The 144,179-nt window shown below is 43.0% G+C and overlaps 4 protein-coding genes across 12 annotated transcripts; 1 reads left to right on the top strand and 3 right to left on the bottom strand.

The window, feature by feature from the left end:
* Positions 1-9,862: 9,862 nt before the first annotated feature.
* LOC115111276 (sesquipedalian-1) lies at positions 9,863-13,580 on the bottom strand. The gene is given in 4 exon segments (XM_029637165.2): positions 9,863-11,522; positions 11,525-12,223; positions 12,877-12,980; positions 13,431-13,580. Coding segments are annotated over 2 exon segments (834 nt in total). The 5' UTR covers positions 12,201-12,223; positions 12,877-12,980; positions 13,431-13,580; the 3' UTR covers positions 9,863-11,364.
* A 24,322-nt stretch (positions 13,581-37,902) lies between these two features.
* LOC115110975 (protein Largen) lies at positions 37,903-45,158 on the bottom strand. The gene is made up of 2 exons (XM_029636858.2): positions 44,920-45,158; positions 37,903-38,797 (listed from the first exon to the last, which is right to left on the bottom strand). Exons 1-2 carry the CDS (start codon positions 45,055-45,057, stop codon positions 38,063-38,065), a joined length of 873 nt encoding a protein of 290 aa, XP_029492718.1. The 5' UTR covers positions 45,058-45,158; the 3' UTR covers positions 37,903-38,062.
* A 2,397-nt stretch (positions 45,159-47,555) lies between these two features.
* On the top strand, positions 47,556-61,028 carry LOC115111275 (hydroxysteroid (17-beta) dehydrogenase 4). Its single transcript, XM_029637162.2, is given in 25 exon segments — positions 47,556-47,748; positions 48,259-48,312; positions 48,433-48,540; positions 48,980-49,039; positions 50,464-50,485; positions 50,664-50,710; positions 51,102-51,186; positions 52,596-52,783; positions 53,960-54,051; positions 54,154-54,178; positions 54,253-54,381; positions 55,020-55,126; positions 55,415-55,538; positions 55,541-55,650; positions 55,918-55,969; positions 56,065-56,136; positions 56,562-56,665; positions 56,794-56,859; positions 57,029-57,098; positions 57,304-57,410; positions 57,975-58,061; positions 58,206-58,292; positions 58,382-58,520; positions 58,744-58,871; positions 60,411-61,028. Coding segments are annotated over 25 exon segments (2,211 nt in total). The 5' UTR covers positions 47,556-47,690; the 3' UTR covers positions 60,501-61,028.
* A 66-nt stretch (positions 61,029-61,094) lies between these two features.
* On the bottom strand, positions 61,095-119,548 carry LOC115111273 (dmX-like protein 1). 9 transcript variants are annotated; one of them, XM_029637154.2, is made up of 45 exons: positions 119,310-119,538; positions 118,190-118,392; positions 117,648-117,773; positions 108,362-108,439; positions 108,115-108,193; positions 107,687-107,822; positions 107,488-107,554; positions 107,167-107,345; positions 106,877-107,084; positions 106,168-106,339; positions 104,199-104,378; positions 103,177-103,412; positions 96,463-97,150; positions 96,239-96,360; positions 96,021-96,110; positions 95,361-95,460; positions 95,132-95,251; positions 94,807-95,028; positions 92,600-94,303; positions 92,322-92,432; positions 91,867-92,036; positions 89,689-89,786; positions 89,411-89,576; positions 88,863-89,139; positions 87,734-88,755; positions 83,470-83,661; positions 82,905-82,981; positions 81,594-81,715; positions 80,603-80,854; positions 80,155-80,342; positions 78,130-78,281; positions 77,947-78,032; positions 77,518-77,719; positions 75,969-76,086; positions 75,543-75,605; positions 70,184-70,270; positions 67,796-67,917; positions 67,395-67,533; positions 67,210-67,270; positions 66,860-66,987; positions 66,505-66,582; positions 65,824-65,915; positions 65,603-65,655; positions 63,338-63,555; positions 61,095-63,053 (listed from the first exon to the last, which is right to left on the bottom strand). In XM_029637154.2, exons 2-45 carry the CDS (start codon positions 118,274-118,276, stop codon positions 62,829-62,831), a joined length of 9,093 nt encoding a protein of 3,030 aa, XP_029493014.2. In that variant the 5' UTR covers positions 118,277-118,392; positions 119,310-119,538; the 3' UTR covers positions 61,095-62,828. The 9 variants fall into 9 exon arrangements, with proteins under 9 accessions (XP_029493014.2, XP_029493017.2, XP_029493018.2 ...); XM_029637157.2 differs by having other exon boundaries at positions 80,155-80,339; XM_029637158.2 differs by having other exon boundaries at positions 80,624-80,854.
* Between the last annotated feature and the right edge of the window lie 24,631 nt (positions 119,549-144,179).

Genomic DNA, 144,179 nt, shown 5'->3' with positions numbered 1-144,179 from the left:
GTTAAGAGGTGTTGAAACACAAATGATAGTCTCACTAAGCTTGTTGTCTCTGCTTGGCCAGTTCCTCTCTCTCCGCTGGGATTATCTGCCTCTAACCTTATGATGGGGGCTGAGCCACTGGCTTTCTGGTGCTCTTCCATGCCGTCCCTTGGAGGGGTGCGTCACTTGAGTTGGTTGAGTCACTGATGTGATCTTCCTGTCCGGGTTGGCGCCCCCCGTGGGTTTGTGCCGTGGGGGAGATCTTTGTGGGCTATACTTGGCCTTGTCTCACGGTAGTAAGTTAATGGTTGAAGACATCCCTCTAGTGGTGTGGGGGCTGTGCTTTGGCAAAGAGCCCGTACGGGAGTTGTAGCGATGAGACAAGATAGTAGCTACTAAACAATTGGATACCACGAAATTGGGGAGAAAAAGGGGTAAAATTCAACAACAAAAAAAGAGAAAAAAGGGGGAGAGATACTCTTGTGAAGTGGGAAAACATTTTGTGTACTAAAAATAGTTTTTTCCTGAATTGGTTTTAACTGCACCCTACTCTCCTTAAATAAAGAAAATGTATAGTTTAACTTCGCAATCGAGTCATCTCAATTCGCTTACTGCTTTGGTGGATTGACCAAGATTCCAGTTGCTTTGGGAGCTAGTTTGGGTTCGACGGATCGGGAGCTGGGGAGGATGGTTTGGTTTTCGGATACATGCAGGGCACTTTCTGACAATTGGATTATAAATAGGCAACGTCCTTGGAACTATTGGTTTCAAGGGGGTTTCCATGAACCCGTGAGTAACTGTGGGGTTAGTCTAATGTTCCAATGGCGCCAATGACCATTTTCAGTTTAGCAACCGGTTTTAGGTTTAGGCTATTAAAATTGTATTGTATTGTGTGTGTTGCAGATTGTTTGCTAGTCCAATAACACAGCAAGAGAGGCAATATGTGTGTGGGAGATCTTCAAAGAGGGTGCTGTACCCTGGCAACACCATAGACTACACTATGCACAACCACAGGCTCTTTTAAAAAACTTGTTCAGGATCGGTGTCCCGTCCGCGGGACGGTTGAGCGATTAGTGTGATTAGCCTACGGACATAGACATATCTGATTTGGGCAGAAAGCTTAAATTCTTGTTAATCTAACTGCACTGTCCAATTTACAGTAGCTATTACAGTGAAATAATACCATGCTATTGTTTGAGGAGAGTGCACAATTATGAACTTGAAAATGCATGAATTAACCCATTAGGCATATTTGGGCAGTCTTGATACAACATTTTGAACAGATATGAAGGATTTCACTGGATCACTCTAAAACTTTACACATACAGTGCTGCCACCTAGTGACCAAAGTCTAAATTGCGCCTGGGCTTGAATAATTCGTTATGCCCTTTCTCTTGCATTTCAAATTGATGGTACAAAAAAATACACAAAAACGTTTTTTTTCTTTGTATTATCTTTTACCAGATCTAATGTGTTATATTCTACTACATTCCTTTCACATTTCTACAAACTTCAAAGTGCTTACTTTCAGATGGTATCAAGAATATGCATATCCTTGCTTCAGAGCCTGAGCTACAGGCAGTTAGGTTTGTGTATGTCATTTTAGGTGAAAATTGAAAATAAAGGGGTGGATCCTATATATATATTTAAGAGTGTTGTTCCATTTATTTAGCTGTGTCAACTGCAGTATTTCAATTCCCAGTTTCTCTCCCTTTGATTTCTACTTTTCAGATGGGTGTGCTGTTTAGGTCAGGGTGATGTCTGTACAAAAACAAAACAGGCTATTTTAAGTCACCCATATTGAAAAGAATTAGAACAATTAGACACCCTATTACACACGCATGTATCAATCTGATTAATGTGTTGTGCGGTAAGCAGACTCAGGTGTATACAGTGGGGAGAACAAGTATTTGACACACTGCCGATTTTGCAGGTTTTCCAACTTACAAAGCATGTAGAGGCCTGTAATTTTTTAAATCATAGGTACACTTCAACTGTGAGAGACAGAATCTAAAACAAAAATCCATTTTCAGTATAGGGTACCCTTCAGCCACTTAGTGTGGACACCAGGTGAGGCCACACACACAGATTCCTTTTGAACACTGTCTCTTTAACTACCTTATATTCTCAATATTAGTCTCTCTCCTTCACTTCACCCCTCTTCCCCCTAAATCCTCTAGGTTATATCAGCTGCAACGGTAAACCCCTCCTGCCTCTGAACTGGCTACATAGAGGGCATAGCATGAGCAGAGGTCACTTGGTCGGGTCAACAGGAAATATTATTAAAGAGATGCTTTAGATAGAGATGTAATAGTCCCAGAGTTAATGATCCAAGGTTAGTTTTGCATTTCACCTCCTGATGATTATGATGACTGACAGTGTTAGAATAAAATATTTTAAAAAACAAGGCTTAAGCATGCTCTCTCTCTCCATCTGTCTCTCATGTGCAGGTATGTTTTGATGTGAGAGAGGATGCCAACTCCCAGTCCCGTCATCGCCACCTCACCGGCTCTTAAAATAACCTTTGGGCCGACTGGGAGCCCAAGGCTGGTTAGGAGACGCCACTAGGGACACCTATGTAATTGTGATGAACTGAGAGTATATTAATTCTAGCACTGTGATTCATTAATCATATGCTGTCTTCCCTGCTCCTCTGTTCTTACCTCTTTCCCTTTCTGTCTTTTACACCTCTATCACCACATCCTCTTTCTTCCTCGGTTTTTATAATGCACACCAGATGTGCATTGCAGTACATATTTAACTTGTATTTATAATATATTTATAATGCATGTATTATCTATTTATAACACTTAGATAATGAACGTCGTTCAGAAAGGCGTTTCACATTCTCTACTGGTTGAAATGAAGTCTCTCATTTGATGAAATACTACACATTGTCCTGTGTCCTCAGATAAATGTAGATTAAGGAAATTAGATATTGAGATGAATTGGTTTACGAGTATTTACATGATACACATAGGAAGTGTAGTGGTGTACTGTTTAAATTTGTATTTGATTTCTGAATATATGAATTACAAATCAGCTTTTAACTAGTTAAATCATGATTCTAGTCTATTGCATAGTTACAATTTGTAACCATTGAGGTCCCAGGACCAGGATTGGTAAACACTGTTGAAGTGTATACCACAGGTATGACAAAACATGTATTTTTATTCTTCTAATTACGTAACCATATGGCCAATATACCACAGTTAGTGGCTGTGTCAAGGCATTCCACATTTGGCTGTATGTATTTTTAGATATAGGCCTATTGTAAATGTGCATTGCTGCGTTGTCTTTATTGAAGAAAGAAAAAGTACACATATAACTTGAAGCTACACATTATTGACAGAGGTACTGAACAGTCCATTGATCAGTACAGCAATTGATAAAACAGGACTATGTTTGAAACAAGTGGTTCTGAGCTTTTGTCAATATTACACAGGTAAGCTAACAGCTAGTAGACATCTGTCTCCAACACACTACCTACCACCTGTTATGTTGGGCACCTATTGACCAAAAAAGGATGTTATGATAATTTATTGAAATGACATGTATTGCTATAATAAAGGTTTAAGGAAATACAGCCATGCACCAGAATACTACAAGACAAAACAGCTCAATCATGCCTGATGGTCTTGTAAGTCTTGAGCGGAGCGACATGGGGGAACCCAAGAGCAGACTCAGATGAGGACACGGGGATGAATGAACCAAAATATTTGTTACACAGAGAGATATGGAGTGCAGATCTGCGGAAGCTCAGATGAGTTGCAGAAAAACAGATGTGGAGACTGAGGTTGGAGTTGGCTGAGTAGAACAGGGTGAACAGGTCCTGAGGGGAATCCAAGGTAGTGATGGTGAATAAAATCCAGAGCATGGTAGATGTGGAACAGGAGACAGAGAGAGCGGTAACTGCAATGAGAGGATAAACCGTGTGAGGCAGGGAAACAGGCACAACAGCGTAACAGGATCTTGCCTAATCATACATAGCTAGAATAATAACTGACTGAGCAGAGATTACGATCTGGCAGAGTGGAAGTGGCAGGATTGAGTATTTGTAGAGGTCTTGATTATGGAACGAGTTGCATCTGCTCTGACTTCAGAACACCTGTCTCCAACCCCACAATCACACAGAGAGGGAGAGAGAGTGTACAGGGGGAGTAACTGCAGGTTCAGGAGACACCGGATGAACACCAGAGGGCGTAGCAGGAGAAGATGTGACAGTAAGTATAAAAACTAAGGTAGCTTTCATTTAATAAAAAAAAAGCTTTATAAAGGTACAGTGAGGGAAAAAAGTATTTGATCCCCTGCTGATTTTGTACCTTTTTCCCACTTACAAAGAAATTATCAGTCTATAATTTTAATGGTAGGTTTATTTGAACAGTGAGAGACAGAAAAATAAAAAAATCCATGTCAAAAATGTTATAAATTGATTTGCATTTTAATGAGGGAAATAAGTATTTGACCCCTCTGCAAAACATGACTTAGTACTTGGTGGCAAAACCCTTGTTGGCAATCACAGAGGTCAAACGTTTCTTGTAGTTGGCCATCAGGTTTGCACACATCTCAGGAGGGATTTTGTCCCACTCCTCTTGGCAGATATTCTCCAAGTCATTAAGGTTTCGAGGCTGACGTTTGGCAACTCAAACCTTCAGCTCCCTCCACAGATTTTCTATGGGATTAGGGTCTGGAGACTGGCTAGGCCACTCCAGGACCTTAATGTGCTTCTTCTTGAGCCACTCCTTTGTTGCCTTGGCCGTGTGTTTTGGGTCATTGTCATGCTGGAATACCCACCCACGACCCATTTTCACTGCCCTGGCTGAGGGAAGGAGGTTCTCACCCAAGATTTGACGGTACATGGCCCCGTCCATCGTCCCTTTGATGCGGTGAAGTTGTCCTGTCCCCTTAGCAGAAAAACAGCCCCAAAGCATAATGTTTCCACCTCCATGTTTGACGGTGGGGATGGTGTTCTTGGGGTCATAGGCAGCATTTCTCCTCCTCCAAACACGGCGAGTTGAGTTGATGCCAAAGAGCTCCATTTTGGTCTCATCTGACCACAACACTTTCACCCAGTTGTCCTCTGAATCATTCAGATGTTCATTAGCAAACTTCAGACGGGCATGTATATGTGCTTTCTTGAGCAGGGGGACCTTGCAGGCACTGCAGGATTTCAGTCCTTCACGGTGTAGTGTGTTACCAATTGTTTTCTTGGTGACTATGGTCCCAGCTGCCTTGAGATCATTGACAAGATCCTCCCGTGTAGTTCTGGGCTGATTCATCACCGTTCTCATGATCATTGCAACTCCACGAGGTGAGATATTGCATGGAGCCCCAGGCCGAGGGAGATTGACAGTTCTTTTGTGTTTCTTCCATTTGCGAAGAATCGCACCAACTGTTGTCACCTTCTCACCAAGCTGCATGGCGATGGTCTTGACATCCTTGGAGAGTTTAGGTCTTGGTCATGGTGGAGAATTTGGAATCTGATTGATTGATTGCTTCTGTGGACAGGTGTCTTTTATACAGGTAACAAACTGAGATTAGGAGCACTCCCTTTAAGAGTGTGCTCCTAATCTCAGCTCGTTGCCTGTATAAAAGACACCTGGGAGACAGAAATCTTTCTGATTGAGAGGGGGTCAAATACTTATTTCCCTCATTAAAATGCAAATCAATTTATAACATTTTTGACGTGCTTTTTCTGTTTTTATTCTGTCTCTCACTGTTCAAATAAACCTACCATTAAAATTATAGACCGATAATTTCTTTGTCAGTGGGCAAATGTACAAAATCAGGAGGGGATCAAATACTTTTTTCCCTCACTGTAGCTTAATGGGATAATGTCTTACTGTGGTGTGTGAAGAATCCAATACTTTACCTTGCAGGCAGTACAAACGGCATTGTTGTGGAAACACCTCCTCTAAGAGTATGAACTAGGCTGTTTGAGAAGGTTTGAATCCTAAGCAACCTGCCTACACACGGTTTGAAGTACAATACCAACATAGCTACTCTAGTAGGTCAAAGCTGTGTACTGGAAAACCTTGGTAGAGCATGGATGGAATAGACATTGTGGTGCTCGTGAATTTCCTTCCTTTTTCGGCTTCAGACCAATGCCTATTCTCACTTAATTTTTTATTATATACAACTAGGTAGAGTGAGCATAGAGATAGATATATAAGAAAATTAGTAGATATACAAATATACTGTGGGTATACACAGTTGATATACAGTGGATGTACAAATGTGCAGTATCAATATGAATATATCTAAATGCAGAAGAGCAAATGCAGTATAGCGCAGTTATTTCTGTGTAGGCTACCGTTCAGAGAATGCTTGATGCTGTGTGCAGCATAGAGTGCATAGTCCATAGGATCTTTTCAGGTGGTGTGGTTTTGGTCATGAGTGACCTGAACTGCCTGCCAGAGGTTCATTTTTTTCTTCTTTCCTGCACGCTTCCTTGCTCTGGAGCTAGGTGCATGACCCTCTGCAGACAGAACAATGTGTTGCTGCCCTTGCAGCGGGCAGACACAGACCCAAGCCAGACTGTGATGGAGGAGGTGAGGATGGACTCAACGATTGATGCGTAAAACCAGGTCAGGCTTGACTAGGAGATATTGAGTTTTTTAAGCTGTCACAAGTAGGTAATACATGTATCTGCTGGTGTGTGCCTTCTTGGTGACTGCTGTGATGTTGCCTCCTTGGTGACCGCTGTGATGTTGCCTTCTTGGTGACCGCTGTGATGTTGCCTTCTTGGTGACCGCTGTGATGTTGCCTTCTTGGTGACTGCTGTGATGTTGCCTTCTTGGTGACTGCTGTGATGTTGCCTTCTTGGTGACCGCTGTGATGTTGCCTTCTTGGTGACCGCTGTGATGTTGCCTTCTTGGTGACCGCTGTGATGTTGCCTTCTTGGTGACCGCTGTGATGTTGCCTTCTTGGTGACCGCTGTGATGTTGCCTTCTTGGTGACCGCTGTGATGTTGCCTTCTTGGTGACCGCTGTGATGTTGCCTTCTTGGTGACCGCTGTGATGTTGCCTTCTTGGTGACTGCTGTGATGTTGCCTTCTTGGTGACTGCTGTGATGTTGCCTTCTTGGTGACCGCTGTGATGTTGCCTTCTTGGTGACCGCTGTGATGTTGCCTCCTTGGTGACCGCTGTGATGTTGCCTTCTTGGTGACTGCTGTGATGTTGCCTTCTTGGTGACTGCTGTGATGTTGCCTTCTTGGTGACTGCTGTGATGTTGCCTTCTTGGTGACTGCTGTGATGTTGCCTTCTTGGTGACCGCTATGATGTTGCCTCCTTGGTGACTGCTGTGATGTTGCCTTCTTGGTGACTGCTGTGATGTTGCCTTCTTGGTGACTGCTGTGATGTTGCCTTCTTGGTGACTGCTGTGATGTTGCCTCCTCGGTGACTGCTGTGATGTTGCCTTCTTGGTGACTGCTGTGATGTTGCCTTCTTGGTGACGCTGTGATGTTGCCTTCTTGGTGACTGCTGTGATGTTGCCTTCTTGGTGACTGCTGTGATGTTGCCTTCTTGGTTGTCCTCCCACTTGAAGTTGTGGGAGATTATGGTCCCCAGGAATTTTTATGATTCAGCAGTGCCATCAATCTTCAAATCAAATTGTATTTGCCGAATACAACAGGTATAGACTTAACATGAAATGCTTACTAACAAGCCCTTAACCAACAATGTAGTTTTAAGAAAATATTCACTTAATAAACTAAAGTTTAACACAATAAAATAACAGTAATGAAGCGTCATACAGGGGGTACCGGTACCGTGCGGTAGCAGAGAGAACAGTCTATGACTTGGGAGAACATTGAGGGGGGAGAGACAGTGGGGGTGTTTTCTGAAGTCAACCACCATCTCCACAGTTTTGTCTGTTGAGTTCCAAGTTATTGCGACTGTACCATTAGTCTTGAGTCATCCTGATCTCGCACGCTCACATTCCATTTCGCTACACGGGTCATCCTGATCTCGCACGCTCACATTCCATTTCGCTACACGGGTCATCCTGATCTCGCACTCTCACATTCCATTTTGCTAAACGGGTCATCCTGATCTCGCACGCTCACATTCCATTTCGCTACACGGGTCATCCTGATCTCGCACGCTCACATTCCATTTTGCTAAACGGGTCATCCTGATCTCGCACGCTCACATTCCATTTCGCTACATGGCTCATCCTGATCTCGCACGCTCACATTCCATTTTGCTAAACGGGTCATCCTGATCTCGCACGCTCACATTCCATTTCGCTACATCTGTGTAGTGAAAGAGAATGCGAGTTTGCGAGATCAGGATGATATCGTATGAAGCTATTGCACCAGGCCACCAGCCAGTTGACCTCTCCACGGTACATGGACTTTCACCGTCAGTCATGAGACCGAACAGTGGTGTCATCTGCAAACTTGAGTAGTTTGACAGATGCGTTGTTGGAGATGCAGTCATGGCAGTAGAGGTGAGAACATGCATCCTTGAGGCTTACCGGTGCTGAAAGATAGTCAGAAAGGTGTTTTCCCATCTTCACGTGTTGTGTCCCGTTTGTTAGGAAGTCAGTGATCCACTGACAGATGGCGCTGGACACATTCAGCTGGGAGTTTTGTTTTGTAGCAGTTCTGGGATGATGGTATTGACGCAGAGCTGAAGTCCAATAACAATATCCTTGCATATGTCTTAGGGTTATCGAGGTGTTTGAGGATGTAGTGTAGGCCCATGTTGACAGCGTTGTCCACAGACCTGTTAGGTCTGTAGGAGATCTGCAGTGGGTCAAGGGAGGCGTCAGTGATGGTTTAGAGAGGGGACAGTACCAGGCTCTCAAAGGTTTTCATGATGAACGAGGTGAGCGCGACAGGTTTGAAGTCGTTCAGGTAGGACACTTGTTTTTTCAAGACTGGAACAACAACGGAGGATTAGAAACAAAAAAATACAATAAGTCCTTGTAACACTAATAAATACAAAAATGTAATAAATTGTCAATGTATATTTGGTCATAGTGTTTTAATCATCTCTATAATATATGTATTGATAAATTAAAAGGACTAGAAATTAGGCCAGACTACCCATTCCATACACCTCGGTCGTCAGTAGTTACAACAAAGTCATAAACCCCCCTATTTCTACAATGTACCTTCTTAAAATGTGATTTTAAACCTAACCTTAAAATGAACCACTGCTAAATGAATTGACCCACAACTCTAACCTTAAATTAAGACCCAAAAGCACATTTTTGTTATGAATTTTTACAATATAGCAAAGTAGAAATTAGTTTGGAGCGACATCTGATAAAGTGAAGCATTTTGCTTTCATTTAGAGACAACACAACCCTATTGTCCCATCTGGACTGGTCACCTGATGTTGAATTTAATGCCAACCATTTCAGTTTCCTCACTCACATTAAATTCACATTTATTCTACAGACATGTTTATACCTTTAACTAGGCAAGTCAGTTAAGAACAAATGTTTATTTTCAATGACGGCCTAGGAACAGTTAACTGGCCTAGGAACAGTGGGTTAACTGGCCTAGGAACAGTGGGTTAACTGGCCTAGGAACAGTGGGTTAACTGGCCTAGGAACAGTTGGTTAACTGGCCTAGGAACAGTTGGTTAACTGGCCTAGGAACAGTTGGTTAACTGGCCTAGGAACAGTTAACGGCCTTGTTCAGGGGCAGAATGACAGAGTTTGTACCTTGTCAGCTCGGGGATTTGATCTTGCAACCTTTCGGGTTATTAGTCCAACGTTCTAACCACTAGGCTACGCTGCCAACACAGAAATTGGCATCAGTTTAAAATTTAAAAAAAGTTTCCAATTCAAGAGAGGAAAACAGCCCAACATGAACAAATGTATTCATTCGAACATTGAAATCAAGGATACACACCTGGACAAAACAAGAGAATCTTTCAGCTGTTTATTGATTTGTTTAAATTACTTATAGGTAATGCTCATAGTATTATCAGTTCAGTCAGTCATTCATTCATTCATTCAGGGATGAGCAGCTGAAGGTAATTGCATTACTGTCTCTAGACACAATCCCATCTTGCCACATGGAAACAGGACATTCTTCTGGCAGTAGTGTACTAAAATATTTTGGTATTCTTTCCATGAAGTTGACCACAAACAGATTACAAAAGTATAAAGAAGCATTGGGTTGTCATCGTTCCATTTTTAGCACACTGGATATAGAGGTGTCATGCTGTGCAATGTCTCATCCAATAATTTGACATACTCCAAATGTCATAGAATTAAAAAAGGGAACTGTAACTCAGTACAAAATGTCCTCCTAGTGTCAGATTTTTTTTAAACATAGTAATTAATAACATACAACTGATCATTCACTCAGTCACAATCACATCTATACCAACCACCTGTAGCCTGTTCAGGATCTTTACTGGCTTTCCACAACTTGATTTTCCATTCCTTGTCCTACCATATGTTTGGCACAAGTAACAGACTTGTCTAAATCTACCAGTCTAGTATGGTATGACCAGGAAACAGAAGAGGCCCCCCTAAAAAATATAAAACATTAAAACTGGGTTATGCCATTATCGGTAAATGTATATATAAAAAAAAGTGACTAATGAAAATACTGTGCGTTAGATCTGGCCAAATGGATTGAGCCATTGTCACAAACGAACAAAAATTGCACTAAAGGTGTGGTTTGGCAAAAACGAAAGGCAGATAAAAGCATTGGGTAGGCCTACACTTATTAGATTTACTGTCAACGACAGGTTTGGGAGGAAAATCATAAGGCACAGGTTAAAAAGAGAGAGAGAAGAATGTTCTAAATATGTAAACCATTGCTTGAGCAAAATGAATGTGGTATAAAGAATGAATGCACCGGTGTTCCTTCTTCAATGGTCCCCCTTTCAAAACCTCCGGTGAAATGGAATGAAATGCATTTTCTCAACTATGTATATGTACTGATTTCTATTATGTGTCAGAGACACTCAATTCAGTAACAATCAGGGGTCATCCTTTCTTTTGTGAATATAACAATGGTAGAACACAACAATGATAGAGAAAGTGATAAGTGATCAGTTTCTGATTGGAAAAAAACTACAACAAAAAAGACAGTAAATACAAAGATTTTCCTTTAAAAATTAAAAATAAACATCCAAAATGTACCATAGACTCATAGAAATGTAGTGACAGACAGTCATAGGACAACACATCATATTCCCACTGGCCCACAAGACCTAAAAATACCAGGAAAGTGCTGCTTTTAGAAAATCAACCAGCTCCACAGACTGCCCCAAGGGTTTGGAATTTTAAGGACACGCTCTCTGGCATTAAAATCAAGGTATTTCGGGGTGAAACAATCCTGCGAAGTGACAAGTGCCCTTTCTAATAATGGCTAACAGCTGGGCTGTGAGGTGAGGGGGAGGGAGGGGCGCCTCAATGGCTCTGAAGCCACTCCACCCTCAGTTCAGCCACCTCTTTTCCGTACCAGTCGTGAAGTTTGGAGAAGCACCCAGTCCCGGGGGAGACAGGACTCTCAAGAGATGCACCCCTTCTGCGCGGAGGGACGGGCGGAGGCCTGAACCCATCGCCCCTCCATTCCCATTTCCCTCCCACGGCACACCAGAGTGGGGGCCCTCACCAAACCCATTGACCAGAGCAGAAGGCTTGCTCCAGGCCACCCCGTTCTCTTTAGAGGTGCCTGACGGGAGCTGCACCTCCTCCTGAAGGCTGCGAGCCGAACCCTGTGCGAGCGCTGCACCTGTAACCTGGGTAGAGGGCACGTGGGAAGCGCTGAATGATGCTCCTGATTTGGAGCGTGCCATCCCCCCAGCCTTCTTGGAGGACTTGGGCCTGCCCTGCAGCCCAGCAGCCCCCTCCTGGATTTCTTCCAGCTGCCTCTCCAACTCCCGCACCACCAGCCGCATGTAGTCGAAGCTGGCTCGCGACAGAGCCTTAACCCACGACTCCATGGCGGCCTGGTTCTCCGCCGCCATCTTGTAGACACGTGCCTTGGTGCAGTCAAACTTGATGGCAAAGGCAAACTCCTCAGCTGACTCGCAGAGCTCTACGGTGCAGCCCTCCAACACGATGACGCCGATGGGTTCCCGGCTCTCACGCTCCTCAAAGTAGAACAGCATGTTGCCCTTCAGGATCAACCAACGCCGGTGGTAGGCTGTGTTTCGCTCCCCCTTCTTGAAGAGGAAGCCTGTCTTGTCTGGCGGCGAGTCGCAGGTGGCATAGTGAGCCACACTACGTTCATTCAGCTTCATCACACCTTCTCCACAGGGGTGTTCTTAAAAATTAAAAAAAAAAAATAATAATCACAATACAGCATTTGGGTACTAGTCCAGCTCATCAATAAGATAAATTAACTAATTGTTTAGGTATACACACCTCTCACAACACAGGTCAGAGGCATCTAGGATTAGACTACTGTAAACAAATTAAACAGCTCACAAGTCCTATACCTGCCCATTTGTAGTTTACAAGTACTGTAGCTTGCAAACAAAGACAGGGGTCATGCAAGAGGTCACTGTAACGATCTCTGCTAGCTAGAGCAACTTAGCTTAATGGAGCGTTTCTCAACCACTGTCCTGGGGACCCCAAGGGGTGCATGTTTTGGTTTTTGCCCAGGTCAGCAGTCTGGGGAGCTCATCAACTTGATTATTTGAATCAGCTGTGTAGTGCTAGGGCAAAACAATATATTTAAAAAATCCTGAGGACCGAGTTTGGGAAACGCTGGCGTATTGGCACCGATGTTATATGATTGAACAGGTGAAAGTGAGTGCTCTGCCATATATATTTAACCTTTCCAGATAAGTCTAATCAGTGATACATTTTTTATGTATCACAACAGGTTAGTGGTGCAAAAAAAAGTGTTTTACATTTAACAGCATTTTCAGTCAATAGCGCCGAATACTGGATGTAGACTAGGGATATACTCACAGATCGCTCTCATATCCAGTTGGTGAACCCTTTACCGCAGGCCTGTTTGATCTCACAACAGCATCGCAGGTCAGAATTCACCATCCCCTTTCCCTCCGCTGGAGCTAGAAAAACACCGCAAATCTTACACTGTAATTTCGAAAACAAAAGGACAGTCTCACACCACAGGAAAAAAAACGGCCTTTAAGTACCAACACATGAATGTTTCAGGAATAACGTTAGCCAGCTATACTTTCAATGGCTTAGATTTGACACGTCACCAGCACAAGGATGCAACGTTACCAATAACTCCCCTTGAAAATAGTACTAGCTAGCCAATCCAACTACTGAAAGAAAGCTAATGTTAGCTAGCAAACACACACCTAGCTTGATGCCCCTAGCTAACTGGCTAAATGTTTTTGGTCCAGACAGTGAAAATTATCCAACGTCAGCAAATAGTTTCCTCGCCTTAAAACAGGATACTTAATACTATGTCTGACGTTTAAATATATAACATTATATATATATATATATACATACAATTGTTCCATTTCCACAAGTGTTTTTTCTCATACCTTGCAGTGTTGTTTTAGCTCTTTTTCACCTTTTTCTTTTTAGCCTTTCATTCCTTTTTCCCCTATTCAGTCACGTGTTCTTTCGACACAGCATCACCCTAACCAGCAGAAGGCACACTTGCTGTCCCTCGCTCCGTGCGGGAGGTTCTTCTTTCAGTTTTATTGGCAAATCACAACCAACTGACATGTGCATGCACTGCCACCTACTGTACTGGAGGGTAAGGCTGGTCACGACCGAAAGTTGAGGTCGGAGGTTTACAAACACTTAGGGTGGAGACAATAAAACTCGTTTTTCAACCACTCCACACATTTCTTGTTAACAAACTATACTTATATGACTATAGTCGGTTAGGACATCTACTTTGTGCATGACACAAGTAATTTTTCCAACAATTGTTTACAGACAGATTATCTGTTTACAGACAGATTATTTATCACAATTCCAGTGGGTCAGAAGTTTACATACACTAAATTGACTGTGCCTTTAAACAGCTTGGAAAAATCCAGAAAATTAATGTCATGGCTTTAGAAGCTTCGGATGGGCTAATTGACGTAATTTGAGTCAATTGGAGGTGTACCTGTGGATGTATTTCAAGGCCTACCTTCAAACTCAGTGCCCCTTTGCTTGACAAGTGGGAAAATCAAAAGAAATCAGCCAAGACCTCAGAAAACAAATTGTAGACCTCCACAAGTCTGGTTCATCCTTGGGAGCAATTTCCAAACGCCTGAAGGTATCACGTTCATCTGTACAAACAATAGTACGCAAGTATAAACACCATGGGACCACGCAGCCGTCATACCGCTCAGGAAGGAGATGCATTCTGTCTCCTAGAGATGAACGTACTTTGGTGCGAAAAGTGCAAATCAATCCCAGAACAACAGCAAAGGTCCTTGTGAAGATGATGGAGGAAACAGGTACAAAAGTATCTATATCCACAGTAAAACAAGTCTTATATTGACATAACCTGAAAGGCCGCTCAGCAAGGAAGAAGCCACTGCTCCAAAACCACCACAAAAAAAGCCAGACTACGGTTTGCAACTGCACATGGGGACAAATATGGTACTTTTTGGAGAAATGTCCTCTGGGCGGATGAAACAAAAATAAAACTGTTTGGCCATAATGACCATCGTTATGTTTGGAGGAAAAGGGGGGAATATTGCAAGCCGAAGAACATGTCCCAACCGTGAAGCACAGGGGTGGGAGCATGATAAGAGAATTATCTTCTCCAGATACATCACCCAATTTAATTATATTACTCTCTGTCTGCAAACCATAATTTGTAAGATCCTGGTCGAATGAAACAGACGTTTGACCCAGCTAAATAGTCAAAGGTTTATTCACGGAACGTTCTGAAGTCAAGAATACAAAACAATTCATTTTATACTGACTTCTCACGCCCACACATTCACACAAACAGACGCACATATCCACACACACATGCACACACATGTCCTGCTACGCACACACGGTCTGTCTCACTACCCAGCCGACAGAGAGTGACCTTGTCCTTGAGACGTACTCCCCGTTCTCTCCCAAATCTCTAGTCAGGTCGGCACCAAGCTCAGACAGTCTGTGTTTAATATTTTTATTTTTATTTTTTTTAACCTTTTTTTAACTAGGCAAGTCAGTTAAGAACAAATTCTTATTTTCAATGACGGCCTAGGAACAGTGGGTTAACTGGACTACACATTTATTGATTATGATTTTATACATTCTAATCAATTCCATACAATTATATGTTTCAGGGCGGAATATTCTAATCATTCAATGAACAGACAATTCTCACCTATCACAGCATCATGTTGTGGGGGTGCTTTGCTGTAGGAGGGACTGGTGCACTTCCCAAAATAAATGGCATCATGAGGATGGAAAATTATGTGGATATATTAAAGCAACATCTCAAGACATCAGTCAGGAACTTAAAGCTTGGTGGGAAATGGATCTTCCAAATGGACAATGACCCAAGCATTCTTCCAAAGTTGTGGCAAATGGCTCATTAAGGACAACAAAGTCAAGGTATTGGAGTGGCCATCAGAAAGCTCTGACCTCAATCCTATGGAAAATTTGTGGGCAGGACTGAAAAAGCGTGTGCGAGCAAGGAGGCCTACAAACCTGACTCAGTTACACCAGCTCTGTCAGGAAGAATGGGCCAAAATTCACCCAACTTATTGTGGGAAGCTTGTGGAAGGCTACCCGAAACGTTTGACCCAAGTTAAGCAATTTAAAGGCAATGCTACCAAATACTAATTGAGTGTATGTAAACTTCTGACCCACTGGGAATGTGATGAAAGAAATCAAATCTGAAATAAATTATTCTCTCTACTATTATTCTGACATTTCACATTCTTAAAATAAAGTGGTTCCCATTATATGACACTATCTCCCGTGCAGATTTCATTGTATTATAACAATTTCTGCCCTTACTACTTTCATCCCATTGTCTCTGCCAGCAATCTAACCCATTTTCCTGACCTAAAACAGGACATTTTTACTAGGATTAAATGTCAGGAATTGTGAAAAACTGAGTTTAAATGTATTTGGCTAAGGTGTATGTAAACTTCCGACTTCAACTATATTTATACCACTATATTCTTAATTAACTGACCCAGAATTTCGAATAAAATAAAAATAATTCCCAACAAACCTCACTACTCCCATTACCCCCACCCAAAATACCACCCACTCCCCTTTCCCATCCAACCTCTCTGACCCCATCAAACAACCTCTCCCTTTCTACATCATACATTTCACAATATAAAAATACATGATCAACCATTTCCTCTACCATACAGCCATTACACATTCCAGGACCATGTTTCCCTATCAATTTCAAAGATTAATTCAATCCCATATTCCTGATATCATCCTATACAACATAACCTCCTCCCTTCTGTTCCCATTATATGACACTATCTCCCGTGCAGATTTCATCATATTATAACCATTTCTGGCCTTACTACTTTCATCCCATTGTCTCTGCCAGCAATCTAACCCATTTACCCGAATCAATGTTTTATTTTCCCCTCTACCCAACTGCACCATTATATCCACAATATTCTTTCTCACTGCTCTTTTTGTTATTATATCTACTGTGTCATTTCCATTAACTCCTGTATGAGCCGGAATTCAAAAGAACTGAATTTCAATACCATGTCTTTGTAAGACCAACAGCATCATTATTTCTACCCATAAATCCTCACGTTCTGACGTTCCTGATCTTAAACTACAATAAACTGATGCAGAGTCCCAACATATTACTAGTCTTCTTGATTGTGCCTCTTCTATCCATTGGACTCCAACAATTATAGCAACCATTTCTGTTGAATATACAGATAAATCATTTGTTAGTCTCTTGCATAGATTAATATAGAAATCAGGAATGAATACACCTGCTCCTGTCTTCCCATTCATGAGATCCTTTGAACCATCTGTATACACTGCAAGACAAGAATAAAACGTATTACTACTATATTGACCCACTATTGTTCCTACATTATTTTCTCACACCACTGTTTCTTTTCTTCTGTCAGGCTCAGATCAACATGCGGTCTTGTATAAAACCACAGTGGCACATTTCCTATTGCCACAGATGGCCTTATAACAACATATCTGAGTCCATATTCATCAACCCTTTTCCCAATCTCTGGGCCAAAACCCTCTTTTGATATTGTTCATATTCCCAGCACTCTTCCAGTACTGACAGTATATGATGGTCTACCATACCACCCTTCAATCCAGTATGCCAGGGCTGGCTTAACTCTTCTAAGGGATAGTGGCATTTACCCAGTATCTACTTGTGAAGCCTCAACCGGTGTAGTTTTAAATGAACCATTGCACATCCTGAGTGCCCTCGCTTGCATCCTATCAAGGTGCAACAGCGATGCAAAAGCCGCAGAACCATATACAAAGTACTCAATCTAAATATTCAGTAAATATTGCCTATCTGCTCCCCAATCATGCCCAACTATTGTCCTCAAAATATTTAAGACTTTCTTATATGTGAGCGGACCAAGTAATTGGGCGTCACTCTAAAGCGGGAAGGTGGAATAAACGAGTCAGGAATAGGTTTTCTTGATTGAACACAGTTCTCTATTGAGGGCATTTGGTCAACACAAACAGTCCAACATAATCAATGAAAATCTTCCAGGGAAAAACATATATCTTCTTATCCGGATGAAACCGGAACACAATAGGCTTATCATTAAACTACAACAAAAAGTCACGGGCTTGTCACCGTCTTAGTGGTTCTTCCAGGATAGCTCCTCTCTCTCGGTGGCCATCTTCCAGAGATAGTTTTCCCCCTCTCTCTGCTGGTTCCATTCTCTCTCTTATAGGGGAAGGAGAGTATGTCATTAGTACCGTCAGCTGTGCTTAATTGGCTTTGGTTACCTTGTCTCCCATGCCTTGTTGGGCAAAAAGCTCTATTTTTGTCTCATCAGACCACATGACCTTCTCCCATTCCTCCTCTGGATCATCCAGATGGTCATTGGCAAATTTCAGACGGGCCTGGACATGCGCTGGCTTGAACAGGGGGACCTTGCGTGCGTTGCAGGATTTTAATCCATGACGGCGTAGTGTGTTACTAATGGTTTTCTTTGAGACTGTGGTCCCAGCTCTCTTCAGGTCATTGACCAGGTCCTGCCGTGTAGTTCTGGGCTGATCCCTCACCTTCCTCATGATCATTGATGCCCCACAAGGTGAGATCTTGCATGGACCCCCAGACCGAGGGTGATCTTGAACTTTTTCCATTTTCTAATAAATGCGCCAACAGCTGTTGCCTTCTCTCCAAGCTGCTTGCCTATTGTCCTGTAGCCCATCCCAGCCTTGTGCAGGTCTACAATTTTATTTCTGATGTCCTTACACAGCTGTCTGGTCTTGGCCATTGTGGAGAGGTTGGAGTCTGTTTGATTGAGTGTGTGGACAGTTGTCTTTTATACAGGTAATGAGTTCAAACAGGTGCAGTTAATACAGGTAATGAGTAGAGAACAGGAGGGCTTCTTAAAGAAAAACTAACAGGTCTGTGAGAGCCGGAATTCTTACTGGTTGGTAGGTGATCAAATACTTATGTCATGCAATAAAATGCAAATTAATTACTTAAAAATCATACAATGTGATTTTCTGGATTTTTGTTTTAGATTCCGTCTCTCACAGTTGAAGTGTACCTATGATAAAAAATTACAGGCCTCTATATGCTTTGTAAGTAGGAAAACCTGCAAAATCGGCAGTGTATCAAATACTTGTTCTCCCCACTGTATGTAATATGTCTCCATGTAAGCTTTTCATAAAACCATTGCCCTAAATACTTAAATTATGTTACCCTTTCCATTCATATTGCATATAATTGAACACTGACATCTTCCTTATATCTTTTTATTAGTGAACAACATACGGCAACATAGCAACAACCCCATGATAAGGACCATTCCTTTACTGCTACAACAGCACCTTGCATTGTCTCTATTACATAAGGAATATTTCTTCCCATTTTCCAAATGGCACCATCATCTGCATATAATGCCTCCCCTACACCCTGTCCGATTCCCCAAAGATATCATCAAACATCAATGTGAAATAAGATAGGACTAACAGCACTACCTTGTGGAGCTCCATTTTCTACCTCATATTCTCTTGATAAGGCCAATCCCACCGTGACCTGGAAAGTTAGGTCAAACAAGAACTCCATAATCCAGTTATACATTCTCCCACCCTGCCTATTTCATTCAATTTAATCAGTAAACATTCCTGCCACATTGTATCATATGCTTTTTCAATATAAAAAAATATACTATTGACGGCCTCCCGAGTGGCCCAGTGGTCTAAGGCACTGCATCGTACTGTGCCACGAGAGATTCTTGGTTCGAGTCCAGGCTCTGTTGCAGCTGGCCGTGACCGGGAGACCCATGGCCCAGCATCGTCCAGGTTAGGGGAGGGTTTGGCTGGCAGGGATGTCCTTGTCCCATCGTGCACTAGCAAGTCCTGTGGCGGGCCAGGCGCAGTGCACGCTAACACGGTCACCAGGTGTACGGTCTTTCCTCAGACACGTTGGTGCAGCTGGCTTCCGAGTTAAGTGGGCGTTGTGTCAAGAAGCAGTGCAGCTTGGTTGGGTTGTGTTTCGGAGGACGCACGGCTCTCGACCTTCGCCTCTCCCGAGTCCATACACGAGTTGCAACAGTGAGACAAGACTGTAACTACCAATTGGATACCATGAAATTGGAGAGAAAAAGGGATGAATAATAAAAAATATATATATATACTATTGACATCACTTCCTTCATTGCCTAAGCCTTGGTCACCTCCAGTACCAACTTTAACGAATGCATCAAGGCTAGTTCTTCATTTTCTGAATCCCCTCTGGTGTGGACTTAATAGACCCCTATGTTCCAGATAATACATCAATCTTCGTACAATCAACTTTTCCATTAATTTACAGAGATTTGATGCAAGTGCACTATCAATCAATCAATCAATCAATCAATCAATACAATTTATTTATAAAGCCCTTCTTACATCAGCTGATGTCACAAAGTGCTGTACAGAAACCCAGCCTAAAACCCCAAATAGCAAGCAATGCAGGTGTAGAAGCACGGTGGCTGGGAAAAACTCCCTATAAAGAACAGAACCTAGGAAGAAACCTAGAGAGGAACCAGGCTATGAGTGGTAGCCAGTCCTCTTCTGGCTGTGACAGATGGAGATTATAACAGAACATGGCCAAGATGTTCAAATGTTCATAGATGACCAGCAGGGTCAAATAATAATAATCACAGTGGTTGTCGAGGTCTATAACTAGCAGGATTGGATGGATCTTTACCAGGCTTCACAAAAGGAATATGCAGATCCTGATGATAGCACTCCTGTCCTCCATATTTTGTTAAATATAATCAAAATATTTCCTAAATCTTCTGTAGGAAAATGTTTAAACAAAATGTAGCATAATCAATCCTCACCTGGAGCAGTGCAACCAAAGACCCCATTATTTCAAACGTGGCGAATTCAGCATCCAGAGATAATCCAGAATCACATTTCTTACGGTATACATCTTCATGCGTTCTTAGCTTTTCTTCCTTACATCTTTTACATTCATCACTTAGATTGTGAACTTTATTGCTGCAAAATCTCTTCCTAGAGCATCTGCTTTTTCTTTGTTTGAAACAGCCATAACATCGTCCTCAACTAACATAGTTATCTGTACTGTCTTTCCTTTCCCCATCATCCTCTTTAACATTTTCCACACATCCCCCAGTTGTTTCCCTTCCTACAGAATAACAGAATTCCTGCCATGCACCTTTCTTGGCGCTCTTAAGGATGTCCAATCGCTGGGTTAGGGGAAGGTCCTGATCACTGCAAACAGTACAATTCAGCAAGAGAAAGTTTTAAAATTGAACCTACTAAATGGGGGTCGGGTGGAATGTCACATTCCCAGTACTATGTCTCAAATGAGAGTAGTAATTGTTGGAATGCCAATGGAAATTGAAGAAGTTAAGGCTTCCCTGAAAGGAGGAAAAGTTATTGACGCGAAAAGGATGAAAAGCAAAAGAAGTGGCAGTCGAGTGGACACTACAACTGTACTGTTACAATTAGAAGGGAAGCTGCAGAATAGGGTGCAGTTAGGATCCCTCAGTTATCCGGTTAGAGAGTACGTGCCGCCTCCACTTCTGTGCTTCAAGTGCCAACAGATGGAGCATGTTGCTAATGTGTGCAAAGGTAAAATGAGAAGTGCAAAGTGTGGTAGGGATCACGTGTATGGGAAATGTGGGCCTGATGCTAGAGTTAAATGTTATAACTGTGAGGGCGGATTTGAAGTACAACAGAAAGCCATGGAAGCACAGAGGTACACAATTACAAACAACGTATCCTATGCTGAGACTATTTGGAAAGTGAATAACAAACCTAGTGTTCAAAATACTCCAAATACAACACATTAGCAGATAGTGGCCGCTCCTAGGACGCCTGTGGAAACTCAGCCCGATTGTTAATGTGATATGCGAGCATCAACACTTGATTACATAGAAAAATCATGGTAGAAGATTGTGTACACTTCTTGGCCTTCATGTGTAGGGCAATCAATATGACTGCTCCAGATAAGAACAGGACTACACAAATAAAATAATTAGTGAAGGCAGCCAAAGATATTCTGGGGATTTCTGAAGTTATGTAGAAATGATACATTGGATGCTGAACCAAAATTGATGATCAGCATATAATACATAGTATTAATAATAATAGTAACAGTATTATGGTGTTTCGTGTTGTTTAATGGAGTGCTAGGAGTTTGATTGCCAATGGACAAGAAGTGTCTACATGATTTAGATGTTTTACAGGACGTGATGTGTGAAAAAGGAAACATGGTTTAAACCTGAATTGGATTCTATTATACCTGAGTTTATCTCTGTGAGAAGTGATAGAAATTAGAGTTTTCGGTGGTGGGTTTCATTAATTAAAGAAGATGTAGCACTTAGAGAGATTCATGGTTTCAAAGACCGTGAATGTGTGGCACTGGAGATTTGTAGAGAAGGGGGTAATATCACATTGTTTAATACTACCATAATCCTTGTAAACCCGTATCTGGGTTGTAAAACCCGTATCTGAATCTAGTTGCGATATCCAGTAAAGGTGATAATGAGATACAGTATGGTGTGGAGATTTCAGTGTGCATAACAGTTTGTGGGGCAGCAATACCACAGATGCTAATGGTTTAGTGGCTGAAGACTTTATGGAGCGAAGGGGACTAGTTGGTATAAATTATGTTCGGGGGACATGGATGAATGTGACTAAAGCTGCATTGTCATTCTTAGATCTTACATTGTAAAGATAGAATCCACAATAGGTAGTGATCATTTTCCAGTCACATGCAACATAGATCTTGAAGTACAGTATCACTCAAAAGTTCAGACACACCTTCTCATTCAAGGGTTTTTCTTTATTTTTACTATTTTCTACATTGTAGAATAATAGTGAAGACATCGAAACTATGAAATAACACATATGGAATCATATAGTAACCAAACATGTGTTAAACAAATCCAAATATATTTTATATTTGAGATTCTTCATTTTCTCAACAAGCTTCATGGGGTAGGCACCGGGAATGTGTTTCAATTAAAACATGTGCCTTGTTAAGTTCATTTGTGGAATTTCTTTCATTCTTAATGTGTTTGTTTGAGCCAATCAGTTGTGTTATGATAAGGTAGGGGGGTATACATAAGATAGCCCTATTTGGTAAAAGACCAAGTCCATAGTGTCACGACTTCCTCCAAAGTTGGCTCCTCTCCTTGTTCCGGCACGTGCTTTCTAGCCATTGCAGCTCCATTTTTCCATTGTTGCATTAGTTTTGTCTTGTTCCCTGCACTCCTGGTTGTCATTCCCTAATCACACTGCAGATATTTATTCCTCTGTTCACCTCCATGTCTTTGTGGGAAATTGTTTTTGTTACATGTTCGTGTGTATGCGCCAGGCCATTACGTGGCTTTTCACGAGGGATGTTGATTGTACAGCATTTGCTAATTTTTTGTGACAGTTTCGCCTATAGCACTTTTACCTTTGGCTGGAGGTTTGGACGCAGTGGCGTCTGATTTTATTTTATGTTTTATTTGCCTCTGCCTTAATAAAGTGTGCGTCTGTTCACAACTCTCTGCTCTCCTGACTTCTCCACCAGTAGCACACCTTGACACATAGTATGGCAAGAACAGCTCAAATAAGCAAAGGGAAACAACAGTCCATCATTACTTTAAGACATGAAGGTCAGTCAATCTGGAAAATTTCAAGAACTTTCACGTGCAGTCGCAAAAACCATCAAGCGCTATGATGAAATTGGCTCTCAGAAAGACAGCCACAGGAAAGGAAGACCCCGTTACCTCTGCTGCAGAGGATAAGTTTATGAGAGTTAACTGAACCTCAGATTGCAGCCCAAATAAATGCTTCACAGAGTTCAAGTAATAGACACATCTCAACATCAACTGTTCAGATGAGACTGCGTGAATCAGGCCTTCATGGTCGAAATTGCTGCAAAGAATCCACTACTCAAGGACACCAATAAGAAGACGACTTGCTTGGGCCAAGAAACACGAGCAATGGACATTAGACCGGTGTAAATCTGTCCTTTGGTCTATTGAGTCCAAATCTGAGATTTTTGGTTCCAACCGCCGTGTCTTTGTGAGATGCAGAGTAGGTGAACGGATGATCTCCACATGTGTGGTTCCCACCGTGAAGCATGGAGGAGAAGGTGGGATGGTATGGGGGTGCTTTGCTGGTGACATTGTCTGTGATGTATTTAGAATTCAAGACACACTTAACCAGTATGGCTACCACAGCATTCTACAGCGATACGCCATCCCATATGGTTTGCGTTTAGTCAAATCAAACTTTATTTGTTACATGCGCCGAATACAACAAGTGTAGACTTTATAGTGAAATGTTTACTTACAAGCCCTTAATAACCAACAGTGCAGTTCAAGAAGTTGAGAATATTTACCAAGTAGACTAAAATAAAAAGTAATAATAAAAAGTAACACAATAAGAATAACAATAACGAGGCTACAGTATATACTCTTATAGATCCCTCCGATGTCAACAACTACAGACCAGTATCCCTTCTTTCTTTTCTCTCCAAAACTCTTGAACGTGCCGTCCTTGGCCAGCTCTCCCGCTATCTCTCTCAGAATGACCTTCTTGATCCAAATCAGTCAGGTTTCAAGACTAGTCATTCAACTGAGACTGCTCTTCTCTGTATCACGGAGGCCCTCCGCACTGCTAAAGCTAACTCTCTCTCCTCTGCTCTCATCCTTCTAGACCTATCGGCTGCCTTCAATACTGTGAACCATCAGATCCTCCTCTCCACCCTCTCCGAGTTGAGCATCTCCGGCGCGGCCCACGCTTGGATTGCGTCCTACCTGACAGGTCGCTCCTACCAGGTGGCGTGGCGAGAATCTGTCTCCTCACCACGCGCTCTCACCACTGGCGTCCCCCAGGGCTCTGTTCTAGGCCCTCTCCTATTCTCGCTATACACCAAGTCACTTGGCTCTGTCATAACCTCACATGGTCTCTCCTATCATTGCTATGCAGACGACACACAATTAATCTTCTCCTTTCCCCCTTCTGATGACCAGGTGGCGAATCGCATCTCTGCATGTCTGGCAGACATATCAGTGTGGATGACGGATCACCACCTCAAGCTGAACCTCGGCAAGACGGAGCTGCTCTTCCTCCCGGGAAGGACTGCCCGTTCCATGATCTCGCCATCACGGTTGACAACTCCATTGTGTCCTCCTCCCAGAGCGCTAAGAACCTTGGCGTGATCCTGGACAACACCCTGTCGTTCTCAACTAACATCAAGGCGGTGGCCCGTTCTTGTAGGTTCATGCTCTACAACATCCCAGAGTACGACCCTGCCTCACACAGGAAGCAGCGCAGGTCCTAATCCAGGCACTTGTCATCTCCCGTCTGGATTACTGCAACTCGCTGTTGGCTGGGCTCCCTGCCTGTGCCATTAAACCCCTACAACTCATCCAGAACGCCGCAGCCCGTCTGGTGTTCAACCTTCCCAAGTTCTCTCACGTCACCCCGCTCCTCCGCTCTCTCCACTGGCTTCCAGTTGAAGCTCGCATCCGCTACAAGACCATGGTGCTTGCCTACGGAGCTGTGAGGGGAACGGCACCTCAGTACCTCAGGCTCTGATCAGGCCCTACACCCAAACAAGGGCACTGCGTTCATCCACCTCTGGCCTGCTCGCCTCCCTACCACTGAGGAAGTACAGTTCCCGCGCAGCCCAGTCAAAACTGTTCGCTGCTCTGGCCCCCCAATGGTGGAACAAACTCCCTCACGACGCCAGGACAGCGGAGTCAATCACCACCTTCCGGAGACACCTGAAACCCCACCTCTTTCAGGAATACCTAGGATAGGATAAAGTAATCCTTCTCACCCCCTTAAAAGATTTAGATGCACTATTGTAAAGTGGCTGTTCCACTGGATGTCTTAAGGTGAACGCACCAATTTGTAAGTCGCTCTGGATAAGAGCGTCTGCTAAATGACTTAAATGTAAATGTAAATATACTATATCTGGCACCGGTACTGAGTCAGTGTGCGGGGGTACAGGCTAGTTGAGGTAATCTGTACATGTAGGTGGGGGCGAAGTGACTATGCATCGGTTACAAACAACCAGAGAGTAGCAGCAGTGTACAAAAGGTGGGGGGGGGGCTCAATGTAAACTGTCTGGTGGCGATTTTATGAATGGTTGGGGGTAGAAGCTTGGGGGTAGAAGCTGTTGAGGAGCCTTTTGGTCCTAGACTTGGCGCTCCGGTACCTCTTGCTGTGTGGTAGCAGTGAAAAAAAGTCTATAACTAGGGTGACTGGAGTCTCTGACAAAGGACAATCATTTGTTTATCTCTGACAAAGGACTATCATTTGTTTATCAACAGGACAATGACCCAAAACACACCTCCAGGCTGTGTAAAGGCTATTTGACCAAGGAGAGTGATGGAGTGCTGCATCAGACGACCTGGCCTCCACAATTACCCGACCTCAACCCAATTGAAAAGGTGTGGGATGAGTTGGACGTCAGAGTGAAGGAAAAGCAGCCAACAAGTGCTCAGCACATGTGGGAGCTCTTTCAAGACTGTTGGAAAAGCATTCCTTATGAGGCTGGTTGAGAGAATGCCAAGAGTGTGCATAGCTGTCATCAAGGCAAATGGTAACTACTCTGAATAATTTGTTTAACACTTTTTTGGTTACTAAATGATACCCAATGTAATATTTCATAGTTTTGATGTCTTCACTATTATTCTGCAATGTAGAAAATAGTACAAATAAAGAAAAACCCTTGAATGAGTAGGTGTGTCCAAACCTTTGACTGGTACTGTAAGTATACAGGTGGTAGACGAAAGATAGTTCCTTGGTGCCTGAAGTATTTAATAAAGCCATCAATGATTGTGATAATGCTTTTAAAACTTTGAAGAATAATTTGACATTTGATAGCATGATAGTCTCTCAGGGAAAGAGAGTGTTGGCTAGGAAAGCCATTAATAACCCCAATCTCTTCCCAAATTATTTTTTTGTCAAATGCAAAGGATGGAAGTACTTACTTGCTGGTTCTGGGAACACTACCATAACTTTACAACTTTCTACTCCAACCTCTTTGTCTAGTGGTCCTGCGCTTTACAGATCTACTCTCAACACTCTCATGGTTTCCCCAGCAGTGTTCGTCCCTCCATCACCCTCTCTTCCTCCTGTTCCTCCTATTTACAACAGGTGTAAATAGCTGATCATCACTGGTCATATCATCATTTACAATATCAGTTGCCCTAACGCTACCATCTGAACTATCTGCCATGCCGACCCCAGCCACAGAACAAACAAACAAAGATACAGCTTGTCCGTCCGTAGGCCACGTTCGCAGCTACGCTCGCGCCTGGGAGGTTGCAGAATGGTTCTAAACTAGAGCACATGGTATGCCCAGCCTGCCAGACACGCCCGATCCGATAAATCAATGGCATTATAGGGGTGAAAGAGGCGGTGAGAGTCTGCAGTCTGTCACACAACGTGGGTGTAAGGTGTTGTTTCTGGACTCTTGTTTTGCTTTTAACCCATTGACAGTAAAACAATAAGGTTGTTAATATTCACTACATGACCAAAGGTATGTGGATACCTGCTCATCGAACAGCTCATTCCAAAGTCATGGGCATTAATATGGAGTTGGTCCCCCCTTTGCTAAGAGCATCCACTCTTCTGGGAAGGCTTTCCACTAGAAATTGGAACATTTCTGCAGGGTCTTACTCCCATTCAACCACGAGCATTAGTGAGGTCGGGCACGGATGTTGGGCGATTAGGCCTGGCTTGCAGTCTGCGTTCCAATTCATCACAAAGGTGTTCGATGGGGTTGAGGTCAGGGCTCTGTGCAGGCCCTGTTCTTCCACACTAATCTCGACAAACCATTTCTATATGGACCTCGCTTTGTGCACGGGGGCATTGTCATACTGATGCCACAACGTTGGAAGCACAGAATCGTATACAATGTCATTGTATGCTGTAGCGTTAAGATTTCCCTTCACTGGAACTAAGGGGCATTGCCCGAACAATAAAAAACAGCCCAGATAATTATTCCTCCTCCACCAATCTTTACAGTTCGCACTATGCATTGGGGCAGGTAGCATTCTCCTAAACCCAGATTCGTCGTCGGACTGCCAGATGGTGAAGCGTGATTCAAATCAAATCAAATTGTATTTGTCACATGCACTGAATACAACAGGTGTAGACCTTACCGTGAAATGCTTACTTACAAACCCTTAACCAACAATGCAGTTCAAGAAAAAGAAGTAAGAAAATATTTACTAAATAAACTAAAGTTTAAAAAATTACATAACAACAATGAGGCTATATACAATAATTGTTCAGCAGTCTTAGGCTTGGGGGTAGAAGGTGTTAAGGAGCCTTTGGTCCTAGACTTGGTGCTCCGGTAGCGCTTGCCGTGCGGTAGCAGAGAAAACAGTCTGTGACTTGGGTGACTGGAGTCTTTGACAATTTTTTGGGCCTTCCTCTGACACAGCCTAGTATATAGGTCCTGGATGTGTACGCACTACCCACTGTAGGGTCAGATGCCGAGCAGTTGCCATACCAGGCGGTGATGCAACCGGTCAGGATGCCGGATCCCGACAAACAGTTACTGTGCTGACGTTGCTTCCAGAGGAAGTTTGGAACTCGGTAGTGAGTGTTGCAACGAAGGACAGACGATTTTTACTCTTTGCGCACCTCAGCACTCAGCACTCAGCGATCCCATTCTGTGAGCTTGTGTGGCCTACCACTTCGCGGCTGAGCCGTTGTTACTCCTAGAGGTTTCCACTTCACAATAACATAACTTAGCAGCTCTAGCAGGGCAGACATTTGACAAACTGACTCGTTGGAAAGGTGGCATCCTATGACGGTGCCACGTTGAAAGTCACTGAGCTCTTCAGTAAGGCCATTCTACTGTCAATGTCTGGCTATGGAGATTGCATGGCTGTGTGCTCGATTTTATACACCGTTCAGCAACGGGTGTGACTGAAATAGCTGAATCCACTCATTTGAAGGGGTGTCCACATACACATGTATATATAGTGTAGGCTATATATTTCCTTACACAGTGTAGTATCATGGAGGACACCTCTGGAAGTGTGCTCCAGTTGCAGAAAAATCTGCTCTAGCAACAGCTGGGGCTCTTGAACAAAGGTAGACCACTATCAGAGGGATCTATTTGACCCAGTTCCTTTGATTCCAAATGGAGAATCTATGGGTATTATATTCATTCCATGTTTGTTTTTTTACATTGAACGTCTTCAGCTAATTGGGACGATGGTCTTACATGGTACAATGATTACATTTTTTATTTAACCAGGCAAGTCAGTTAAGAACAAATGATTATTTACAGTGATGGCCTACCCCAGCCGACGCTGGGCCAATTATGCGCCGCCCTATGGACTCCCAATCACAGTCGGATGTGATGCAGCCTGGATTCGAACGAGGAACTGCAGTGACCCCTCTAGCACTGAGATGCGATGCCTTAGACTTCTGCGCCACTCAGGAGCCCAGATATCAATTGTCTTCCTTTTGCCTCTTATCTTCGTTCACTTTGAAATAGGTTTTTGACTCTCACTGGAAATCTGAGATAACGACAGTAGCACTAGCTTGGATGAGCATTAATACTAACTTTTTCATTTGATTTACAGAGGGGTGATATACTGTAGGTCATTGACCTTTCAAATAGCTTTAGAAGCAGGCATTACCATTTCAAATCAACACAATCAACACATACTTGAAACGATTCTGTAATTAACATGTTAAAGGAAAAACAAAGTATAAAGACTAACATAAGTGCAAAGTGCAAATGATGTCCAAAGATGTGGACATTGTTTCCCCAACACGTCATTGACAATGTTTTTTTATTTCCCGAGAGAACACAGTCACATAGTCCGCATCGACTAAGGGTGGGCCGAAGTGAGGTGCACTCCAGTTGGTGGATCCTAACAGCCGCTCCAGGAAATGCATAGCAGACCTCAGCAATGACAGGAGGAAGTGGAAAAAGAATCAGTCATGCATTCATTCAGTATCATTCCTCCTCTGATAAGCACAACAATGTATTTGGTTTAATCTAGTTTGCTTTTATATATATATATATATATATATATATATATATATAGTCTCACTATATAAATAAATGATCCAGATATGCCCTGCAGAAACGCATGTACTTTCAGAAGAATGACAGCCTTCTTTAAAACACGCCTTTCATCCCACGGAGTAAAAAAAATATCCTCTTTTTAAATGTTACAATCTCTGTAGAAAGGTTTTATAAATATATAAATATATACAAATAAAATGTAATGGAAGTTATTCTTGCTTTAAAAGTGCATGCCATATCTTTGCAATCAACTTGTATGACATTGATCACACATAGATTTCTATTCGCTCAACATAGCATTCCGAACACAAATTAGTGAACATCCTCAATACCTATATTTTAGCCATTTAACTTGCCTCATATTGTATGTTGGATTTTCAATACGACACATGTATGTATTTCATGTTCCTGTATATTAAGAGCAGTCACTGCGGATCAACAAATCTTGTCCAGCGGATTTTACTGGCTGTTTATGTCTAATATCCCACAATTCACAAAAACCTGTAACCAACACATACAATTATGAACTGAGTGTGTCTGTTCTTGTTCAAATTATGTCATAAGAAAGTAACATGAACATGGTTATGTTTCTCTCTTTCTCACTTTCAATAGGAATGTCTGCTATAAGCAGACTTCTCACCCTTGAAGAGTTCTCAGAATGCTGGGGACATCAGTAATTCCACTGCCTATAATTATACATAGAATCTCCATTTCAATTGTAAATGAACCAGTCACATTTGGATGCAATGTTTTCATCTTATGTTTGCATTACATTTGAACTTTTACCATGCTTATCCCATGAATAAAACTGTGCTACCATGTCTTCCAATTCTCTATGAGGATTAATTATTTGGCCTTGGCTCAGAGGATTTGGTATTCTGTCAAAGGTAGGGAGCCTCGTTCTCAGTGACTGTATGATGAACCAAAATTGATCCGTTTCATGTCAGTAAAGGCTGTTTCGACTTTTACCCAGAAGGACCTGCAGGGGAAACAAGGAAAACACATTAATGTGAGCATTCTGATAGGAAGAGGGAAATGCAATTGAACTTGCATAACAGCAGTAGCCATGGGAATGAACAGATTAAAAAAGAACATGACCACAATTCAAATAAAAGGATGGGGATGTTTTTTTGGTCAGAACATTATTTCACAATTCCTTTTAGTACATTCAAGGTTACATTAAACTTATTTGTTCATAAAATCACAAAAATGGTGAACAAAATAGTACATTGTGAATTCTCTTATGTTTTTGATGTGCATGCAGCTACACCATAATAGCCAACATCAATAATCCAGTATGTGGTCGGAACCTTACACTTTCTAACTCACACATAGATGTTGGTCAACTTGAATGCCTTGTACTTTGACAAAAAATCTTTATCTAATCATCAAATTTAAATGGATTACTTCAATTGTGATTACACATTATAGTAGAATGTTGATACTGTCCCTTTCTTTACAGTCTCTGGGTGACATAAAATCTTCTGCATTTTAAGTGTCAGACAGAGGAAGTGGCAGACAGAGGAACTGTGTGTGTTTCGTACATTCTTCATAGTCTCTTGACCAATTCTTCCACTTGACAAATTCTTGACTGTAGATCTGTACAGCTGTATCACCATTTGAAAAACAAACAAGTCCCAATTGCAATATTGTTTATCTTAAAAAAGGAGATGCAGCTGATGTCTCTCCTTTTAGTCTCCAAAGGAGCATAATAATCTGATGTCTCTCCTTTTAGTCTGTAAAGGAGCATAATAATCTGAAGTCTCTCCTTTTAGTCTGTAAAGGAGCATAATAATCTGAAGTCTCTCCTTTTAATAGTCTCTAAAGGAGCATAATAATCTGATGTCTCTCGTCTTAATAGTCTCCAAAGGAGCATAATAATCTGATGTCTCTCCTTTAAATAGTCTCCAAAGGAGTATAATAATCTGATGTCTCTCGTTTTAATAGTCTCCAAAGGAGCATAATAATCTGATGTCTCTCCTTTAAATAGTCTCCAAAGGAGCATAATAATCTGATGTCTCTCCTTTTAGTCTCTAAAGGAGCATAATAATCTGATGTCTCTCCTTTTAGTCTGTAAAGGAGTATAATAATCTGATGTCTCTCCTTTTAGTCTCTAAAGGAGCATAATAATCTGATGTCTCTCCTTTTAATAGACTCCAAAGGAGCATAATAATCTGATGTCTCTCCTTTTAGCCTCCAAAGGAGCATAATAATCTGATGTCTCTCCTTTTAATAGTCTCTAAAGGAGCATACTAATCTGATGTCTCTCCTTTCAGACTCCAAAGGAGCATGATAATCTGTTGTCTCTAATTTTAATAGTCTCCAAAGAAGCATAATAATATGATGTCTCTCCTTTTAGTCTACAAAGGATCATAATAATCTGATGTCTCTCCTTTTAGTCTCCAAAGGAGCATAATAATCTGTTGTCTCTCCTTTTAGTCTCTAAAGGAGCATAATAATCTGATGTCTCTCCTTTCAGACTCCAAAGGAGCATGATAATATGTTGTCTCTCATTTTAATAGTCTCCAAAGAAGCATAATAATATGATGTCTCTCCTTTTAGTCTACAAAGGATCATAATAATCTGATGTCTCTCCTTTTAGCCTCCAAATGAGCATAATAATCTGATGTCTTTCCTTTAAATAGTCTCCAAAGAAGCATAATAATCTGTTGTCTCTCCTTTTAGTCTCCAAAGGAGCATAATAATCTGATGTCTCTCCTTTTAATAGTCTCTAAAGGAGCATAATAATCTGATGTCTCTCCTTTTAATAGACTCCAAATGAGCATAATAATCTGATGTCTCTCCTTTAAATAGTCTCCAAAGGAGTATAATAATCTGATGTCTCTCCTTTTAGTCTCTAAAGGAGCATAATAATCTGATGTCTCTCCTTTTAGTCTCTAAAGGAGCATAATAATCAGATGTCTCTCCTTTTAGTCTCTAAAGGAGCATAATAATCTGATGTCTCTCCTTTTAGTCTCTAAAGGAGCATAATAATCTGATGGCTCTCCTTTTAGTCTCTAAAGGAGCATAATAATCTGATGTCTCTCCTTTTAATAGTCTCCAAAGGAGCATAGTAATCTGATGTCTCTCCTTTTAATAGTCTCCAAAGGAGCATAATAATCTGATGTCTCTCCTTTTAGTCTCTAAAGGAGCATAATAATCTGATGTCTCTCCTTTTAGTCTCTAAAGGAGCATAATAATCTGATGTCTCTCCTTTTAGTCTCTAAATGAGCATAATAATCTGATGTCTCTCCTTTTAGTCTCTAAAGGAGCATAATAATCTGATGTCTCTCCTTTTAATAGTCTCTAAAGGAGCATAATAATCTGATGTCTCTCCTTTTAATAGTCTCCAAAGGAGCATGATAATCTGATGTCTCTCATTTTAATAGTCTCCAAAGAAGCATAATAATCTGATGTCTCTCATTTTAGTCTACAAAGGAGCATAATAATCTGATGTCTCTCCTTTTAGCCTCCAAATGAGCATAATAATCTGATGTCTCTCCTTTAAATAGTCTCCAAAGAAGCATAATAATCTGATGTCTCTCCTTTTAGTCTCCAAAGGAGCATAATAATATGATGTCTCTCCTTTAAATAGTCTCTAAAGTAGCATAATAATCTGATGTCTCTCCTTTTAATAGACTCCAAAGGAGCATAATAATCTGATGTCTCTCCTTTTAGCCTCCAAAGGAGCATAATAATCTGATGTCTCTCCTTTTAATAGTCTCCAAAGGAGCATAATAATCTGATGTCTCTCCTTTTAGTCTCTAAAGGAGCATAATAATCTGATGTCTCTCCTTTTAGTCTCTAAAGGAGCATAATAATCTGATGTCTCTCCTTTTAGTCTCTAAATGAGCATAATAATCTGATGTCTCTCCTTTTAGTCTCTAAAGGAGCATAATAATCTGATGTCTCTCCTTTTAATAGTCTCTAAAGGAGCATAATAATCTGATGTCTCTCCTTTTAATAGTCTCCAAAGGAGCATAATAATCTGATGTCTCTCCTTTTAGTCTCTAAAGGAGCATAATAATCTGATGTCTCTCCTTTTAGTCTGTAAAGGAGTATAATAATCTGATGTCTCTCCTTTTAGTCTCTAAAGGAGCATAATAATCTGATGTCTCTCCTTTTAATAGACTCCAAAGGAGCATAATAATCTGATGTCTCTCCTTTTAGCCTCCAAAGGAGCATAATAATCTGATGTCTCTCCTTTTAATAGTCTCTAAAGGAGCATACTAATCTGATGTCTCTCCTTTCAGACTCCAAAGGAGCATGATAATCTGTTGTCTCTAATTTTAATAGTCTCCAAAGAAGCATAATAATATGATGTCTCTCCTTTTAGTCTACAAAGGATCATAATAATCTGATGTCTCTCCTTTTAGTCTCCAAAGGAGCATAATAATCTGTTGTCTCTCCTTTTAGTCTCTAAAGGAGCATAATAATCTGATGTCTCTCCTTTCAGACTCCAAAGGAGCATGATAATATGTTGTCTCTCATTTTAATAGTCTCCAAAGAAGCATAATAATATGATGTCTCTCCTTTTAGTCTACAAAGGATCATAATAATCTGATGTCTCTCCTTTTAGCCTCCAAATGAGCATAATAATCTGATGTCTTTCCTTTAAATAGTCTCCAAAGAAGCATAATAATCTGTTGTCTCTCCTTTTAGTCTCCAAAGGAGCATAATAATCTGATGTCTCTCCTTTTAATAGTCTCTAAAGGAGCATAATAATCTGATGTCTCTCCTTTTAATAGACTCCAAATGAGCATAATAATCTGATGTCTCTCCTTTAAATAGTCTCCAAAGGAGTATAATAATCTGATGTCTCTCCTTTTAGTCTCTAAAGGAGCATAATAATCTGATGTCTCTCCTTTTAGTCTCTAAAGGAGCATAATAATCAGATGTCTCTCCTTTTAGTCTCTAAAGGAGCATAATAATCTGATGTCTCTCCTTTTAGTCTCTAAAGGAGCATAATAATCTGATGGCTCTCCTTTTAGTCTCTAAAGGAGCATAATAATCTGATGTCTCTCCTTTTAATAGTCTCCAAAGGAGCATAGTAATCTGATGTCTCTCCTTTTAATAGTCTCCAAAGGAGCATAATAATCTGATGTCTCTCCTTTTAGTCTCTAAAGGAGCATAATAATCTGATGTCTCTCCTTTTAGTCTCTAAAGGAGCATAATAATCTGATGTCTCTCCTTTTAGTCTCTAAATGAGCATAATAATCTGATGTCTCTCCTTTTAGTCTCTAAAGGAGCATAATAATCTGATGTCTCTCCTTTTAATAGTCTCTAAAGGAGCATAATAATCTGATGTCTCTCCTTTTAATAGTCTCCAAAGGAGCATGATAATCTGATGTCTCTCATTTTAATAGTCTCCAAAGAAGCATAATAATCTGATGTCTCTCATTTTAGTCTACAAAGGAGCATAATAATCTGATGTCTCTCCTTTTAGCCTCCAAATGAGCATAATAATCTGATGTCTCTCCTTTAAATAGTCTCCAAAGAAGCATAATAATCTGATGTCTCTCCTTTTAGTCTCCAAAGGAGCATAATAATATGATGTCTCTCCTTTAAATAGTCTCTAAAGTAGCATAATAATCTGATGTCTCTCCTTTTAATAGACTCCAAAGGAGCATAATAATCTGATGTCTCTCCTTTTAGCCTCCAAAGGAGCATAATAATCTGATGTCTCTCCTTTTAGTCTCTAAAGGAGCATAATAATCTGATGTCTCTCCTTTTAATAGTCTCTAAAGGAGCATAATAATCTGATGTCTCTCCTTTTAATAGTCTCCAAAGGAGCATGATAATCTGATGTCTCTCATTTTAATAGTCTACAAAGGAGCATAATAATCTGATGTCTCTCCTTTCAGACTCCAAAGGAGCATGATAATCTGTTGTCTCTAATTTTAATAGTCTCCAAAGAAGCATAATAATATGATGTCTCTCCTTTTAGTCTACAAAGGATCATAATAATCTGATGTCTCTCCTTTTAGTCTCCAAAGGAGCATAATAATCTGATGTCTCTCCTTTTAGTCTCTAAAGGAGCATAATAATCTGATGTCTCTCCTTTCAGACTCCAAAGGAGCATGATAATAGGTTGTCTCTCATTTTAATAGTCTCCAAAGAAGCATAATAATATGATGTCTCTCCTTTTAGTCTCCAAAGGAGCATAATAATCTGATGTCTCTCCTTTAAATAGTCTCCAAAGAAGCATAATAATCTGATGCCTCTCTTTTCGGTCTCCAGAGGAGCATAATAATCTGATGTCTCCCCTTTAAATAGTCTCTAAAGAAGCATAATAATCTGATGCCTCTCTTTTCAGTCTCCAAAGGAGCATAATAATCTGACGTCTCTCCTTCAAATAGTCTCCAAAGGAGCATAATAATCTGATGTATCTCATTTTAGTCTCCAAAGGAGCATAATAATCTGATGTCTCTCCTTTAAATAGTCTCCAAAGGAGCATAATAATCTTGGATTACTTCACAACTTTCTCAAAAATGCTTCACAACTTTCTAAAAAATGCCCTCTCTCTCTCTCCCAATATGTATGAGATGTATTATTAGCACTCTGATGTTTTGATAATGTACTGTAGGTGAACATGATATCTCCATTATGGACGGAACGCCTCTGGAACAAAACTGTATTATTTGTCTTTTCACTTTCCTTTTTGTTTAATTTCTTTTCACTTCATTTCAATTTAGGAAGCTTGTATCCAATTGAAATTAAAGACCTAACCAAGTTATACATGTTGAGTATATCAACAATTGTGTCTGGCACTGTAGTACGATATGGAAGAGTATGATATCTAATTGTTAATTGAAACAACTGTAATTGTGTCACATTTATGCATATTCCTCTTTGCCAGGTGCGCAAGTGATGATGTCACGCAGAATTTTTAACCATCAGTTTTGCACAACAAGTTTTACACCAGCATTCTAAATGTCTAGAATAGTTTCCCACCCACAGGTACATGCAGAACATGTACTGTAGCTGGGTGGGTGGGATTCATCATTGCGATAGATATCTCTATATATAGTTCTGCTGTGGGCACACTCTTGTGGAAGTCTTTTCTAATCACCCTACAATGCCCATTTCCTTTTAGTACATTTATGCATTTATGTATTTCAAGGGAATTGTTCTTCATTTGTTAGTATTCAATATGACATACATAGAGCTGTACTACTTGATGAAGGTTAAGACATTTATGTTATTTCTCAAGAATAAAATGTTTTTTACTAATCTCATCCACAATGCGACCAGGCGAAGCAAGCCTGCAGGGCATAAGCTGATATCGCTACATCCTTCATGGCATTCCTCATGTTTGTTACATTTTTTCTTGTTTCTGTTTATTTAAAATGCTTGAATAAGCACCAATCCCTATCTAAATGTTGAATGCGGGTTAGTAAGCTTGTCCATGAGAGCAAAGACATTGAATCTCAGCAGCGTTCACATCCCACTTTTTTGTCTTTGTTCCCACAGACTCACACACATTTTACACACACATCGCTTTCCCATGTCTACTTTAGAGCACTGTCAACATTTGTGTTGGTACAAAGGCAGTATGAAATAGTGTTATCGGCACAGTAATAGCCTAATCCTGCTCATTAGAAGGCTTGCTAGTAGGAGGTGCTACTATTTCCATCCACCTCCAGGGTATGCCTAATTTCTTCCCTTCCAAAGCACTGAAATGCTTTCATACCCTTTTGATCATTCCTTTCTGAATGACACGATAACATAATGAAGCACCCACACACAGCCACTACTGTTTAATTACAGTTCTATAAATGTATGGTAAATTAAGATTAAAATACCAACATATGTTGAATGGTAATACATCTAACTAAGATTTAACCTCAAAACATCTGAGGTTAAACGCTTTCGAATAGTGTCTGTTCAGTCCACCATGGGAGATTTGACATGGTTCGTCTTCGCAAGCTAAACTCAATGTGACTATATTTATTTGACATCTTCCTATAACCTAAGCCACCAGTAGATGTTGCTCTAGATTCAGTAGTGACACACCCTCCCCATCTCAAGAAGTGAAGTATGGCAGTGAATCAATATCGGGTGACAAAAGATAGTATATGCCATCATTGTATTACTGTCTCAGCCCTATACACAGAGGTGTACTGTAGAATCTGGGTCAGCGGTCGGATTTGAGGCAAGCTTGATTTGTTGTTTAACCCAGAGCATAAATGTTCTAACACAGCTTCTTGTTTCTAAAAAAATCCCTTAAAAAAATATGATACAATGTTACTTCACATCTCTCAAACCAATCCTGCCAAACCCTTACACTAGCAGGACAGTTGTTAGCTGCCACTCACTCACCTCACCATTCATTCTCTCCTTGTGCATTTCTGAGCTCAAGGCCACGTCTTCTAGCGCTCTTTTTTCCTCATCGTTTAGATAATCCACGTTTGACTGGAGTAGAAAGTGCTCATGAAATAGAAAACACTATAAATTATTTAGAAATATTTAAATTAAGGGTGATTAACATCAAACCGTTGTGGTGGTTGATTTTCGAAGGATGGTTTTCTGTGGTTTCAGGGAAGGGTTAGAATGAGGCACACAAGGCAGTTTTGTAGGAGGGAAACTATGGCTGACACTTAGACCGCCATTTTCTAACGTGAGCTGGGATGGTGGTGAGGAGGAGGAACACTGATGGACAGGGCTCATGTCATCAGTAAATTCTGTCTGTAAGGGCATATCTGTGTTGTCAACGTCATATTGCAGGTCACAGTCAGGGCAGTACCCGTGATACTGGACCTTTTCACTGAATCGGACCCTCTCCCGGGTTGCCTGGGGGCATTTGGTCTTTTCATGCCGTAGCAAAGGCATAGGCATACGTCCTCTCTCTTCCTTTGTACTATTAGAGATGCAACACGATAAGTCTCTGTTTGGCTTCCCTGGGAAAACACCATTACGCATAAGAGTCCCGTTAGCCTTGGCTAGTAGGCTCCCTGATAGTGGGTTCTTGTTGTGCTCCTCTGCTTTGATAGGTGTCAGCCTGGGAGGGGGCAACGGAGGGTGGGGCTTCTTCATCACGGTCAGGATGGCGTGGCTGACAGATGGGGGCCTAAAGATGGCGATCTTGATCTTGTCGATGCTGGAGGCTGTGGTGGTGGTGGTGGTGCTGCTAGAGCTGCTGTTCAGGGTGTCTGTCTTGGAACTGTCTGTCATCTCCTCCTCCAGCTGTAGGTCACACGTGAGGGAGTCGATCTCATGCACAACCTGCACCAGGAGAAAAAGAAAAGGAGGACAGTACATATTTAGTTTGACAGACAAAGAAATATAATAGACTAATAGAGTAGAAAATACAGCAGCAGCCAAAATGTTACCATATGAAGCACTTGTTGTTGTGCAACCTGGCTAGTAAATAGTTAGGCCGGGGGAGGGGGCTTCTACTAGGCTAACATATGGAATTGTTTTAAGATGGTCATACCAAGGATCATTTACCCATTTGATTTTGAGTTTTAGGAACCCTTTAGGTATATAACAAAAAAATAAATGTATACTGTATATAAAAAAAATATTTGATCAAACATTGAATTTGGCCTTACTGCTATTAGCCCATAGAAACACATTGAATAACAGATTCATACATAGTCCAAAAAATGTGTGCAAAGGAATTTTGTTTTAAAGTGTCTGTCCTATAGCTGAGAGATATAAATTATTATTATTATTTATTTTTTTTAACCCATATTTACCCCATTTTTCTTTTGCACTGAACTACTTCCATATAGATATACACTACATGACCAAAGGTATGTGGACACCTGCTTGTCTAACATCTCATTCCAAAATCATGGGCATTAATATGGAGTTGCCCTCCCCTATGCTATCTATTCTTCTGGGAAGGTTTTCCACTAGATGTTGGATCATTGCTGCAGGGACTTGCTTCCTTTCAGCCACAAGAGTATCAGTGAGGTTGGGAACTGACGTTGGGCGATTAGGCTTGGCTCACAGTCGGCATTCCAATCCATCCCAAAGGTGTTCGATGGGGTTGAGGTCAGGGCTTTGTGCAGGCCAGTCAAGTTTTTCCACACTGATCTCGACAAACCATTTCTGTATGGACCTTGCTTTGTGCACGGGGGCATTGTCATGCTGAAACAGGAAAGAGACTTCCCCAAACTGATGCCACAAAGATGGAAGCACAGACTTGTCTAGAATGTTGGAATAGAGCTAAGCACAGGTATGCTGTAACGTTACGATTTCCCTTCACTGGAACTAAGGGGCCTAGCCAGAACAATAAAAAACAGCCCCAGATAATTATTCCTCATCCACCAAATTTTACAGTTGGCAGTTTACATTGGGGCAGGTAGCGTTCTCCTGGCATCTGCCAAACCCAGATACGTCTGTCGGACTGTCAGATGGTGAAGCGTGATTCTTCACTCCAGAGAGCGCCTTTCCACTGAGTCCAATGGCGGCGAGCTTTACACCACTCCAGCCGACGCAGGCATTGCGCATGCTGATCTTAGATTTGTGTGCGGCTGCTCTACCATGGAATCCCACTTAATGAAGCTCGAACAGATGATGTTGCTTTCAGAGGCCATTTGGAACTCTGTAGTGAGTGCTACAACTGAGGACAGACTATTTTTATGCACTACGCGCTTTAACTCTCGGCGATCATGTTCTGTGGGCTCGTGTGGCCTACCACTTCGCGGCTGAGCCTTTGTTGCTCCTAGACGTTTCCACTTCACAATAACAGCACTTACAGTTGACCGGGGCTGCTATAGCAGGACAGAAATTTTACAAACTGACTTGTTGTAAAGGTGGCATCCTAAGACTGTGCCACGTTAAAAGTAATTGAGCTCTTCAGTATGGTCATTCTACTGCCAATGTTTGTCTATGGAGATTACATGGCTGTGCCCTCAATTTTATACACCTGTCAGCAAAACAACCAACGTGTATGTGTTCGTGAGAGTCTCACCTTTTCATAGAGGCATATTCATATGTAGCCAAACAGTTTGGACGCTACTGCAGACGTTTTCGTGAGAAGACCAATTTTTGGGATGTCTCAAGGTCTGACAAACACCGCTGTAGCTCGGCCACCTTCCACCAAAGATGCGGAAGGCCGTCATTGGTGGATGCGGTAGAATGAGACATATACGTGGACATCGACTCTAAGGCGTTATAAAGGCCCACTGCAGTCAAAAACTTGTTTTACAGTGCCTTCAGAAAGTATTCACACATTTTCCACATTTTGTTGTGTTGAATTTAAAATAGATTAAATTGAGATTTTGTGTCACTGGCCTACACACAATACCCCGTAATGTTCAAGTGGAATTTTGTTTTTAGACATTTTTACAAAGTTGATATTTTTTTGCATCAATAAGTATTCAACCCCTTTGTTATAATAAGTTCAGGAGTAAACATTTGCCTAACAAGTGACATAATAAGCGACATGGACTCACTCTGTGTGCAATTGTAGTGTTTAACATGATTTTTGAATGACTACCTCATCTCTGTACCCCACACATACAATTATAAGGTCCCTCAGACTTGCAGTGAATTTCAAACACAGATCCAACCACAAAGACCAGGGAGGTTTTCCCAATGCCTCGCAAAGAAGGGCACATATTGGTAGATGGGTAAAAATCATAAAGCAGACATTGAATATCCCTTTGAGCATGGTGAAGTTATTAATTACACTTTTTCATGAGGACCACCACAGGAAAGGAAGAGTTACCTCTGCTGCAGAGGATAAGTTACTAGCCTCAGATTTCAGCCCAAATAAATGCTTCACAGAGTTCAAGTAACAGATACATCTCAACATCAACTGTTCAGAGGAGACTGCGTGAATCAGGCCTTCATGGTCAAATTGCTGCAAAGAAACCACTACTCAAGGACACCAATAATAAGAGACTTGCTTGGGCCAAGAAACACCAGGAATGGACTTTAGACCAGTGGAAATCTGTCCTTTGGTCGGATGTGTCCAAATTTGAAATGTTTGGTTCCAACAGGCGTGTCTTTGTGAGACGCAGAGTAGGTGAATGGATTATCTCCGCATGTGTGGTTCCCAAAGTGAAGCGTAGAGGAGGAGGTGTTATGGTGTGGGGGTGCTTTGCTGGTGACACTGTCAGTGATTTATTTAGAATTCAAGGCACACTTAACCAGCATGGCTACCACAGCATTCTGCAGTGATACGCCATCCCATCTGGTTTGCGATTAGTGGGACTATCATTTGTTTTTCAACAGGGCAATGACCCAAAATACACCTCCAGGCTCTGTAAGGGCTATTTGACCAAGAAAGAGAGCGATGGAGTGCTGCATCAGATTATCTGGCCTTCACACTTACCCGACCTCAACCCAATTGAGATGGTTTGGGATGAGTTGGACCGCAGAGTGAAGGAAAAGCAGCCATTGAGTGCTCAGCATTTGTGAGAACTCCTTCAAGACTGTTGGAAAAGCCTTCCTCATACATCTGGTTGAGAGAATACCAAGAGTGTGCAAAGCTGTCGTCATGGTAAAAGGGTGGCTACGTTGAAGAATCTAAAATCTCAAATATATTTTGATATATACTTTTTTGGTTACTACATGATTCCATATGTGTTATTTCATCATTTTGATGTCTTCACTATTATTCTACAATGTAAAAAATAAAGAAAACCCCTTGAAAGAGTAGGTGTGTCCAAACTTTTGACTGGTACTGTATGTAAATTAGATATTTCTGTATTTAATTTTCAATAAATGTGCATTATACGGTATTGGGGGTAGATGGGTGAGAAAAAAACTTTCTGAAGGCACTGTATAAAATGTATATTTCCACACTATGTGGTTGGAATAATATTGTGAAATTGTGAAAATGATGATAATGTCCTTCTAGTGTAAGAGCTGTTTGAAAAGTCTGCCTGAAATTTCAGCCTGTTTTGGTGGGATGTAGTTTTGGCCTGCCTGGTGACATCACCAGGTGGTTAATTAGTTAATAGACCAATAAGAGAGTTTTCAAACCTCTTCCAATAACAGCTTGTCTTCCATTTCCCCTGCCCACTCAGACCACTCACAGACAGTCCTAGCTACATTTTTGCTTGAGAAATTGCTCATTGCTGAGAAGCTATTTTTGCTTCTTTTTGACCATTTTAGTTGAAAACAATCACAGTAAGGTACTTAATTGTTACCAGAAATTATTTGATATGGAAATAAAAACTGCTTAATTTGGCATTTAAACTAATGAATTATTCTAATAACTTTGTAGACATATGGTCCTCTCAAGCCAGATTCGCATGCAAACACAACAATATTACACAGTATTCTCTGATTAATTGCAGGTCGTGTTTGATTAATTAATTTGCTAGACGTGTATTTGTAAGGTAAGGGCAAACTAGAAACTACCCATGATAGTCCAATGAAAAGAACACACACCAAACTGTATGAAGACTCTAAATCAAAAGCAAGACCCTCCGGCTATAGCAATACTAACTTGATAACATACATGATCAGTTTATATAAGAATGAATTCTGTGAGTATGCTCTTGCAGGTGTTGGACATATTAAGATGAAATTGAAATTGTTGAAAGCACATACTTGGCCCCTCCATACATTCATGGTTGAGGTGATAATAATATACCTACATGACAGGCAGTGAAAATTGCAAAGACATCTCTTTGTAGCAAATGACTACATCATCCCTTAGGTATGTTTACTAGTTTTGAGTAGAAATAAACCTTGATTACTCTATGTGTATGTGCATGTATAAAATACACAATGTTCAACACTATTATGGAGAGAGTCTGAAATGACTTGTTATTTTGTAATCTATTACTGACACAATACCTACTAATTAAGACCTATGGTATAAGTTGCCTATCATTTCACATTTCAGTGGTAGCCAATACTTTGCCAAACCATATCTGTGAACAGTATCCACATAGTATACCATTTTAAAAGTCATTATATTTTAAAGTAATTGATGCTAGTGAAGTAATATCAGCATATCCACATTTAATGGAATATAAAACTGAGGTTGGGTAAAAAGCTCATGTAGAGTGAAATCTCCATGCAGTCTTAAATGGATCATTTAGTGTGACACAAAAGAGAGTCACAGTATCCATTGCAACATGCTTAGGGGCATGATGGTTCTCTCTGTGCCAAGCATCTGGGTTCAGCTCCTCTTAAACATAGGCTTGAATCCAATAATTCAAGTGTGTGAGTTGCACTAGATAAATACTGCATCTAAATGGGATTTACTGAAACATTGGCTTTGACAATGAACTGACAATCCCCGAGGTGGGTTGTTTTAGTCGTGCACACTCTCCTAAATAGAATATTGATTTGTATGTTTTATTTCTTATTTAACCTTTATTTAACTAAGCAAGTCAGTTAAGAAAATAAATCTTATTTACAATGGCGGCCTATGAACAGTGGGTTAACTGCCTTTTTCTGGGGCAGAAGAACAGATTTTTACCTTGTCAGTTCAGGGATTCGATCTAGCAACCTTTGGGTTAAGATCGACGCTCTAACCACTAGGCTACCTTCCGCCCCAGATTGATGTTTCTATAACATTGTGTTTAATTAAAATACTTGTTGAAAATTTTGAAAGATCAGCATTATGTCAGAGGAAATGTGTGTCATGTATCCATCCATTTCATCCATCAATTAAGAAGAACAGTGTAGGTTTCATCTAAAGTGACAACCTGTCGTGTAAGGGTGGGTATTTCAGGACCAGCAGGCCGGACAGTTCCTTTCGCACAAACATCTAGGTAGGCTACATCCACGCGTCAAAGCAGGTTAGATTGCGTGTCATTATAGGGATGATGGAAGACCACAAGGATCAATGTGTGAAATCAACAGAAAACAAATATAGTATGAGTTAAATGAATGAATGCTCTAAAATTGATATTCCTAACAATTGTATATCACTTAGACACAATGACAGCGCTGACACAATCCTGATACTGTAACAAGGTGCCTATCGAGAAGAGAGCTGCTGTATAATTTGACAGGAGACAATTATAATAAAAACAGTAGGCTAGACTGAATTTAGATGATGAAATGCAATGCAAAACCATACCGGGGAACTACACGTGATTAATCATGATACATGTTTGCACTTAAATTATCAAAGCCCAGTGTTCGCACTAAGGCGCAGCTGCGTTGTCATCCTTCGCACATACAACGTGTCCTATATGTCTTTCATGTTCACTGATAAGATATGTGGTCACATACGAAAGGGCAATGCACAGGCCATGGACTTAATTATATCTGAGCCTTCAGATGTTTATTATAGAACAATCTTTTTCCCAATCAGTAAAAAAATCTATACCCTAAACATACCTGCATTAAAACAAAACAATGTTCATCTCAAATAAAAAACACAAAACATAAGCCAGACATAGGAAACCTATTCCACTAACCTCTTTGAGTTCCTTAGCTACATCCCTCAAGTCTCCCAGTATGGTCTCCAAATCCTTCACGATAGTCTTGATCTGCTTTTTGACTTTAACTTTGGAGACTACTCCTTCAGCAGATTCTACATTTGATGTCCCTGACATTCTTCGTTGGCACAACGTATTTTTAAGGATTACAAGTAAATCCTTCCGCTGCCGTCAGACCACTTTGCCTATGCATTTTAATGTTCTGTTTTCTTCACTTTCCTCCCATACAGGCTAAATCACGCAATAATGTAGCGAAGCGTGGTGACAGCGTCCCGGCCAGCACGCATGCGCAACAGAGCATAGCAAAAATAATATTATCTTAAAAATGTTTAATAAAATAATGTTGCTGAAGAGGTGTTTCTAGACAGTCGCCCGTGATCATTCCGCCGTTACCTTTGAACATTTCTGTCAAAAAACAAATGCTGATATGTCACATTTCCTTGTGGCAAGATGCCTAGTCAGATATTCGGTCCGTCATTTTAATCAGACTGAAATAATAAGAGAATGAAAAGGAACATGGTACATAGTACACATCAATCCAATCCAAGTCCAATATTCTAATCATAATGGTCCATAGGCTGCGCCAGACATCCCCATTGAACGGATTGTCTCTAAAAAAAATACATGTATATTCTATAGGTTACATACGACAGGCATAATATATTCATAAACTGCAGTTACTTTGCTGAATAAATGACAAGTGATAATAATCCCTTCTTCACATTGCATCTACATCGAAGCCTCCGTGGTGTCTGATAGCCTGCCCATACACCAGGGGAGAGAATGGTCTCTGCACGGCTGCGCGTGTCATGACACGCGCGCCGCAGAAGCAGGTCACCTTAGGCTGCTCTTCATGTTTTGATTCGAAAAGTGATACATTCGTGTTACTCACCATTATTTCCATAGTGTTATGGTTAAAACAATGTTTCCCGAACCGGTACACGTGACGTGTCATTACCCTCAGCCAGCACTTTCACATAGGCTATGTCATCTATTTCAACACTAGCACACCTGATTCAAGTAGCCAACTACAGTTGGATCAGGTGTACTAGATGAAATATCCTTTAGATCACATTCGTCGAACGGCTGCGGTTCCCGATGACAGATTCCTGGGTTAAAGCATGGCTGCATTGAAGCAGTTTGGGAAAGTTGGATCAGGTGTACTAGATGAAATATCCTTTAGATCACATTAGATCACATTCGTCGAACGGCTGCGGTTCCCGATGACAGATTCCTGGGTTAAAGCATGGCTGCATTGAAGCAGTTTGGGAAAGTTTTGCACATTTCTAGGCTTTTATTTGGGGGGTAAATATTACGGCCTCTTTAGACTTTCTAACATAGGAACAACATAGAAAGCTTTCCAACTCACTACTACATAACATTCATCAAGTTCCTGGAATATTTCCCAATGGGCTTGTTTCTTCTGTTTGGACAACTCATCTTATATTGCCTGCATGTTTATATGAGAAAAGCTTTTGACTTCTGCTTTTTGGGTGATTATGCCTATAGACAAACTTTAAGATGTAATGAAATAATATTTCCAACCATACTAATCGGCAATACTGTAGGCTATTTTAATGGGCAGGGTCATTTACTCTTGAAGATCTCACATCCAAGTTAAGCAATCACATCCATCATCATTGACCTGTGTGTGTCTTGCACACAACACAAGGCATGGATGGCTTGCCCAGGGTAAGCAGTCATTTATAATACTTAGGCCCTACTTGGACATCTAGTTCAATTTTGGAATAAGGGTGCTTCTGGTTTGGTCTGTATCCTCAAACTTTGACCCTATAGGCTATTTTTGCCATATATGATCAGAGACAGGTGTGATCAATGATTTAATTTGAATAACTTCATATAGGCCCTATGACACGGTAGGCTATGTGAACAGACTAGAGATATTGGCTTTGTGAAGCTGTGGTTTTTAATTTGGGGAAAAAATGAAAGGACATTTAAATGCTCCCACTGCTTTTCATTGATTTTCTCATAATAATGCAAAATGCTGAAGGCATACAATTGCAAGTATGTATCAGTCCAAGTTGAGTCAGTCAAACGCCCACTAAATTGTCATAATTCTCCTCACTCAAACAAAGTGATTTGGCTGGTAGTGCTGCAGCCTTGGTTGTATGTCAAGAATGTATCTAAGATCCCATGATTGAGGAGCCCTTTAAAAAGTGCTCCTCAATGTAATTTTCGAACTATAGCCTAGACTATAGCCTATTAACTCACCTGTATGTCTTATTGGCCAGAGTCAGAGCAGGGTCATCATCACTTATGTTGAGCCTAGTATTAAATTAGGCTACAACCTTCTTAAGATATATTTTGTTTGCTTGGAGAACTCAATGACAATGCCGTGCCATCCACAATGGTTTGGAGAGTTGTGACATTTGTTTGACAAGCTTTTCATATTTTTTTTGTGTATCTGATGCCTTTAATTTTAATTAATTTGTGCATCAAATAAGCACTGGATCATTATAGCAAAAGGTTCAGCTCAAGACGTAAGCACTTTTCAGCAGAGGGCATTTAAGTAATTAACAGGTTAAATTATCTTGGATTTATAATGGTTTGTACTTGGATCTCTGTGATTGGTTGTTGTTACCTTTGATTACCCAGCGCCCCTCTTGCGGAAGTAAGGCAAAGTTCACCCTGATAGCTGTTAACATTCTAGTCGTTGCCCTGCTGTCTTCACATACTACCAGCACAGTTTTGAATCTGGACACAAAGTTAAAATCCAGAACTACTTCATCATGTCTGTGCCTTTGGTTTTCGACGGGAAAGTTGTTATTGTCACTGGGGCCGGTGGAGGTAAATGACTGCTATCTTTTGCTAACATAGCTAGCTTCATTGGGATATGCTCATCTTGATAATTGCTAACGTTTCGTTGTGCAAGGTGATGTTGTGTTTTAGTGGTGGTTGACATGGTTGTGAATCCATTGTAAGGATTATGGCCAGGGGTATTCTTATTTGTCTGGTAGCAACCGTGGCTAACTAACTAGCTATCCTAACCAGTAGTAGTGATTGGTGGCTATGCGCTATGTCAGAAAGTAGCCAGCTTGCTAAATTACTGAAGCAAGTTACCCACTGCTGTCATTGTTGCAACACTTTATACTTGAATCTGATATCGCTCGGCCACACAGGACAAAGTACATTTAGTTAATTCCAGATACCTTATGTGAGGGCATTCTTGCAACAAAATGCCCAGTAGCCCATCCACGCATGAATACAACATGTACTGTGTTGGACACTTTGCTGCAACCGTAAGTCTCATTTTACTTTTTCATTTGACCAAGTATTAACTTAAACTTATTTCCATAGGACTTGGGAGAGAATATGCATTGGCTTTTGGTGTGAGGGGTGCCTCAGTAGTTGGTAAGTATTGTGAATGTATATTTTTAAGATGTACATTTAAATAAGCTGACAACTATACAGAAAATATACTGTTCAATGCTTAGTTATTTGTTTAATTGTTTATCTTTTCTCTGCACACAGTTAATGACCTCGGAGGAGATATTAAAGGGGGAGGGAAGAGCTCCAATGCTGCTGATAAAGTCGTGGAAGAGATAAAAGCCAAGGGAGGCAAAGCAGTGGCTAACTATGGTGGGTAGATGGACCAAGTTATCTAACTCATTTGAACTTTTGCACATGGTTCAAGAGTCTTGCGTGGCCAACCTTCCAAATCCTGTCTAGAGCCCTGTAATCTGAAGTTAGGTTCAAGGCTATGTGGGCAGGTTACAGGGCAAAATCACAGCCTTGATAGAGTCTCAAATTCCATCCTTCCATTGCCCAATTTTACTTCCTTATGTTTTATTTGAGCCCTCAATGAAACTACGACTGTAGACATCCAGAACTGTTTAGGAGCATTATATTAGCTGTGAAAAGAAGCCATGCACATTTGTCTACTGTTTGACGTTTCCCTTTTTTTACCTGGCCACCCAGAAGAGCATAGACTGGTTTCTTTCTTCCCAGAGTTTCTTTGCCACCCTCACACCTTGTTTAGGCATTTTTTGTATTTATTATTGTCATGTATGCCCTACAGATTCTGTAGAAGATGGTGAGAAATTGATCCAGACTGCCCTGGATGCTTTTGGGCGAATAGGTGCGTATATTTAGACAACTGTTTTCCTTGTTTTAAAACTAATAAAACAATGCACATTTGAACAATTTTAAACATAGCATGGCTGATGGTGTTAAGTCAAGCATGAATATACAGTGCATTTGGAAAATATTCAGACTCTTTGACCTTATTAAAACATTTTTTTATGTTACAGCTTTGTCTTCTTGGGTATGATGCTACAAGTTTGGGGAAAAACTCTCCAAATGCAGGTGTGATGTTCTTTGCAGATCCCCTCAAGTTCTGTCAGGTTGGATGTGGAGCGTCGCTGCACAGCTTTTTTCAGGTCTCTCCAGAGATGTTCAAGACCGGGCTCTGGCTGGGCCACTCAAGGACATTCAGACTTGTCCAGAAGCCACTCCTGTGTTGTCTTGACTGTGTCCTTAGGTTTGTCCTGTTGGAAGGTGAACCTTCGCCCCAGCCTGAGGTTCTGAGCACTCTGAGGCAGATTTTCATCAAGGATCTCTGTACTTTTCTCTGTTCATCTTTCCCTCGAGCCTGACCAGTCTCCCAGTCCCTGCCACCGGAAAAACATCCCCATAGCATGATGCTGCCACCACCGTGCTTCACCCGGAATGGTGCCAAGTCTCCTCCAGATGTGATGCTTGGCATTCAGGCCAAAGAGTTACATTTTGGTTAGCCCAGCGAATCTTGTTTCTCATTTTCTGTGCTGCAGTAATGGGAGAACCTTCCAGATGGACAACCATCTGCACAGAGAAACTCGAGAGCTCTGTCAGTGACCATTGGGTTCTTCGTCAGGGAGGTGACCAAGGCTCTTCTCTGATTGCTCAGTCTGTCCAGGCTGCTAGCTCTAGGAAGAGTCTTGGTGGTTCCAAACTTCTTCCATTTAAGATGGCTGGAGAACTGTCTTCTTGGGTACCTTTTTTGGTACCCTTCCTCAGATCTGTGCCTACACACAATCCTGTCTCTGAGCTCTACAGACAATTCTTCGACCTCATGGCTTTGTTTTTGCTCTGACATGCACTGTCAACTGTGTGACCTTTATATATAGAGAGATGTGTGCCTTTCCAAATCATGTCCAATCAATTTAATTTACCACAGGTGGACTCCAATCAAGTTGTAGAAACATCAAGGATGATGACTGGTAACAGGATGCACCTGAGCTCAATTTCAAGCCTCATAGCAAAGGGTCTGAATACTTATGTAAATAAGGTATTTCAGTTATGTTATATAAATTTGCAAACAATTTAACCAGTTTTCGCTTTGTCATTTTGGGGGGGGGGGGGGATCTGAATAAGGCTGTAACAAAAGTCAAGGGGTCTGAGTACTTTCCGACTGCATTGTATGTTCAGGCTTGATTGTGCGAATGGTTTGTTTTGGCATCTTACAGTACATGATTTGGTGATAAGAATTTTGATTTAAACAGACTTGTTGCTTATCTTTTCCAGATATTGTTGTTAATAATGCTGGGTAAGAATGTGATTTATCTAAATCCTTTCAATCAGATTTGATGACCACTTCTTTACAAAATAAACTAAACTGTAGTGTTTCAGATGGATATGTGACATGGAAAACGATTCCATTTTACTCAATGTATATAATAGAATAGAGGCCAGAGTGAACAACAACCTGTTTTATTGATTTCAAGGATACTTCGGGATCGTTCCTTTGGCAGAACGAGTGATTTGGATTGGGGTAAGGAGTTTATTTCTGAGTACACATTCATTCTGTCAATCATCACGGAAGGAGAATATTGCATATTAAACAATCCTATGGAATGAATAGTAAATGTCGATCAGGCTGGAGAAGCTTTAATTCCAACGACTTCAGCGTAGAGAAATTAATGACAAATACAGTCTGAGTAGTAATTTGCAAGAACAGGATAACCTCTACATAGTTATTGTAATGCATCATTTGAGCCTGGTTCATCCTGGTTCTGGCCTTTTCTAGGGAGTTTTTCCTAGCCACCGTGCTTCTACATTTGCATTGTTTGCTGTTTGTGTTTTTAGGCTGGGTTTCTGTACAGCACTTTGTGACAACGGCTGATGTAAAAAGGCCTTTATAAATACATTTGCTTGTATTTCAGACCTCATCCATAGAGTCCACCTGAGAGGGTCCTTCATGGTCACTAGAGCTGCCTGGAACCACATGAAGAAGCAGAAGTTTGGGAGGTGATGTCAAGGGTCAGACCCAGCACCATGTTGCCTATGTAAAAGGAAGTAGTGCTGACTGTTCTGCTGAATCCCAAATCGTACCCTAGAGCAGGCTCTGCAGTCCTGTAGATCAGTGTGGATTGGATAGGAATAAGCAACATGGTAATTGCCTTCTGATAGCCTGGATGGAATTCTCACCACCGCTTTGCTGTCATCTTTTCCAGGGGTTCTTAAAGTGGGGTCCGTGGAGGTACTTCAGGGGGTTGCGGCTAGACCCCCCCCCACACACACACTTATTATTATTAAAAATATAAATATATATATATTTATATTTGATCTAATCTGCAATTTCTGTTCTCAACTCTGGCCTACATGGGCCTGGTTGGCTCACAGGGATATTGGTGTCCACAGTACTCCACAAATTGTCCTTTTCTTTCTTTCCCCCCCAACTCCATACAACAAAATTCCCAATGACAAATTGTGCAGAATTGCAGGGAATTTGCTTGAAAATGGCAAAATTTGCAACCCATGCCAAGAGATGGGCCTTTAAAATGTTCCTGCTCTGGACTTGGTTTGTCCGGACATGTACTGCCAAAGTCCTAGTAAAACTCCCTGCATGCTATTTTTTTTTTATCTCACTCAAGTTGTTCTGATTATGAGGGGGGCCCCTGATGACTCGGTCCAAGGACCCAAAAAGTTTGAGAACCCCTTGACCCACTCAATAATTTCAGCTCATAAGCAGTGTCTAGGGATTCAGAATTCCTTTTGTACATCCAATCAATCCAGCTCTCATACTGAACACACTCCAAACAGTTAGGTAATGGCCGGTGCGGACTACAGAGCTGTTTCAGTTAGGTAATGGCTGGTGCGGACTACAGAGCTGTTTCAGTTAGGTAATGGCTGGTGCGGAGTATAAAGCTGTTTCAGTTAGGTAATGGCTGGTGCGGACTACAGAGCTGTTTCAGTTAGGTAATGGCTGGTGCGGAGTATAGAGCTGTTTCAGTTAGGTAATGGCCGGTGCGGACTACAGAGCTGTTTCAGTTAGGTAATGGCCGGTGCGGACTACAGAGCTGTTTCAGTTAGGTAATGGCCGGTGCGGACTACAGAGCTGTTTCAGTTAGGTAATGGCCGGTGCGGACTACAGAGCTGTTTCAGGTTTGCACACAGGTGGACCCTGTCTTAAATGAATGTTGAGAAATCATCCTTATGATACCGCTTCATTTGCATCATCGGCACCAAGAATACGTGAGAAAACGCTCTTCAAATGTTCTAGAATAGTTTTTAGGTGGTTGTTAGCTTTTGACAGGCAGTGAAGCGGATGGGTTTCTTAACTATTATTGCCTCGTGCCTGAAACAGCCTTGGGGCTTCAGTCTAATTCAGTGCACAGTGTTGAATCAACATGCCACGGTGCCCTGTCTGTTCCCAGGATCATCATGACTTCATCGGCTGCTGGCATCTATGGCAATTTTGGGCAGGCGAACTATAGCGCGGCGAAGCTGGGTCTGCTGGGATTGGCCAACACCCTAGCCATCGAGGGCCAAAAGTACAACATCTACTGCAACACCATCGCCCCGACCGCAGGCTCGCGCCTCACAGAGACTGTTATGCCCCCAGGTCAGAGGAGCCGCTGAGGAATTGCTCTGAACAGGCTGAGCAGCACACATTACTGGGTCATATTATTAAGACTCAATGATTTCAGTTGATCTGTTGTGTAATATTGCGATGAGTTACCAGTGCTTGGCATGTACTGATGGGTGCCTGTACTCATTGTGGGTTCCGGTATTGTTTTCATTTAGATGCAGGAGCTCTACATACTTTTGTGCTAATATTCTATTAAAGTAATAAGGCCTGAGGGGTTGTGGTATATGGCCGATATACCACGGCTAAGGGCTGTTCTGATGTGCGACTGAACATGGTGTGCCTGGATACAGCCCAGAGCCGTGGTATATTGGCAATATACCACAAACTCCTGAGGTGCCTTATTGCTATTACAAACTGGGTACCAACGTAATTAGAGCAGTAAAAATAAATATTTTTGGCATACCTGTGGTATACGGCCTGAAATGCCATGGCTTTCAGTCAATCAGCATTCAGCTTTCAGTCAATCAGCATTCAGGGCTCAAACCACCCAGTTTAATGCAGGAGAAAACATTTGAGGTGCCGGTACTCTACTCTAGTGATCTGCCTAAGTCGAGCACTGTTGCATCATGTAATATTGACATGTAAATGTGTTACTAAAGTTTGTCAAACTAGTGCACTCACAAACTGAGTAAACACTGAGATTAATCATGCGTTCTGACAAATGATGTTTGTTTATGGGTTGGGCATTTTAATGAGGTGTCGTAGATTGCTTTGGTGGGCTTGGCTGACATCTGTGATTTTCTTCTCTGGTGTCTGCCACGCGATGTCCTTTTCAAATCCCATATGAAAGTCGTGTGATATGGTCCCCTCTGCTGGTATAAAAAAAAAGTATCTTAAACTGTAGGACATGGGTGTCAAACTCATTCCACGGAGGGCCGAGTGTCTCGCGTTTTCACTCCTCCCTTGTACTTGATTGCTGAATTAAGGTCACTAATTAGTAAGGAACTCTCCTCACCTGGTTGTTTAGGTCTTCATTGAGAGGAAAAAACAGATCTGCGGACACTCGGCCCTCTGTGGAATGAGTTCGACACCCCTGTCCTATGGTTTATGAAGATTAAAAAATATATATGGATATACCAGCATAACCCCACAATGTGCATACCTTTTCATGTTATTAGCAACTTAACATGTAGCTTTTTTTTGTCGTAGTTCTGTGTGAGTCCTTGAAGGCAGAATACGTGGCGCCCCTAGTTCTGTGGCTGTCTCATGACCAGTGTCAGGAAAATGGAGGCCTGTTCGAGGTTTGTTTGAGAACTGTATGAAATGTTCACTTATGCCTTAAACTGTGTCGCCTTACTCCCAATCCTTCCTGATTATTCTGTTCATGTTCTCTCCCTGTTAAGGTTGGTGCTGGCTGGATTGGAAAATGTGAGTTGAATTTATTCTCATTTGGGAGTATTTTCACCGTTCTACAATATTTTCCATCAATGTGTTTTGTGTAGTGCGCTGGGAGCGTTCACAGGGCCGCATTGTGAGGAAGAAGAACCAGGGCATGTTTCCTGAGACTGTACGAGACCAGTGGGACAACATCTGTGACTTCACCAATGCCACCAAACCTGCCAACATCAATGGTAACCAAGTCAAGGAGCCCTTAGACTGAACACCTATGCTGGCATATTTTGCCTCTGTCAGATACATTACAGATATTAGTCATTTACTTATACACAGATGTATTGAATTTAAACTTTTTTTTGACAATAGTATAAAATGCAGTAAATGACTGACTAGGTACGTGTCAGTGAAACATTCAATAGTCCACCTGCAGTAAATGCTGGAACTCTTTTGGTGTTGTAATAACAACCGATTTCATGGGACAAGGTCTGCAGTGTAAACCGAGTGGCTGACCAGGGATCAAACCTCTAAGAGGAGTGAACAAACTCATTTGCTTGTGCTGTTATGACACAATGTCAATTCCACCACTGGTATTTCCCCCTCGTCTTTGAATGACGAGCACAGTACAGTATCGAGCGGAGCGCCTTTGGGTCAGACACAGAAGAGAACATGACAAGGGTTCATTATTCTCTCCTCCCTCGGCTTGCCCTTGGATGTGCAGCAGCAGCATGGGGGTGGCAGCCTCCAGAGGAGCCTCATTACCATGACTTTGTAGTGCTCCTCATTTGTACCTTATTAGAGGACTTTTGGCCGTCTTTGTTCCACAACATCCTTATTGAGTGAAGATAATGAATCTCCTCTTATCCCATTTTTTTAGAGTCCGTGGCCACATTGGTGGAGGTGCTGTCAAGAGTGGAGACTGATGAGGGTATTGCCCCCAACCCCACCAGCGCTATGGCCACTGCTGCATCTGGGATCAGTCCTGTGAGTGGAGAGGTCAACAGTACTAGGCTGGAATGAAGTGAAGTCATGCATGTTGGTGACAGATGGTCTCATAATGATGCTCTGTGGGCCATGTCTTCAAAGATGTCTGTTTGGAGTGTCTTTGACACCAAGGGGCCATGGCTCCAAATCAAACAGTCCCTGGCAGGCTGATGTCAATGTACCCTAGCTGACCTACGGGGCCTGGTTCTACCTAAAGGCATGCTTAGTAACGACATGGCTTGTGTCCACTTCGTTCTGTGCTGATTTGTCGCTGTGCTTCCCCTTCAGCTGGAGGCGGTGGGACAGAAGCTTCCGGAGTCGACCTTCATCTACTCCCAAACTCAGTGCATCCTGTACGCCCTAGGAGTGGGCATGTCCACCAAGGATGACGACCACCTCAAGTTCCTGTACGAGGCCACGAGGACTTTAGCTGCCTGCCCACCTTCGGGGTCATCCCCTCCCAGGCAGCCATGATGGACGGAGGGCTAGGTTCTGTGCCTGGACTCAACTTTGACTTCACCAGGGTAAAAGCTCCAGGAAACAATCCCAATCATCTTTATTTCCCCAAGTACAGTAGAATTTACAGTTTATATGCATTATATAGAAAATAGATACAGTAAACTCAGAACTCATCCCATACAGAAGTGGCAAGCAACTGTTGCTGTTCTCACTCATGTCATTTAGTGGGTAAATAATACATTTTATTTTGCTTGGAGCAAAGACTAACTGAAACCGCTATTGTAACCATAACCAATTTACTCACCTTTGTTCATTCTGATATTGTCACTCAGTTGTTGCATGGAGAGCAGTATCTGGAGCTTTTCAAACCATTACCCACCTCCGGTATGTGTGCCCATTACAGATCCTAAGTATCTCTGAGAACAACATTTTCTGCTTACAAAAGCCTGTTATTGAAAATAATTTGTCTGCATTTGCAGGAACACTGACGTCTCAGGCTAGAATCGCAGATGTGTTAGACAAAGGATCTGGCGCAGTCATTCTCCTGGATGGTTAGTTTTGTTAAGCTTACTTCCTTGTCCCTGAGAATTAGTGTGGTAGAGTAAAGGGTTTATAAGTGACGTTCCACAGGGTTGCATGAGATGAGCAAAGAAATAGCAGAGGAACTTTAACAATTAGTTATGGACCTGATATTAAAGGAAGGAAATTGAACACATGCAGTCTAAAGATTCTTTCAGAGAAACTTGAAAGAATATTTTATTTTCTCCTGTGGAATGTAATTTTTATTTAAATTTTTTAAAAGTTTCATTATTGGTGAAAAAAAAAAAAAAAGACATTTAGCAGGCACTTTTATGCAAAGCGACTTCATCATCTGCACACATTTGAAGACCACTGTCCTGACATTGCAAGCACCACGCTGTACCAACTGAGCTACAGAGGACCATTTGGAAGATAACAACATTGTCTTTCTCCACAGTCCACACGTACAGTGGTAAAGAACTGTTGTGTTACAACCAGTACTCTCTGTTCATCGTGGGGGCCGGTGGCTTTGGAGGAAAGAGAACATCTGATAAAGCAATGGTAACAAGGAGTCTGTTAACAACACCAATGCTTTCAAACTATTCAGAAGTACTACCATTATTTTTTTCCAGAACAAAATGGTTGACTTACTATTTTTCTTTCAACGTAACTTAATCTCACTCTTTCAGAGCACAGTAGCACATCCAAACAGAACTCCTGATGCTGTGATGACTGACACCACAACAAGGGACCAGGTTTGTTGTTCCATCTAGTGTATACACTGATTTTTACTACTAGTGCCCAAACTGTTAGGATTTTTACAAAGGTTGAAGCATCAAATAAGTAGCCATAATGGCTCAACGGGAGCCCGACTCTCAGGATATTTCTAAAAGGAGTTACTTGACATTGATTCCACGCTTTCAGGCTGCCTTGTATCGTCTGAGTGGGGACTGGAACCCCCTCCACATAGACCCCAGCTTTGCAGCAATGGGAGGTGAGTCTTCTGACCTGGTACCAGATCTGTTTTGGCAATCGTGTCAACTCCTTGTCATGCCAAAAGAAGAGTGCCAAGGAGTTGACATGATTGCACCAACAGATCTGGCACCAAGCGTTTGACTCTTTTATATGAATAAAACACTGCACGGTGTTGTGCAGGATATTGTGTTGAATCATAAAGACCTCTTCTCTCCATTGTTCAGGATTCAAATCCCCTATTCTGCATGGCCTGTGCTCATTTGGGTTTGCGGCTAGGCATGTGCTGAAGCAGTATGCCAACAACGATGCCTCCAGATTCAAGTCCATCAAGGTGAAGCACGATCTTGGCAGTAATGTCATAGACTGAATGAACGGCCGTTCCCATTCAAGTCAATGATGGCATAATGGGGCAACTGGCGGACGTTGCGAGTGTACCCATCAATCTGTGCTATGATTTTGAGTCAGCTCAACTGACATTACAAAAAATATATTAAATTGCATGAGCGACATCAGTTAACTTTCCACATTACCATGGAAACCAGGCAGCCATTGCGAGTGTACCGGTCAAATTGCCGGGGTTAGAGGTTCCAAGCCTGTTAACAGTTCCCTATATCTTTTTGGAGCTTGGCACTTAATCAAGAAAAATAAGAACACCCTACCGCTGCTCTTACCTTTTCTTACACTTGTCTCTTGACTATCACTGACTTTGCTGATAGCTGCTTTGAGGAAGTTTTGACTTATGACTGTGAGATGTGGTTGTCTCACCTAGCTACCTTTTAAGATGGGTGCTCTAACTGTAAGTCACTCTGGATAAGAGTCTGCTAAATGTCTAGAATTGAAAATGTAATAAGCTGTTTCTAAACAACTTTTTCCTGGTTCCTACTGTATCCTTCAGGTTCGCTTTGTAAAGCCAGTGCTACCAGGCCAGTCTCTACAGACTGAGATGTGGAAAGAAGGAAACCGAATTCACATTCAGTGCAAAGTAAGCAGTTTTATCATGGTTGTGCTAGAGGTTAATAGTGATCCATTAAGATTGAAAGAATTACCCAAATTAAGTCCAGTAACCTCTTTCCATGTGATAACCCAATCAATTTTACATGGATATTCGGTATGTCTTATTCCTCAGGTCAAAGAGAGCGGTGCTGTGGTTTTGTCAGGTGCCTATGTGGACTTGCATGCTGCTGCAGATGGCTCCCCACAAATTCTTCCTGAGGTACATCAGTCAGACTATTCATGTGTGATGCAAAATCCCAAAGGTGGAAATGACCTCTGACTAGTTTCTCCTGTTTTGAACCCTTCTAGGCAGGGGGACTCAAGAGTGAGCTGGTGTTTGCTGAGATTGGCCGTCGCATTAAGGACCTAGGGGCTGAGATGGTGAAGAAGGTCAATGCAGTGTTTGGCTGGGAGATCACCAAGGGGGGAAACACTGCAGCCCAGTGGAGTAAGTGAACCCTTGTTGCTTTCCAAGCCCTCCTGTCAATCAATGCAGTCATGTTGAACCTACGCGGCCTGCTTCCCGGGCCCTGATTACGCCAAGTCCTGGACTAAAAATGATTCTCGATGGAGAATTACCATTGTGCACTTTAGTCTACAACTAAACTTAATCGGGATCTGGGAAACTGGTGTTAATGCCTCAACCATAATTTCATTATGCTCTCCCCCAGCCATTGATTTGAAAACTGGAGCTGGCGCCTTGCACAAGGGCCCATACAGTGGCAAAACCGATGTGACCATCACTGTATCTGATGATGACTTCATGGAAGTAGTGCAGGGAAAACTCAACCCTCAGAAGGTACAGACATCTCCCCTAGCCTACATGCCTGGCAACATCTGAGACACTGTAGAAAGCTGCAAGGTGACTCAGCAGAGAACTGCCAATGTGTAGCACATTCACACTTCAAAGCTTTTTAAAACTAAGTACATCCCAGTAAGAGTGGGTTTTCTTGGCAGGAATGAGCTACATTTCACCTTTCATTGTTTTGTGACTTTAGACCAGGGATGGATAACTGGCGGCCCTCCTTTCTGTAGGCCCGCGGATCAATTTCGGTAAAATTAATTGAGGGGTGGAGGGAACAACTTAATGTTGAGGTAGAATACACAAGTTGCAGTTTTGAGAAACTGCTGATGCACAACAAATTCCAACAATTTCACTTAGGGCCCCCAAAAGGCTAGGATAGCCTTTAACTCCCTGTGTGCCACTGCAGCCCATCATGAGTAAAGATTTTTTTTGTGGCCTCCACCCCAATCAAAGTTGCCCTTCCCTGATTTTTATACAGAACAAAAATGTTGGTTTCATGTGCTGAAATAATATCCCAGACATTTTTCATATGCGCAAAAAGCTTTTCTCTCAAAATTGTGCACAAATTTGTTGACATCCCTGTTTAGTGAGCATGTCTCCTTTGCCAAGATAATCCATCCACCTGACAGGTGTGGCAAATCAAGCAGCTGAGGAAACAGCATGAAAATAAAAGGCCACTCTAAAATTTAGCTATTTTTTCTAAACACAACACAATGCCACAGATGTCTTGAGGGAGTGTATAGTTAGCATGCTGACTACAGGAAAGTTCACCAGAGCTGTTGCAAGAGAATTGCTAATTTCTCTACCATAAGCCGTCTCAATATAATTTTTAGAGAATTTGGCAGTATGTCACAACCGCAGACCACGTGTAAACCACGCCAACCCAGGCCTTCCACATCTGGCTTCTTCACCTGCGGGTTGTTCTGAGACGTGCCACCTGGACAGCTGATAAATATGGGTTTGCACAACCAAAGAATTACTACACGAACTGTCAGAAACCGTCTCTGGGAAGTTCAGCTGCGTGCTCATCAGGGTGTTGACCTGACTGCAGTTCAGCATCGCAATTCCTGGAAGCTGATAATTTCCCAGTTCTTCCATGGCCTGCATACTCCCCTGACATGTCACCGTTGAGTCTATTTGGAATGCTCTGGATCAATGTGTACGACAGCGTGTTCCTGTTCCCACCAATAGCCATCAACTTCACACATGCCAATGAAGGAGACAACATTCCTCAGGCCACACAACAACCTGAGCAAATATGCGAAGGAGATGGTATCACCAGATACTGACTGGTTTTCTGATCCGACCCTGCCAAAACAAATCTGACCAACCTATTCATGTGTTCCCAGTCATGTGAAATCCATAGATTAAGGCCTAATTTATTTATTCAATTGACTGATTTCCTTATGAAATGTAACTCATATTTTTGTTCAGTGTAGCTCCAGGAAGCCCATAGCTTATGACCGTTTTAATATGGGGTTGTAAGAGCATATATTTTTCTCAGTGACCTGAGACTTGTACTTGTTCTTCCAGGCGTTCTTTGCAGGCAAGCTGAAAGTGCGAGGGAACATCATGCTGAGCCAGAAGCTGGAGGTGATCCTTAAAGACTATGCTAAACTGTGAGGTTGAGCGAAAGGAGAACCACTCAGTTATCTAACATGTTTGTTTCACCTGAGGTAGCAGCATTAATTGCCAATGTGCATAAAGATGGCAGTCCATTGTTTTAACACCATCCACAGAGCCAATAAATCAGCACAATGTGATTTTCTTTTTTTTCAAATTGCACCTCTTCTGTTACAGTAATTTAACCTGGATTTCAATGCATCATATCTGGTGAAATAACCTAAATGAGTTAAAATGATAATTTAATGCTATTTCAACAAATGGCCACATTACACTGAGTGTTAGCTGGGTCTGCGATCATGATTTTTACTAAACTGTACATGAACAATATACTATAGTGTGAACTGGGGATGCTTGCTGTATTCCAGGGCAATGAAAAAAAAGACTAGCAGAACCTGTCTGCTGTGATCCAGATTAGGCAAAGTTTAAGTGTCCTGACTTCCCTAAAATCCAATGTAACCCACATTAACAAGTGTTGGCTTGGTGCAACATGCTACACTAATTTCTAATAAATCTTACGCACTTTCATCATGTGGCTTCTGATGGGGATAAACTTTTCAATACCCTTTACTCAAGGTTCCAAACAGACAAGTGTACATTACAATTAGTTGCTTTATTATATTACACTTGTAAATCTGACTTAATCAACATATTCATAAAATTAGCTTTCTGAGCATATTCACAGTGTAAAGGAAGAAAAACATGGAACCCCTATTGTATATGATGGTTCTAGTTAAATACTAATCCCTTGTCTGCGATAGAATATTACACTAAGCAATTTAACATATCTCCTACGCATCGTTGATTAAAGATTTAATTAAATTACTATGCAGTGAAATGTTTTTTACAGGGACAGCCATAGTTGTACTGCACCCCGGGAGGAAATTAGGGTTAAGTGCCTTGCTCAAGAGCACAGCGACCTTTCGGTTACTGGCCCAATGCTCTAACCATAAATCAATGTACTTTGATTATTATATCTGCATCATGATCAGGCACTATTGTTTAAACACAATCCATAAATATTATTGGTATTTCACAGAATTGTCTTCATAAAGCAGGACTTGCTAAAACATCACAGTAAAGTTGTGAGGTGTAGTTCTATTTACAGAATGCAATAACTATTTTATTAAGAAAGCCTTTTCTCCAGCTTATACCCCAAATATAGATTTGTCTACAGCAGCTATGTGACAATATGCCAAGGGGATGAAGTTATTGGGAATAATAGATATCACAATATACATGGGCCTAGATTCAATCTATAAGTTACAAGGTCATTTCCTGAAGGCAATGCATTTTGTAAAAATAAAAAGCTATTGTTCAAACCACACAAGTACCCACATTCCTTTTATACCCATCAGATGTGATTGGATAAAAGATAATTGGGCTGCTTGTCTAAATGCATCCTCACTAACCAGTTTGTAAAGTCAATTTCATGTTAGCCAAGGTAAATCCACAATTTAAGTGACTTATCTATGCATTTGTGGTTGATTTGGGGATGGGAGGAGGAAAGTGCTGTGTTGGAATAAAACAGTTTCTTACTCAAGACACTCATTGAAATTAGTGCTCTCTTTCTCTTATTGGCTAAAGAATAGGGCGCTTACGTGGTGTTACTATAAGCTACTTGATAGTTACAGCAAATAATCAAGGGGAAGAACAGACCAATTATATTGGGTTTCCCTGATAAGTGGGTCCTTAAAGCTATGTGTGTACCTCAATAAAATGAAGATCACTTGATTGGTCAATTGCACACAAGGTTCAACCAGAACTAAATACCACTCAACAATACCTAGGGGAAATGGGTGCAGTACCAGTATGAGTTAGATTTATAAGGACACATCACCACTGTTTGAATCTAGACCACAACAATACTAAACAGAATATTATACTTAAGGCTTGGCTTGCTCTCTGGGATCTAAACTATGCACTGCATATCATTTTACCTTATTTATGAGCAAACAAAGCGAATTCCTTATGATTCGATAATGTGCTTTATATCAACTGGCCTTAACAACTTAAGCAAGCAGGGATGTCAGTATTTTACAGTCTTAAAATGGATGCAGAGCACTGTAGAAACACCTGACATCCCAAATCATACACTGCACAGATCATCTCATCTCTACATGACTCATCTTGACATGTAAGATTCCAATATGATGATTGCCTTAGAAAAGTGATCACTGGTGAGAGGAGGAAGCTTGCGTCCGTTTTTGAGTGTCCTCTCCTTGTGCAGACAGACAGTCAGTCCCTCCACACTCATCTTGCAGTAACTTGTGCAAACAAAGGCAGTCTTGGTCACGTAAACCACAAGCTGAGGCTGTGCTTAGTTAGCTAAATGATGAACTTGACGTCGTTCTTCAGGTTGCCATTGTTGACGCTGAAGCGGTCAGGGAGAATCCTCATCTTCATGGTACCGTCGGCGCCACACGAAAAGATGTGGTTGGCCGGGCCCACCTCGATCTGCATCACGCCCGTGCCCAGATTCCGGAACAGGGACTGGCGAGCGTGCTCGTTGGGGAACTGATGCAGTAAGCACTGCGTGGACAGGCTCCACACCTGCAACATCACACCACAGTCAGGGTTGGAGCAACCTTTTTGTTATTTTTGCATTAACATGCTTATACAGGGGGGAACCAAATATCTATTGTAATCCTGATTTTGCAATAGGCTGCTCCCACCACCTTACTCCCCTTGAACCTCCCAAAATCCACCCATAAACCTACCCTATACCGATCCACAACCGTTGTTTTTGACCCATCCTAACCCAGTCACCTGGAAAGAATAAACACGCAACAGGTGCAGTGAGGGGGACTATGTGGCTAGTGAGGGAGGGAGGGCACCTTGATGTTGCCCTCGGCAGAGCCGCTGATGAAGCTGCCCTCGGTGGGGTCCACAGCCAGGGCCTTGACAGGGGAGTCGTGGGCCTGGAAGCTCTGGCGCTGGTGCCTGTGGGGGAGCTCCAGCACGCTGATCCAGCCCTTCCTACCACCTGTGATCAGCAGCTGCTGCCTGGGGGCCAGCGACAGCACCGTGGCCCCCGACTCATGACAACTAAAGGCTGCAGAGAGAGGAGAGGGGCCAAATAGGAACAACTTAGCTACATTTAACTTGGCTACTCTCTGTATTATTGTTGATGATGTACTGGCTTCAATAGAAAGAGCCAGTGTTGGAGGACTCACCGTGCACTAGACTGTTAATAGTGTTGTGGAGGACTCACCGTGCACTAGACTGTTAATAGTGTTGTGGAGGACTCACCGTGTACTAGACTGTTAATAGTGTTGTGCAGGACTCACCGTGCACTAGACTGTTAATAGTGTTGTGGAGGACTCACCGTGCACTAGACTGTTAATAGTGTTGTGGAGGACTCACCGTGCACTAGACTGTTAATAGTGTTGTGCAGGACTCACCGTGCACTAGACTGTTAATAGTGTTGTGGAGGACTCACCGTGCACTAGACTGTTAATAGTGTTGTGGAGGACTCACCGTGCACTAGACTGTTAATAGTGTTGTGGAGGACTCACCATGCACTAGACTGTTAATAGTGTTGTGGAGGACTCACCGTGCACTAGACTGTTAATAGTGTTGTGCAGGACTCACCGTGCACTAGACTGTTAATAGTGTTGTGGAGGACTCACCGTGCACTAGACTGTTAATAGTGTTGTGGAGGACTCACCGTGCACTAGACTGTTAATAGTGTTGTGGAGGACTCACCGTGCACTAGACTGTTAATAGTGTTGTGGAGGACTCACCGTGCACTAGACTGTTAATAGTGTTGTGGAGGACTCACCGTGCACTAGACTGTTAATAGTGTTGTGGAGGACTCACCTGTTAATAGTGTCACTAGACTGTTAATAGTGTTGTGGAGGACTCACCGTGCACTAGACTGTTAATAGTGTTGTGGAGGACTCACCGTGCACTAGACTGTTAATAGTGTTGTGGAGGACTCACCGTGCACTAGACTGTTAATAGTGTTGTGGAGGACTCACCGTGCACTAGACTGTTAATAGTGTTGTGCAGGACTCACCGTGCACTAGACTGTTAATAGTGTTGTGGAGGACTCACCGTGCACTAGACTGTTAATAGTGTTGTGGAGGACTCACCGTGCACTAGACTGTTAATAGTGTTGTGGAGGACTCACCGTGCACTAGACTGTTAATAGTGTTGTGGAGGACTCAGGACTAGACTGTTAATAGTGTTGTGGAGGACTCACCGTGCACTAGACTGTTAATAGTGTTGTGGAGGACTCACCGTGCACTAGACTGTTAATAGTGTTGTGGAGGACTCACCGTGCACTAGACTGTTAATAGTGTTGTGCAGGACTCACCGTGCACTAGACTGTTAATAGTGTTGTGCAGGACTCACCGTGCACTAGACTGTTAATAGTGTTGTGCAGGACTCACCGTGCACTAGACTGTTAATAGTGTTGTGGAGGACTCACCGTGCACTAGACTGTTAATAGTGTTGTGGAGGACTCACCGTGCACTAGACTGTTAATAGTGTTGTGGAGGACTCACCGTGCACTAGACTGTTAATAGTGTTGTGCAGGACTCACCGTGCACTAGACTGTTAATAGTGTTGTGGAGGACTCACCGTGCACTAGACTGTTAATAGTGTTGTGGAGGACTCACCGTGCACTAGACTGTTAATAGTGTTGTGGAGGACTCACCGCACTAGACTGTTAATAGTGTTGTGGAGGACTCACCGTGCACTAGACTGTTAATAGTGTTGTGGAGGACTCACCGTGCACTAGACTGTTAATAGTGTTGTGCAGGACTCACCGTGCACTAGACTGTTAATAGTGTTGTGGAGGACTCACCTGTTAATAGTGTTGTGACTCACCGTGCACTAGACTGTTAATAGTGTTGTGGAGGACTCACCGTGCACTAGACTGTTAATAGTGTTGTGGAGGACTCACCGTGCACTAGACTGTTAATAGTGTTGTGGAGGACTCACCGTGCACTAGACTGTTAATAGTGTTGTGGAGGACTCACCGTGCACTAGACTGTTAATAGTGTTGTGGAGGACTCACCGTGTACTAGACTGTTAATAGTGTTGTGGAGGACTCACCGTGCACTAGACTGTTAATAGTGTTGTGGAGGACTCACCGTGTACTAGACTGTTCATTGGATTCACCAATGTATCCCAAAGACACACATTCCTATGGAGACAAAACAACGCATTTACTTACAGCGCATTAGACCAACTGAAACAGGCACTCTATAACATCAGCCCATTTGGTCCCCAGTGAAGTGATTGAGAGGTTTGATCACATGGCTCTGTAGCAGGGCTCTGTAGCAGGGCTACGAAGCAAGGCTACGTAGTGTACCTGTTGTCTGTTGACAGCCCTGCTGTGGCTATGAGGGAGGATGAGCCCACGAACACAAAGTCATGAGCTGTCTTATTATGGCACTGCAATGTCTGTGGAGGGAAGACCATCACCAATAAACAACAACGCTACCATACAGTAGGAGGCACAGCTAACTGCCAAAATAAAGTGTACATCAACATAGAGTGTACTAATAGGGCATTGGGCCACCACTAGCGGCCAGAACAGCTTCAATGCATCTTGGGATAGATTCTCTAAGTGTCTGGAACTCTATTTGAGGGATGAGACGCCATTCTTCCACAACAAATTCCATCATTTGGTGTTTTGTTGACGTTGTTGAAAAACGCTGTCTCAGGCGCCGCTCCAGAGTCTCCCATAAGAGTTCAATTGGATTGAGATCTGGTGACTGAAACGGCCAGGGCATATGGTTTACATCGTTTTTATGCTCATCAAACCATTCAGTGACCACCCTTGCCGTGTGGATGGGGGATTTGTCATTCTGACCATTTTTATACATGACCCTAAGCATGATGGGATGTTAATTGCTTAATTAACTCAGGAACCAAAACTGTGTTGAAGCACCTGCTTTCAATATATGTTATATCCTTCATTTACTCAAGTGTTTCCTTTATTTTGGCAGTTACATGTAGACAGAGACTGACAGGCGCTTTTTGTTCCTACCAGGTAGGGTTTAGGGGTGTTCCCAGTCGTATTGGTCTGCCATAGACGTAGGGCTCCGTCAGCGTCAACGATACCAAACTGGACAACACAGCCAAGAGATGACCATATTAGGAAGATCATTCAAATAAGGAGTAAAAGTAATGTCCAGCAACTACATCATTCCTCAGCAGTAGCCATGTTGTTGAGGGACTGAGTTGGGCGGGGAAAACGTTACTTGGTGAATAATTAAATGTAAACTAAATATGCATTCCAGTGCAGTACTTTTGACCAGATTCTTATGAACCCTGGTCAAAAGTAGTGCACTATAAAGGGAAATTGGGAATAGGGTGCAAATGGGGAAGGAAAATGTAGTCACCTTGTTTCCTTGGTGGTTGAATCGTATCCGTGTGACTCTGGAATTGCCTGGACTTCGGAAGCAGATGATCTGCTGAGAGTGGCCCCACTCAAACATCCGGACACTTCCGTCCTGCGCTCCTGTTAAGTCTGAGGGAGGGAGGGACTTGGTAATCAAAACCACAACAATAGGATTCTCCAATCCCAATGTAGTATTGACAATAAAAGGACGTGTGTATCTTCTTGGAATATTAGCACAAGGCAAGGATGATAACATCAAGGTCTAAACAAAATAGACATGGTACACATAACTAGCATGTGTGGCAGTTTCAGTCATTGTATACAAGCAGGAAAGAAGTTACATCTACTTACAGTAAGGCAAGGTTGGGTGGGAGGTCATCCTTCTCACGTTGTTGATGTTCCTTTTGATGAGCTGCACCAGGAAATAAAAGGACAAGATACTCAACAAGACATGCTAGTAGAATGTACTGCATTGAGCTCAATATCAGTGGCAAAAAAAAGAAAAGGAACCGCAGTAAAAGCTCTGTCAGCCTCACCACGGCAGCGCCTCTCCCCGTCTGCAGGCCCCCGAGCCAGGGCATGTTGATGGGCGTCCCTAGGCTGCTGTGGGTATAGGGGGTGGTGCCGTGGAGGGTGTTGAAGTCGTCCCGGGCCTGGATCACCAGGAAGTCATCACTAGTGTGAGAGTGCGTGTGAGAGAGAGAGAAGAGTTTGAGAGGACACTCCCAGACAGAACAGTATTAACACAGTGCTGACTGCATCCAAGAGCCAAGCTTCAGGCGTTTACTTCTTGCCAATCTAAACATCTCTGATATGGTCAATAGGAGGTATTCAGCAGCCAAATCACAGGTAGGGACACAGAGGGACACTCAAAGTTCCTACACAAATCTAGAAGACACTTTATTTTCTTGTTTGGGTAATTGAGATCCGGGCTCACCCTTTGGCCTCGGCCTCCGTATCGTCATCGATCCACGTCAGAATCTGAGTGGCCAAGATGGAGGACACGTCCAGCTCCTGGATGTCATGAGTGGAGGCCATGACTAAGCAGTTCCGATTAGCCTGGGACACAGAGAGAATAGAGAAAGAGGAGAGAAATCCAAAATCAGTCCTTCCACTTCACATAGCCTATTGAGCCAATGTGACACCTTGCTAGTCTAACATAACGACGCAGATGTCTCCTGTGGAGAACATGCGTAGAACAGTCGTCTCCTGTGGAGAACATGCGTAGAACAGACGTCTCCTGTGGAGAACATGCGTAGAACAGTCGTCTCCTGTGGAGAACATGCGTAGAACAGTCGTCTCCTGTGGAGAACATGCGTAGAACAGTCGTCTCCTGTGGAGAACATGCGTAGAACAGTCGTCTCCTGTGGAGAACATGCGTAGAACAGTCGTCTCCTGTGGAGAACATGTGTAGAACAGTCGTCTCCTGTGGAGAACATGCGTAGAACAGACGTCTCCTGTGGAGAACATGCGTAGAACAGACGTCTCCTGTGGAGAACATGCGTAGAACAGTCGTCTCCTGTGGAGAACATGCGTCTCCTGTGGAGAACATGCGTCTCCTGTGGAGAACATGCGTAGAACAGTCGTCTCCTGTGGAGAACATGCGTAGAACAGTCGTCTCCGCTTGACCCTATCCCCTCCTCTCTTCTCCAGACCATCTCCGGTGACCTTCTCCCTTACCTCACCTCGCTCATCAACTCATCCCTGACCGCTGGCTACGTCCCTCCCGTCTTCAAGAGAGCGAGAGTTGCACCCCTTCTGAAAAAACCTACACTCGATCCCTCCGATGTCAACAACTACAGACCAGTATCCCTTCTTTCTTTTCTCTCCAAAACTCTTGAACGTGCCGTCCTTGGCCAGCTCTCCCGCTATCTCTCTCAGAATGACCTTCTTGATCCAAATCAGTCAGGTTTCAAGACTAGTCATTCAACTGAGACTGCTCTTCTCTGTATCACGGAGGCACTCCGCACTGCTAAAGCTAACTCTCTCTCCTCTGCTCTCATCCTTCTAGACCTATCGGCTGCCTTCGACACTGTGAACCATCAGATCCTCCTCTCCACCCTCTCCGAGTTGGGCATCTCCGGCGCGGCCCATGCTTGGATTGCGTCCTACCTGACAGGTCGCTCCTACCAGGTGGCGTGGCGAGAATCTGTCTCCTCACCACGCGCTCTCACCACTGGTGTCCCCAGGGCTCTGTTCTAGGCCCTCTCCTATTCTCGCTATACACCAAGTCACTTGGCTCTGTCATAACCTCACATGGTCTCTCCTATCATTGCTATGCAGACGACACACAATTGATCTTCTCCTTTCCCCCCTCTGATGACCAGGTGGCGAATCGCATCTCTGCATGTCTGGCAGACATATCAGTGTGGATGACGGATCACCACCTCAAGCTGAACCTCGGCAAGACGGAGCTGCTCTTCCTCCCGGGAAGGACTGCCCGTTCCATGATCTCGCCATCACGGTTGACAACTCCATCGTGTCCTCCTCCCAGAGCGCTAAGAACCTTGGCGTGATCCTGGACAACACCCTGTCGTTCTCAACTAACATCAAGGCGGTGGCCCGTTCCTGTAGGTTCATGCTCTACAACATCCGCAGAGTACGACCCTGCCTCACACAGGAAGCGGCGCAGGTCCTAATCCAGGCACTCGTCATCTCCCGTCTGGATTACTGCAACTCGCTGTTGGCTGGGCTCCCTGCCTGTGCCATTAAACCCCTACAACTCATCCAGAACGCCGCAGCCCGTCTGGTGTTCAACCTTCCCAAGTTCTCTCACGTCACCCCGCTCCTCCGCTCTCTCCACTGGCTTCCAGTTGAAGCTCGCATCCGCTACAAGACCATGGTGCTTGCCTACGGAGCTGTGAGGGGAACGGCACCTCAGTACCTCCAGGCTCTGATCAGGCCCTACACCCAAACAAGGGCACTGCGTTCATCCACCTCTGGCCTGCTCGCCTCCCTACCACTGAGGAAGTACAGTTCCCGCTCAGCCCAGTCAAAACTGTTCGCTGCTCTGGCCCCCAATGGTGGAACAAACTCCCTCACGACGCCAGGACAGCGGAGTCAATCACCACCTTCCGGAGACACCTGAAACCCCACCTCTTTAAGGAATACCTAGGATAGGATAAAGTAATTCTTCTCACCCCCCCCCCTTAAAAGACCTAGATGCACTATTGTAAAGTGGCTGTTCCACTGGATGTCATAAGGTGAAAGCACCAATTTGTAAGTCGCTCTGGATAAGAGCGTCTGCTAAATGACTTAAATGTAAATGTCTCCTGTGGAGAACATGCATAGAACAGTCATCTCCTGTGAAGAACATGTGTAGTACCTTGTTGATGGCGAAGGCGGTAATGATGTCCGAGTCCTTGTGGATGATCCGGGCCTTGCCTCCGGGGTAGCCCAGATCTGCCTCACTCTGTAGAGCAATGCATGAATCATTACAGTCTCTGCATGTCTGAATCATTATACAGTCTCTGCCCGTCTGAATCATTTCAGTGTGACCTAAAGGAAGTGGTGGGAGATGAATGGACGACGCATGCCTGTTTGCAGTAGGAGGGTGTGTATCTCTAACAGAGCCTTGCCTCAGGGCTACAGGGTGGGAGACTAGAGCATCAAGAACCCACAGTTATCAGGATTAGTGCCATTTTCAACCTCTGGAGACAATGCTCAGCACACGAGGCTCAGCAAACCCACTGAGATGGGCGTCTTATTGTATAATATAAAAGGGGTGTATTGACACGAGACGCCGAACGGAGGCTTTCACAGAACATTAGGTTGAATTACATTCTACATCACAATTAATTAAATGGTAAATACCACATTTCCTCTCAGAGAGTGTTCGGCTTGACTATGAGATCTAAATATGGTGACTTGCCATTTTCACATAGTACTTCATCTTAACCCGACGAACATTCAACGTGACACTCTGGGCCTGCTAATCAGAACCTATTGGACTTCATGACAGTCTTATTCTCCTCTGCACATTCTGTGGAATTAGTTTGTGATGAACTATGGCAACCTAATCACTGTATAGACTAGGAAAAGGCTTTATCACAGAGTACAGAACATGCGTTTTATGTCATCATTTTTACCGTCCAAAAATTCTGAAAGTGTAAAATCACACCATATACCGTATATATAGTGAATTTTGTCTTAGATCTAGTCTACTGTATAACATTCAGATAAAAGCATGGCAATGTCTTTCATGTAGCTCTATACCATGACAGTATAAACATTGTTTGGTTCTTTATGAAGCTGTTCATTACAAAATTCATACAAATCTCAGATTGCCTAATGAAAGCAATGCACATGCATTTGTTAGCTCATGCTAACAAGATTTCAATAAAACCAATGCAGCTTTTTGAAATGAGCCAAATTGCTTAACTAATTGGTTCAATTATTTCAAACAACTTGGGACATTTGCCAAATGAATAATGCGCTGGGAAAGTGTGACATTCACTTCCGTGTTTTATTTCTTCCGTTTTTTAAATGGTCTTCAAGTGCAAAAAGCACAAAATGCAATGTAAAACCTTCATAAAATGCATTAGGTTGAAGTAAATTAATTCACTAATATAATTTGATATACATTGCATCTGGAAAGTATTCAGACCCCTTGACTTTTTCCACATTTTGTTACGTTACAGCCTTATTCTAAAATGTATTCTATTGTTTTTTCCTCCTCATCAATCTACACACAATACCCCATAATGACGAAGTAAAAACCAGTTTAGAAATGTTTGCAAATGAATAAAAAATTACATTTACATAAGAATGTTTAAAATGCACACAACTGTCTATATAAGGTCCCACAGTTGACAGTGCATGTTAGAGCAAAAACCAAGCCATGAGGTCGAAGGAATTGTCCGTAGAGCTCCGAGACAGGATTGTGCCGCATTAAAGGTCCCCAAGAACACAGTGGCCTCCATCATTCTTAAACCACCAAGACTGCCCGAGGGGCCAGCTCTAGGAAAACAGCACAGGTGACCAAGTAGCGCAGCGATCTAAGGCACTGCATCTCAGTGCAAGAGGTGTCACTACAGTCCCTGGTTAGAATCCAGGCTGTATCACATCCGGCCATGATTGGGAGTCCCATAGGGTGGTGCCAATTGGCCCAGCGTTATCCAGGTTTGGTCGGGGTAGGCCGTCATTGTAAATAAGAATTTGTCCTTAACTGACTTGCCTAGTTATATGATGGTTAAATGTAATCATTATTTTTGTTTTAACCAGATGGTCACTCTGATAGAACTCTAGAGTTTCTCTGTGGAGATGGGAGAACCTTCCAGAAGGCCAACCATCTCTGCAGCACTCCACCAATCAGGCCTTTATGGTAGAGTGGCCAGAAAGAAGCTACTCCTCAGTAAAATGCACATGACAGGCCGCTTGGTGTTTGTCAAAAGGCACCTCAAGACTCAAGATTCTCTGGTCTGATGAAACCAAGATTAAACTCTTTGGCCTGAATGCCAAGCGTCACGTCTGGAGGAAACCATCCCTATGGTGAAGCATGGTGGTGGCAGCATCATGCTGTGGGGATGTTTTTCAGCGGCAGTGACACTAGTCAGGATTGAGGCATAGATGAACGGAGCAAAGTACAGAGAGATCCTTGATGAAAATCTGCTCCATAGCGCTCAGGACCTCAGACTGGAGCGAAGGTTCACCTTCCAACAGGACAACGACCCTAAGCACACAGCAAAGATAAGGCAGGAGTGGCTACGGGACAAGTCTCTGAATGTCCTTGAGTGGCCCAGCCAGAGGCCGGATTTTAAACATCTCTGGAGAGACCTGAAAATAGCTGTGCAGCTACGCTCCCCATCCAACCTGGCAGAGCTTGAGAAGCTCTGCAGAGAGGAAGTCCCCAAATACAGGTGTGGAAAGCTAGTAGCATCATACCCAAGAAGACTTGAGGCCGTAATCACTGCCAAACAAAGTACTGAGGAAAGGGTCTGAATAGTTATGTAAATGTGATAGTTTTTTAAATTTGTAATAAATTAGCAAACAATTCTAAAAACCTGTTTTTGCTTTACGCTTATGGAGTATTGTGTGTAGATTGATAAAAATAAATAAAACATGTAATCAATTTTAGAATAAGGCTGTAACTTAAAATGAGAAAAAAGTAAATGGGTCTGAATACTTTCAGAAGGCACTGTGTGTGTGTGTGTGTGTGTGTGTGTGTATGTGTGTGTGATACATACATAAACTCAGCAAAAAAAGAAACGTCCCTTTTTCCTGTCTTTCGAAGATAATTCGTAAAACTTTCCCATGCTTGTTGAATGAACCATAAACAGTTAATGAACATGTACCCGCGGAATGGTCGTTAAGACACATAACAGCTTACAGACGGTAGGCAATTAAGGTCACAGTTATGAAAACTAAAAGAGGCCTTTCTACTGACTCTGGAAAACAACAAAAGAAAGATGCCCAGCGTCCCTGCTCATCTGCGCCTTAGAGATGCTGCAAGGAGGCATGAGGACTGCAGATGTGACCAGGGCAATAAATTTGCCATGTCCGTACTGTGAGACGCATAACACAGCGCTACAGGGAGACAGGATGGACAGCTGATCGTCCTCACAGTGGCAGACCACGTGTAACAACATCTGCACAGGATCGGTACATCTGAACATCACACCTGCGGGACAGGTACAGGATGGCAACAACAACTGCCCGAGTTACACCAGGAACGCACAATCCCTCCATCAGTGCTCAGACTGTCCACAATAGGCTGAGAGAGGCTGGACTGAGGGCTTGTAGGCCTGTTGTAAGGCAGGTCCTCACCAGACAAACCCACTGTCGCTGGACCAGACAGGACTGGCAAAAAGTGCTCTTCACTGACGAGTGGCGGTTTTGTCTCACCAGGAGTGATGGTCGGATTCGCGTTTATCGTCGAAGGAATGAGCGTTACACCGAGGCCTGTACTCTGGAGCGGGATCGATTTGGAGGTGGAGGTTCCGTCATGGTCTGGGGCAGTGTGTCACAGCATCATCGGACTGAGCTTGTTGTCATTGTAGGCAATCTCAACGCTGTGCGTTACAGGGAAGACATCCTCCTCCCTCATGTGGTACCCTTCCTGCAGGCTCATCCTGACATGTCCCTCCAGCATGACAAAGCCACCAGCCATACTGCTCTGTTCTGTGCGTGATTTCCTGCAAGACAGGAATGTCAGTGTTCTGCCACAGCCAGAGAAGAGCCTGGATCTTAACCACATTGAGCACGTCTGGGACCTGTTGGATCAGAGGGTGAGGGCTAGGGCCATTCCCCCCAGAAATGTATGCGGACTTGCAGGTGCTTTGTGGAAAAGTGGGGTAACATCTCACAGCAAGAACTGGCAAATCTGGTGCAGTCCACGAGGAGGAGATGCACTGCAGTACTTAATGCAGCTGATGGCCACACCAGATACTGACTGTTGCTTTTGATCCCCTGCTTTTTCAGGAACACATTATTCCATTTATGTTAGTCACATGTCTGTGGAACTTGTTCAGTTTATGTCTCAGTTATTGAATCTTATGTTCATTCACATGTTAAGTTTGCTGAAAATAAACACATTTGACAGCGAGGACATTTCTTTTTTTGCTGAGTTTACAAACATACATATAAATAAATAAAGTGCCAGTAAAAGGTTGACACACCTACTCATTCCAAGGTTTTTCTTTATTTGTACTATTTTCTACATTGTAGAATAATTAATAATAGTAAATATATGAAATAACAAATATGGAATCATGTAGTAACAATGGATATTAGACCGGTGGAAATCTGTCCTTTGGTCTGATGAGTCCAAATTTGAGATTTTTGGTTCCAACCGTGTCTTTGTGAGACGCAGTGTAGGTGAACAGATGATCTCTGCATGTGTGGTTCCCACCGTGAAGCATGGAGGAGGAGGTGTGATGGTGCTTTGCTGGTGACACGGTCTGATTAATTTTGAATTCAAGGCACACTTAACCAGCATGGCTACCACAGCATCCTGCAGCGATACGCCATCCCATCTGCTTTGCGCTTAGTGGGACTGTCATTTGTTTTTCAACAGGACAATGAGCCAACACACCTCCAGACTGTGTAAGGACAATTTGACCAAGAAGGAGAGTGATGGAGTGCTGCATCAGATGACTTGGCCTACACAATCACCCGACCTCAACCCAATTGAGATGGTTTGGGATGAGTTGGATAGCAGAGTGAAGGCAAAGCAGCCAACAAGTGCTTAACATTTGAGGGAACTGCTTCAAGCATTCCAGGTGAAGCTGGTTGTGCCTAGAGTGTGCAAAGCTGTCATCAAGGCAAAGGGTGGCTATATAAAATATATTTTGACTGAACACTTTTTTGGTTACTCCATGAGTCCATATGTGTTATTTCATAGTTTTGATATCGTCACTACTATTCTACAATGTAGAAAATAGTAAAAATAAAGAAAAACCCTTGAATGAGTAGGTGTGTCCAAATGTTTGACTGGTATTTTCTACATTGTAGAATAATAGTGAAGATATCAAAACTATGGCCGTGTTTTTTATGAATTTCATGATATAATCTTGAAGTCAAGTTAAAAACAGAAAAATCGGACATGGAAGTGGACGCGGAAATAGATGACATTTTCCCAGCGTAAAACACAGGTGTCAATTAAAAACTGAAATGATTTTACTGGTCAATGAGCATGGTAATTACAACCCATAAACCCCCACCACCAAAATTATCCAAAGCAGTACCTGGTTACAGCTAGGCTCCTCCATCCCTGAACATTTGTCATTTTCATTGAGGTCCTCAACCGACTTAATTATTTGAGAAGCCCCCAAGACATCAGACAAAACAATGTGATGAATCATGCAGAGTCAACAGGAAACACAATCTAGAATTAGACGGTTAATTATCAGGGTTTAAGAACAATATTATTCACCAGAAATCCACAAAGTAAAAGGCAATTAGGATATAAATACAGGAACCATGCAAAACAAAAGCACAAATGCGTCAACAGGGATAGAAAAAGTTAATGACGCTCTCTGGGACTAGAAATTATGTTTTAGGTATTATTCAATGGGAGATGTTATTTAGTGACAGTGTGCAATGTGTCAGTGCTCAGACTGCTCAGCTGTCTGCATGCGGTGGGTGGGTGGGTGAAGTGGAGCGGTAGCTACCTCGTTTTGGTTTCGTTTCTTGGTGAAAATATTGCGGATGAACGTTTCCTGCACCTCTTCCTGTTTGACCAGGTACTGCCACAGCCTCTTCACAGGCAGGGCAGAGTGGTGACTGGACCTGTAGCCACACAACACTCCCCTCGGTTATACAGCTCACTTACAAAAGGAATTTATGACGTTGTGTGGATCATATCAGTGTGTACCGAAAACCTACATTTACAGCAGTGGTCACTAACCTTTTCGGAGTCAAGATCACTTTCAATGTCAAAAAGCAAGCCTAGATCTGACACTCAGATTTATTTAGAAAAGGACTTGTAATGCGCATATGCAACATTAACTTAATAAAAACAGTTCTGTAGGAAAGTTTTGTGCAGTAGGACTGATACATTATCACAGCATATTGACTATGCTTGGCCTGCCAATATTGTTCTTCTCAGACCATATTATATTTTAAAACTCAATCTTTTATAACAAATTAGATAATTTGTTGTATCAGTCGGGAGGCACAGCTGAGAATAAATTGAAATAATTAGCTTTTTTATTTTACTGGACTGATGGTCAGTCTCAGTGGTGGGAGAGAGAAGCAGAGGGTCCATCCCTCACTGTCCTCTCTTTTTCTCTGGTGAAACTGACCAGAGAGAGGAGACAATGTCTTCCTCCTGACGGCCCAACTTGAGACACACCACATTAGTTCTGTCTCATGCACAAATTCATGTTGTTCCTATGACCAGAGAAAGTTAAATATCCCTTGATATTAAAATATACACGACAAGCTGCTAATAATACAAATACTGGCCCATCGATACACTTGGCTACTCATGTACTGCAGCTGCAGTGCTGGTTGTAGCGTGAGGGGAAGTAGCGAGAAACACGTTTTATGTTCTGTAAAAGTGCTGAATAAAAACAGTGTTAACAGTGTTGAATAAAAACGTAAACATGAAGTCACTTATAAAAACAGCAGCTCTTTGCTGTATTGTTTGACAGTCTCTCTCTGGTCGTGGTTTTAAAAGTTATGAGATCTCACGTAAGCTAGTATCAAACTCTACTGTTGCGTCGTGAAAGCTGTAGGCATGGTATTTTGAGATAACTGACTGGCCAGAGCAGTAGGCACACTTGATTTAGCTCTCCTGGTCCATCTGGTAGGCAGAGTTTGTCCCTTCAGACAAATGAAATGGTTCAAAATGGGAACACTTCGCCTAACTAGCGCGGAGGGCCTCTGAATCAAGTGCACCTACCATCAACCTCGCAAGACGAATAGAACAAAAAAAAATAGTGTGCAAGGCTTTGGGGAACAGCATCGTTGGCTTTTCTACAGAAATGCGCCCTGATGATCGACTAGGAATGCGCCCTGATGATCAACTAGGAATGCGCCCTGATGATCGACTAGGAATGCGCCCTGATGATCGACTAGGAATGCGCCCTGATGATCGACTAGGAATGCGCCTTGAAGATCAACCAGTCGAATGCAATTGACCGGTTGGTGACCACTGATTTACAGAATGTTATGGCAAACATATCAATATACAGAGAATTCCTGTTTGGCACTCACCTGAAGGGTGTGTTGGAGGGCTCAAACAGGGCTTTGTGTCTGAGGATGGCGGGGCCCGAGGCAGCCGTCTCGTCCAGAGGGTGTGTGGAGATGTACTTGGAGGGCGGCCCCCCGAAGATCTCCAGCCTCTTCAGCAACACCTGCTCCCACCGCTGGAGGGTCTTCAGCACCGCGTGACACAGAGGAGAGCCCACAGGTAGATCTAAGAGAAACACACAAACACTAGGTGACATTAACAACAGTACATTCAGAGACGTGAGACTTCACAAAAAGGGCAGGCAGTTATCTAAAAGGGAGTCTGGTTCAATATCACAAAATCCCTCTCTTAGTTTGGACTTCACAAGCACTAATGCTTCCAACAAAAATTGTCTCCACAAATAGACATTAGTCCAGTGGTTGTGAAGGCTAGTTGTCGTTAGTGTACGGTACCTAGTAGGTCGTGTCCTGCCATGGGGTAGAATGACTTCAGGTTGCCTAGAACCAGCTGGACCATGGCCAGACGCATCAGACACCAACTGGACACACACACACACAAATCACCATTGTTATGTCTAACCATCACTGACAAGAGTAACATCCATTTGCTTTGATAGTGCTGCCCACCGACTGTACCTGTAGGAGTTAGGATTGGAATGTTCTCGGCTAGGAGAGTTGGGGTCAAAGTCTCCAAACTCGTCTTCATCATCATCATCATCCTCGTCCTGACTGCCCTGGCTCTCCTCCGAGTCGTACTCCACCCTGCTCTCTGACGGAGGGAGGAAAGGCTGTGGGAGGAGGAGGAGAAAACACTATAAACACAGACATACAGTTGAAGTCGGAAGTTTACATACATCTTAGCCAAGTACATTTAAAATCAGTTTTTCACAATTCCTGACATTTAATCCTAGTAAAAATTCCCCATCTTAGGTCAGTTAGGATCACCACTTTATTTTAAGAATGTGAAATGTAAGAATAATAGTAGAGTGATTTATTTCAGCTTTTATTTCTTTCATCACATTCCCAGCGGGTCAGAAGTTCACATACACTCAATAAGTGTTTGGTAGCATTGCCTTTAAATAGTTTAACTTGGATCAAACATTTTGGGTAGCCTTCCACAAGCTTCCCACAATAAGTTGGGTGAATTATGGCCCATTCCTCATTCCTTCCTCCTGAGCTGGTGTAACCGAGTCAGGTATGTAGGCCTCCTTGCTCGCACACACTTTTTCAGTTCTGCCCACAATTTTTTTATAGGATTGAGGTTTGGGCTTTGTGATGGCCACTCCAATAAACTTGACTTTGTTGTCCTTAAGCCATTTTGCCAAAACTTTGGAAGGATGCTTGGGATCATTGTCCATTCGGAAGACCCATTTGCGACCAAGCTTTAACTTCCTGATGTCATGAGATGTTGCTTCAACATATCCCCATAATTTGCCTCCCTCATGATGCCATCTATTTTGTGAAGTGCACCAGTCCCTCCTGCAGCAATGCACCAGTCCCTCCTGCAGCAATGCACCAGTCCCTCCTGCAGCAATGCACCAGTCCCTCCTGCAGCAATGCACCAGTCCCTCCTGCAGCAATGCACCAGTCCCTCCTGCAGCAATGCACCAGTCCCTCCTGCAGCAATGCACCAGTCCCTCCTGCAGCAATGCACCAACTGCAACATGATGCTGCCACCCCCGTGCTTCCCGGTTGGGATGGTGTTCGTCGGCTTGTAAGCCTCTCCCTTTTTCCTCCAAACATAACGATGGTCATGATAGCCAAACAGTTATATTTTTGTTTCATCAGACCAGGGGACATTTCTCCAAAAAGTACGATCTTTGTCCCCATGTGCAGTTGCAAACCGTAGTCTGGCTTTTTAATGGTGGTTTTGGAGCAGTGGCTTCTTCCTTGCTGAGCGGCCTTTCAGATTATGTCGATATAGGACTCGTTTTACTGTGGATATAGATACTTTTGTACCCGTTTCCTCCAGCATCTTCACAAGGTCCTTTGCTGTTGTTCTGGGATTGATTTTCACTTTTTGCACCAAAGTACGTTCATCTCTAGGAGACAGAACGCATCTCCTTCCTGAGCGGATGATGGCTGCGTGGTTCCATGGTGTTTATACTTGTGTACTATTATTTTTACAGATGAACGTGGTACCTTCAGGTGTTCGAAAATTGCTCCCAAGGATGAACCAGACTTGTGGAGGTCTTGGCTGATTTCTTTTGATTTTCCCATGATGTCAGGCAAAGAGGCACTGGGTTTGAAGGTAGGCCTTGAAATACATCCACAGGTAAACCTCCAATTGACTCAAATGATGTCAATGAGTCTATCAGAAGCTTCTAAAGCCATGACATCATTTTCTGGAATTTTCCAAGCTGTTTAAAGGCACAGTCAACTTAGTGCATGTAAACCTCTGACCCACTGGAATTGTGATACAGTGAATTATAAGTGAAATAATCTGTCTGTAAACAACAGACTTGCCAAAACTATAGTTTGTTATTAACAAGAAATGTGTGGAGTGGTTGAAAAACTAGCTTTAAATGACTCCAACCTAAGTGTATGTAAACTTCTGACTTCAACTGTACATACATGTTAGAATGAGCTGAATGACTGGGTATTTTAGAGGGGCATGGTTTAAGTGAACTATGAACCTGGAAGTGTACACTACTACGGTACCTTTGCGATAAAGTAGTCCCAGATGCTGAGCTCCGGGGGGACAAAGTGCTCTTTGAAGATGGAGGTCTCTTGCTCCACCACAGGGCTGGTTGGGCTGGGGGTCTCTGGCCCCTCTCTGGAGGCACTGCGTGGCGATGACGACAGCAGCTTGAAGCGCCTGGGCTTCCTATCGAACTCCTCATTGGCTGCTGAGACAACCACACACATGCCATATTTATTGGACATACTGGACTTATAATATTACGGATAATATTGAGACGAACAAGAGCTGCAGTGTGTGTAGACTGTTGTTCCAGCCCAGCTGTAATACGCCTGATTCAACCAATCACAATCTTCAACAGATCTTTGAATCAGGGGTGAAGGCTGCCCACACGGCTCCGAGTTGCCCACCCTTGCGTTACAGTTACATCAGCCTCTACATCTGACGAGCACACACACACACACACACCTGGAGGTGACTTGGCCTTACTGGGCTTCTCTGTGATGGGGGTACGCGCCCCCCCTCCGAACACAGCCACCCACAGCTTGCTGTTGAGCGTGTGGGCCACGATGCGGAACAGCTCGTTGCTGGAGTGGGTGGCCAGGCCGTGCACAAACAGGCTGAGGAAGACGGCCGTCAGGATCTCACACAGTAACACGGCCAGGCCTGGCTGGCTCTCCTCACCAGCAGAGTTCAACAGGCGGATCAGGGTACTGATACCTGACACACAGAGACCGTGAGGGAGTGCGAGTGAATGAATTGACTAGAATTAAAGAATCACTTTATTCAAAAAAACATTTCAGTATGTTGTTCATTAGTCCACTGTTGATATAGTCCCAACAAATGTTTTTTTTTAGATGGAGCACTTTTACTGATGTAAAAGGCATCACACTTTTTTGCTTTTTAATGAAGGAACAAAATACTAATTAACAAAATATTAACTAATTGTAATTAACAAAATACTAATTAACAAAATACAAAAATGTGTTTGTGTTTAAAGTGATCCTTTAAAAGTTGTATGTTTAGGACTGTGGTGTTAAAGGGGCAATCTGCAATTGCTACATACATTTGACTTCTACATGAATACTATGTACCCATTGGTTTTTGAAGAATATTATTTAGAAATGCTTCATAAGATTAGTTCAACAATCGTAACCCATCAGATGCCAAAATATATATATTTTTCTATTCCAATGTTTGTAAACAAACACTATCGCCTCAAGCCATGGTTAAAACTGTCATTTTGATCTCATGGATGGTCAGTCCTTGCATCCCATAGCCGTCTATGAATTTGAGAGTGGTTACATTTGTCCAGACCCATCCCTCAGCGGGGTCTACACTTTGTTATTGTTTGAACTGCAGATTGCCCCTTTAATGTAGCAATCAAGCAATGGTTCTCCAAACAGGGTACAATTTCTGTGAAATGAAGTGAAAACTGGTGGAAGTAAAGTGGGATTACCTGGCCACTGTGCTGGGTGGGTGTTGGGCAGTACAGTCTCCTCCATGCTCACAGTGCGTACCGAGTGGTGCTGGAAGGAGAGGATACTCTGGTACACTATCCCAGTGAACTGGTTCACATGGCTGGGAGGAGAGAAAGACAAGGAAGTACACCCACTCAGTCATTTAGCAAGAAGGAAGGGGACGTTCCATTAAACAAGGGATTATCAACCAGGGGAAACGGCGACGTGTACATAGGCCTATATGGAGCGGACTGGAAATGTTTTAACTTCTCTGAATCCAGAGAACAGCAGACCCATTTAACACATAAAACACTAATACACTGCTGTGGCTCCTCACCCTCTGGTTACAATAAAGAATTCAGGAGATCTATAGATGAAGCGCAGAAGTGTATTCTGACATCAAAGAGCCTTCTCTAGATATTTAATGAGTTGGGAGGCATAGTTCCATCTCTCACAAGGGGGATATATAGCTCTCTCAACATGATGGTTCTATTTTAGTATACTGACGGGTATATTAGAGTGCATTGTATATCTACTAAGTCCTCTATTAAGCTTGCATGAAAGAGCTGATTCCTGTCACATAACACAGAATAGAGTTACTGGAAGTGTACAGGCTAAAACTGCAATATTAGAACATAAAGTGCTTCTTTAGTGGACAGAGCAGGTTGAAAAGGGCCGTGAAACTGCAACATAAAAAGCCAGCGTTCGAAGACTTTCACATGTTCGCCAGATGGAATCACCTACCATGTGTTGAATTTAGAGTCAACGTTTCGACAAACCTCTTAACACGACTGCGGCGTGAGTTTTCATTAGCATAACAAAAGGGGAGTGTTGAATTAGAAAAAGCTAATTTAGTCGGACTGCACCGCTTCATTCTCCACACGAGAGGGGGAACTGTTGGGCACGGCTCAAAACAAAGTCCTTACTCATTTACAGATCTGTGAGCTTTCAAATGCCAAGGTCAGGCGGAGGGCCGGGCGCAGTCACGTGATTCCTATTTTAAGGTCATTCAACTATTAGATGAGACAAAGAAAAAAGCCTTTTCTCTACTTTTTAACGTCATATACTTTTCCCCTTGTAGTAGTACAGCTGTTAAGAGAATCAAAAAACAGGTTTTAATGATCATTATCCCAACATTATCATACACATACACTGACAGGCAGATTCTCAAAATCAGATGCATGGGTGCAGTTGAAATGTCTGAACTGTTGCCTAATGTGCATTTCCCAGCATGCTGTTGGTTGTGAGCCGTTCTAGTACAGAGATCAGGAGCACAGATCAAAGTTGGCGGCGTTAGGATTCAGACTAACCTGTGGTTGTGGCCGTCGCAGAGACACTGGTATATGCAGGCGGACAGCGAGGCTGCCAGTGTGTGCATCACATAGATCTGGGAGAGCAGGAGGTATGAGACACATTAGGAGCAGCAGAACAGCACCATCAACTCACCTTATATTACCAGTGATATCCATCTATCACAATATCTCCACTAAAACACTTCTGATAAGATATGACCCCTGTCAAATTCACAGCACATTACCGCCCCTGTCAAATTCACAGCACATTACCGCCCCTGTCAAATTCACAGCACATTACCGCCCCTGTCAAATTCACAGCACATTACCGCCCCTGTCAAATTCACAGCACATTACCGCCCCTGTCAAATTCACAGCACATTACCGCCCCTGTCAAATTCACAGCACATTACCGCCCCTGTCAAATTCACAGCACATTACCACCCCTGTCAAATTCACAGCACATTACCCCCCCACATCCACCCCGCACAACCAACACAAGTACCACTCTGATCTCTCAACATGCTCTTTGTTTGGAGCACACATCATGACGATAGCCTTGGCTGGTGCACGTGTGTCTGACCTCGTTGTTGACGACGTCTGGGTGTGGCGGGGAGTCCAGTGCGTTGATGGTGTGCAGGATGTCGTGGGTGAGGTTGGTCAGATGGACGATGGGGTTGGCCACAACTGTCTTGGCACTGGCAGTGCAGGCCAGCAGGAGAGGAATGGAGGCGTGGTGCAGGTAGGGGGCGACGGCTGACTGGACACCGTCATCCTGTGGACATAGAGTAGCGTGGCGTGAAGTGTGGCTCCAAGACTAACAGACAAAATACATAAACAACTGAGCTGGATCTGTCTGAGCTAACTCTGTGTGTGTGTGTGTGCTAAACCATATGGCAGACTGAGCATCTACCACTATAACATTGTTTCTGACCCCCCCCCACACTTTTTATCTGAAATGATCATCACCAACTAAGTAACTTCTGTTTTGAGCCAGTAATGTCAATATTTATCTTTAGAAATGAACTATGACATACATAGACAATTTATGTAATGCAGCTTTGGATTTCACCCTTCTCAAAAACAGGGAATTTCACCCCCATTTGGAACTTTACAGAGAGCCGCTCTCTTCTCCCGTTCTGACCAGTGCATCTTGCAAAAATGATTGCTGTCCTTGTTATGACATTTCATCTTTACCCTGTTCAGTTAAAAATGACCCAATGCACTGATCGTTTGAAGCAGAACTACCAAAAATATTTTGTATAGTGAACCTGGCAATCGAAAAGCCCCAATCATCAGTTAAATGTGCAATCAGCAGCAAGATGAGAGTTGTGTCCACGATGGTAGACTACACAGCCAAAACACCATTTTCTACAGTGCATTTGGTAACAATGACATAGACAATTACATTGGTTGTCCCTAAAGCCTATGATTTATTATTGCAAAAGCCATTTTCCAAACATCTGAATGCTGAAGGTGTGAGGCAGATATAGCCTACACATATTGAAGCTGGGATGGGGGACGGCCTACTTCTCGTTGGAGCGAGAAGCTGCTTCTCCTGCACTGTGCGCAGTTATCTGAATTTTAGATCAATGTCAAACGCAGTTACGGGTATTAAAGTTCAATAGGCTGAAGGAGAGGACGCATCAACTCAGTCACAACATGAGGTATTTTCGTAATAAGGCAGGAAAAATAAGGAACAAAACACGTTAACGAACAGCCGATTGGGTTTTATTACCGATTAATGCTTTACTTGGATCAGTTAAATCTTAAACAAGTAAACGATGCGTATCGGCAAATTTTTACATCCCTAAAAAGAAAATGCAACAGAATTGCATCCTGGCTACTATTCTGCGGTTCACTCATCAGATCAGATGCTTTGATGTCAAACTTAAAGTAAGTCATCTCAGACAGAGGCGTTACTGTCATGTGGTATGACAGGAGCATCTGATGTTCCAAACGCTCCAGAGGAGAGCAGTGTTTGTGTGTTCCTGGTTTGGAGACTCGATGCTTGTCTCCCTATAAGTAGGACGAGACGTCAGAAGAGAATTGGAATCAGTCTTGTCTGTCAGACAGCCAGCCACTCACTACAGAAGTCACTGATTCCAACCATCAGCAAAACCCCAGCCCGGCAAACGCGAGGCTGAAACAAAATGGCAAGCTCCCCTTTCTTTGCTTCAGTTTCTGTGTTGCCCTTCCTTCGTATCCCTCAGAGAACTTGCTGTCAAGTACTGAAATGCAAGAGCCTTTTTCTTAGTCTTGTTTACAACAAAGATACTTTTTTGTTAGAAGAGTTTTAATGCTGCACTGAACAAAAATATATATAAACGCAATGTGTAAAGTGTTGGTCCCATGTTTTGTTAGATGAAATAAAGTATCACAGAAATGTTTAATACGCACAACAAGCTAATTTCTCTCAGATTTTGTGTTTACATCCATGTTAGTGAGCATTTCTCATTTGCAAAGTTAATCCATACACCTGACAGGTGTGGTATATCAATAATCTGATTAAACAGCATGATCATTACACAGGTGCACCTTGTGCTGGGGACAATAAAAGGCCACTCTAAAATGTACAGTTTTGTCACACAACACAATGCCACAGATGTCTTGAGGGAGCGTGCAATTGGCATGCTGACTGCAAGAATATCCACCAGAGCTGTTGCCAAAGAATTTAATATTAATTTTCTACCATAAGTCACCTCCAAAGTTGTTTTAGATAATTTGTCAGGAGGTCCAACCGGCCTCACAACCGCAGACCACGTGTATGGCGTTGTGTGGGTGAGTGGTTTTCTGATGTCAACATTGTGAACAGAGTGCCCCATGGTCGCGATGGGGTTATGGTATGGGCAGGCATAAGCTACGGACAATGAACACAAATGCATTTTATTGATGGCAATTTTAATGCAAAGAGATACTGTGACAAGATCCTGAACTGGAATACTCTGTCGTACACATCAATCCAGAGCATCCCAAACATGCCCAATTGCTAACATGTCTGGTTAGTATGCAGGCCATGGATGAACTGGGACATTTTCATAGTCGTGCCATTCATCCACCGCCATCACCTCATGTTTCAGCATGATAATGCACAGCCCCATATTGCAAGGAACTGTACATAATTCCTGGAAGCAGAAAATGTCCCAGTTCTTCCATGGCCTGCATACTAACCAGCCTCCAGTATTTATGCTGCAGTAGTTTATGTGTCGGGGGGCTAGGGTCAGTTTGTTATATCTGGAGTACTTCTCCTGTCCTATTCGGTGTCCTGTGTGAATCTAAGTGTGCATTCTCTAATTCTCCCCTTCTCTCTTTCTTTCTCTCTCTCGGAGGACCTGAGCCCTAGGACCATGCCCCAGGACTACCTGACATGATGACTCCTTGCTGTCCCCAGTCCACCTGGCCGTGCTGCTGCTCCAGTTTCAACTGACCGTGCCCCAGGACTACCTGACATGATGACTCCTTGCTGTCCCCAGTCCACCTGACCATGCTGCTGCTCCAGTTTCAACTGTTCTGCTTTACTATTATTCGACCATGCTGGTCATTTATGAACATTTGAACATCTTGGCCATGTTCTGTTATAATCTCCACCCGGCACAGCCAGAAGAGGACTGGCCACCCCACATAGCCTGGTTCCTCTCTAGGTTTCGGCCTTTCTAGGGAGTTTTTCCTAGCCACCGTGCTTCTACACCTGCATTGCTTGCTGTTTGGGGTTTTAGGCTGGGTTTCTGTACAGCACTTTGAGATATCAGCTGATGTACGAAGGGCTATATAAAATAAATTTGATTTGACATGTTAGCAATTGGGCATATTTGGGATGCTCTGGATTGACGTGTACGACAGAGTGTTCCAGTTCCCGCCAATATCCAGCAACTTTGCACAGCCATTGAAGAGGAGTGGGACAACATTCCACAGGCCACAATCAACAACCTGAGAAACTATGTCGAAGGAGATGTGTCGCCCTGCATGATGCAAACGGTGGTCACACCAGATACTGACTGGTTTTCTGATCCACGCCCCTACCTTCTATTTTTAAGGTATCTGTGACCAACAGATGCATATCTGTAATCCCAGTCATGTGAAATCCATGGATTAATTGATTTCAATTGACTGATTTCCTCATATGAACTGTAACTCAGTAAAATATTTGAAATTGTTGCATGCTGCGTTTATATTTCTGTTCAGTATAAATATAAAACTGGGTGGTTGGAGCCCTGCATGCTGATTGGCTGAAAGCCGTGGTATATCAGACAGTATACCACAGGTATGGCAAAATGTAATTACGTTGGTAACCAGTTTATAATAGCAATAAGTCAACTCGGGGGTTTGTGATATGGCCAATATAGCTATGATCCTTATTGATGTCACTTGTTAGATCCACTTCAATCAGTGTAGATGAAAGGGAGGAGACGGGCTAAAGAAGGATTTTTACGCCTTGAGACATGGATTGTGTATGTTTGCCATTCAGAGGGTGGGCAAGAAAAAATATGTACGTTTCTATAGGGTATGGTAGTAGGTTCCCAGGCATACTGGTTTGAGTCAAAAACTGCAACGCTGCTAGGTGTTTCATGCTTAACAGTTTCCCGTGTTTATCAAGAATGGTCCACCACCCAAAGGACATGCAGCCAACTTGACACAACTGTGGGAACCATTGAAGTCAACATGGGCCAGCATCCCCGTGGAACACCTTGTAGAGTCCATGCCCCGACCAATTGAGGCTGTTCTGAAGGCAAAAGGGGGTGCTAATGTTCCTAATGTTTTGTACACATTATATATGGCTATTGTATCCCTTTGTTACTCATTTGAATAAGATTGACAACATACAGTGTGTGCGTTGGTGTGTGCTGTACCTGTTGGGACTCCTGAAGCAGCAGGATGAGTTCCATGCGCACCGAGGCCAGGCCTCCTCCGTGGGAGCCGTGTAAGCTGCAGTAGCTGAGGAACATGCGCAGGAGAGGCTGGTTGCTCTGGAGCCAGTGTCTGCGGGTGCGCTGAGCCTCACCAGGGTGGGCCTGGGCCTCCTCCTCTCCACCCGGCCCTGCCATTCCCAGGGCCAGCTCTGGCAGGCAGGGCTTGTAGCTGCAGCACCTCTGCAGGGCCACCACCTCCCTCTCCAGCCACTGGCACAGCTGGTAACGGAGCTTCCCCCCGTCCAGCTCGTAACCCGTGGACAGAGTCCGCAGCTCCGTGGTCAGGATCTTTAGGCAGGCGCTGAATTTGAGTTGAGCGGCCAGGATGTCCTCAGAGGGCATGAGGAAGTCACCCTCGTCCAGCAGCGTCTCCGTCAATGGAGAGATGGCGTCTTGAAAGACGCTACTGGTGTTGTCGGCACTCTTCATGGCCAAGCCCTGTGGTTCGTCGTCGTCCTCCTCCTCCTCTTCCTCCTCCTCCTTGTCGCTGTCCCATTTCAACTCCAGGGCTTCATCCTGAACCGACACAGAGGGCTGGCCCCAGTCAAAACTCAGCACAGAGTCCGATTGGCTATTGGACAAGCTGTCTGACACAGACTCGAAGCCGTTCAACGCGGGCTGAGACCAGTCCAAATCTGACGCCTGTTCCTTTTTCGTCTCGCTCAGGTCGGGGTTGGTGGTATCGTCCTGGGGGAGCTTGGATCTTTTGACGACTTTGGGCATTTTGGAGAGGACCTCCAGGGCCAGCATGGGGCAGCCGGCCTGCAGGTGAGCGTAGGCTGCGGTGAAGAACAGCCTCCTCTCCACCAGGCTGATTGAGTTTGCCATGCGACCCTCCGCTGTCAGACCCACCCTGGTCTTCTCAGACGAGCCAAAATGGCGGCGCAGCAGTAAGGGATGTGTGCGGAGGTAGGTGTAGAAGTTGAAGACCTCCGGGCTACAGAGGGACGTGGACGAGGTACCTGCAAATCACAGCTCTGTCATTTCCCCAGGCATTCACATCATCAATTTATCTTAAAATAATCAAACGTCAAATCTAAGAAGGGAAAAAGCATCGTTCTCTTACTACTACCTGGTTGAGTTGTGTGGCCAGCCTGAGTAGAGGACGCTAGGTTTGGGGCAGCAGGCTGCTCCAACAGAGTATCCAGGGCCCGGCTGTAGTCCTCCAGCACCCAGTAAGCCGTGCTACGCAGGAAGGGGTCCTGGTGGGCGGGGAGCTGGCGGTCTTGGCCCAGCACGTGCCTCTGCAGGATGCGTTTGTAGGTGGAGGACGTCTCAAACTCGGACTCATAGAGCCGGGAGATCACCAGGGCCAGCTGCAGGTCCTGCATCTTCTCCAGGCAAACCTGTACAAGGCAGGCCAAACCTCATCCAACAGTGTTGAAAGCATTTGCAGTAGCAACACAGAAAAATACCTCACAGGAATATCAAATAAGGTCACCTCTACCCTTTGCATGGCCAGATGTAATTTGTATAAATGCTCAAAGATACAACTTTGTATTTAATTATATATATATTTTAAAGAGAGAGCTACCTCTCTCCTGAAAATCTTTGAAAAAGGTGGACCTCATATCTACTGTAGCTGCTGACAGCGAAATTGGGACTTTTTTTTTTTACCTCCACAGCGTCCTTGAGGGAGCCTGCCAAAAGAAAGAAGGCTGCAGAGTGCTGGAAGCGCTGCTTCCCCAGCAGAGAGAAGGCGTTCTTCAAGGCAGCCCTCCTCCACCTTTCCTCACCGAAGTTGTTGCTGAAGAACGTAGTCATTTTAGCATTCTTCTGAGACCTTGATGGAACAACACACATTGGCATTAGACTATCTGTAATGTGAAATAATTGTTTCAATCTTTTCAGGGGATTATGGGAAATTATATTCAAGAACTTCTCAAAGACGTTACCTGTACAGTCCCCAGACCACCGCTTTCTTTTTCATAGCGAGATAGAAGATGGCGGCGTCCAGAGGATCGTTCTGCCTTTGAAAAGACGCTTTTGCGACCTGATGAATACCGGAGGTAGAAAAACACATTTGTATATAGGTCATTCCACATTCTCTGATTTATATTACTGAATTCTGTGTTGCAGCAAAATCTGACTCTGTTCTCCTTTTGTATTTCAAAGGCAACCAATAACTCTTAACTATCTATCTATCCATCTATCCACACACGTTCAAAAGTTAGGGGTCACTTAGAAATGTCTTTCTTTTTTTTAAGACAAGCACATTTCTTGTCCATTAAAATAACATTGAATTGATCAGAAATACAGTGTAGACATTGTTAATGTTGTAAACCATCACTCCTGTGTTCCAATGGCACGTTGTGTTAGTTAATCCAAGTTAATAATTTTAAAAGGCTAATTGTTCATTAGAAAACCCTTTTGCTATTATGTTAGCACAGCTGGAAACTGTTGTCCTGATTAAAGAAGCAATTACAACTGGCCTTCTTTAGACTAGTTGAATATCTGGAGCATCAGCATTTGTGGGTTCGATTACAGGCTCAAAATGGCCAGAAACAAGGAACGTTCTGAAACTCGTCAGTCTATTCTTGTTCTGAGAAATGAAGGCTATTCCATGCGAGAAATTGCCAAGAAACTGAAGATCTCGTACAACGCTGTGTACTACTCCCTTCACAGAACAGTGCAAACTGGCTCTAACCAGAATAGAAAGGGGAGTGGGAGGCCCCGGTGCACAACTGAGCAAGAGGACAATTACATTAGTGTGTCTAGTTTGAGAAACAGACCCCGCCGTAGTCTTCAACTGGCAGCTTCATTAAATAGTACCAGCAAAACACCAGTCTCAACGTCAACAGTGAAGAGGTGACTCCGGGATGCTGGCTTTCTAGGCAGGATGGATGGGTCTCTCGAGAGATGTTCAATCAGGTTCAAGTCCGGGCTCTGGCTGGGCCACTCAAGGACATTCAGAGACTTGTCCCGAAGCTACTCCTGCATTGTCTTGGCTGTGTGCCAAGACAATGCCATTGTCCTGGCACAGGATCGTTGTCCTGTTTGAAGGTGAACCTTCACCCCAGTCTGAGGTCCTGAGTGCTCTGGAGCAAGTTTCTATCAAGGATCTCTCTGTACGCTCTGTGCTCCGTTCCCTTGATCCTGACTAGTCTCCCAGTCCCTGCCGCTGAAAAACATCCCCACAGCATGATGCTGTCACCACCATAATTCACCGTAGGGATGGTGCCAGGTTTCCTCCAGGCATGACGCTTGGCATTCAGGCAAAATCTTTGTTTCATCAGACCAGAGAATCTTGCTTCTCATGGTCTGAGAGTCCTTTAGATGCCTTTTGACAAACTCTAAGCAGGCCGTCATGTGCCTTTTACTGAGGAGTGGCTTCCGTCTGGCCACTCTACCATAAAGGCCTGATTGGTGAAGTGCTGCAGAGATGGTTGTCCTTCTGGAAGGTTATCCCATATTCACAGAGTTACTCTGGAGCTGTGTCAGTGTGACCATTGGGTTCTTGGTCACCTCCCTGACCAAGGCCTTTCTCCCCCGATTGCTCAGTTTGGCCGGACGGCCAGCTCTAATAAGAGTCCTGGCGGTTCCAAACTTCTTCCATTTAAGAATGATGGAGGCCACTGTGTTCTCGGGGGACCTTCAATGCTGTAGACATTTTTGGTACCCTTCCCCAGATCTGTGCCTTGACACAATCCTGTCTCGGAGCTCTACGGACAATTCCTTCGACCTCATGGCTTGGTTTTTGCTCCGACATGCATTATCAACTGTGGGACCTTATATAAACAGGTGTGTTCCTTTCCAAATCATGTCCAAATCAATTTACCACAGGTGGATTTTGAGTCTCATAGCAAAGGGTCTGAGTATTGATGGAAATGTCATATTTCAGTTTGACATTTTTTATAAATACGCAAACATTTTAAAAAATGTTTCGCTTTATGGGGTATTGTGTGTAGATTGATGTATTCTTTTTTTTAAATCAATTTTAGATTAAGGTTGTAACATAACAAAATATGGAAAAAGTCAAGGGGTCTGAATACTTGCCGAATGCACTGTACGTATATATTTATTTAAAGGGAGGAAAAATGATCGCAATAGGTATATGGGACACATGGGCTCACTTTTTCTATACACCTCCGGAGTTTATTGGTGCTCCTGAGCCACCAGCCCATGCCCATGGCGCGGAGCTCGGGCCAGGTGGGGTCTCCTTTCTGCAAGGCAGGTAACATGTGGAGCAGCTCGTCCTCAGCCTCGGAGTGGAAGGCCCAGGCGTAGTGACAGGTGGACAGACCTGGAGGACCAAACACAGGTTGTCAAGACAATCAAACGTCACACTAGTCTACACAGCACCAGGCTGGAGGAACTAGAGTTGTTTGACTATGTAATAATATGTTAATTTACCCACATTGATTTAATTTATATGTATTTTTTTACAAAAATAAATAGGCTAATCAGCATAGGTCAGCCATGCAGGAATTAAACCCACAAGTCTAGTGTTGCAACAAGAATCATGTTCTAGCCATCTGAACCTCAGTGGGCTGCTGTGCTCAGTTGTGTTGAGTTCAGCCCTGCCTACCTTGGCGAAGCAGCTGAGCGCGATGGGCAGGAGGCAGGGTGGTCAGCAGGAACGTATGGAGCCTCACAGCCAACAGGAACTTCAGACCGCACTCATCCAAAGTTTCTCCACCTAGTCAATGGAAAGAACATGACCATCTGCAGTACTCCTCCACATAGGCCTTCTACTAGAATAAAACAAATACACCCCCTTTGTTCATAGTAGTCCATTGAACAACATTTTGTAAGGAGAAGGACTATAAAATGACAGTTTGTGTTGGGTTAAATGAGATACAGTACCTTTACCCCTGCTCTGGCTCTCCCGGATGTCAGTGCTTGTGGTGGCGATTGTGTCAGCCAGGGCCATGAGGGACATCTGCTCCATGCGGGTCAGGCCCGGTAGGCTGGAGTGGAGCAGGTGGCTGGACAGAACCTGGGCGTGCTCTGGCCCAAAGAAGGTGGGGCTATATTGAGACAGGTCTATGACCTTAGCACCGCCGTCCTCCTGGTCGCTGTCCATATGCTCCAGGTCGTCCACACCCACCCCGCTGCTCTGGAAGAGCTCATCGTAGGCGTCCGTCTGACTGGACCCGTGGCCACTGTCTCCACTCAAGCTGACCACCTTGTCCTTGGGCTTGGGGGAGCAGTCCTCGTCGGCCGCCAGCAGCGCATACAGGGGCAGGGGAGGGATGGAGTCAATCTCTGTGTAGTCCGAGCTCTCGCCCTTGCTGAAGAGCTTGGGGTCTCTGGAGGTGCTGCCGCCGGCGCTGATGGTGCGCGAGCGGAGACGCTTGTCTTGGTTGGTGCCGTTGTCTTTGAGGGCCACAATCTCCCCGGCAATGCATTTGACGAGGTGGGAGAGGATGGCCTTGGCCCGCCGGACCTTCCCCAGGTCCATGAGCTCCAGCAGCTGTACCGGGTGGTACTGGGGCAGGGTGGGGAACAGGTGGTGTGCCGCCTCAAACAGCCCGTAGTCCTCCATCTCCGCAGGCAGGTCGTACACTGTCCTCTTCCCACTCAGCTTCTGGGCCAGGCTGGTCATGGACCTGGTCAAGCTCTTCTTGGGAGGAGTGGGGTTCAGGCCCTCCTCATGGCTCTGTTTCATTGCAGCCAGGAGAGATGACACGCTGCCCATGTCTGTGGTGGTGGTGTTCGAGGCCGTGGACTTGGCCAGGGCCGGGGGCTGCCACTGGGAGTACACGTGCATCTCACAGTCCATGCCCACCACCAGGATGCCGTCTCTCACCCAGGACAGGGAGACGGGGATGGGCAGGGAGCCTTCCACGGAGGAGACCAGGTCCACGGAGCGCAGGAGGACCAGGCGGGAAGAGCTCTGCTCCCTGGGGCCCTCAGACAGGCCCAGTTCAGGAGGTTTGCCAGAGAGCAGGCCATACATGTAGAGTTTGGAACCAATCCCCACAGTAAGAATGTGGGAGCCGTCCTCCCTGGAGACCCAGTCCAGGTGGACCAGACTCTTACCAGAGGTCCCCAGGCAGTCGTCATTGGGCAGATAGATGTCCAGGTTATTATTCTCCACATTCAGGTCCTTGACACCACTCTCCATGTTATTGTTGTTGTTACCAGTGGGAGTGGAGGCATCCAGGACGAGGGTCTGCTCTAGCACCCAGTGGGAGCCACCTGTGGACTCACACTGGAATAACCCTACATGGACCAGTGGTTCCCTGACACCCTGCTGAGGGTTAGGGCTCAGGTGGTTAGGGCTCAGGTGAGGGCTAGGGTTGTGTCGGTAGGCCACTGCAATGCGGCTGGTGTGACAACAGCTGACTGTGACTGGTCTGCCTGACACGGTCACGGCACTGCTGTTGCCCAGCCCCTCCTCCACCAATAGAGGCCATTCCTCCCAGGTGTATGTCAGCTCCTTGGTGTCTGGCTCCACTGCAGCCACCCTGCACCTCCAGAACCTCACCTTCCCGTCTGAACAGGAAGTGGCCAGGAGATAGGGAGCGCCACCTGCCGGCTGCAGGGAGGACGCGCTCAGATGACCTGGAACAAGAACAATCATTGGTTAGTTAGTTTAGCCATACTTCCTGGGTAGGCTTGTACACTTGCGGCGGCAGGTAGCCTAGTGGTTAGAGCGTTGGGCCAGTAACCGAAAGGATGGTGGATCGAATCCCCGAGCTGACAAGGTAAAAATCTGTCTTCTGCCCCTGAACGAGGCACTGTTCCTAGGCCGTCATTGTCAATAAGATTTTTTTTTTTTTAAGTTTTTTTTTTAAGACACAAACTCAATACAATTGACTTAAGCTATATCTATGCTGAAATATAACAGTTTGATGCCAGCAAAGTAACACAGATGCATCCACCCCCCAAAACCTTTCCAAACAAAGGGCTGTTAATGATCTCTTCTCCAATTTCTGTTGAACTGGTTCCATTCTATAGAATTAGCCAACTCGGTGAGTTGATTACATTCCTGTGGAAGAACAAACAGGATTGTCCCATTATACAGGAGAGGAGGGCAGTGTGACTGTGGTTCAGTTCCCTCTCACCTGCGGAGGGCGTGACACTGATCACCTCAACACCATCTGGAAGAGCTAGCTCCTGGCTGTACAACCTGTGAGTGGCCAGGGTGAGGCGACTGGCACTCTGCAGGTTGGACGTGCAAGGCTTGTTCTTCTGGGCCGAGGGGGAGCTGAACGTCTCAAAGCTAAAGGAGCTGTTTATTGGCGACGAGGTCATATTCTCCTTTTCAGGCGGAGCGCCGGTCTCGTCTGTAAAGACACATAAAAACAAATATGTTTTTTTAGACTGGCTGGCTGGCACACAATGCCCAACAATGTTGTAACATAGAAATGGATCATTGAGGTCACACACCCATAGTGATTTGGCCAGCTGCCAGTTGCAGGTGCCACATATGCAGGAAAGACCTGCCAGTCTGGGTGAACTCTACCACCACCAGGAAGAAGCGGGCGGAGAAGCCTGGCTGGCTGGAGGCTGCAGGAGCAAAAACAAAACAAACACAAGGACATGTACATCACACTGAATGAGATGGCCTGGAGAGTAAAGTGAAGGTTATATTAGTGAGTGTCTCCCCTAATCCTACCAGTCTCTATAGCGGGAGCTTCCTGAGTGGCTTCTCTCCGCTCACTGCCCAGAATTAGATCCTCTTCAAACACATGCAGCAGCTGAGTCTCCTTTCCCTGCTGCAGAACACACATTTTGCAGTTATATTTTTTGTCATTTAGCAAGACGCTCTTATCCAGAACGACTTATAGTAGTGAGTGCATACATTTTTATACTTTTTCAGTTGGTAGAGCACCATGCTCTACATACTGAGCTAGACAGGACACACAATAGGACAGGATATACTTTGTCACCAAGGGGAAAAGTGTCTTGAACAATTAAAGAGTGTGCTCATGCTTCCATACATAAATACATAGAATCTAACCATGCATAATCATCATCATAATACACACACAAAAAGTGAACTATTTCATGCCAAGGCCAGGCTTGGTGGTAGCTCCGCATGATTTAAGGCCTACTGGCTAGGCTACAGTGTAAAACACCTATGGCATGGCTGACCTTTTCATTAAGATGGCAAGAAGCCATTAAACAATGTGTTAAATAGAATTCAGTCATGTATTGAATATTGGATTGCGCTTACTATGCCTAGCAAACCCCAATCATGGTGCCGAAAAAGGTCAGTGAAAATCTGTGTGCACTCAATAGAACATATTTCCTTCTCCCATAAACGTATACTTACGAAGTCAGTAATGGCATCTAGCTCGATGATACAACCTGGTTTAGCAGTCGATTGCTGGCTGATGATGTTAAAAACTTTTCCGACATATTTCTGTGACAAAGTAAAAAAAAAAATATATATATTTGTAAATGTTTAGATATCGAGAATAGTGAGGGTAAATAAAAATGATGTTGATCTGAGATATCAAAAAAAAGACATTGTGCTGGTGGTCGACTTACTGAAATATCTGGGTTGGAGAGCTCACTGAGTAGTTTCTTGGCTTCAATAACAGCCTGATAAAGCCTCAGCGAGTGACCGTCACTGGCCACGAAGCAGGCACTGGGAGAGTTGCAGTAGACACCTGCAGTAGAGAAGAAAACTATTGCAACAAGCCATCTGCTGACAGATATTGTAGCTACCAGAGTTTTCAAAGGTAAATCCCACTGACGGTCTCCTTCCTTACCAAGGCAGTTGCTGGGGATAAGTGTGGGCAGCCAGGCTACATTGGAGAAGGCGGAGGAGTGGAGAGAGTTGATCCTGGCCAGCTCAGACACCCCTCCAGAGAAGGACAGAGGTCCCACTGGATCCACCCTCCACAGAATGAGCTCGCTGTAGATGGCGTTGGGGTCCTGCGACACAGCGCCCAGGGACACCCGGCTGGGCCCGCCCCCAAAGGGTTGAGAAAGGGTGGTCGAGGGGGCGGGGACACTGTCCACATCGGGGGTGCGCAGAGCATTGTGGTGTGAGGTGGTGAGCAACAGGGGCAGCAGGGAGTGGCAGGCCAGGTCGTTGAGGTGGAAGCGGTGGCCGCAGTAGCGTGACTTGTGGGACACGCTGAGCACAGTGGAGAAGGCCGACTCCTCTGCAAAGCTGACCGCCCACTGGTTGAGGGAGCCATCGGAGTGCGTGGAGATCATGAGCACGTTGGGGGTGAAGATGCTGAGGCGGAGGCTGCTGGAGTAGGAGGTCGCCTTGCTCTGGCCGTAGGGAATCAGCACCGACGAGGAATGTGGCAGGCCGGCAGGCCGCTGGCGGCCATGTTGGATGGCTAGGTCCACGTTCTTGTTACAGGCGTACATGACCACGCTGCGGCTCAGGGAGTTGGCGTCGCCCGTGGGGAAGGCCACAGGAATCCGGGACACAAAGGACACCTGTCATGGGACAACAGAGACATGATTGGGCAGTTGGTGCTGCTTCACTTCTTCACCAAAGATAATTAGCATATTATTATGCATTACGCTTTCTGACATTTTTATCAAATGAAGGCAGCCAGCCCTAATAAATGTCATTGAGATTCCATCAGCAGCGTTGACTGCCGGATCAAAAGAGGCCCAACCATTATACTGCAGATAAATGCATTTCCAATTTCAAATCATGTCAGACTTAATTATAATATAATTAACACAACGTCAGTGAGAATCCATTAAAATGTAAGCTGTACAACACAACTGTCAAAATGATTAGTTTCTTGGAGACAGCTAATGTTGTTTTCAACTAGTAGCACGTTGATTTATGTTCATATTCCACGTATTAAAATACGCAAAAAAGAAACGAAAATGAAATCAGTCAGACCACATAACACAGTGCCTACAGAAAGTATTCATACCCCTTTACTTATTCCACATTTCGTTGTCCTACAACCTGAATTCAAAATGGGTTAAATCAATCTGTTCTCACCCATCTCCACACAATATGACAAAGTGAAAACATTTTTTTCATTTTTTATGTTTGCACATTTGTTGAAAATGAAATACAGAAATATCTCATTTACATAAATATTCACACCCCTTTGCTGACACTCCAAATTGAGTTCAGGTGCATCCGATTTCCTTAGATCATCCTTGAGATATCACTACAACTTGATTTGAGTCCAGCTGTAGCCAATTCAATTGTTTGGACATGATTTAGAAAGAAACACACCTTTCTATATAACATTTCCAACAGTTGACAGTGCATTACAGAGCAGTGCATTTGTTGTCTGAAGAAATAGCCTTGAATTTTACATATTGTCTCATACAATCATTGGTTCCTGTAGATGCTGGGTAGAGATATGAAGGGAAGACCGTCATGACCCCCTTTTCAGACCTTTTGTCAGAACGCCCAGAATATGTTCTATAAGTTAAGATAGGAGACAGTGCCAGTCACATACAGGAACCAACCCTATGAACCATGCCCGTGAAGCTTGTTTGTATAGCCGTAAATAAGATAACTAACGGGACTGACCCGACAGAGCTCCTGGCAGACTTCAGACTGGTACTTTAGGGACTGAGTGTCCGTGTTGGATTTCCACAACAATCTAGAGTCAACGAAACAGGATGACTGATTCTGCCTGCGAAGCTTTCTAGTGAGGGTCTACGAGGAAAACCGGTGGGGCATTTTATGAAACGTGAGGGAAATTCCCGTCTGACCAAAAGATGAGGACCCGCCCAGACCCATACTGGGAGCTGCCCAGGAGGAGACACATCATCTGCAAATAATTGAGGGACAGAGAGTTTTTCAACCTATAACCTTAGTGAGGGGGTTCCATCCACCACTGCCCATCGTAGCCTGGGACTACTAGTAATAGCACGGGGTGTTGTTTTACATCTATAGGAAGTAGAAGTCTATAGGCATTTCTGAGAATTGTCCATGTGATCTGGGACCACTGTACCATAGTTTCTGGGAGGCTAGAGAACCGTTGAAGATACATATGGTGCACCGGATGCAGATGGTGTGGTGTGGATATAAATACCTAAATTGTTTGATAACGTTATATAGGGATTCTGTGTGATGTGAAGATATAGGATGAGAGAATACTAAACTGAGCAACAACAACAAAAACATCCTCACTGTCAACTGCTTTTATTTTCAGCAAACTTAACATGTGTAAATATTTGTATGAACAAAACAAGATTCAAGAACAGACAAACTGAACAAGTTCCACAGAAATGTGACTAAAAGAATTTGAATAATGTGTCCCTGAAAGGGGATGTCAAAAGTAACAGTCAGTAACTGCTGACACCAGCTGCATTAAGTGCTGCAGTGCGTCGCCTTTGATATATTATCGAATATATATTTTAAAAACAAGGATTGAGGATTGATTTTTTTTTTTTTTTTAATTAATTTTACCTTTATTTTACTAGGCAAGTCAGTTAAGAACAAATTCTTATTTTCAATGACGGCCTAGGAACAGTGGGTTAACTGCCTGTCCAGAGTTCCTAGTTGTCAGCTCGGGGATTTGAACCTTTCGGTTACTAGTCCAACACTCTAACCACTAGGCTACCCTGCCGCCCCAGGGTAGCCTAGTATAAAACGTCTGACATGTTTCTGTGGACATTATGGATATTATTTGGAATATACGTCTGCGTTGTCATGACCGCTCTTTCCTGTGGATTTCTGAACATAACGCGACAAACAGAGGTATTTTGGGTATAAAAATAATCTTTATGGAACAAAAGGAACACTGTATATCCAATTTATTATTTTATTGCAGTGGTCACCAACCGGAATTCCTAGTCGATTACCACACATTTAAAAAATTTTTTTTAACCCTTTTCTCCCCAATTTCATGGTAGTTACAGTCTTGTCCATCGCTGCAACTTTTGTACGGACTTGGGGGAGGCAAAGGTTGAGTACCGTGCGTCCCCTGAAAACAAGACCCTGCCAAGCCGCATTGCTTCTTGACATAACTGCTCGCTTAACCAGGAAGCCTGGCGACCGTGTCAGCATGCATGCGCTCGGCCCGCCACAGGAGTCACTAGAGCGCGATGGGACAAGGACATCTGGGCCGGCCAAACCCTCCCCGGACTATGCTGGGCCAATTGTGCGCCGCCTCATGGGTCTCCCGTTCGGGGCCCGGCTGCAACACAGCCCGGGATCAAACCCAGCTGCGCCACTCGGGAGGCCTCACCACACATTTCTGTAGAAAAGCCAACGATAAAGGCTTGCGCTGTTGGCGGAAGGTGCCCTTGATTCAGAAGCCCTGTGCACCGGTTAGGCAAAGTGTTCCCGTTCTGAAAAATTTCATTTGCCTGAAAATATTTTTAAGAATCTGCCTACCCAGCAGACTAGAAGATCTGTGGCTAAATCGAGTACATCTACTGCGCTGGCCAATCGGATAGCTCCAAATCACCATGCCTATAGCTTCCATGACCCCGGCCACAGTAACCTTTGATATTAATCTACATTAGATTTCATAACTTTATAAAAGACCAGAGAGAATGTCAAAGAATTCCCGCAAAGAGCTGCTGTTTTTGTTTCTCTTTTATTCAACACCATTACAAAACATCTCTACTTCCACTCGCGCTGCAATGAACGAGTAGCTAAGTGTATCAATAGCCCGGTGTTCTTTATTATTAGCAGCTCGTTGTGTCTATTTTAATATCAAAGAATTTCACTTTCTCTGGTCATAGGAACAACATGAATTTGTGTATGATTTGGTTGCGGTGCGACGCGAGTTTAGCCGTCAGGTGGAAGACTGCGTCCCCTCTCTATGGTCCCTCCGCTGAGACTAATATATAGTGTTCAAAACAACTGGGAACTCGGAAATCTCAGACTTCAGTGGGTTCAACACAACTAGGAACTCTGGAGAAACAAAAAAACCAAGATCCGACTTGGAAGAATCTTATTGAACGGTCATCCAACTCGGAATTCAAAGTCGGAAACTCGGGCATCTTTCCAGAGCTCAGACCTGAAGATCACTGACGTCATGATTTGATGTTCTTTTTTCACAGTTGTCTTGAAAGCACCATGACCATCAAATGCAGGTACCATCAGTCCAGTAAAATAAAAAGCTAATTATTTACAGTTTTGCTCAGCTGTGCCTCGCAAGTGCTACACCAAGTGATCTATTTTGTTACCAAAGCTCGAGATTTTAAATATAATATGGTCTGAGAAGAAAAATATTGAAAGGCCAGGCATACAGACAATATGCTGTGAATGTATTAGGCCTGCTGTACAAACCTCATTCCTCCAAAACTGTTTGTATTAGGTTCATCTAAAATAAATGTAGTCATGTTTTAAAAGACATTCTGAGCGGTAGTTCACGGCTTGCTTTTGACTGCATAAGTGATCTTGACTCAGAAAAGGTTGTTCTATTGTGAAGCAGAAACCATAGAAATGTCAGTTATGCAACTTTACTGATACTTTTATGACAGGGTAGGTCAATCCATCAGAGATCACATGCAGTTCGATCACATACAGTGCCTACGGAAAGTATTCAGACTCCTTGACTTTTTCCACATGACTTTTTGTTACGTTACACCCTTATTCTAAAATTGATTAAATAGATTTTCCCCTCACCAATCTTAAAAACAAAATACCCCATTAAGTTATATCAAAAACAGATAATTTATTATAAATAAAAAACTGAAATATCACATTTACATACACCACTGTTCAAAAGTTTGGGTTCACTTAGAAATGTCCTTGTTTTTGAAAGAAAAGCAAAGCATCTTTGTCCATCAAAATAACATAACATTTATCAGAAATACAGTGTCGACATTGTTAATGTTGTAAACGACTATTGTAGCTGGAAACGGATGATTTTTTATGGAATCTACATAGGCGTACAGAGGCCCATTATCAGCAACCATCACTCCTGTGTTCCAATGGCACGTTGTGTTAGTTAATCCAAGTACAGAGGCCCATTATCAGCAACCATCACTCCTGTGTTCCAATGGCACGTTGTGTTAGTTAATCCAAGTACAGAGGCCCATTATCAGCAACCATCACTCCTGTGTTCCAATGGCACGTTGTGTTAGTTAATCCAAGTACAGAGGCCCATTATCAGCAACCATCACTCCTGTGTTCCAATGGCACGTTGTGTTAGTTAATCCAAGTACAGAGGCCCATTATCAGCAACCATCACTCCTGTGTTCCAATGGCACGTTGTGTTAGTTAATCCAAGTACAGAGGCCCATTATCAGCAACCATCACTCCTGTGTTCCAATGGCACGTTGTGTTAGTTAATCCAAGTACAGAGGCCCATTATCAGCAACCATCACTCCTGTGTTCCAATGGCACGTTGTGTTAGCTAATCCAAGTTTATCATTTTAAAAGGCTAATTGATCATTAGAAAACCCTTTTGCAATTATGTTAGCACAGCTGAAAACTGTTGTCCTGATTAAAGAAGCAATACAACTGGCCTTCTTTAGACTAGTTGAGTATCTGGAGCATCAGCACTTATGGGTTCGATTACAGACTCAAAATGAACAAGGAACGTTCTTCTGAAACTCGTCAGTCTATTCTTGTTCTGAGAAATGAAGGCTATTCCACGCGAGAAATTGCCAAGAAACTGAATATCTTGTACAACGCTGTGTACTACTCCCTTCACAGAACAGTGCAAACTGGCTCTAACCAGAATAGAAAGAGGAGTGGGAGGCCCCAGTGCACAACTGATCAAGGGGACAAGTACATTAGTGTCTAGTTTGAGAAAGACGCCTCACAAGTCTTCAACTGGCAGCTTCATTAAATAGTACCAGCAAAACACCAGTCTCAACATCAATAGTGAAGAGGCGACTCCAGGATGCTGGCCTTCTAGGCAGAGTTGCACAGAAAAAGCCATCTCTCAGACTGGCCAATAAAAATAAAAGATTAAGGTGGGCAAAAGAACACAGAAACTGGAAAGAGGAACTCCCAGGGCGTCCCGGAGTCACCTCTTCACTGTTGACGTTGAGATAAATACTTGTGTTCTTGGGGACCTTCTATGCTGCAGAAATTTTTTGGTACCTTTCCCCCGATCTGTGCCTTGACACAATCCTGTCTCTGAGCTCTTCGGACAATTCCTTGACCTCATGGCTTGGTTTTTGCACTGTCAACTGTGGGACCTTATATAGACAGGTGTATGTGCCTTTCCAAATCATGTCCAATCAACTCAAGTTACCACAGGTGGACTCCAACTTGCAGAAACATCTCAAGGATGATCAATGGAAACAAGATACATCTGAGCTCAATTTCAAGTCTCATAGCAAAGGGTCTGCATACTTATGTAAATAAGGTATCTTGAAAAAAGTGTTTTTACTTTGTCATTATGGGGAATTGAAGAGGGACAAAAACAATTTAATCAATTTTAGAATAAGACTAATGTAACATAATGTGGAAAAAGTCAAGGGGTCTGAATACTTGCCGAAGGCACTGTATTGTGATGCAAAACAACAGAAATGTCAGTTAGGTTGCTTTACTGATGAAGATAACATACCTGGACCTGCCGGAACATGCCGGGCTGGTATTCATCCAGCCAGTCCACATGCCACACCAGCAGAGAGCCATCCATGGGGTGGATACTGAACAGCATGTCTGCCCCTCTGTTCCAGTCCTCCAGTAGCACCTCTACCTGGTGCTCCACCGCTGCAGCAGGCAGCTGGGTGGACGCCACATCGGGTCCTCCCTCTGCCGCTCGCCTAGAAGCCTCTTCTACCTCCTCATAGTCAAGCTCTGGGAGACAGAACGACAGGAGAGCTCATATCCAAAGACCTTTCATTTCTAGGTTAAAGCGGCAATCAACAGGTGAAACAATAAAGAGATCTCCCCAACCATTTTGTTAAACAGCTGAGGGATAGGGCTGGAGAAATGTAACCACTCAAATTCATAGAGCTACGGATGCAAGGGCTGACCATCCATGACAAAATTACAGTTTTAACCATGTTTTGTGACTATATAGTGTTTCTTTACATTTACTTTGTTTACAAACAGTGGAGTAAAACAAGCTTTTATATTGGGTTCTGATGAGGTACGACAGTTGAACTAAGCTCATGAGGCAGTTAAACAATATGTTATATTGTTCAAGAAACAGTGGGTACGTTTCATTAACTCCAAATCGGATGAAGCAACTGCAGATTGCCTCTTTAAAAAAATGTATTATATTGCTCTATGACTTTTTATTTTATGACATGTTGTGCAATCTGGTAAAGTGTGAGAATGAAATAATTTAGGTCACGTGTCAATTCCCTCCATTCCATGGAGGTCCGGGTGATTACGGGTTTTTGTTCCACCCTTATTTGATGGATGAATTAAGGTCACTAATTAGTAAGGATCTCCAGGACAAGGGTTGCCTACCCCTGGTGTATTCACTAAGAACCAAACCTAAGAAAACAGCCAAAACTCTGAGGTACTAACATGAACTTGTCCAATTAAAAAAAGCTTGTTTTCTTTACAAAGCATTTTCCGTTGCAAAACATTGTGTCCTAATGAATCCACCCCTGCTCTCTACCTAGTACCTACCCTCCTGGGAGTTTTCCGAGTGGTTCTGCTCCACACTGCCTCTGAGCTGCTGCAGGAACACCTCCATGGCCAGGGTGAGAAGCAGCTCCTTGTTATTGAGCCAGTGCACGGTGAAGGGCCCGCCAGGCTCCTCGTCATCTCCCCCACACAGCGACGTGATAGAGGGCAGCAGGGGGATATCTGCTCCAAACAACACACCCATACTGGATCACTTAACTGGTGTACAGTCATTTGTGCACAGAGTTGGTCCTGGTTGCAGAGCCCTGCATTACCCTGGGACTCCCATATCGCCCGACAGAAAAATGTGCGGCGCGGTCGGAATGTTTCATGCTGCGGGGCGGGCAGCGGACGATCAGAAAGACAAATTCAGGATGAAAATATTATTTTATTTCTGCAAATGATTTAATAATGGCCGTGTCGCCTTTCAAAAGCACTGCGATCCGTTATAAAACCACTTATCATACGAATCCCTCTCAGTCATTCTGGCTCCTCTCCTCTGAGGCTCGTTACACAACCGGCTCACGCCTGCTTCAAACAGTAGTGGTGGAAAATATATATAACTTTTTTATCTGATGTGATGTGATTGAGTTTGTGGCCAATTGTGATGAATTATAAAAGCAATTATCAGCTTGCAGTTCTCACTGGAAAGTATGTTGTTAATCATTTTCTACAGGTAATGAAATAATGGCTATTATGATCGGGCACTAGTCAGCCTATTAATAGCCTATTTGTTGCCTTTCCATTTGCTTACTGACAGTTTGAATTGAGATTATTGGAATTGGAAGTTTACATGGTGAACAGGGACTTTCTGGGACTTTCCAACCAGCAAATGTCTTATGAAATCATGCATTCATTGCACATTATAATGCATAAGATAGAGGTTTTGAAGATGTGTAATTTTAACATTGCGGGACTGGGTACAGGAGCTGGAAGAGATTTGGCGGGAGCAGGTGGGATGTCAGCAAAAAAACCTGCGGGGGCAGGCGCAGTATGAAATCCTCTACCTGGTTGTTCTTGGGCAGGTCACATTATCCCTAAATATGTGTGATGATCAGTAGAGTTGGGAATTGCCAGGGACCTCACAATACAATATTTTCTAGAGCCCGACTGATGTGGTATTTTTGGTCCGATATCGATTCCGATTTTTTGGGGGGGACAAATCGTACCCCTACCAATATATCTGCCGATATACTGTTTCATAGTGGGGAAACGAAAAAGTGTAATTTTTCCACACTGAATTCTCCTGAATTGGCATCCAAAAGAGCAATTGTCCATTAAGTTAACTATGCTTAAAAATGTCGATTTCATACATTGTGACAATGACATAATGAATACGGACGCAATTGTTCAGATAAACATGAGATTCCCTTTTTCCATTCCATTTATTGAATATCGTTTAACGGTTGAATTATCGTCCGATACTGCTATATCGTCCGATAATGTCAGGGAACCGATGTCACAATACTTAGGTGCCGATACGATTGTATACGTATTGCGATCCAATACTGTGATTTTATTGCGATTCCATGGTCCAAACACTGCTCACAATATGTCGGCTGCAGAGGGAAGCTAGAGCCATGACAAAACGAGTTTTGATCAGTCATGGAAATAAAAGTTTGGGAAACAAATTAGCTCCCCATTTAAAAAAAGATGGGAGTACAAGCTATGAAGGGAAAATACTGGTATTTTGGTGCTGGTACAGCCTAATAATATCACCATGTTGTCAAAACGATACAATATATTGCCAAAAATAATATCCCGATATGTAACTATCAACTCCACCCTCCATCACGAACGGTCAGTTACATGGGCTTATAATATTGACTCTTAGGCATAACCTCTGCATTGTCATTCTTATACATGAAGTACAGAAGGGGTTTACGACAGGCTCTGTTATCCTAAAATCAACTGATAAGCAATGTAAACATCCTTGAATTAATGCCACTGAACCACTGTCTGTGTGCGGTACCTGTAGCAGGGTTGATGCTGGCAGCGATGTGGAAGTGGCAGAGAGAGTTGGCATGGGGCACGCTGTTGGTCTTGTGGTTGTGGTGACTGTTCTGCTGGGTCGGGAGGCGGCCGGTTAGGGAGGGCTGGGCCACACCTCTCAAGGGGGCTCTCCACGACTCCTGCAGATTCAACTGAAGCAACAAAATAGCTCCTCAGTAGGGATCTCGCTCTCATATGCTTTGGAAAACCAGACCGGAACTAAAATAGTACCTCTGATATCTCAGTCAGTGATGTTAATGAATAACTCAGCAATGTTAGCAGACTTTCCTCTGGGCATTGAATATACATTTGCATATCTATTTTTCCTGCAATGTAATTTGTCCCTTGCTCCTCAATATTTTCTGGCAAGATGCATAACCATGTAATGACAGTCGTCCAATAAGGAAAGGTTCTTCACACAACTAAAGTGAAGGCAATGCATCTGATCATATAACTAGTTACTAGAGCACCTCAACAAAAAACTAAATACATTTTTCCGCAAAATGAACAGACGTACTTTAATCAACGGATGTACTGTATAGAAACAATATTTTTTTTGTGATCTTGTCAAGGGCTGCGAAGCCTAGAAAACGAGCTTCCTGCCAGATATCCTTATAGCTCTAAGCCTGTTACGCTCTCTTAACTTCTCACCAGCCTGATAGACTATGCGGTGGAAACATTCTTCCTACCTCCAGGGAATTCCTGTCCTGTGTTTTGATACGAGAGGGAGTCTTCTTGCTGCTTGACGATTTCAGTGAGTCGCTGCTCTGTCCGTTATTATTAACGTGACTGAGCGTGTGTCCGGACAGCAAGCTGTCACTGGGAAGCAGGGTCTCGGCCCACAGGCGACACACACTGTCCTTACAGCATGTCAGTAGAACATTGCACACTGAACCCCTGGAGGGAAAAACACAAGAGGACAACTCCATCAGGTCAGGTATGGAGAAACATATTCTAAAGACTTAACGATGGGCCTTACCGTGGCATGTACTTGCTGGTCTTCCTCCAGGAGAAGCCTGTTACAGTGCGTGGGTGTGCCAGGTAGACAAAAGAGAAGTCGAGCTCGCCCTGAGCGTTGTGCTCCGGTGGGGTGAACAGCTTGGTCACGCCAGACTGCCATTTGCTCGTGCCGTACCACACTTTGACCAGACAGTCATCCTGAAAACAACGGCATCACTGGGAGTTAGCACACAAAGGGTTACATGGCTGTTGTTAGAATGCGTTTCTCTGTAAGGCCTTTACTTAAATAAAAAAAAAAGAACATCTTTATGCGCATGAATGGACACCAAAGGCCACCCACCTGTCCGGCAGTAGCAAAGAATTCTCCATCTGGAGAGAACTTCATGAGCTGAATTGGGGAGGCGGTTCTATTAAGATGAGGGAGACACAACAATGCATCAGATGGATCCATGAGAATGGTTTTTTTGGGTGGGGGGTATTTTTATTTTGTCTTCTTCTAAACAGGCTACATTAGGACTATTTCATAGTGCAGTTCTTACTTGCAGTGCCAGATACACCTCCAGGGACACTGAGGGTCACCAATTGTCATGTCTGTCTGTTCCCCTGCCTCATCAAAACCATCGCTGATATTGGACCACAGCTGCAGGCTAGCGGACCCAGTTAAGAGACGAGTGCCTGTGTGCAAAATATAAAACAAAAATCAGACAAATGGAGAGAGAAGATTATTTTTAAAGAACACAGGACGTTTTAATTTGCAAAGATAGTATCAAGAGCCGTGTGTAATCTTAACGTGGATCCATAAAGCTTATTACAGAGCAGTGATACGATCAAGAGCAGTGTGTGGGTTTCTTGTTTTTTCTCACGTTATTCAACTGTTACTATGCACCTCTAACAAAAGATAGCTCAGATGTTCGAGTGCCTTTTGAATTTGGAAAGATACCAAATATACATAGAATAATGGATTTACCTGTGGGGTCCCAGGCCAGGTTACGCACTATAGACTGCAAAACAAACTGTCCACTCTTCTGCCACTGGTAGCTCAGTTCCTGTAAGAACACAAGCATTCAAACGATCAAATCCAAATTGTTAATACCAAGTCATTAGGAACAATAAATTAATCGTTTCCTCACATATTATTTGTATCAGAAAGTTACACTGCAGTGCAGTCAGTAAGAATCAATTACTATTAGAGAATCAATACAATTAGCACTTACTGCTGATGTCCTGTCCTTCTGGTTCATGAGCTGAACCGGCTCAAAGACACAGACAATACTTCCATAGGAAGCTGCAACCTGTCCGCAGCAATTGAAGAGAAGAGACATTTTATTCAATGTGAAGGATTGACCTTCTCACTCTCATTATACCGTAACAAGTACCAAGCACAATACTTGTGACTTTTGAAAGGACTGTGAGCTGCAGCCTAATGGTTAGAGTGAAGAAGATTAAAAGATGTGAGTACTGCAATTATGACTTCAAGATAGTTGTGGTAATAGCATCCTCACAAATTGTAAATAACCACATGAATTATAAAACATTTCTTGGCAACCTTAGAAACGTACGGTCATTTTACTGTAGCCCTTTAAACTCATACCTGTATATGGGTTGAATATAATAGATTAAAGACACTGATACATTTTTAAATTGGAATGAAATAGCTGTACAGTAACATGCTTTATATGATGTCGGAACTCTGGCTCTGCGGTTCACATCGGTGAATGGGTTTTGACTGACAGATGTCCAGAACTTGGGTGACAAGCCAATCCCTCCCACTAATTGGGCAACTTCTGCAAATGTTTTGCTGTCTGAGGGAGGTAAATGCTGTAAATTAACAGGCCTATGCATACTGAACAAAAATATAAACGCAACATGTAAAGTGTTGGTCCCATATTTCATGAGCTGAAATAGAAGATCCCAGAAATGTTCCAAAAAGCTTATTTCGCTCAAACTTTGTGCACAAATTTGTTTACATCCCTGTGAGTGAGCAGTTCTCCTTTGCCAAGATAATCCAGTCAACTGACAGGCATGGCATATCAAAAAGCTGATTAAACAGCGCGATCATTACACAGCTGCACTTTGCAATTGGCATGCTGACTGCAGGAATGTCCACCAGACCTGTTGCCAAATAATTTAGCGTTCATTTCTGTAACCAAAGCTGCCTCAGATGTCGTTATAGAGAATTTGGCAGTACGTCCAACCAGCCTCACAACCGCAGACCACGTAAGCCCAGGACCTCCACATCCGGCTTCTTCACCTGTGATGATGGACGTGCTACCTGTCCCAGACCTGCTGTTTTAAACTCTCTAGAGACAGCATGAGTGGTAGAGATACTCGTAATGATCGGCTATGAATAGCCAACTGACATTTACTCCTGAGGTGCTGACTTGCTGCACCCTCGACAACTACTGTGATTATTATTATTTGACCATGCTGGTCATTTATGAACATTTGAACATCTTGGCCATGTTCTGTTATAATCTCCACCCGGCACAGCCAGAAGAGGACTGGCCACCCCTCATAGCCTGGTTCCTCTCTAGGTTTCTTCCTAGGTTTTGGCCTTTCTAGGTAGTTTTTCCTAGCCACCGTGCTTCTACACCTGCATTGCTTGCTGTTAGGGGTTTTAGGCTGGGTTTCTGTACAGCACTTTGAGATATCAGCTGATGTACAAAAGGCTATATAAATACATTTGATTTGATGAAACTGGGTTTGCACAACCCAAGGATTTCTGCACAAACTGTCTCAGGGAAGCTCATCTGCGTGCTCGTCATCCACACCAGGGTCTTGACCTGACTGCAGTTTGGCTCCGTAGTCGACTTCACTGGAGAAGTGTGCTCTTCACGGATGAATCTCGGTTTGAACTGTACCGGGCAGATGGCAGACAGCGTGTATGGCGTCATGTGGGTGAGCGGTTTGCGGATGTCAATGTTGTGAATAGAGTGCCCCATGGTGGCGGTGGGGTTATTGGTATGGGCAGGCATACAAAGTATTCAGACCCCTTGACTTTTTCCACATTGCTACATTATAGCCTTACTCGAAAATGGATTCAATTATTTTCCCCCCCCTCTACACACAATACCCCATAATGACAAAGTGAAAACAGGTTTAGAAATGTTTGCTTATTCAAAATAAAAACCAAATACCTTAAGTATTCAGACCCTTTGCTATGACACGAAATTAAGCTCAGATGCATCTAGTTTCCATTGATCATCCTTGAGATGTTTCTACAACTTGATTAGAGTCCACCTGTGGTAAATGCAATTAATTGGACATGATTTGGAAAGGCACACACACCTACCTATATAAAGGGCCCACAGTTGACAGTGTAAAAACTAATTTTCCAGTTGAGCTCCGAGACAGGATTATGTCGAGACACAGACCTAGGGAAGTGTACCCAAAAATGTCTGCAGCATTGAAGGTCCCCAAGAAGACAGTGGCCTCCATCATTCTTAAATGGAAGAAGTTTGGAACCACCAAGACTCTTCCTAGAGCAATCGGGGGAGAAGGACCTTGGTCAGGGAGGTGACCAAGAATCCGATGGTCACCGAGTTCCTCTGTGGAGATGGTTTTCCTTCTGGAAGATTCTCCCATCTCTGTAGCACTCCATCAAATCATGCCTTTATGGTGGAGTGGCCTGAAGAAAGCCACTCTTCAGTAAAATACATGACAGCCCTCTTGGAGTTTGCCAAAAGGTACCTAAAGATTCTCTGGTCTGATGAAACCAAGATTGCACTCTTTGGCCTGAATGCCAAGAGTCACGTCTGGAAGAAACCTGGCACCATCCCTAAAGTGAAAAATGGTCAAGGCAGCATCATGCTATGGGGGATGTTTTTCAGCGGCAGGGACTGGGAGACTAGTCAGGATCAAGGGAAAGATGAACAGAGCAAAGTACAGAGAGATCCTTGATGAAAACCTGCTCCAGAGCGCTCAGTACCTCAGGCTGGGGTGAAGGTTCACCTTTGAAAAGGACAATGAATCTAAGCACACAGCCAAGACAAAGCCGGAGAGGCTTTAGGACAAGTCTTTGAATGTTCTTGAGAGGCCCAGCCAGAGCCCGGAATTGAACCCGATCGAACATCTCTGGAGAGACCTCAAATTGCTGTGCAGCGAAGCTCCCCATCCAACCTGACAGAGATTGAGAGGATCTGCAGAGAAGAATGGGAGAAACTCCCCAAATACAGGTGTGCCAAGCTTGTAGTGTCATACATAAGACTCTAGGCTGTAATCGCTGCAAAAGGTCCTTCTAGTGGTTAGAGTGTTTGGCCAGTAACCAGAAGGTTTCTGGATCGAATCCCCGAGCTGACAAGGTAAAAATCTGTTGTTCTGCTCCTGAGCAAGGCAGTTAACCCACTGTTCCCCAGGCGCCGAAGAGGTGAATGTCGATTAAGGCAGCCCCCCCCCTATCTCTCTGATTTCCCTTTCAACAAAGTACGGGTCTGAATACTTAAATGTGATATTTCAGTTCTTGCTTCGTCATTATAGGGTATTGTGTGTAGATTGATGAGAAATAAGGCTGTAAAGTAACAAAATGTGGGAAAAGTCAAGGCGGCTGAATACTTCGAATGCACTGTAAGCTACAGATAATGAACACAATTGCATTTTATTGGTGGCAATTTGAATGCACAGAGATACCGCGATGAGATGCTTTCAGCCCATTGTCATGGCATTAATCTGCCAGTATCACCTCATGTTTCAGTATAATAATGCATGACCCCATGTCTCAAGGATCAGTACACAATTCCTGGAGGCTGAAAATGTCCCAGTTCTTCCATGGCCTGCATACTCAACAGACATGTCTACCATTGAGCCTATTTGGAATGATCTGGATCGATGTGTACGACAGCGTGTTCCAGTTCTCACCAATATCCAGCAACTTTGCACAGCCATTGAAGAGGAGTGGGACAACATTCCACAAGCCACAATCAACAGCCCGATCAACTCTATACAAAGGAAATGTTGTGCTGCAGGAGGCGAATAGTGGTGACACCAGATACTGACTGGTTTTCTGATCCACGCACCTACCTTTTTACATATCTATATTCCCAGTCGTGAAATCCATAGATTAGGGCCTAATGAATTTATTTACATTTTATTATTATTTTATTTAACTAGGCAAGTCAGTTAAGAACAAATTCTTATTTACAATGACGGCCTAGGAACAGTGGGTTAACTGCCTTGTTCAGGGGCAGAACGACAGATTTTTACCTTGTCAGCTTCGATCTAGCAACCTTTGGGTTACAGGCCCAACGCTCTAACCACTAGGCTACCTGGTTTTCTTATGTAAACGGTGTATTTTGAAAAATTAGACATTTAGGATTATAATAAATACCCCGATGATGTCATACAAGCAAGCCAAATACCTGTGAGTCCAAAAGTGCACATTTCCACATGATAAAACTCATGTAATATGCAGTGTCAGATTGTGATCACGATGTTTGATGTACATTTACAAGGGTTGTTCTGAGCCGAATTAGTCTGTCTATTATTAAGAAAATTCACCATGGCACACGCTAGTGTTATCATGATAACAGAATTTTGACTTCCATATCAATACCAGGTTTAGTATCACGATACTAAATATCAAAACGATACCAGAATGAAGAAAAAAAGACATATTAGCCAGTCACAGAATGGCACTTGATCCAGCCAGATAAACTCAGCTACAGCTCTGTTAAATCGTTAGTTCAATATCATTACATTTAAACATTGTCAAATTTTTGGAGACAACAATGTATGCATAAATTGAGTAAATGATACAATCAATTTGACTTTGTAACTTCAAAACAATATATTGGTAATCATTTATTTAAATGACAAAAATATCTATTGATAAACTGGGTATATCAAGATGGAGCCTAGGTCTATTCACAATACAGGTGAATGCATATTATTCAGTAGGAGTGTGTGCATGCATTGAGTTATTGGACTGCTTTGCGATCACAGACTGGAACATGTTCCGGGATTCTTCCGACGACATGGAGGAATACACCACATCATTCACTGGCTTTATCAATAAGTGCATTGAGGACGTCGTCCCTACAGTGACTGTACGTACATACCCCAACCAGAAGCCATGGATTACAGGCAACATTCACACTGAGCTAAAGGGTAGAGCTGCCGCTTTCAAGGTGCGGGACTCTAACCCGGAAGCTTACAAGAAATCCCGCTATGCCCTGCGACGAACCATCAAACAGGCAAAGCGGCAATACAGGGCTAAGAATGAATCATACTACACCGGCTCCGACACTTGTCGGATGTGGCAGGGCTTGCAAACTATTACAGACTACAAAGGGAAGCACAGCCGCGAGCTGCCCAGTGACACGAGCCTACCAGACGAGCTAAATCACTTCTATGCTCGCTTCGAGGCAAGCAACACTGAGGCATGCATGAGAGCATTAGCTGTTCCGGACGACTGTGAGATGACGCTCTCCGTAGCCGACGTGAGTAAGACCTTTAAACAGGTCAACATACACAAGGCTGCGGGGCCAGACGGATTACCAGGACGTGTGCTCCGGGCATGTGCTGACCAACTGGCAGGTGTCTTCACTGACATTTTCAACATGTCCCTGATTGAGTCTGTAATACCAAAATGCTTCAAGCAGACCACCATAGTCCCTGTGCCCAAGAACACAAAGGCAACCTGCCTTTGGTTCAACACTAGTTCCCTCAAAGCTCATCACCAAGCTAAGGATCCTGGGACTAAACACCTCCCTCTGCAACTGGATCCTGGACTTCCTGACAGGCCGCCCCCAGGTGGTGAGGGTAGGTAGCAACACATCTGCCACGCTGATCCTTAACACTGGATCTCCCCAGGGGTGCGTGCTCAGTCCCGTCTTGTACTCCCTGTTCACCCACGACTGCATGGCCAGGCACGACTTCAACACCATCATTAAGTTTGCTGACGACAACAGTGGTAGGCCTGATCATCGACGAGACAGTCTATAGGGAGGAGGTCAGAGAACTGGCCAGGTGGTGCCAGAATAACTACCTATCCCTCAATGTAACAAAGATTAAGGAGATGATTGTGGACTACAGGAAAAGGAGTACCGAGCACGTCCCCATTCTCATCGACAGGGCTGTAGTGGAGCAGGTTGAGAGCTTCAAATTCCTTGGTGTCCACATCACCAACAAACTACAATGGTCCAAACACACCAAGAGAGTCGTGAAGAGGACATGACAAAGCCTATTCCCCCTCAGGAAACTGAAAAGATTTGGCATGGGTCCTGAGATCCTCAAAAGGTTCTACAGCTGCAACATCGAGAGCATCCTGACCGGTTGCATCACTGCCTGGTACGGCAATTGCTCGGCTTCTGACCGCAATGAACTTCAGAGGGTAGTGCGTACGGCCCAGTACATCACTGGGGCAAAGCTGCCTGCCACCCCAGACCTCAACACCAGGCGGTGTCAGAGGAAGGCCCTAAAAATTGTCAAAGAACCCAGCCACCCCAGTTATAGACTGTTCTCTCTACTACCGCATGGCAAGCGGTACCGGAGTGCCAAGTCTAGGACAAAAAGGATTCTCAACAGTTTTTACCCCCAAGCCATAAGACTCCTGAACAGGTAACCAAATGGTTACCCGGACTATTTGCATTGTGTGCCACCCCTCCCCAACCCTTCTTTTACACTACTGCTACTCTCTGTTTATCTTATATGCATAGTCACTTTAACTATACATTCATGTACATACTAGCTAAATTGGCCCGACCAACCAGTGCTCCCGCACATTGGCTAACCGCATTGTGTCCCACCACCCGCCAACACCTCTTTTTACGCTTCTGCTACTCTCTGCTTATCATATATGCAGTCACTTTAACGATACCTACATCTACATACTACCTCAATAAGCCTGACTAACAGGTGTCTGTATATAGCCTTGCTACTCTTTTTTCAAAAGTCTTTCTACTGTTGTTTTATTTCTTTACTTACCTACACACAGCAGGGTAACCTAGTGGTTAGAGCGTTGGACTAGTAACCGGAAGGTTGCAAGTTCAAATCCCTGAGCTGACAAGGTACAAATCTGTCATCCTGCCCCTGCATTTGTTCTTAACTGACTTGCCTAGTTAAATAAAGGTAAAAAAAATGGTTAGAGCCTGTAAGTAAGCATTTCACTGTAAGGTTTACACCTGTTGTATTTGGCGCACATGACGAATAAACTTTGATTTGATTGAGCTTGTTTTAGCTGATTCCATTGGGCTACAAATGACAATCCCTTCTATTTAGGACTATTTTATTGGCAACTGATAAGATAATTTACTACTTTATTGTGCTGATTAACAACATTTTCATAGATGGGTTAGCTGCCAACGTCACAGAAACAATGCACACGTTTCTATGGGGCAGAAGTCCGGGTGTTGTTGTGATTCTGGATGGCGAGAACGACAAGAAACTGCCATGTGGGAAATCGTTTCAGCTTGTTCTTCATACCATGTCTTATTTTGACTGACCTCAGGTCTATGCTAATATGGGTCAAATTCGCTAACTATCAACAACTGTAAAGAGGTATTTGACAACAAGTGCTCATTTTGCAAATGTATTTACGTGTTCAATAAACATTGGCGACGAAATACAATTTACATGTCATCAATCTAAGCCAACCGCGTCTGATTTGCCCCATAATTGCGCACACGTCAAATGTTGCTAGACAACCAACCCTTCTATAGGATAAGCAATCTCTTATTTTCTAAGTGTGCCTGTATAAGAAATTAATGACAATTTGTTAGGCAGAATGTGGTTGTGGAATCTGATTTGGTAAAGGAAGATGAAGAACTGAATGAGTTTTTGGTGGCAAGGAGACAAAGTGAATTAATAAAATGTTGGAGGGTCAACTTTGAAATCAGCCATTTTTGGCGTTATGGTTTGCATATTATCACAAACAAAGTACTAGGGTAGTGAATTCAGCTGTAAACTAACAAGGAAAGTCAGCTTACAATTAAAGCTGGAAGCTACCTGCATCGTCTTGCATTGTAAGTGTTCTAGCCTGTATGGACATTGTTTTTGCAGACAGTAACGAACAGTTTCAACATTTCAACATAACGTGTTGCATTATTCAAGTTAACTTCTGTGCAGCATGTGGGGACTAGGGAGCTAATGCAGCGCAGACAGCTCTAGCGATGAATGAGTAAGTAGAGCAAGCTATTTGCACTATAAAAGGAACTGCGCTGATACAGACTTGATCCTCTCAAGCACCTGAATGCACTCATGACTACTTTCTATGAATGGCAATGTGAAAGCCTAACACCGTCATGCTAGTCCTGTTGACAACAGAACAAGCTTTCAAAACGATGCCCGCTTGACCCAGATTGCGATTTATAACGGGCCGTTCATGGATTACGTAAACAGTAATTGTGTGATGGCGGGGATGCAGGGTCGAGTTCCAAACAAAACAACTACAAGTGTGCTTGCTCTAGTTCAACGGCATGCTTGGAGAGTAAACAACAAAAAAACACCTTATAGTTGAAGACTTTTCTTTGGAGTAAATAAATAAAAATAGAGAGAGAGAGAGAAGAAAGAAGAGAGAGGAAAGAGAGAATGGGAGAGAGAATTTTATGGTTTTATGCGGCATCTATCCCACATTCTCCATAAATATTCTTATCATGTTACTGAAAGTAACCAGAGTACCTTATGATTTATCAACAAACGCGGCGAAAAGTACATTAAATGTAAAATGCACATAAAATCAACAGTGTAATGTTCGGATTCAGTCTCGTGTCAGGTGAACAGTTGTGTCCTCAACTTTGGCCGAATAATCTTCCCACAATCTTCAAATTGTTCCCTGTCAATTGCTACCATGGTTATGCATATGCTTTTCATATTTATTCTGTAAGAAACATTTCAACTTATCATATAGGCCAATTCCCATGAGTGTAAAGGGTTAAGCATTTTACCACAAGCTAAATGTCTACTTAGCAAAATTTGAAATATGCACCAGACCCAATAATTAACACATAGGAATCAAGTATATGGGCCTCTTTCTAACTCTGAAACTTACTGGTTGATCTAAAACGAGGTAGTCCATAGTCAGACACAAAAATAACTATAGGCTAACTTCCTTAGATAATACAGGTTGTGTCTAATAATGACAATATTCCAACAGTCAGGAGAGCTACATGTCATGGGCAGTGACTCGTGAGTCTGAGTCACAACATACAACATTTTCCCACCGTGTATTGGCTGGCTAAGTTTGTTTCTCTTTCTTCATTTCCTTTTTCTGAAATATTGTGATATCTATTGCATTTGTAATATTGCATCATAATTCACACATTCTGCTGCTTAGAAACAATATAGCAAGTAAATGCTCAATATTGCTCAAGGTTTAGCTACAATATAGCCTATAGCAAATTGATGGTCAATATTGATACAAAGCAACGGCCATGTAAACAATATGACATGGATATACAAATGGGGTCATAGTAGCATGCAAACTCAACTGGTTCTTCGTCAAACAGCATTGTCTATAAGTTGCAGTAACTACACCAGACAAGTAATACAAGAAACAATGTCTCTTACCTGGCCTCCCTGTAGTGAGCTGTCCACACAGCCCACTTGGATGTTCCCATGCTTCGCTCCTGGGATGATCTGTAGCCTTTCAAAGTCACTGCCCAAAATCACAACGTCACAGCCAGAGGCATATGCCTATCACATGAGAGGATGGGATGAGGATGGGATGAGGGTGGGATGAGGGAGGAATGTCACTCAGTTAGGACAATAATCACAAAGAACTGTCAAGTGAGATTTAATGAAAGTTGAACTTCTAGTATGACTTTGCATTGCATGACACTGACAAGCAGATGATATCTGTAGTATGCATACTAATTCCATGAATAAATATACGGACAAAATGCAGACTGTCAACACGGCATAAGCAGCACAATGTAACTTTTGCTTGCACTAGAGGACAGACACAAAAATAGTCTGATATTGATCGGCTCAGTGAAAGACTGTGGGTATAGTATCAGATTCTCTCCTCTGAACCGTGCTGCTGGACTAGCACGGAGCACTCCCAAAGCATGCTTAAAATGTAGGGAGACTGACTGCCTGAAATATCTTACCGTGAATGGTTGGTTGTTTATGCTACCTACAGAAAAACAATTGTCCCCTGGGTTGACGGCCCCAGTAAGGACTTGGTGAAGATTCATGGTCCTTTGTAACGCTGTCTTCCTGCCCTCACAATGTGGCCTTGATCCAGGATAAATTCATGAGAAACCAATGCAATGACGTGGTCATTGTGCTTCAAATCATAAAGTCAGTTCCCCTGTGAGAAAGAGAAACATGTCCGTTGTTAGTTGTGCTACTGACAGTTAAGACACTAGCTAGGTAACTTGTAGCCATGGCACTCAATGTCATATTCTCAGCAAGACAATCTTCAGTGGCAAACATCACCAGACATGTCAGTTAGTGAGACAACTAACGCTGGGTTGATAACTTGGTACAGTACAACATTGTTAGATTAGCAAGTAAACAAAAATGACTACATACCTAGCTAGCCAATGACAGCAAACTAGCAGTAGCAGGTAGGTAGCTGTAGCTAAAGATTACAGCTAGTTAGTTAGCTAATGACAATGTTGAGACATTAGCCCATAAGTGCATTGGATAATTTACACCCCTAATCCCATGAAATCATCGCTCCTACATGGAAAACCAACCTGAATGTAGAGGTGTTTGGCCCGCAAACTAGAACGGACACCGGCATAACAATCGGTTCTAAACTGGAAAGAGGTGAGCAAGTTCCGTGTGCCAACTCACGTGACACCATCACTCGGAAATAGATGACAGATAGCAACCCATTTAGCTAAATAAAAGCAACATATTGTCTATCATTGTGATTTTTTTTAAAGATATAGTTATCAATAAGCAAGTGGTCAACTATCAAGTCAATTCACGCAACAACCAACTAGCTACCTAGCAAAGACACGAGCATGCTACCTAGCTTTGGGACACATCGGGAGTCACTGTAACTAATACATAGATTACAGATGTTTCCCATAGCTAAGCTACCTAGCTAGCCATGTTGTTGCGTCTCTACAGGCTTACTAGCTAGTTATCGTCAACTAAATGAACTAGTTAGCTGCAGTTTCGATACAAAATATTACGTTACAGTATAGAACACTATTGGGCGAAATCCGAAATGTAACGTTACAGCTAGCTAGCCTAGTGTCAAAATGCACTTACTTCTCGTCGTTTGGTTTGACTCATGAATGCATTGCGACCTGCTATCATATGACTGCTAGCAAGCAGTCTGTCATTCAGTCACGTTGGTTGCTAGCTATTCTTCTTGTAAGATAACGGACAATTTAAAATAATATGCTAAATACACACGTTAAACCATTTAGCTAGCTGTGGTATAGAGTTAGCTAGTGGCGCTTCTCTCCCGTGTGACGGTCATGAAACCGTGCTATGGATTGTGGTCATTGTAGTAATTGATGGTGCGTGATTTCATCAATGACGATGCTGTTTGCGGAATATGTTTGCCCTTTACGGATGCCCTCTACATACGGAGAGAGAGGTGTTTATGATAAACTCTCGAAGTTTCAGAATGGATTGAAAATGGCAGCCATATTGGTCAGAGAGAAATCCTAACCAGTCTAGGGAAAGGGAGATACCTAGTCAGTTGTACAACATAATCCAGATTTTTCTTCCACAGGAAAATAAAAGTAAGGCCTGTGATTTATCAGAAATTGTGTAATAGAATTTTTGTCAACCTAAAATCGTGTCATATAATTATAAATACAGTTTATATAGGTTTTATACAAATTGTATGTATAAGTAGTTTCTAAAATATATGTAAACAGATCATAAATGTCTCAAATTGTGTTGTCTTGGAAAGCTGTGAGTGCTATTATATGATACAATATCAGTCTTACCATCAACTGATTTCAGCCAATGTATGGCTGTGTATTGACTGCATTGTTTGAATGGAATGTTGGCATATTGTCAGTTAATACTAACAAACAAATGGTGCAAATACATTCTTAAAATGCATTATTTTACACAATTTCTTATCGCAGAACTGGCAAACCATGGTTGACCAACTCCCTGACCAAAATAGCTGACCTTTAGACCATCAGAAGAAGGTTCATGTCCAGTATTCTAAATTATAATTCCTTACTTGCTACACCATTCAATATCCTCATGCCTTCATAACTTGGGGCTCCCGAGTGGCACAGCAGTCTAAGGCACGGCGTCTCAGTGTTCAAGGCATCACTAGACACCCTGGTTTGATTCCCGGCTGTATCACAACCGCCTGTGATTGGGAGACCCATAGGGCAGTGCACAATTGGCGCAGTGTTTTCAGAGTTTGGCCGGTGTAGGCTCTCATTGTAAATAATAATTTGTTCTTAACTGACTTGTCTAGTTACATTTAAAAAATAACAATGCTGGCCCTCACACAGTCAACTAAAATAGCATGCAGTGTATTGGGTCCAATTCCCAAGTCATTCCCCATTCCCCAATAATGATAAAAAACAACAAGGGAGTTGTACTCTTTATGTCCAAAAAGGTCATTTCTGGACAATATTTCTGTCCATTTAGGGGACAGACCCCTTTTGGCTCAAGAGCACCCCCAGAGGCAAGAATTCTGTACAGTTCTTTAATTTTCTCTTTTCCTCGGACTCTCCTCCTCACTGCTGACAGCGATGGGTAAATCAATGATGCTGATCTGGGCCTATAATTTGTATGAACATGAAATGTTTTTTAAAATGATGCAGTCGAGATTCCCACATTTTTAGAATTCACAGAAGTCAGCACGGCCTGAGTGCAATGGTCGAGCCTTGTCCTGGGTGATCAAGGTATCTCACATGCCAGGTAAGTTTATCATGTTTTCTTACCTCTTTCAACCCTTACAACAAGTCCTACAGGATTTTGAGTGCATTTTTCTGTGGGACAACCTTCAGAAGTAAATAAAAAAATTAAAAAAGAGAATTCTTGCAGGAACAAATATCATGCAGGAAAATGTTACATGTAGGACCTTTTTTTAAGGGAAATATTTCACTCCTTCATTCTTATTTAAGACAAACATCAGCCTTGCAACTTGGTTTGCTGTAAATGCGGAATAGGGACATAAATGGTTTGTTAACAAAAACACTATTTACAAACAAAACATAACTCCATTTTGCGCTATGATTCGGTTAAAACCAATGTAGAAAATAGTAAAAAAATATAGAAAAACCCTTGAATGAGAAGGTGTGTCCAAAACGTTTGACTGGTACTGTATGTTGGAATGACCATTGTAAATATGGCAGATTATACCTTTAAAGCTAGAAGAGTTCATTGAAATAATAACAAAGCATTTACCTCACCTCTGTTAGTCAAAAGCTGAGAGATGGGCCTGGAGAAATGTAACCACTCTCAAATTCATAGACAGAGCTATGCATGCAAGGACTGAATATACATTATATAAAAATTATAGTTTTCAAATTAAATACAATTTTGCAAATGTTATCGCAACGGCAGCAAAATGCTTATGTTTCTAGCTCCGACAGTGCAGTAATACCTAACAACGCAAAACAATACAGATGCATCAAAAAAATGTAAATAAAGAAATGAATAAATATCAGAATGAGTCCGGAATGTATGTATATAATGTATATAATGCTGTGAAATGTATATATATTATGTATGTATGTAATGCTGTGAAATGTATATATATTATGTATGTATATAATGCTGTGAAATGTATATATATTATGTATGTATGTAATGCTGTGAAATGTATATATATTATGTATGTATGTAATGCTGTGAAATGTATATATATTATGTATGTATGTAATGCTGTGAAATGTATATATATTATGTATGTATGTAATGCTGTGAAATGTATATATATTATGTATGTATGTAATGCTGTGAAATGTATATATATTATGTATGTATATAATGCTGTGAAATGTATATATATTATGTATGTATGTAATGCTGTGAAATGTATATATATTATGTATGTATATAATGCTGTGAAATGTATATATATTATGTATGTATGTAATGCTGTGAAATGTATATATATTATGTATGTATGTAATGCTGTGAAATGTATATATATTATGTATGTATGTAATGCTGTGAAATGTATATATATTATGTATGTATGTAATGCTGTGAAATGTATATATATTATGTATGTATGTAATGCTGTGAAATGTATATATATTATGTATGTATGTAATGCTGTGAAATGTATATATATTATGTATGTATATAATGCTGTGAAATGTATATATATTATGTATGTATGTAATGCTGTGAAATGTATATATATTATGTATGTATGTAATGCTGTGAAATGTATATATATTATGTATGTATGTAATGCTGTGAAATGTATATATATTATGTATGTATGTAATGCTGTGAAATGTATATATATTATGTATGTATGTAATGCTGTGAAATGTATATATATTATGTATGTATGTAATGCTGTGAAATGTATATATATTATGTATGTATGTAATGCTGTGAAATGTATATATATTATGTATGTATATAATGCTGTGAAATGTATATATATTATGTATGTATGTAATGCTGTGAAATGTATATATATTATGTATGTATGTAATGCTGTGAAATGTATATATATTATGTATGTATGTAATGCTGTGAAATAGACTGTTTGGGCAGCATATGAATAGAAAAGCTGTGTACAGCAGTAGTTACACTGGATGAGCCTGGACTAGAATACAGTATATACGTTTGAAGTCAGAAGTTTACATACACTTAGGTTGGAGTCATTAAAACTCGTTTTTCAACCACTCCACAAATGTCTTGTTAACAAACTATAGTTTTGGCAAGTCGGTTAGGACACCTACTTTGTGCATGACACAAGTAATTTTTCCCACAATTGTTTAGACAGATTATTTCACTTATAATTCACTGTATCACAATTCCAGTGGGTCAGACGTTTACATACTCTAAGTTGACTGTGCCTTTAAACAGCTTGGAAAATTCCAGAAAATAATGTCATGGCTTTAGAAGCTTCTGATAGGCTAATTGACATCATTTGAGTCAATTGGAGGTGTACCTGAAGTATTTCAAGGCCTACCTTCAAACTCAGTGCCTCTTTGCTTGACATCATGGGAAAATCAAAAGAAATCAACCAAGACCTCAGAAAAAGAAATTATAGACCTCCACAAGTCTTTTTCATTCTTGGGAGCAATTTCCAAATGCCTGAAGGTACCACTTTAATCTGTACAAACAATAGTACGCAAGTTTTAACACCATGGGACCACGCAGCCGTCATACTGTGTCACGACTTCCACCGAAGGTGGCTCCTCTCCCTGTTCGGGCGGCGCTCTGCGTTCGGCGCTCGGCGCTCGTCGTCGCCGGTCTACTAGCTGCCACCGATCCCTTTTCTTTTTCGTTTGGTTTTGTCTGTCTTGTTGTTCACCTGTGTCTAGTTTAGGTTATTAGTGGGGGTATTTAATCTTGCCCTACCCTCTTGGTTTTGTGCGGGATTGTTCATGTAGCTGTCATTTTGTTTGGGTTGCGTTTTTGTTTGTTCTGTTGAACAGGTGTTTTTCTGGACTGCGTTCCTGTCGTTTTGTAGCTACTGTTGTGGTCCTGTTCCTGTTCTTTGGACATGTAAATTAACATTTAACATTTAAGTCATTTAGCAGACGCTCTTATCCAGAGCGACTTACAAATTGGTGCATTCACCTTATGACATCCAGTGGAACAGTAGTGCATCTAAATCTTTTAAGGGGGGGTGAGAGGGATTACTTTATCCTATCCTAGGTATTCCTTAAAGAGGTGGGGTTTCAGGTGTCTCCGGAAGGTGGTGATTGACTCCGCTGTCCTGGCGTCGTGAGGGAGTTTGTTCCACCATTGGGGGGCCAGAGCAGCGAACAGTTTTGACTGGGCTGAGCGGGAACTGTACTTCCTCAGTGGTAGGGAGGCGAGCAGGCCAGAGGTGGATGAACGCAGTGCCCTTGTTTGGGTGTAGGGCCTGATCAGAGCCTGGAGGTACTGAGGTGCCGTTCCCCTCACAGCTCCGTAGGCAAGCACCATGGTCTTGTAGCGGATGCGAGCTTCAACTGGAAGCCAGTGGAGAGAGCGGAGGAGCGGGGTGACGTGAGAGAACTTGGGAAGGTTGAACACCAGACGGGCTGCGGCGTTCTGGATGAGTTGTAGGGGTTTAATGGCACAGGCAGGGAGCCCAGCCAACAGCGAGTTGCAGTAATCCAGACGGGAGATGACGAGTGCCTGGATTAGGACCTGCGCCGCTTCCTGTGTGAGGCAGGGTTGTACTCTGCGGATGTTGTAGAGCATGAACCTACAGGAACGGGCCACCGCCTTGATGTTAGTTGAGAACGACAGGGTGTTGTCCAGGATCACGCCAAGGTTCTTAGCGCTCTGGGAGGAGGACACAATGGAGTTGTCAACCGTGATGGCGAGATCATGAAACGGGCAGTCCTTCCCCGGGAGGAAGAGCAGCTCCGTCTTGCCGAGGTTCAGCTTGAGGTGGTGATCCGTCATCCACACTGATATGTCTGCCAGACATGCAGAGATGCGATTCGCCACCTGATCATCAGAAGGGGGAAAGGAGAAGATTAATTGTGTGTCGTCTGCATAGCAATGATAGGAGAGACCATGTGAGGTTATGACAGAGCCAAGTGACTTGGTGTATAGCGAGAATAGGAGAGGGCCTAGAACAGAGCCCTGGGGGACACCAGTGGTGAGAGCACGTGGTGTGGAGACGGATTCTCGCCACGCCACCTGGTAGGAGCGACCTGTCAGGTAGGACGCAATCCAAGCATGGGCCGCGCCGGAGATGCCCAACTCGGAGAGGGTGGAGAGGAGGATCTGATGGTTCACAGTATCGAAGGCAGCCGATAAGTCTAGAAGGATGAGAGCAGAGGAGAGAGAGTTAGCTTTAGCAGTGCGGAGCGCCTCCGTGATACAGAGAAGAGCAGTCTCAGTTGAATGACTAGTCTTGAAACCTGACTGATTTGGATCAAGAAGGTCATTCTGAGAGAGATAGCGGGAGAGCTGGCCAAGGACGGCACGTTCAAGAGTTTTGGAGAGAAAAGAAAGAAGGGATACTGGTCTGTAGTTGTTGACATCGGAGGGATCGAGTGTAGGTTTTTTCAGAAGGGGTGCAACTCTCGCTCTCTTGAAGACGGAAGGGACGTAGCCAGCGGTCAGGGATGAGTTGATGAGCGAGGTGAGGTAAGGGAGAAGGTCTCCGGAAATGGTCTGGAGCAGAGAGGAGGGGATAGGGTCAAGCGGGCAGGTTGTTGGGCGGCCGGCCGTCACAAGACCCGAGATTTCATCTGGAGAGAGGGGGGAGAAAGAGGTCAGAGCACAGGGTAGGGCAGTGTGAGCAGAACCAGCGGTGTCGTTTGACTTAGCAAACGAGGATCGGATGTCGTCGACCTTCTTTTCAAAATGGTTGACGAAGTCATCTGCAGAGAGGGAGGAGGGGGGAGGGGGAGGAGGATTCAGGAGGGAGGAGAAGGTTGCAAAGAGCTTCCTAGGGTTAGAGGCAGATACTTGGAATTTAGAGTGGTAGAAAGTGGCTTTAGCAGCAGAGAGAGAAGAGGAAAATGTAGAGAGGAGGGAGTGAAAGGATGTCAGGTCCGCAGGGAGGCGAGTTTTCCTCCATTTCCGCTCGGCTGCCCGGAGCCCTGTTCTGTGAGCTCGCAATGAGTCGTTGAGCCACGGAGCGGGAGGGGAGGACCGAGCCGGCCTGGAGGATAGGGGACATAGAGAGTCAAAGGATGCAGAAAGGGAGGAGAGGAGGGTTGAGGAGGCAGAATCAGGAGATAGGTTGGAGAAGGTTTGAGCAGAGGGAAGAGATGATAGGATGGAAGAGGAGAGAGTAGCGGGGAGAGAGAGCGAAGGTTGGGACGGCGCGATACCATCCGAGTAGGGGCAGTGTGGGAAGTGTTGGATGAGAGCGAGAGGGAGAAGGATACAAGGTAGTGGTCGGAGACTTGGAGGGGAGTTGCAATGAGGTTAGTGGAAGAACAGCATCTAGTAAAGATGAGGTCGAGCGTATTTCCTGCCTTGTGAGTAGGGGGAAGGTGAGAGGGTGAGGTCAAAAGAGGAGAGGAGTGGAAAGAAGGAGGCAGAGAGGAATGAGTCAAAGGTAGACGTGGGGAGGTTAAAGTCGCCCAGAACTGTGAGAGGTGAGCCGTCCTCAGGAAAGGAGCTTATCAAGGCATCAAGCTCATTGATGAACTCTCCGAGGGAACCTGGAGGGCGATAAATGATAAGGATGTTAAGCTTGAAAGGGCTGGTAACTGTGACAGCATGGAATTCAAAGGAGGCGATAGACAGATGGGTAAGGGGAGAAAGAGAGAATGACCACTTGGGAGAGATGAGGATCCCGGTGCCACCACCCCGCTGACCAGAAGCTCTCGGGGTGTGCGAGAACACGTGGGCAGACGAAGAGAGAGCAGTAGGAGTAGCAGTGTTGTCTGTGGTAATCCATGTTTCCGTCAGTGCCAAGAAGTCGAGGGACTGGAGGGAGGCATAGGCTGAGATGAACTCTGCCTTGTTGGCCGCAGATCGGCAGTTCCAGAGGCTACCGGAGACCTGGAACTCCACGTGGGTCGTGCGCGCTGGGACCACCAGATTAGGGTGGCCGCGGCCACGCGGTGTGGAGCGTTTGTATGGTCTGTGCAGAGAGGAGAGAACAGGGATAGACAGACACATAGTTGACAGGCTACACAAGAGGCTACGCTAATGCAAAGGAGATTGGAATGACAAGTGGACTACACGTCTCGAGTGTTCAGAAAGTTAAGCTTACGTAGCAAGAATCTTATTGACTAAAATGATTAAAATGATACAGTACTGCTGAAGTAGGCTAGCTGGCAGAGGCTGCGTTGTTGACTATGTAGGCTAGCTGGCAGTGTCTGCGTTGTTGACACTACACTAATCAAGTCGTTGGTCTATACACCCAAATAAACACCCTTTCTTGCAATTAGCTCTTTCCTGCGCCTGACTCCACACCCACCTCTCCTAGGGAGAACTTGACATACTGCTCAGGAAGGAGTTGCGTTCTGTCTCCTAGAGATGAACGTACTTTGGTACGAAAAGTGCAAATCAATCCCAGAACAACAGCAAAGGACCCTGTGAAGATGCTGGAGGAAACAGGTACAAAAGTATCTATATCTACAGTAAAACTAGTCCTATATTGGCATAACCTGAATGACCGCTCAGCAAGGAAGAAGCCATTGCTACAAACCCGCCATAAAAAAGCCAGACTACGGTTTGCAACTGCACATGGGGACAAAGATCATACTTTTTGGAGAAATGTCCTCTGGTTTGATGAAACAAAAATAGAACTGTTTGGCCATAAGGACCATTGTTATGTTTGGAGGAAAAAGGGAGAGCCTTGCAAGCCGAAGAACACCATCCCAACCGTGACGCACAGGGGTGGCAGCATCATGTTGTGGGGATGCTCTGCTGCAGGAGGGACTGGTGCACTTCACAAAATAGATGGCTGCATGAGGGAGGAAAATTATATGGATATATTGAAGCAACATCTCAAGACATCAGTTAGGAAGTTAAAGCTTGGTCGCAAATGGGTTTCCAGATGGACAATGACCCCAAGCATACAACAAAGTCAAGGTATTGGAGTGGTCATCACAAAGCCCTGACCTCAATCCTATAGAAAATTTGTGGGCAGAATGGAAAAAGCGTGTGCGAGCAAGGAGGCCTACAAACCTGACTCAGTTACACCAGCTCTGTCAGGAGGAATGGGCCAAAATTCACCCGACTTATTATGGGAAGCTTGTGGAAGTCTTCCCGAAACATTTGACCCAAGTTAAATAATTTAAAGGCAATGCTACCAAATACTAATTGAGTGTATGTAAACTTCTGACCCACTGGGAATGTGATGACTGAAATAAAAGCTGAAATAAATCATTATCTCTACTATTATTCTGACATTTCACATTCTTAAAATAAAGTGGTGATCCTAACTAACCTAAGACAGGGAATTTTTACTAGGATTAAATATCAGGAATTGTGAAAAACTGAGTTTAAATGTATTTGGCTAAGGTGTATGTAAACTTTTGACTTCAACTGTACATATGAAGTGGGTAAAACAATATGTAAACACGTGACCAGCGTTCAATGACTATGTACATAGGGCAGCAGTCTCTAAGGTGCAGGGTAGAGTACCGGGTGGTAGCCGGCTAGAAACAGTGATTAAGGTGCAGGGTAGAGTACCGGGTGGTAGCCGGCTAGAAACTGTGATTAAGGTGCAGGGTAGAGTACCGGGTGGTAGCCGGCTAGAAACAGTGATTAAGGTGCAGGGTAGAGTACTGGGTGCCAGTTGGCGGAGGACGGCTAGTGATGACTATTTAACAGTCTGAAGGCCAGGAGATAGAAGCTGTTTTTCAGTAGCTATTCATGACGATTTAACAGACCGATGGCCTGGAGATAAAAGCTGTTTTTCAGTCTCTCGGTACCAGCTTTGATGCACCTGTACGGTCTCTTCCTTCTATATGGTAGCTGGGTGAACAGGCTGTGGCTGAGGTCGTTGATCATCTTGGCATTCCTGTGACACCGGGTGTAGATGTCCTGGAGGGCAGGCAGTGTGCCCCCGATGATGCATTGGGCTGTGACCGCACCACCCTCTGGAGAGCCCTGTGTTTGCAGACATTTCAATTACCATACCAGGCAGTGATACAGCCCGACAGGATGCTCTCAATGGTGCATCTGTAGAAATTGGTGAGGGTCTTAGGGACCAAGCCAAATTTCTACAGCATCCTGACGTTGAAGAGGCACTGTTATGCCTTCTTCACCACACTGTCTGGGTGTATAGACCATTTCAGGTTGTCAGTGATGTGCATGCCGAGGGACTTGAAGCTTTTCACCCTCTCCACTGCGGCCCCGTCAATGCGGATGGTGGCGTTCTCTGCTGTTTCCTGAAGTCCAGAGAGGTTATTTTCCCGGTACCACTCCGCCAGGGCCCTCACCTCCTCCCTGTAGGCTGTTTCATCATTGTTGGTAATCGGGACTACCACTGTTGTGCCGTCAGCAAACTTGATGATTGAGTTGGAGATGTGCGTGGCCAGGCAGTCATGGGTAAACAGGGAGTACAGGAGGGGGCTGAGCACACACCCTTGTGGGGTCCCCGGGTTGTTGCCTACCTTCACCACCTGGGGTCAGCCCATCAGAAAGTCCAGGACCCAGTTGCACAGGGCGGGGTTCAGATCCAGGGCCCCGAGCTTAGTGATGAGCTTGGAGGGTACTATTTGGTATTTAATAGGATCCCCGCTGCACAAGCATCAGCTACACTTTCTGGGGTCCACATGAAACATGACATAATACTTAGTGCAGAACATTATTAGTCAAGGACTGAAATACATACATTTAAAACATCACACATAGCCTATATATCAGTACATACACACAATATGTAGGTCTAATACATAGTACAGTGCAAATTACAATACAGTATATATAAAATGACTGTGTCTCTTCACAGACCCCTTTCTGCAGTAAGGTGTTGTTTTATCTGTTTTTTTTTACTTATTGTTTTTCTAACTTGAGTTACATAGGGTGGCAGGGAATTCCATGTTGTCATGGGCATGGCTCTATTTAGTACTTTGCGTTTCCCAGCCTCTGTTCTGGACCTGGGGACTGTGAAGAGACTGGCTGCATGTCTTGTGTTTTACCGATGAGTGTCTGAACCTTGTGCCAACTACTTGAACAGAAAGTTTGGGTACCTTCAACACAACACCCCGCACAAAGACCAATAGCGATGCAGTCAATCTCTCTTCAAGTTTGAGCCAGCAGAGACTGATATGCATGTTACTGACTGTCACGTTCTGACCATAGTGCTTGTGTGTTTTCCTTGTTTTAGTGTTGGTCAGGACGTGAGCTGGGTGGGCATTCTATGTTGTGTGTCTAGTTTGTCTATTTCTATGTTTGGCCTGATATGGTTCTCAATCAGAGGCAGGTGTTGGTCATTGTCTCTGATTGGGAACCATATTTAGGTAGCCTGTTTTGTGTTGGGATTTGTGGGTGGTTGTTTCCTGTCTTTGTGTTCTCTGCCCCAGATAGGACTTTTTTGGTTTTGCTACAATTGTTATTTTGTATTTGTGTTCATGTTTAGTTTTTCTTATTAAAAAACATGAACTCTAACCACGCTGCATTTTGGTCCTCATCTCCTTCGACGGAAGAAAGCCGTTACACTGACACTTTCCCTCCATGTACATTGGCAAGAAAAAGTATGTGAACCCTTTGGAAATACCTGGAATTCTGCATAAATTGGTCATAAAATGTTCTGACCTTCATCTAGGTCACAACAGTAGACAACCACAATCTGCTTAAACTAATAACACACAAACAATTATACATTTTCATGTCTTTATTGAACACACTGTGTAAACATTCACAGTGCAGGGTGGGAAAAGTATGTGAACCCTTGGTTTTAATAACAGGTTGACCCTCCTTTGGCAGCAATAACCTCAACCAAACTTTTTCTGTATTTGTGGATCAGACCTGCACAACGGTCAAGAGGAATTTTGGACCATTCCTCTTTACAAAACTGTTTCAGTTCAACAATATTCTTGGGATGTCTGGTGTGAACTGCTCTCTTGAGGTCATGCCACAGCATCTCAATCAGGTTGAGGTCAGGACTCTGACTCGGCCACTCCAGAATGCGTATTTTCTTCTGTTGAAGCCATTCTGTTGATTTACTTCTGTGTTTTGGGTCGTTGTCCTGTTGCGTCACCCAACTTCCGTTGAGCTTCAATTTGCAGACAGCCTGACATTCTCCTGCAAAATGTCTTGATAAACTTGGGAATACATTTTTCCGTCGATGATAGTAAGCTGTCCAGGCCCTGAGGCAGCAAAGCAGCCCCAAACCATGATGCTCCCTCCACCATACTTTACAGTTGGGATGAGGTTTTGATGTTGGTGTGCTGTGCCTTTTTTCCTCCACAAATGGTGTTGTGTGTTCCTTTTTTCTGTCCCGGTACACTTTTGCAAACTTCAGGCTTGCGGCAATGGTTTTCTTTGGACAGCAGACTCGTCAATAGAGATGTTAGCGTGTTCCAGAGATTTCTGTAAGTCTTTAGGTGACTCTCAAGGATTCTTCTTAACTTCATTGAGCATTCTGCACTGTGCTCTTGCAGTCATCTTTGCAGGATGGCCACTTCTGGGGAGAGTAGTAACAGTGCTGAACTTTTTCAATTTATAGGCAATTTGTCTTACTGTGGACTGATGATCATCACGGCTTTTAGAGATACTTTTGTAACCCTTTCCAGCTTTATGCAGGTCAACAATTCTTACTCTTAGGTCTTCTGAGATCTCTTTTGTTTGAGGCATGGTTCACATCAGGCAATTCTTCTTGTGAATAGCAAACAAAAATGTTGTGAGTGTTTTTTATAGGGTAAGGCAGCTCTATCCAACATCTCCAATCTCGTCTCATTGATTGGACTCCAGGTTAGCTGACTCCAATTAGCTTTTGGAGAAGTCATTATCCTCGGGTTTTACATACTTTTTTCCAAACTACACTGTGAATGTTTAAATGATGTATCAATATAGACAAGAAACCTACAATCATTTCTGTGTTATTAGTCTAAGCACACTATGTTTGTCTATTGTTGTGACTTAGATGAAGATCAGATCAAATTTGATGACCAATTTATGCAGAAATCCAGGTAATTCCAAATGGTTCACATACTTTTTCTTGCCACTGTACATCTAAGTGTGATACGTGCTGCTTGGTTCTGGACCAACTGCAATTTACTTATGTCTTTTCCGCACATGACCACACAGCTGGGTATTAGTCCAGGTGCGACAAAACCAGGGCCTGTAGGACCTGTCTGGTCAACTGAGATGTCAAGAAGGCAACGCCCTATCATGGACAGACCTCTTCCCACTATGGTGTTGAAGGCTGTGCTGTAGTGGAAGAACAGCATTCTTACAAATGTAGATGGGATAGGGAAGTTGTGCAATCAATGGCGATTGCGTCATCTGTGGATCTGTTGGGGCGGTATGCAAATTGTAATGGGTCTAGGGTGTCGGGTAAGGTGGAGGTGATATGATCCTTAATTAGCCTCTCAAAGCACTTCATGATGACAGAAGTGAGTGCTTTGGGGAGATAGTAATTTAGTTAAATTACCTTCGCTTTCTTGAGTACAGGAACAATGATTGACATCTTGACACAATGGTTACATCAAGCTTGTGACTCATTCAGGACTATCCTTAATTATTGTAGCATCCACATTCATTTAGAATTGTTTAGATACAAATTCTGTTCTTATTTACAATAAATAAAACTCAAAAATGACATAATGCATTATTTACCAATGATTTTCTATTGGGAACAAAATAATCTGAAACACAACCAAAACAAACAGCAAATGCATCCAACAGATGGAGAGTCACAAGCTTGATGTAATCATTGTGTGCTATGAATATGGGACCAAATACTAAACTTTGACTACTTCAAAACACATATAAGTGAATTAGACCCAATACTTTTGGTCCCCTAAAAAGTGGGACAATGTACAAAATGTACTATAATTTCTTAACGGTTCACCCGATATGGATGAAAATACCCTCAAATTAAGTCTTCATATTAACATCATATCATTGAACCCCCCACACCTGGAAGCCCTCTAGGTTGTGGGTTTGTGGTATTATCAGGCCGTCTGGTGTTATTACCACGTGTGTCCCCGTAGGGATATTTGGTCAAGAATCGCTTTATTAATCACTGTGTATTGTCATAATGACAGTATGCCTGTCGTCATTGTCAAGGCTAACGTCACAGTGGAAGTGCATCAAACGTCATTTCAAGGTCAGCTAAATAGTGCAGAGATAAGTGGGACAGACAGTCTCCTGAATAATTAAAAGTCTGACATGTCATTGACATTAAGATGGTTTAGGGATATATTGTTTTCTACGGCAGTTGGTGAAACTGTTGACTGTGCTGACCAGAAGTAGGTCACAACGTCATTAAAGATGCAGTCCATGCCTCATACTAAATATTACATTGCTTAGAACACACACACACACACGGCAAGAATTCCTACCAAAAAAAACTATGTTTAAATGTATTTATTTTGAAACGACCTGTGTCCTCATATGTAGCTACGGGCCTGCACACACCACAGGTTTAGTCTCCCTCAGTATAGACATGTCACATTATCTGTGTGTACATGATAGTACCCCCCCCCCCCATTGAATACGGCTTTGAATAGAAACACGCTGACTGAAAAATGCCAGAGAAAAGCTGTGCCCCAAGTGTGTTATGTCAGGTAATCTGCATAAGAACTTGTTTTTCGGGAATAAAATGTAATTCTCTTAGGCCTCACTGGTGGCTAACTTTGTTAGTGAGTGCATGGATCAGACTTCTGCAAAAATAGATATTCTATTTTGACATGGCAAAGAATTGCAGTTGCAATAAGATATATATATTTTTTTAAATATGATTTTATATCTTAAGAGTCTAAGCCGTTGGTGGGTGGGGGTTCTAAGCTGACATATGGAATTGTTTTAAGATGGTCATAACATGGATCATTTAGCAATTTGATTTAGAATTGTAGGACCCCTATTGGTATCCAAAAAAAAGATATTAAAAAATGATTTGATAAAATATTGAATTTGTCCTTTACTACTACAGTGCCTTGCGAAAGTATTCGCCCCCCTTGAACTTTGCGACCTTTTGCCACATTTCAGGCTTCAAACATAAAGATATAAAACTGTATTTTTTTGTGAAGAATCAACAACAAGTGGGACACAATCATGAAGTGGAACAACATTTATTGGATATTTCAAACTTTTTTAACAAATCAAAAACTGAAAAATTGGGGGTGCAAAATTAGTCAGCCCCCTTAAGTTAATACTTTGTAGCGCCACCTTTTGCTGCGATTACAGCTGTAAGTCGCTTGGGGTATGTCTCTATCAGTTTTGCACATCGAGAGACTGACATTTTTTCCCATTCCTCCTTGCAAAACAGCTCAAGCTCAGTGAGGTTGGATGGAGAGCATTTGTGAACAGCAGTTTTCAGTTCTTTCCACAGATTCTCGATTGGATTCAGGTCTGGACTTTGACTTGGCCATTCTAACACCTGGATATGTTTATTTTTGAACCATTCCATTGTAGATTTTGCTTTATGTTTTGGATCATTGTCTTGTTGGAAGACAAATCTCCGTCCCAGTCTCAGGTCTTTTGCAGACTCCATCAGGTTTTCTTCCAGAATGGTCCTGTATTTGGCTCCATCCATCTTCCCATCAATTTTAACCATCTTCCCTGTCCCTGCTGAAGAAAAGCAGGCCCAAACCATGATGCTGCCACCACCATGTTTGACAGTGGGGATGGTGTGTTCAATGTGATGAGCTGTGTTGCTTTTACGCCAAACATAACATTTTGCATTGTTGCCAAAAAGTTCAATTTTGGTTTCATCTGACCAGAGCACCTTCTTCCACATGTTTGGTGTGTCTCCCAGGTGGCTTGTGGCAAACTTTAAACAACACTTTTTATGGATATCTTTAAGAAATGGCTTTCTTCTTGCCACTCTTCCATAAAGGCCAGATTTGTGCAATATATGACTGATTGTTGTCCTATGGACAGAGTCTCCCACCTCAGCTGTAGATCTCTGCAGTTCATCCAGAGTGATCATGGCCCTCTTGGCTGCATCTCTGATCAGTCTTCTCCTTGTATGAGCTGAAAGTTTAGAGGGACGGCCAGGTCTTGGTAGATTTGCAGTGGTCTGATACTCCTTCCATTTCAATATTATCGCTTGCACAGTGCTCCTTGGGATGTTTAAAGCTTGGGAAATCTTTTTGTATCCAAATCCGGCTTTAAACTTCTTCACAACAGTATCTCGGACCTGCCTGGTGTGTTCCTTGTTCTTCATGATGCTCTCTGCGCTTTTAACGGACCTCTGAGACTATCACAGTGCAGGTGCATTTATACGGAGACTTGATTACACACAGGTGGATTGTATTTATCATCATTAGTCATTTAGGTCAACATTGGATCATTCAGAGATCCTCACTGAACTTCTGGAGAGAGTTTGCTGCACTGAAAGTAAAGGGGCTGAATAATTTTGCACGCCCAATTTTTCAGTTTTTGATTTGTTAAAAAAGTTTGAAATATCCAATAAATGTCGTTCCACTTCATGATTGTGTCCCACTTGTTGTTGATTCTTCACAAAAAATACAGTTTTATATCTTTATGTTTGAAGCCTGAAATGTGGCAAAAGGTCGCAAAGTTCAAGGGGGCCGAATACTTTCGCAAGGCACTGTATAGCCAATAGAAACACATTGAATAACACATTCAGAAATGGCGAAGACATCCAACAAATAAATCATAAGGAATAAGGGTTGGAAGTGTCTGTCCTGTATCTAGGATATATAAGAAAGCTCACATATTTAACCCCTTATTTTTGTTGGCACTAAACTACCTCCGTACTTCCATTCATTTTATAAACCACTACTGGTTTCGTTCAGACGAGTCCCGTGACACTTGGTGGGGGTCGTAGAACAAAACAGAGACGACCATCGTGTTTGTGAGAGTCTCATCCTTCCCCAGACAAACATCTCTGTAGTTCGGCCACCTTCCACTGCAGATGCAGAAGGCAGTGGGTTGAGACGCAGCCCAGATATCTCTAGCTTAAACTGACAGATTTTGATGGGGATTTTTTAAAATTATGTTACTTAGATTGATGCACCGATACTAGTTTTTTTTTAAAGACATCTATTTCTATATTTCATAGTTGCCGCTGACGCGTCTATCATCTGTCTGGCAACCCATCTGCCAGATATCCTCCATTGAAAAGATCACACATCATCTCCATCCCAAACACATGGTCCAAGTAGCCTCAGTGCTGATAAAAACATTGGAGAGATTTGTGATTCAACATCACTTACTTGTCATAGTGGAAATGAAGCTGGACCCATACCAATTTGCTTACAGAAATGAGTTCAGCCAGCACCTGATCCTCAAACAGACAGATCGATCAAAGACTAACGCCAGAGTCTCTTTATAGATTTCTCCTTCGCTTTCAACACCATCCAACCCTACATCCTACATGCCAAAATGCAACAGCTGGACAGTGGACATTTAACCCACCCGTCATCTAACTGGTACCATTGGTTCCTTGCTGATTGAGCTCAGCTAGTACAACACTCACAAATCCACCTTGGTCTGTGTGTACAAACTGTGTAGCACCAGCATGAGTTATCTCACCTGTACTTTCCATATGGCACACCAAGGACTAAATGGGGTTGACCATCAATCATGACATCATTTTGTTCTTCATGTTCCTCGGGTCCAACAGGTTTAAAACCTCATACTCAATTGAACTGCTTAACAAGTATCAAGGAGGACAGTTGGGGTATATAGGGATGTATAAGAAGAATGGTGATTCATTATTATGGAGTGTGCAGTGTACAGGGATCATGGATGTGCAATGTATTAATTAAGAACATACATACAAAAAAACAGAAAGTAATAGACTTGTATTTGTAGGGGAAGCAGTAAGTAGCAGGATGTGTTAGATGTATTGTGCTATCTGTTTGTTGACCATGTCTGCTTGTTGACCATGTCTGCTTGTTGACCATGTCTGCTTGTTGACATGTCTGTTTGTTTGTTGACCATGTCTGTTTGTTGACATGTCTGTTTGTTTGTTGACCATGTCTGCTTGTTGACATGTCTGTTTGTTTGTTGACCATGTCTGCTTCTTGACATGTCTGTTTGTTTGTTGACCATGTCTGCTTGTTGACATGTCTGTTTGTTTGTTGACCATGTCTGTTTGTTGACCATGTCTGTTTGTTGACCATGTCTGTTTGTTGACCATGTCTGCTTGTTGACCATGTCTGTTTGTTGACCATGTCTGTCTGTTTGTTGACCATGTCTGTCTGTTTGTTGACCATGTCTGCTTGTTGACCATGTCTGTTTGTTGACCATGTCTGTCTGTTTGTTGACCATGTCTGTTTGTTGACCATGTCTGTCTGTTTGTTGACCACGTCTGTTTGTTGACCATGTCTGTCTGTTTGTTGACCATGTCTGTTTGTTGACCATGTCTGTTTGTTGACCACGTCTGTTTGTTGACCATGTCTGTTTGTTGACCATGTCTGTTTGTTGACCATGTCTGTTTGTTGACCACATCTGTTTGTTGACATGTCTGTTTGTTGACCACGTCTGTTTGTTGACCATGTCTGTTTGTTGACCATGTCTGTTTGTTGACCATGTCTGTTTGTTGACCACGTCTGTTTGTTGACCATGTCTGTTTGTTGACCATGTCTGTCTGTTTGTTGACCATGTCTGTCTGTCTGTTGACCTTGTCTGTTTGTTGACCATGTCTGTTTGTTGACCATGTCTGTCTGTTTGTTGACCATGTCTGTTTGTTGACCATGTCTGTCTGTCTGTTGACCTTGTCTGTTTGTTGACCATGTCTGTCTGTTTGTTGACCATGTCTGTCTGTTTGTTGACCACGTCTGTTTGTTGACCATGTCTGTTTGTTGACCATGTCTGTCTGTCTGTTGACCTTGTCTGTTTGTTGACCATGTCTGTTTGTTGACCATGTCCGTTTGTTGACCATGTCTGTCTGTTTGTTGACCACGTCTGTTTGTTGACCATGTCTGTCTGTTTGTTGACCATGTCTGTCTGTTTGTTGACCATGTCTGTTTGTTGACCATGTCTGTCTGTTTGTTGACCACGTCTGTTTGTTGACCATGTCTGTCTGTTTGTTGACCATGTCTGTTTGTTGACCATGTCTGTTTGTTGACCATGTCTGTTTGTTGACCATGTCTGTTTGTTGACCACATCTGTTTGTTGACATGTCTGTTTGTTGACCACGTCTGTTTGTTGACCATGTCTGTTTGTTGACCATGTCTGTTTGTTGACCACGTCTGTTTGTTGACCATGTCTGTTTGTTGACCATGTCTGTTTGTTGACCATGTCTGTTTGTTGACCATGTCTGTTTGTTGACCACATCTGTTTGTTGACATGTCTGTTTGTTGACCACGTCTGTTTGTTGACCATGTCTGTTTGTTGACCATGTCTGTTTGTTGACCACGTCTGTTTGTTGACCATGTCTGTTTGTTGACCATGTCTGTTTGTTGACCATGTCTGTTTGTTGACCATGTCTGTTTGTTGACCACGTCTGTTTGTTGACCATGTCTGTTTGTTGACCATGTCTGTTTGTTGACCATGTCTGTTTGTTGACCACATCTGTTTGTTGACATGTCTGTTTGTTGACCTTGTCTGTTTGTTGACCACGTCTGTCTGTTTGTTGACCATGTCTGTTTGTTGACCACGTCTGTTTGTTGACCATGTCTGTCTGTCTGTTGACCATGTCTGTCTGTTTGTTGACCATGTCTGTCTGTTTGTTGACCATGTCTGTTTGTTGACCATGTCTGTTTGTTGACCATGTCTGTTTGTTGACCACGTCTGTTTGTTGACATGTCTGTTTGTTGACCACGTCTGTTTGTTGACCACGTCTGTTTGTTGACCATGTCTGTTTGTTGACCACGTCTGTTTGTTGACCACGTCTGTTTGTTGACCATGTCTGTTTGTTGACCATGTCTGTTTGTTGACCATGTCTGTTTGTTGACCATGTCTGTTTGTTGACCATGTCTGTTTGTTGACCATGGTTCTTGTTGATCTGGCTCGGTTTAGTTTGTCACAATACACCTTCGTACACAAAGCACATTTGTGAGCAAAGATCTAATTTTGTTATATAAATGAATGTTCCAACAGTATAATTATCATGTCTGACAACAAAAAAATGAAGAGCACATTGAAAGCATTTTTATTGTGTACATTTGCATGTTAAACATCATGCACAAGAGGGCAGTGTTGAAACATGAAAGTACTTCAGTGAGGAGGACTTCCTAGCTTTACAAAACAGTCTAGGCTTTCTAAACAAATGCAATGCTAATGGAATATTCATTTTGTAACAACCATAACTCTCTCATGGAAAAAAATGTTTTTATGGAAGTTGTTCATAATGGGGTTTCCCCAAAGACCATTGGCCCAATTAACAGTTGTATGAGAAGTACAGCAAGCTAGAATATATTATTAAAGGTATTGTTAATCTTCTTTATGGTTGACATACAAATGCTCCCATTAGCTTTGGAGAGGTCGAACAATTCCTAATACATAATCCATGGCTTTTATTTGACTTCCTCTTTAAAGTGTTTTGTAGTGTTATTATATCCAGACTTGATGGGTAATAATGTTGTCTTTTCCCAGCTGTAATTACTGCGTAAGAGACAGGAGGGAGGGCAATGTCAAAATGGGCTTGTTTCAGTGTGCCCATCCTTTCATGTTCAAGGAACAAAAATGCAAGCCTTCAAACAAGAGAATGCCCACAGAAATATTTGAGAAGGCCATACGCACCAAACCTTTAATGACACATAATGACATATAAAACAACAAATTATTTGAAGAGGAAACCATCATCATTTGGCCCCAGTAATCATAAAATGGGAAATGATGTCATTTTGGTGAATTAGTGTACACTAAACACCTTTTCAACACTAAGCTTTGTTCTTGGCATAAATGTGTGAAACTGTACTTAGAGAAAGCTTTGTGCTCTTAGCAGCTACTGCATGTTCAGGGGATTCCTAGTCCAACTGTACCATGATGATCACATTGCTTTTGTTATCGCCATTTTTGTTAGATTGTGTGAGTTTTGAATTCCTCTTTTCTCTGTTGCAGTGTCAACGCTGTCTGTCGGAGTGAAAGCGTCCTCGGCTGTGTCTGTTGAGTCACCTGGAGGTGTCTGTGTGCGCTTCAAGTGCAGCATCCTGCAAAGGTGACTCGGACTGTGGGAACAATTAATTACTGTATGAGGAAGAAGGGCTGGCAGCAGCAGGAAATCCCATCACATTAACTGCACCCCCTTCCTGAATCGTGTCCCAGCAGCAGCATCCAGGAAGAGGTTGCCAGGGGTCAAGTAGCCTCCTCCCACAGTTATTATCCTTCCATCACCTGCATGCCTGCCGTTGTTATGCTGACAACAACAGAACTACAGTACTTTCTCTCTCACAGAGGAGAGCTCAGGGAGTGTCTGCTGTGTTCTCTTTTTGTTATTCTGGGTAGCTTGTGGCTTTCTCTCTTACAGAGGAGAGCTCAGGGAGTGTCTGCTGTGTTCTCTTTTTGTTATTTTGGGTAGCTTGTGGCTGTGTTTCGAAAATACTGAGACTTAAATAAATAACTCATCATATGATTTGATGAATTTGTTTTGCTGCTGAAAATGGCTATTTACATTTGAATTCAATTGAATGTTGGTAATGAACAACAATATGTAGTATAATGAAGTATTATAATGTATGCATGTTGTGTAAGGTCAACTGTTAAGAGGACAATTTGTTAACTAGTCATTTTCAATTATGCAAATTGATGTAAAATGTATTTCGATCTCCACCTTAGATTTTGTTTTGGCACAAACTTGGTTCCTAAAAGGTTAAAAAAAATATATTTAAACTGTTTTTGAATTATAAATGTTACACAGCTTAATTTCACGGCACTTTTCATGATGACAGTCTATGCCTTTTGAGTATAGCCTTTGCATCACTCATTGTTTGGCAGCCCCTCTCTTGTCTCTGAAAATGCTAAGTGAACTAGGCTTAATGAGGAAAGGAGTATATCTTTTTTTACAGGATTTAACAATAGGACATAATAGGAGCACTTCTCACTCAGATAGCTTACTCTCACCAAGGCATCTGAAACCTAGTTGAGAATGAAAGACAGGTATACAGGGATGTCATGCATGTCCTTTTCCACATACAGTAGATACTCTTGGATGAACGTGTTTATAACTACTATATATAAGAGGAAAATACATGTGATTTTGTAAATGTACTTATTGAAAAGAAAAGCAGCATTACACGGGCTTGCTCCTACCTATCTTTCCGATTTGGTCCTGCTGTACATACCTACACGTACGCTATGGTCACAAGACGCAGGCCTCCTAATTGTCCCTAGAATTTCTAAGCAAACAGCTGGAGGCAAGGCTTTCTCCTATAGAGACATTTTTATGGAATGATCTGCCTACCCATGTGAGAGACGCAGACCCGGTCTCAACCTTTAAGTCTTTATTAAAGACTCATCTCTTCAGAAGGTCCTATGATTGAGTGTAGTCTGGCCCAGGAGTGTGAAGGTGACCGGAATGGCACTGGAGCAACAAACCGCCCTTGCTGTCTCTGCCTGGCCAGTTCCCCTCTCTCCACTGGGATTCTCTGCCTCTAACCCTATTACAGGGGCTGAGTCACTGGCTTACTGGTGTTCTTCCATGCCGTCCCTAGGAGGGGTGCGTCACTTGAGTGGGTTGAGTCACTGACGTGATCTTCCTGTCTGGGTTGGCGCCCCCCCCCTTGGGTTGTGCCGTGGCGGAGATCTTTGTGGGCTATACTCGGCCTTGCCTCAGGATGGTAAGTTGGTGGTTGAAGATATCCCTCTAGTGGTGTGGGAGCTGTGCTTTGGCAAAGTGGGTGGGGTTATATCCTGCCTGTTTGGCCCTGTCTGGGGGCATCATCGGACGGGGCCACAATGTCTCCAGACCCCTCCTGTCTCAGCCTCCAGTATTTATGTAGTAGTTTATGTGTCGGAGGGCTAGGGTCAGTCTGTTATATCTGGAGTATTTCTCCTGTCTTTTCCGGTGTCCTGTGTGAATTTAAGTATGCGTTCTCTAATTCTCTCTCTCTCTCTCTCTTTCTTTCTTTCTTTCTCTCTCTCGGAGGACCTGAGCCCTAGGATCAGATGACTCCTTGTTGTCCCCAGTCCACCTGGCCGTTCTGCTGCTCCAGTTTCAACTGTTCTGCCTGCGGCTATGGAACCCTGACCTGTTCACTGTGATTACTATTACTATTATTTGAACATGCTGGTCATTTGTGAACATTTGAACATCTTGGCCATGTTCTGTTATAATCTCCACCCGGCACAGCCAGAAGAGGACTGGCTAAACCTCATAGCCTGGTTCCTTTCTAGGTACCTTTCTAGGTTTTGGCCTTTCTAGGGAGTTTTTCCTTGCCACCTTGCTTCTACACCTGCATTGCTTGCTGTTTGGGGTTTTAGGCTGGGTTTCTGTACAGCACTTTGAGATATCAGCTGATGTAAGAAGGGCTATATAAATACATTTGATTTGATTTGATTAATAGCAACATTAACTGGCATTACTTTCTTATATAGCAAACCGTTGTCAGGGAATAAAAATATCTAAAATATAGTTAATATGAATTGATTTCCTTTGGTGCCATACTGTTTGTTGTCTGTTTATTGAATATTGATCCATCACCGTAAATCTTGACATCAATAGCCCACTATAAAATTACATGTACGTGTAATGTCCTAAATACTGTAGATCACAAATGTACCTGTGCCAGACATAAGTGACTATGTAAAGACCGGTTGTTTGAGTTATGGACCTTGAATGCACCTGAAATGGTCTGATGGGCCATTATCTTTCATGGTAGTTGGTTATTATCCCAGGTGATTTATGCTGTGCATGTGGATCCTCACCCACAATGACCTACATTGCTTTCATCTGACACATCAATCATGCATCAGTTCAAATTCAGGTCTGCCTACACTGGAAAGTCAAAAGCCTGATTGTGATGTTTAATCATGGGTGGATATCAGTTTCTGCAGACCTCTACTCTTGATTCCTTTCAGTTAATCAAAACATTGTTATTGTTCATATACAATACATGTAGATACAACTGATTTCAGAGCAGAAACCCTTGCTTTCCACACAGTCTTCACCATGGGAAACACGTGCAAATCTGCAGGTAATGGAATAAAACAAGTTCCGAAAACCACTGAGAAAAAACATATGACTCAATAGAGAGTTCAGGTGATGCTAAAATATGCAGAAAAATACGCCCGCCTTACGTGTACATACTCATCCACGTTGAGAGAGTGACAGAGATGGATTGGCTAAAAAATGTATGAGCACTATCATGTGTTAGCACTGGCAGGATTATTTATTCAGCAGGACCTGAGCACAGTTGTCATTAAAACATCTGGTTTACCCACAGCTGGCTAGAGATGGGGCTGATGGGGCTAATGGGACCCCCCCTAAACCAGGGACTCAAAGACGCACATGTGACTCACAGAGCCGAGGCAGGACGGGTTCCTGGTCCAGTTACCCCGTGCCTGAAGCAGATGCCTCTCTGCTGCACCAGGTCCATTTGGAAAGGCACATGACGGCGGATGCCTACTGAAGCCCAAAACACTGGGCTCTTTAACTGTCACTTGTCACTATAGGGACTCAGGGCAGAAACACTGATTTATTCATGTTTTTAAGCAAGCCTTGGTGCATGCTCTGGCTCAGACTCAAGTTGCAGGTTTCTGAGTGAATCTCTACCCCAGCTTTACAACATTTTGCCATTATAGGTCACCAGGCTTTTACCTTAATTGAATATGCTGAGGTAGATGTCTGAAGCTTTCAGTCAGAGCTCAGAGCTCATCTCTGAAAGAGCTGATGTGCAAACTGCAACACTATTCTAAAACAGTGATGATGGGACAAAATATAATGGTTGGCATAACTACAAACAGTAAAACCATGGTCAGTAAGAAAAATGGTAAAAACCTATTCTGGATAATCATCTACCAGAGTCATTTTAGTAGCCTACTGTTTATCACTTACAACACATCACTTTAACACAGTGGGTAGCTGTTATGATTCAGAGAAGAGGATCCTGCTGGAATTAAGTAGAATATATAATAAAGGGAACGCTTATTACCTGAATATACATTTATTTATATATTGATAACATGTTACTGTCACGCCCTGACCTTATTATTCTTTGTTTTCTTTATTGTTTTGGTTAGGTCAGGGTGTGACATGGGTGATGTATGTGTTTTTGTACTGTCTAGGGATTTTGTAGGGTAATGGGGTTGTTTACCATCTAGGTGTTTATGTATGTTTATGGTTGCCTAGATTGGTTCTCAATTAGAAGCAGCTGTTTATTGTTGTCTCTGATTGGGAACCATATTTAGGCAGCCATCTTTGGGTATTTCGTGGGTTATTGTCTATGTCTATGTGTTAGTTGCCTGTGTCTGCACTATATATTTAGCGTCACGTTCGTTTTGTAGTTTATGTGTTTCTTCGTC

The sequence above is a fragment of the Oncorhynchus nerka genome, linkage group LG27, assembly GCF_034236695.1.
Source record: "Oncorhynchus nerka isolate Pitt River linkage group LG27, Oner_Uvic_2.0, whole genome shotgun sequence".
NCBI classification, from domain to species: domain Eukaryota; kingdom Metazoa; phylum Chordata; class Actinopteri; order Salmoniformes; family Salmonidae; genus Oncorhynchus; species Oncorhynchus nerka.
Note: the sequence above shows the minus strand (reverse complement) of the source record. Positions and strands in the feature narration are given on the sequence as shown.

Excerpts from the sequence above, each read along its gene's own strand:
- LOC115110975 (XM_029636858.2), bottom strand. The coding sequence starts at position 45,057 with ATGTCAGGGACATCAAATGTAGAATCTGCTGAAGGAGTAGTCTCCAAA. Across the intron at positions 38,798-44,919 it reads TAGCTAAGGAACTCAAAGAG|GTTGTGCATGAGATCGACTC; the intron begins GTTAGTGGAATA and ends CTCCTGGTGCAG.
- LOC115111273 (XM_029637154.2), bottom strand. The coding sequence starts at position 118,276 with ATGAATCTTCACCAAGTCCTTACTGGGGCCGTCAACCCAGGGGACAAT. Across the intron at positions 97,151-103,176 it reads GCATGTTCCGGCAGGTCCAG|GTGTCCTTTGTGTCCCGGAT; the intron begins GTATGTTATCTT and ends GTCCCATGACAG. Across the intron at positions 94,304-94,806 it reads CAGTGTCACGCCCTCCGCAG|GTCATCTGAGCGCGTCCTCC; the intron begins GTGAGAGGGAAC and ends TTCTTGTTCCAG.